The sequence below is a fragment of the Emydura macquarii genome, unplaced genomic scaffold (assembly GCF_026122565.2).
Source record: "Emydura macquarii macquarii isolate MOO-44397 ecotype Brisbane River unplaced genomic scaffold, CSIRO-AGI_Emac_v2 contig_2948, whole genome shotgun sequence".
Classification (NCBI taxonomy): Eukaryota; Metazoa; Chordata; order Testudines; family Chelidae; genus Emydura; species Emydura macquarii.
In genome coordinates this window covers 4,541,319-4,685,497 of record NW_027133085.1, presented here as the reverse complement: position 1 = coordinate 4,685,497, position 144,179 = coordinate 4,541,319, and the positions used below count along the sequence as shown (strand labels likewise).

At 41.3% G+C, this 144,179-nt stretch overlaps 1 protein-coding gene across 2 annotated transcripts; it reads right to left on the bottom strand.

The window, feature by feature from the left end:
* Nucleotides 1-23,436: 23,436 nt before the first annotated feature.
* Nucleotides 23,437-103,574, bottom strand: SLC9A3 (solute carrier family 9 member A3). Of its 2 annotated transcripts, XM_067569837.1 has the most exons (17): nucleotides 103,197-103,574; nucleotides 69,629-69,931; nucleotides 59,075-59,235; nucleotides 57,439-57,517; nucleotides 56,337-56,514; nucleotides 55,150-55,370; nucleotides 52,585-52,787; nucleotides 51,895-51,984; nucleotides 48,053-48,123; nucleotides 45,545-45,674; nucleotides 42,220-42,335; nucleotides 37,113-37,242; nucleotides 36,333-36,509; nucleotides 35,470-35,545; nucleotides 34,091-34,198; nucleotides 32,244-32,487; nucleotides 23,437-29,279 (listed from the first exon to the last, which is right to left on the bottom strand). In XM_067569837.1, the coding sequence occupies exons 1-17, from the start codon at nucleotides 103,396-103,398 to the stop codon at nucleotides 29,276-29,278; spliced, it is 2,493 nt and encodes an 830-aa protein (XP_067425938.1). In that variant the 5' UTR covers nucleotides 103,399-103,574; the 3' UTR covers nucleotides 23,437-29,275. The 2 variants fall into 2 exon arrangements, with proteins under 2 accessions (XP_067425938.1, XP_067425937.1); XM_067569836.1 differs by lacking the exon at nucleotides 23,437-29,279 and having other exon boundaries at nucleotides 32,240-32,487.
* Nucleotides 103,575-144,179: the final 40,605 nt, after the last annotated feature.

The following is a 144,179-nucleotide window of genomic DNA, read 5'->3' as shown; positions in this document are numbered from 1 at the left end:
TAAATTCAGGCTGTTATAGACCTGGTGAAATAGTGAGTTCCAAAGACATAGGGCCCCAACTGAGGGCACCCTGCCAGCTGCTCCCTCATACTGATGGGACTTCAGCTCAGCTGAGATACATATGCTGACCACAACTATAGCAATAGATCATGAGGAGAAAGGCTGTCTCAGATATGCCTCACTACTACGATGGAGATATCCCATCAAAAATGGCTCAGGTTATCGCTAGATATTCACACATGGGTATTAGAAATAGGGCATTTTCGTGTAGCATTCCCAGCTCTAGATCTTGCTCCCTTCTGTGACTTGCTAGAGCTTAACTTTAGTCCCCTGAAAACCTTAGTGCAAAATCCTTTTAATCTAGCATCTGCTTGCTACAGACAGGGCTTCAGTGGAAGTAGTCAATGAGGAGAGAGGTTTATACTCACTATGGTTGATTGCTTATATTAATGTCTGGTTGGATTTCCAGTTTGATAAAGTGACTCACTAACCAGCACACTCCTTGTGGTGTGGCAGGGCAGGGCATGGCCAGGCCACCTCCTTAGGCACCTTCCTCCCCTGTTGGCAGCTGCTCCGGTCCTGTTGAGATCTACTTCGTCTCACAGCTCAGCCCTCCAGCCGGGTCACATGGCCCCACCCTTTTTGGGGTAAACCAAGTCCCAGACAACTGCAGTTCGGAGGCTTCACATCAGACCTTCACCTCAACTTCAGACTTAATAGTCCTTTCCAGGCCTTGTCCCTAGGGCCTCTGTGCTGCCTTCATTCATGGGCTAGTCAGGGAACCCAGGTCTGCCCCATACTCTGGGTTCTAGCTCAGGGACCCAGTCATAAATAGCTAATACTCAGACCCACTGCTTCCTCCCTGAGCTATTTCCAGCCCCTTCCGAGGCTCACTCCTCCACAGATCATGAAAGGAAAAGCACTCGAGTCCCAGGAAACAAAGCACAGGTAAAAGTTCCATGTCAGGCTTACCTGTCCCTATAGAGGCTGGAGGCTCTGGCATCTAGCAGGCTCTGGCTATCCTCTAGCTCCCACTGCACCTTCTTTCTAGCAGTGCCAGGACAGGCCCTGGCTCCAGCCAGGCCTTTTATCAAGGAGCTGCCACAGAACATCCCATTCTCCTCCCACACACTACCAATTGAATTGGACTTTCCCCCTTTTAAGCTCTCCCTCTAGGCTTGACAACTCACAGGTGAAGCAGGGTGGGCTAACTGAGCCCACAGGCTCTCATTAACCCCTTTTGCCTACTGCTGGGTTTATACACCCTGTCACTGTCACACACTCAGGTGCTATGGCAGTAGGGACAAGTAATCATTAGCAGTGAGCTGTTTCAAAGTGGCTATGGGATTTAGGAGTGCATTTAGGCCTTAGTCCCACTGACTTTAAATAGGTACTTTTGACAATCTCACCCTAAATAAATTAAACAAATCTTAGCTGTAAAAGCTTCTACTTTATCTTCAGTGTGTGCCAAGGAGTTCCTTGAAATAAAGTTCTTTTATGTCGCAAGTTTAGACTTGTTAGTTCTCTTTGGATTCAGCTATTTTAGTACGTATAGCTAAGAACTGCATGAAGAGTCTTCCTTTTTTAAAATGGCCTTTCTTTTCAGTGAGCCAGCCTTGGGTGGTACTGCCCTCACAGTATGATGGGATGCTTTCATTCAATAGCTATTTAAAAAGCTGAAACAAAATGGACTTTATAACTTCTTACTCTTTTTAATGTTAAAATAAAGACATCAGCAATGATAATAGTAAATAATAACCACGAGTCAAATCCTAAGATGTGCATTAGCCCGTTACTCCACTTTTATTTAAAATAAAGTAAGTTTCTTGCCCTTTTCACTCAAGACCCAAAGGTGCATGTAAAATGACATAAACCAGTTGCTAGGATTTAAGGTTTGTGACAAATTTTTCCTGATACCCATGTATTATTAAAAGCCCCCATGCAGCTGCCTACGGCTGGCCTTTGTGGCCAGATTGTCAGCTGATGTAAATTGGCATGTTTACACCAGATGAGGATCTGACCCCTAGTCCCAGTTCCTTTGTTTTTTCTGGTATCCCACACCAATTAGTAGCTGTCAGGAGTGAGGACAACTGGAGCTGCCACTGATTGTACTGAGGGTCACCACAAACTCCCTCCTAGCTGACAAATGCCTACAGCTGAGTCACTCCTTTGTTAAGCAGGCAGTGTAGCCATAAGCAGACTCAGTCCTTTGAGTGGCAGCATGGTCTGATACACATAATACACAGCTGGAAGCCACACATGCCTCGCGTTCTAACCCTGAGTCCAATATCTTCCATATAATGAGATTCATAATATTTATTTACCTTCCTCACAGTGCTAGTGTAACTATTGGTTAGTTATGTTTGTACAGTGCTAGATATTAGTGTATTACAGAGAAAAAAGGGAGAGTGATGGAGGATGTTGAAGACGCAACGGAGTACAGGACAAAACGAAAAAGGACAGAAAGAAAAGAGCAACAGGGGCTGAAAGGTCAGAAGGGAAACAAATGAGCAGAGGCAATGTAACTGAGGAAAGCATGAGGGACCATAGATGATGAGGTGAGTATGACAGAGAAAAAATGAGAGGAAGGGAGATGCTTCCTTTCCAAGAAAGAGGGAAAGGAGAAAATAAAATGAGAGAAAACACTTGAGATAAATGAGAAAAAAAGAAAAGAGGATGTATTGAGATGGATGGAATCAACCTCAGAATGGAGGGAGAGAAACAAGGACACAGAAGTGGGAAAAAGGAATAATCATGAAAAGACACAATCTTTAGCATGGTGAATTTAATATAATTTATTTATGCTTCTTTATTAAAAAAATAACTTCCATATAATTGAGATCCAAAGTTACGCACATACAGTAACTAGCCTAGGTATATGCATGATCATACTGCTTTTTACCTGGTAATTTTTTTTTAAACACTTGTTGCATCTTATTTCAAATTAGAGTGCAAATTTTTGGGGGCAGGGATTATTGACAGAAAACCACTCGTCAAATACTACTTTATTTATTAGTAACAATAATTAATTAATAGACTCAAAATAGTTATAGTTATTTTGTTTTGGAGACGTATATTGGGAATAGTAATCACAAGAATTGTGATTAGTAGAATGACTGCTGTAATTAGCTTTAAATTCCCTATGAGAAATCCCAGATTATGAAACCTATCCTTCATCACAGATCACAGTAGAGAGGGAGAAAGAAATCATACCAAATAATATTGAGGGTGTGGACTGGACATTAGGAGGCAAAATGGAGTGTGAGACACCCTGGAATATTGCAGTTTAATGCTGAATAACCTCTATCTGTATTGGAAGCATTGTATGTTTGCAGGAGTTTAGAAGTCTGTGGCTGCTTTATTTTTCTTATTTTTTTGTAATATGTTGTTTACGTTCTATTTCAAAAGCTGTTGTCCTTTCTTTCCAAAGATCGTAACTTGGATAGTAATCTTGCTTTAAGTCATTTTTTATTTGTGACCTTGCAATTTTAACTATTGAGGCAAACTGTTTCAGAATTTGTAACCAACTGTATTTTCCATGACACTGAAAAATCCTGACTCCTGACATCTAGCAGTTAAACTCTACTGGAAAAAGCAATTTCCCCATAAAAACCAATCTAAAATCTTCAGGGAAATGATCTTTAGAATATTCTTTTTAAAACTGTATGATTTCATAGGCCTCTTGGAATGAAGTGGGTCAGGAAGTCCTGCACTTAAATACATTTTTTTGAGAATTCCCAGTTCCCAATGTCCAAGATTTACAAAACACGGAACAATGGCAATGTAATTGTAGTCAGTTTTACCACAATGATACTAGCTTTTAGTAACACAGTAGTAACTTGAAATTAATTGGCTAATTTCTGAAGCAGTGGTATCATGGTACAATGATATAATTTCTGTATATGATTTGGGAAATCAAAACACAGTGGTCCCACAGTAGTATGATGCAACACAACACTGATGATCTTCTTACCTTTTCCCACCCAGAGCCGTTAGGTGAATCAAGCACAAAACTGTAAACTCATGTCAATAACGTAAGGCGTAAAAATCTAATTAGACCACTGTTTTACAAATAAACATTAGAAAGCTAGACTATTGTAAATCAGGGTTAGACTTTGTTTCATTCGCCATAAGTGAAGTGGCAAGCAGGCACAGCTGTAGGAAACAGATCTTTGCGTATTCCAAGTAGCCAATGTTATACGTTGAAGCTCTACAATTTGAGAGAGAGAGCAGCTAGACCTCTGCTTACATACCTGAGTCCCCTGGTGAATCACGGACTTGGATCTCTTCTGAAACCTGATCCTCCTGCTCCAGTTTCACTCATAATACTGCACACTTGAACATTTTTGAAACTATGGAAATGTAGGTCTAGCAAACTCCAAATAAATTAATTCTGCCCCAAAACATAGTATCTACTGCATACCCCATTGATTCCTTCCCACTTGTTTTCCATGTTTCCTTGAGGCACTCTTGAGTCTGCATTTAATATTTTCATTTGGACAGTGGGCAGGAACTAGGTATTTGTACAGTGGATGAAGTTAAGGAGGCTATTTGATTGACTGCAACTTCGAGGCATCTATTGAAATGAGGTCTAATGGAATGAGGGACATCAAAGGGTGTCTGGAGAGTGCATTTAAAAGATAAAAATAAATATTTTCATCTTGAGTGCTTTAAGTGGAACAAGTGTGGGATATAGCTTTGGTGTCTATAGCATGTATCAAAATATTGGTGGAGCTGGCTTGTTAAGGGGGAAGAACTGGGGCAGAATCTGTGGTGGAGCAGGTTAAATAATACAAAAAGGGATATGCAAATATTTTTGTGAATTACAGTAGCTTGTGTGCTATGCTGTAATTTGTTTTATTTATATTTTATTTATTCATGAAAATGTTGATGAGTCCTGAAGAGAGAGATGATAATAATAATAAATATCAGCATCACAAGTATCATACAAGGATATGCATGCTACAGTATATTTAAAACACTGCAGTATAGTGATCCTGAAGAACAACCCAGTGGGTAAGACTTACATTTTTAGAAAGGAGGGAACCAAGAGAAATGTTTTTCATCCCATTACTTTTTCCTCACTTCTGTCTCTAAAAGTATCTTTAAAATATTCCTCTGGACATTCTGATGGCAGTTTTTGCTGTAGGCATGTTCGCATTCCAAAAAGTATGTGTGTGGGGGGGAGGAGAGAAAGGGGAGGGGAGGGGAGTGTTTTGATTTGTATAAATACATCTAACAAATATTAGGTGGGCCTATATAGCTAAAACTTGTTGAAAACATTTTGGGTGGGAATTTCGAATCTGCCTAGGAGTTTTGGACAGCCAAATCCCATTCATTTCTAATGGGAAATGGACATCCAAATTCCCACTGATAGCTTTGAAAATCTCAGCCTTCCTTGTAGATTTTTTGTTTACAGTAGCTCCATCTGATGCTGACTAACCAGCTTATACTGAAACAATGGAGAGAGAGAATGATCAAGGGAGCTCTTTTCAGTGCTTATACAAAAACAATTAAAGAAGTGTATAGACTGGTATTTTACACCATTAATATACAAATATATTTGTATTACAGAAGGGCCAGATTTTGCCATCTTTACTCACCCTATAGTACCTTATTCCATAGGTAGATCCATTGAAATCAATGGGAGTGCATGCAGAGCAAGATACTACTCATTATGAGTAAGACTGTCAGAACCTGACCCTTTTAAAAACAAACAATATAAAAGTCAGAAATTTGTTTTACACAAAAGAATGATGCTAAAATAAAGGCTTGGTCTTAGCCTACAAAATTTTTTTAAAAAAGAAAAGAAAATCCTCCCTCTTACAGCCCTTACAAAGCAGTTATTTAAACATTGAAACCCAATTCCCGTCTAATTTATATGAGCCTTTCACTGGTCTAAGTCCACTGATTTCAATAGATTTATGCCTGATTTCTATTGGTGCAAGTGCAGAACAGGCCTCTTGAAAATGTGTTTAAAACAGTTGCCAGGACCAATAACAACATGTAAGAATCTCTCCAGTTAGCAATGTCCTCTGATAATTAATGACAGTGTAAATAAGTATTTCCCTCCTTCCGCATAGTCAATCGATATGTGTAAAATAATTATTTGCCTAGTAACATGTGCCAGTAAGGATTGTCTGTAATCTCATTCTGGAGGGAAAATGCAGCAAAATGGTTAGTGTTCATAGAGTTTTGCAAGTTTAAAAATAAAAGTCTGAGCATGCACCACAGAGTAGTGTTAATTCTTTTTTTAGGGTGCCTTAAAAAGTGGTTTAGAATGGTGTGCACCTACTGAATTACTTTCCCTCTATTCTCAGCCTTTTAGCTATGTGTCCCAAGTATATTACTTTGATTGATATCCCACCATGATTCAGAAGAAGGTTAACATCCATGCTATGAGTGGCTAAATTTAATTCCTTTGCAAAAAACAAACAGCTCACTGCTCCCTCCTTTCTCCCCTGTCCCCCATGCATAGGTGCATTGCCATGATAACGCCTCGGGTTGTCATAAGTGTATGTTTTTAGGACATACTTGCTTCAGTTTGATTCTGTTTTACACAGTAATTTCTGAGATCATTCCAGTCACAACGTTCTGTGGACTGTTCCTGTACACATCCTCATCCGGCAGGCCATCAGGAAAACCTTCTCATAGCCTTAGGAAGACTTTTCCTGAAATCTGCATCTCCTCTAAGGCTGATGAAGGACTCCGTACAGAAGAGATCATCAAAGATTATATGAAACATAAACATCTATTTCCGGAGGTATTAATAGACCCGCGAGAAGGGAAGAAACTGGCTTGGCTGTGATCCAGTTAAAACAACGCATGACAACATATACCCACAGACATAAGTTCTAGAAATTTTGCTGCTCTCTTTTCCCAGTGGATGTATATTCTAATTTTAGCAATGAAGTACATAGCTCAGAAATGCGCACTAATATTTTATCAGCGATACGAATGACAGCCCAAATTCTGTTCTCACTTACACAGATGTGACTTTCATGTATCCCACTGGCTTGCAATGGAGTCCTCACTAGCTTCCTCCTCTCAGAATACAGCTGTGTTGTGAGAACACAGTACATGCAATTATATGACAATTTCAGCTAGATCACATCAGTTCCTCTCTTTCTCTCTCCCAGACCATTTCTCTCTCTGGGGAATCTTCCTTGCTCTTTGTGCCCCTGTACTTCCACCAATGTCCAATTCACTGTAGCTTGCAGAGAAGCTCCCCTTGCGTCAGTGTTTCCTCATGGGAGCAGGCAGGATTAGAGAGGCACTCTAAAGAAAATGCAGAACAGCTGCAGCACTGCTAGAGGTCACTTTATGGGGCAGAAGTGGTGAGGGAAAACCAAGTTCCCTTCGCCTCCAATGACTGGCACCACCCCTAAGGTTCTGCTCCAAGTTACAATCATTTGGAGGGAGACTTTGTTTCCTAAAGAATCTCCTGCTTGTGATAAAGGGATTTTATTGTGTACACTTCAGTGAGATGGATACATTCCCCTCATTGTACCATCCCATGACAGCTGCTGTACCTGCTGAGACTTCGGATAGGCTGGGCAGGGAGAATACACATAATTGTCTCCAGGGTGCAGTGATTTAAAACTATGATCATGATGCAAATCACGTGATTTTTTAAAAATAATATGCAGGCTCTGAAACAAATTGAAGATTTGAAAAAGTCATTTGAAAATGTGTGCTATTGCCATGTTAATGTCAAATTTACAGTTACCTACATTATACAGGCTCTTTTTAAAAAAATGCCTCTCCTAGCAGGGTGTCTTATTTAAATTTTACAAAACTACTCCAGGCAAAAGAAAACAACATTGAAAGTTAAGGCCCTGATCCTGTAAACACTTACACCTATATGTAAAAACAACAAGAGTCCTGTAGCACTTTAGAGACTAACACATTTAATTTCTGCAGGCATAAATTTGCTAGTCTTTAAAGTGCTACAGGACTCTTGTTTTTGCTGTATACAGACTAACATGGCTACCCCTCTGGAACTTTTCACCTATATGTAGTTTTACTCACCTATGACTAATCCCATTGACTTCAAGGAGACTGCTTGTGTGCTTTAAGTTAAACATTTCACCTTTCTTGACTTGTGGAAGTTCAGTGTACTGGACGGTGGTGGTTATTGCAAATATTGCACAGCTTGTTTATCAATTTTGTTTCTGGGTTTGTGTTGCTCTTGCACTATGGATGTTTATAAGACCATGGACCTAGTTTGTTCAGAATAGATGAGCTGTTTAAAAGTGAAACTTCTTAATGGAAAAAGTCTTCATATAAAGTCTTAGATTCTACTAACAATTAGGGAAACTAATTAAAGAAATAGGTACAAAACATTCACTTCAGCAATTTCAGGCTATAAAAAGGAAAGAAAGTGAAGAACTAGGAATATGTAAAAAAAAATCTGATTGACATTTTACAAATCCATTTTTAAAAAAATCACAATTTTGGTCCAGTTTTGTTCTCTCCGACCCCTGCATTCCAGCATATCAACTAGGATATGTTTACACAGCATTTTGGAGTTAGTGGGAGTAAGCCTTCCAGCCCGGGTTGATAGACTCAGGATAGTGGGGCTTGCAGTAATGTCTGAAACTAGCTGTATTAGTGGTTGTAAGGTTGCAGCTTGAACACTGCAGCCCATCTCTCTCCCTAAGCTTCAGAGCCCGAGCTCTAACCTTACAGGTAACATCACAGTGCTGGCTGGTTCTTCAGCTATTTTCTAGAGCGCTAGTGCAAGCCCGCTTAGTTCAAATCTGGCAACCCGGGCTGGGAGGCTCACTCCAAAACGCTGTGTAGACGTACCTCCAGAGGCAGAGCTTTAGTGGAGTCTGCCCAGTACGATCAGAGCTATTTTAATTGCTTTCTTATAACTTGGTGATTTTTAATTATCTTTGGCATGCCCAACTATTGGAGGCCCGTCTGCCACATTTGTGACACGAGAAACAAGTTGATTTCATCAAGGGAGGCATTTGGCAGGCAGCTCATGTAGACTTTGAATACTATGCACACAGCAATTTCTTATACAGAGGTGCCTGTCGCTGCTTGCCTAGATGCTGAGGGAACTCTTAATTTGGTTGAGCGTGAGTATCTGTTTGCTGTAATAAAAATATTTAAATCTGAAGATTGCTTCCTGGCACAAAGGAGGTTTCTGTACACTTGCCCAATGCTAGACATACCAGCTGAGTTATCCACTATCTCCATTATTGCTTTTGCATCCACTAGAAACACTTGCTGGCAAAATTCATGCTCACCAAGGGCTAGATGGGTAATTTGCAATCTGGCCCATGTTTCAGGAGCAACATGGTGTTGTACTGCCCTGATGGGCTTGGACTTGGATAGTCACAATACCATCCCAATCTCCCCAGTACTCTGGGGAGGGAAGAAACTGAGTGTGGTTTATATCTGTCACAGTGTCTGCTCTCCAACATGCTGGTGTAACTATACTGCCCATCCTGCCCCTTCCTACCCACATGCATGGTGGGGAGGTTGTAGCATATCTGTGGAGGCTGCTTTCCCTATGTACAGGAAGTGGTGGTATAGAACACCAGCACAAAGAAATAAAGGAGAATCTTATGCCCCCTATAATCTCTCGCGCCAGCATGCAGATCTGGCCCCAGAAGGTATGGATGTGTGTAGATAACATTTGGCCTGATTCAATGCCCATTGAAATCAATGGAACAATTCTGTTCTGTGTTTGTACAGCACCTAGCACAATGGGATCCTGGTCCATGATTGGGACTCTTGGTGCTATGATAATGCAAATAATAAACAAAAATAATAATAAATTCCTATTTACTTCAGTGAGTGCTGGATCAGGCCCCTAATGCTCATCCTCAAAAACCCGGAGCTTCTGTTTCTGACTTTCTGGAACTAATTAACATTTTTCCTCTATTCTCAGGATTTAAAATTAACTGAGAAAAGTTGAGAGCTATGCTGCTCTCCCATTATTATCTCAGAATTACTTTTTCCAACTGGGAGTTTGTTTAGTGCCAAAAATAAACAAAATATTTGGTTATCTAGATCACCGCTAATGTAAAGGACATGAGTTTCAGAAACTTCTCTGCCTACAATGATGAGTGGTAGCAGAAATGATTTAGAGAGATGAAACAATAATTTTTCCCCATAGTGAAAGAAATAACTCCTGCAAAATAATTTATGCTGCCTAAATTAATTCATTGTTGTCTGTGATACCACAGAATGTACACAGTGCTTTTTCAAGAACATAATGGATCATAGTCAGATCATTTACACTGGCTGGTACCTAACTCTTTCAGGAGTCCCTGGAAATCAGTAGAACCAATTGTGGAGTTAGGTATGACTCTCTGTGAGTAAGGGTACCACAAGCTGACCCTTGCATTATGTATGTGTTTCCACAAATTAAAGAGAATAAAAATCTATTGCAAATGAATAAATATGCCCCTTGTGGGGTGCAAAACCCAGACGTTATGATGCTAAGGCCACAGTTCTGGAATTGGATCTATGTAGTGCACATTTGCGCTTGCAGGGAGTTCACTGACTGGGGTTTGGCCTGGGCACAAGTGTGTCTGCATGGATCCAGTTGCAGGAGTGGGGCCTAAGCATGATATTAGGCGGTGGTGCCTTTAAGGGCTGAGCTTCCCAGACAGTGACTTTGAGGGGGTGCTGTGAAGCTCTTGCTATGCATAGCCAGTTGGCCCTAGACACAGAATAAAGCACATTAAGCACTGAGGGATCACTGAACAGCACACTAAGAATCTGACAGTGGAACTGACTATAAACAAAACTAACCATGACTCCATTGATTTTCACCACTGAGGCAGAAAAAAATGCAAAAAGTAACCAAAGAGTGGAAACAAGAACAAATATTAAAATGTGTTAATTTTGTAAAATGTGTTAGTAATCTAAGGGTATTATTAGCATCATTGGTAAATAATTTAATTTGATTTTTAAGTTGACTGTACCCCTTTAACTTTCATATTTAAAGATAAATTCTTGAATGTTTCAGACTATAAACTGTTATTTAAATAACAAGTATCACAGGATCTTTTTCAGGGGATAAGGCAACAAGCTACGTTTATCGTGAATACATAAATTTGGTAAATAGAATCAATAAAAAAGTATCAACACTGTAACAACATCAATATTGTTCTTTACTTAGTGAAATAGTATCAATAACGTAAATACTAGGAAAAGAGTATTAACATTGTATTAATACTACAATTACAGAGATTCTTGTTAATAAAATATACTTCATTGACACGTTTCAATTGGTACTTTCATTCACACACACACACGCTGACAGGCATACACAGACAGGGAGACAGACAAACATACATAGGGGTCTCACAGATGTTATAGTTACCAGCCTCTTGGTGATCGTGGTAGTCACTGGCCAGGTGACTGTAGCACAAGGGTGAGGAGTAAGGTTCTGCCGATGCGCATTGGTACTCCTGGATGGTTGGTGATGTAGACCCGAACCTCCAGCCTTCATCTTTCTGTCCCATTTTATAGGGAAAAGACCCCATGTAAGTCTATGGATTTTTCTCTATCATGCTGTATCTGCATTTGGTGTGATCCTTAATCACCCACATTGTTGCAAGCCTGATCAGATTTTGTTCTTTGAAGTGGCTGACTCCAAAGTTATCAGAGTGGGCTCCTTTTCGGCCAATTGAATGGTAAAAGTTATTATCTTCGCTCCTTTCTTCCTCCCTCAAATGTTTTAGGTGAGGCTGGTGTTTTCTTCATCTGTTTCGACATCCCTTACTCAGACCAATCATTCAATCACTTTCCCTGTCTACACCCATCTCAATTGCTCAGCCATTCACACTCCAATCACTCAGTACCAACTCCTAGCTGAAGAATTCACATATTATTTCATTTTTGCTAGTGTCTTTCACAATTAGGTAGGTATATTACATTTCACAATGTGACTTTTTATACTTAAAATAGGGTTTTTACAAATATATTGAAAGTGGGTAAAATTAACAGATAAAATGATCAGTGGAGTGGTTTACAAACAATCTTAAAACAAATAGAATTATAGAAATTAAAGACAGACTTGAATTATTATGCAGTAAATGGATATTTTAAAAAAGGCTGAAGTGAACATTTAAAAGGGTACAACAATAAGAGTCAGTTGAGGTTTTAACTTTTGATCAAAGGTACAATGTGCCTCTTGGTAGGAAGGGGGGCGTTTGTGGTTCTGTTCTTTCATGTATTTCATGAAAACAAGATTGGGCCAAGAAAAAGAGTTAACAAGTGGTTTAACTGAAGTGTGAAAATACATAAGAGTCAGAAGGCTGAGGCTGCTTAGGACATGAAAGAAATGTAATTTAATCTTTGAGCAATAAATCAAAAGGGCACTATTTTGAATGATATCATCATTTACATCCCAAGAATCTGATAGCTGCTTTTCACCAAAACAGAATTTTGCTGGACTATACTTTTGTCAAATGCCTTTTTTTCCAAAATATGTATCCAGTTGTCTTTTTTGTTTCCTTTTAAATATCTCCCACCCCACCAAATCTAAAGTAGACAGGCTCCTGACTGTAATACCTTAGAAGATGATGATGGCAGATTCCAATATTTTATGTTTGAAAAGTAATGCATTTGAACTCCGCTTACACACTGCTTTCTCTTTGCATCAGGGGCTACGGGAGCTGGTGGACATCAACTACTGCCAAGGTCATTGTTATAGCAGTCCCAGCAGCCCGGTTTCAGACCAGGGATTTGAAGCTGAGTCTCACACATCCTGGATGAATGCTCTCACTATTGGCTATTCTGGGGTGGGTTGCTCTTTCTCTGCTTTTCCATGAGAGTTCTCAATTTCATCCTGATGTAGAATGGGAAATCTCACAGTTTTGTAGGATGGAAAAACATTTCCAATCCAGCTGTCATAACCACCCCTGTGGCTTCCAAGAGGAAGAGAAGACATCTTCACAAAGCTGCCGTGGCAGCTGCAGGACCTTCTGGCTCCATGGCTAGATCCTCCACTGTGTGTCCTCTCTGCTCAGTAGCTAACCCCAAGCAAACTGGGCTGCTCCCTTTTATACTGCAGCAGCAGTTGGAGCATGTCCGGCAGGGGCAGGGGGCGTGGTTTCTACAGCCAGGGGTATTGGCTTAACCCCTTCGTCTCCAGTGCAGAGCAAATATATCCCGTCACCATATGCATTTGATTAAAAAAACCAAACAAACCCAACCCCAAAGCCCTCAAACAAACAGAAAGATCAGCAGTAGCCAACGGAGTCGGTGGATACTGTTTCCTGCCAAGTGACATGTATAACCTTTTGTAGCCCTGATTTATGTCATATAACTGGGCCAAGAAGTAAATATCAGTCTTGTACCAGCTTTCCTATGAGTCAGACCTGTATTACAGCCTTTGCTTTACTAAGAGGGCCAAAATGCTCCTATCTGCAGCTCCTCAAACAGACCCAGCCTCTCTATGCACACATTGACCCAGTTGTTTCCATACTAATTAATCACTTGCTATCCCTTGTATTCTGTGTGGCTACTTACATTACACAGCTGTGCTTCCATTACAGTGTCAAATAAAAGTCACTGAAAACCTAATCTCTTCCACTCCTTTCAGCTGGGTACTATATTCTCAATGAAACTCAAACCTCACCCTGAAATCCTAGCCTGGCCTAAGGATGCAATATGTGAAACTCAATGGTTTTGTATGATTTTGGCTCCAGTCAGGTAAAAATCACTAGTTTTGATTGAGTTTCACAATTTTGTTTTGAACTTGAAATTGAAGGTGTTTGAAGCTATGTGAAACAAAAGGTCCGCACATTCTTGCAAAATGAAAACACAGCAGGATAAATCCAGGGTTTTTCTCGTCTCATCCACTGTAACAGGGCAACAGTTTTTAAACTGATCTGTGAAGAGCTGATATAATAGGAGTCCCATACATAGGCATTCTGGTATAAGACCAATTTTTATTTCCTGGCAGCTTTTACAGGATATGGCTTATGTTCATGACGTACCCTGTCACGTAGCAGAAGTTAGTATTAACTGACAACAGTGCCTGGTGTTGCATCTTCCCCCATCTTTTCTTAGAAAATAAAATGCAAATAAACTATAAAATCAGCCAAAAAAAATCACAAACTAATGCAGCTATTTATGAAACATACATAAATATGTTAATTGTTAGTGAGTAGGTGGGCTTGGGCTACTTCTGTCAAAAATGAACACTAATAGGAGCATTCTAGATGTTCTCGAAAAACAGAGAGCTAGTATCCTGCTTGCTTTTGTTTAGATGTCTTCAATAAAACATTAACAATTACTTTCACCACATCCAAATCTTCAAGGATCAAGAATCTGATGCTTTGGTATGGCTCAGATGTTGAGGCAAGCCTGAAGGGAAGTTACTTAAACATGTATCTACTAAAAGGAGAAGTCAAAGTTTCATTCACGAAGTGTGATGCTGAATGCAGGTTAAGTTGAACAAGTGGAACTTTATTAAACCCTGTGGACTGCTTTGTCCACGTGGCTGAGTTATTTCCAGCATAACTCCCCACATTCCCCTGTTCCACTGGTGTCCCATAAATAACAGTCCCTCCAGGGAACATGGGGTCCTCTGACTCTAGTTCCACTGATCATGATACAGTGAAGATAAAGAATTTTATACTTTCTGCACTGAGTTGGGCTACCAACACTGAAATCACCCTTGCATTTTGAAGTCTAGTTAAGATCTCCTCAATTGTTCTCATTGGTGTACCCCTAAGAGACTCAAAATGCCAACGGGCAAAGGGTTCACTATTCTGTAACAACTCCTATAATACCTGACACATTCACCACACCTAACACATTTCAGTCATAGTATTTATCTGTAAAAAAGGGCATGAGATATTAAATGAAAGCTTATATCATACTGGTCATCATTAGCGTTGTGAGATATATGCATGGGTGTCATTCTAAAATGGTATGTTTTAAAATTGTTTGTACTGTTGTAATCAGGCAGGGTTGATAAACAAATCTTTCCCAGCCAAAGGAAAGTTGATTTACCTGTCTCCCTAGATGTCTGCAGTAAATTAAACAGGGCAAGACAAATACAATGGGAGGTCATTTGCATCTGAGGTAAGCAGGAAAAACAAGTTAACAGCATGATGAGAAAACAACATGGCATCAGTACACCAGAACACAAGCAGTGGGGGCGAAGGATCTTGTCTGGAGGTACACTTCAAAAGGATACATTTCAAAGGTTTTTGGGATTGTAAGAAGGGGAAAAGAATTCCTTTGTTATCCATCACTGAGGGGCCAAAAAGGACCTCGCTCTTTACATCCATAAAAGCTGGATCCCGGCCCTGGGGGCTGGTGATGCTGAGAAGCTTGCTGTTACGGACTGGGATGTAGGCGGTCTGGCCTAGTAGTCAGAGTAGGAGTCAGGTCTCGTGGATGGAGCAGGCATCCAGGTTGGGGAACAAAGCCAAGGGTCAGCACTAGAGTCAGAACCAGGAATCAAAGCTGAGGGTCAGTGACAAGGTCACATACCAAATGCCAGAATCAGGGGCAGAGCCAGGCCTGGTAACTGAAATTTGGAATCGAGGAACAAAGGGAAGAACTGAAGGAGAGGCAAGGATCAAGCATGGGGCAGGAAAACAATGGGAGCAGAGCAGGAAGCATGAACAGGATTGGGTGCTGGATTCAGCTACAACAGGAAATCACCTTGTTGCTCAGACAAACTTCCTCTGCCTCATTCTAACTTAAATAGCATTGTTCGACCAATCAGTGGAGCCAGGTGATCCTCCAATCAGGGCTGCCGTTGGTGATGCCTTGGCTGAGGCCATATTCCTATTAGCTTTTAGCTGACAAACTTTTAGCAGACTTTGGGTGGAGGCCAGGTGACAGCAGCTGTCTGGACACTCCCTTGCTGGGGTTCAAGACTCTAGACCTCACATTATCTATTATGTTTAGTCTCTTAGAAGCATGTTATATATATATTTGTTTTATTTGTAACTATATCCATGTCCATTATCCTTGCTTTGTATCACTTGAAACTCTATCTTTGTTAATAAACTTCAGGTTTTATAAGTCCAGCTCAGTGCTGTGATATTAAGCAAAGTGTGAATATCAATTGACTCAAACAAGCTGGTGTATACACTGTCTGTCTGGCGATAGTGAACTTGGTAATTTCTGAGCGTGTCCTAGTGGTAGCGGCTGGATACTCCAGGGGAAAACACTCTTCCAGGGGGCTCAAGAACAGGGGAGCACCAAGTATTATCTGCAAGGCAAAGTAAAGTCTGAGGATGCTTTGGAAGAAATTGTCTGAGTGGCTAACAGACATGAGTGTCAGGGAACAGACATGCATTTGAACACCAGAAAGACTCTCTTTGCTTAAGGAAGAGGGGTAACAAAGAGACTAATATTGCCAGGCACCCTGAGAAAGTATCACAATTGGGTAGGACTCAGATTTGATGGGCTCTTTCAAATTTTTTTGATCTATGCAAATCCTTAACATATCTGGTTTAATTACACTGACCACACTGCTAACCGCATCAGTGGTCATCGGCACGGAACAACGTTTATTTTCTCATCTGGTTAAGTTCAGCTCAAATGTTGTTTCTTGGTGCTAATGGGACTTTACATCATGAATATAATTTGGCAGCACTCTGGGATCGTCATCGGTATGATGTACTCAATTACGCTCTGCAACTTTAAAAATACCTTTTGGATCTTGTGCTGCACAAAAGTTGCACAAATTGATCCTCTGCATTTGCAGACTGTTTTGCAACACCAGGTGAGATTTCCTGTCTCACTATTGCAACCTCTAGTGAGCGGTGTCTGTCTTTGTACAGACATGCTGGCGTGGCTTTGCTGTACGGACTCATTTTTGTGCCTGGTATATGAAACAAGCTTAATTTTTCAGTTTTAACACTGGGTAGTGCCACAAGTTGACTGACCCTTTCAGGCAAGCCTGGATCAGCCTTGCTGTGACCAGACAGCAATTCCCCAGCTGACTGTACCTTAATTATAATAACTGACCCCCCCCCAGCTAAGGGGGAGCAGAGCGTGGACTACTTACAGAGCTGTGACTTCAGTCACAGGAGACTGGAACAAGGGGAGTTCTGTCTGTTCGAAGGGCCTGGGGGAGTCAGGCTGAAAGAAACCCACAGCAAGTAGATTAGGCTCTTGGGAGAAGGCTGGAATATGACTGCTAGGGAGCAGGGAGGTCCCTGAAGAAAGCTGCCAGAGTCCCTGGGAAGGATAAGTGATGGGAGGAAGCAGCTTAAGAGATGCTCTGCAGGACCAAGGAGTAGAGGCTAAGAAGCGGAGAACTTCATTGTAGCCCAAGAGGGGCAGAATAATTATTAGTTTAGATATTTATTTGGACCTACAACTGGACCATTTGTTACCGTGGAAGTGGGATTGAACCTTTGAGTGACCTGGCCTTGGAAGACTCTGACATTGCAGGGCCAAGGAAGTGGCCATTGGAGGGTGCAAGAGGTGAAGTAGCCTCAAAGGCCATGACTTGATACCAGGGGGCACAGGCTGTAAGAGCAAGGGCCTACAGGTGTCATTAATTTTTTGCTGTATTTAATCCTACCAGACGATCTGTGGTGTGGGCTGTTGTCAAATCAATTCATTTCCTTAAAGTCTTCTGGCTACAGGTTCCATCACCCTCAAAACAGGTTTCTCTGTTTTTTTGCATTCCAAAATCGTATTTCTTGGCATATATGTTTACCTTAGTGTTTATTCTGTGCAATACCCTTTCAGTGCAATCAGATCCCTTTTAGAAACCAGTATTCAAGTGTGGGGAAGGTGATTTATTTCTTAATCAATTAGCCTAACAGTGATTTCAGTACTAGTGACCTTGTTGATGCACTCCTCCCACCCCCAGCTCTGGTTGTGCATCTAGAAAGTTGTCTCAGGCACATTGACTTCTTAACAGCAAGAATGGCAGAATGGTAACTTTGGCCAACTTTCCCAAGTTTCTTCTTTTCCATGCACATTCTGTAGTAATGTATGCAGCAACCAAGGAAACTTTGTACCACATCCAGCTAGTTAACACCGTGCGGTTAAAGGAGAAGGGAGCAGAGGAAAAAAGCCTCTGGAAGGAGAAAAAAGGATGAAGACCAAAAATAGAAGGTAAATTTAGGGCAGGAAAACTTCATAGTATTAAAAGCTGCATGTGCTGGAATTTAGAAGATATGCACAAGCAAATTCACAGCACAGATCCACTACTGAGATGAAAACAAGATGGGATATCAGCAATTGCTTTAAATCATTGTGAACTTGAAGGAGAAACTGCAGGTTATGCCAGAAAAACATAAAAAAGGCAGGTATTATTTGGGAGATCCAGAAGCTGACACATGATTAAACCTTTAAATAAATTATCATAGATACTATGAGCCAAATGCTGCTTTCAGTTACACTGATGTAACTACTTCAAATCAATTGTGTTATTCCAGGTTCACACCAGTGTACGAGAACAGAATTTAATGTTAAAAAGACTCCTGTGCAGCTTGAAACAGGAGTTGGCACTTTCAATCTGGGGAGTAAATATACAAGCAATTTCATAATCCCTAGTACACTACCTACAGTAGATAGCTAGTATTTATTCTCACAGCACAATAAGTGTGCATGATGCTTTATATACAAATAAAGCACAGAGCCCAATTCTCCTCCAACACTGATGTAACTCAAGAATTACTTCACTGAAGTTGGTGTTCCACTAGTACTTATCTGATAGGAGAATCAAGCATTATATGTTTCAGCTCTTAACAGTTTACAATCTAAACAAGATATAATTAGGGAAGTTGACAGATTCTGGCATTCTGTAGGTGAACAGCAACAGCAAAATGATTATGTAGTTATCAAGATTAGTGATAACTCATGATAAAGAGATCCAGAGAGAAGAATATCACTGGAACTGATTAAATTAATCGCATTATTTATTGATGCTGTCACCATGTGGTTGATGAATAAAAGCTCAGTACTGTCACCTTTATTAGCAGTCAAGTGTATCCAGTGCAGTCACACTTTAAATTTAAGGGTCCTATCCAGCCCAAATTAATGGGTCTTCAAATGACACACACAAACCAGTGGGATTTGGATTCCAAAGGTAACTGCCTTCCAATCATATTCTTTTTCGTATTTTAGCCACTAAATCGCACAGTGATTATGTGCCTGATGTACTGGTAAAAGGCTACATTTTCAATCTGGTTTCACCTTGGCTTCTAACTCTGTGCCAGCAATCAACTACAGATGCCAAATTGAGGGCACAATTAACTGTGTGCACATTACAACACACGCCTAATACTGAACACAAAATTGTAGTAACTGTGCAAATTCTGCACAGGCAAATTTGGCTCAGATGCCTAACTTCCTGTTTCGGAGGCATAAACAGGTATTAGAATGTCAACATTACATCAGAAGTGCATAGCATTATACCTATAGCTGATTGCAGACAAAGTTGGAGGCCATTTTTGAAATTCTGACTCATGAGGGATATAAGTAAATCCATGCACAAGGTGTTTCCCATAAATTTGTGCTAGCCAGAAGCAAGAATGCAGAAGTCCAGTTTTTTGTTATCTTGAGCTATATCTTTTTTGAATTATTCTTATTCTCTTCCCGTCCCACCATCTAATACGAAGAGATGGTACCCAAGAGGCTTTAACATGCCTGCATATGCCTGGCATTCTGCAGCTATGGCAGAGTTTGTTTATAGGAGCTGCAATGCTTCCACTATTTCATACCTTCAAGTATCGCCCTACATCAGGTTTCTTCCAAAAGGCCTCTAAAGAAGTTCTTCCTTCAAAGAAAGGCAACAAATAAATGAAAACCACTAGATGCGTGTGAAACTCTGCTAGTCAACTACTTTGCTTCTTTGTTGTGTCCCATTTGCTATCCCGTATCTGAAGGTTATCAGTACAGATTGAGAAGTCTTTGGGACAGAAACATTGCATTCACATCCCTCTCTGTAAAGATCTTAGCAAACACTTAGTACTAAAATATATACATAAAAAAGCACTTTGGGGGGGGGGGGGGGGCAGAATCACATCATTATTTTTGAATGGGACATCTAAAATAATGCAGAACCTGATTCAAAGCCCAAATCCCATTCAAGTCAATAACTGACTTCAATAGGATTTGGATCAGACCCAGATAATTTAATATTTGACTGGGCCAGTGGGAAAATTTGAACAGGGTAACAAAGTTGAGCCTAAAGTGGTAACTGTTTTTTGACATTATCCCAGAAAAACATTTTAAGATGTTACAGTCTGAAATTAGGATAAACAAAGGATTCCCAGATCTCGTGGTAAGTGAGCACTTACATTTTTGTATAATTTTAAAATATTAATTTAATTAGTCTTTTTTTAAAGGCAAAACATTGACAAATAGCTTGGAGATTTCTTAGTGATAAAGCATAGGAAGTCAAACCACAATATACTCTAGCCTACCAGAACTTGCAAGTGGCTTTGACTGCTAGGTGTTGCAAAAACGTATATGCTGACTATATTAGTCTTGCAGCGCCATCTGCTGGCGTAGCCACTTTTCTTAATGGGGGGGGGGGGGGAGAGGAGGGGGCTGACTCATACTCCATCCTGGTTTCTCTTAGGACATGGTGATAGGATGAAATAATAAACATCAATAACTAAGCAAAGTTATTATTTTTTGTTCTTGGTAGTTTGAGAGTCAGGAGCAACCTGAGAGTTTACCTTTGTGTTGATGGACACAGGATATGACACAATGGGCCTCAAGGTGCTGAGCACTCTACCCTGGTCCAATAAAGTCCTTTAGTGGTACTAGGTACTCAAGTGCTGTACTTTGGTTTAGTCCTGAGTACTCTCTGCCTTGCAGTATCAAGCCCAGTATATCTGAGTGAGCGTGTTTTCCTCTAGCTGTACGCTGCACCTCCGGAAGCACATAAAGTGGCTTAGAGAGGGGCGTGTTAATAGAGATGGTCCTTTACCTCAGCTGGTAAATACCTGTCATTTTTTGAGCTATTAGACCAGGGTTCTAGTTTCCCTATCTGCAGTTTGTATGGCGCAGGGTAGTAGCCTCGTCACTGATACAATGGAGCCTTGCTTGGAATTTTAATTCTCCTGCTGTAATTCCAGAACAGAACACTAATGTTTATTACATCTAATCAACAGCTAGACTGGGCTTTGACCAGTTGATTGAGACTTTCAAATGGCTTTTTACCTTTTTTTTAAAAATGTGTTTGATTTTTCTTTGTGTTCCTCTTGCAGCTCCACAAGTCATGTTATGCCATGACATTCAAACCAAGGTAGAGTGTGGCATTCATTTTCAAGGCTGGGAATAGCGCAGCATTTTGGAAATTGACACCACTGGAATACTAGAAATGGATTTCTAGCTATGAAGCCACTGGAAAAAAAATCCTGCTCAGCTTCTTTCTCCTGTTTAAATAGCCCAGCCCCAGGGTTGGGCAGGGGGCTTCCTTGATTACATCCAGGCTGTTTTATTGTGGGCTCCAGCCTGTTCCTTAAAGGGGCAGTACACACCTTCACAAGCACAAAAGCTGCCTTGAAGAGGAAGTCTCAATTCCTCTGACACATCTGGTGGTGTAAAGCTGGCACATCCACCCCTCAACCCTCCACCCCACTTTCACATAGGGGGCAGGGAAGTGAGGAATGCATAAAACTCCACCTGATCTCTATTGGACCACTGTGGCCAGCATAACACAGATCAGCCCTTAGGCTGGTCTAGGCTGGGGAGCAGAACCATGGCTTAGAGCAGTCACTGCACCAGAGGCGCTGGCTCTCCATCTTTACTTATACATGGAATAGAAAGTTAAAAGGGCCCATCACCCAAAACTGAGAAATTCCAAAATCAAACAGTGTTAATTTCAGTGAAACCAGCACCAACCACCTAACCAAAAAAAGACAGGCAGGGTGTTGAATAGTAACAGTGTTACTGACCATGATGAAATATGGATGTGCTTATATTTGAGAAGAAAGCGGGGTGAAATCTTGGCTTCATTAAAAGCAATGGGAGTTTTGCCATTGCTGCAGGGGAGCCAGGCTTTCACCCCAGGTGTTTGCATATTATATGGGCAATGTAAGATTTATAAATGTGCTTTAATATTTATTTTGTTGCTTTTAGTTGCTTGGGTTTTCTAAATATGGTTGATAAATAGCACATTGTTGTCACTTAGAATCATAGCCATGTAGGGCTGGAAGGGATCGTGGGAGGTCATCTAGTCCAGCCCCCCATGCTGAGGCAGGACCAAGTAAACCTAGACAATCCCTGACAAGCATTTGTCAAACCTGTTCTTAAAAACCTCCAGTGCTGGGAATTATAGAACCTCTCTTGGAAGCCTATTCCAGAATGTAACTACCCTTAGAGTTAGAAAGTTTTTCCTAATATCCAACCTAAATCTCCTCTGCTGCAGATTAAGTCCATTACTTCTTGGTCTACCTTCAGTGGACAGGGAGAACAGTTGATCACTGTCATCTGTATAACAGCCCTTAACATATTGGAAGATTGTTATCAGGTCCCTTCTCAGTCCTATTTTCTCAAGACTAAACATACCCATTTCTTTTTAACCTTTCCATATAAATCAGGTTTTCAATCTAAAACTTTTATCATTTTAGTTGTTCTCCTCTGGATTCTTCTCTGGACTCTCCAATTTGTTCACATTTTTCATGCAGTGTAGTGCCCAGAACTGGACACAAGTACGGGAGCTGAGGCCTCACCAGTGCTGAGTACAGCAGAAAAATTACCTCCTGTGTCTTATGTATGACATTCCTGTTAATACACCCCAGAGTGTTATTAGTGTGTTAGAGAGTTGCATCACATTATTGACTCATATTTTATTTCTGATCCACTATAACTCTAAGTCCTCTTCTGCAGTACTATTGCTTAGTCAGTTTTCTGAATTTCGCACTTGTAAATGGTTTTTTAAACAAAATATTTTGGTTTGGGGATAGAAATTAAGGATCACTTTATCGTATTTTAGTGTTAAAGAAACCGTAGAGGAGGCTAGTAGTTGGAGAAAGAGTCTCAGCACAGCCTTCAGGAAAATGCAAAACGTGTCCCCAAGTTTAAGTGGCTTGCACATTCCCCCCCTTTCTCAAACTGAATAGCCAATTTTTAGAGATGTGCAGGAGACTGTTCTGCATTGTTTTCATTTGTTAGCAATTATATAGTCAGACCACCTTCAGGATCTAGTTAGAGATAGAGCTGGGAGCAGCTTGATTTACATTAAGTTCAGGATTTGCTGTGGTGACATAGTCAGTTTCCAACCTCTTTAACATGAGTCATATGGTTAGGCATGAAATTCTCTTTTGAGGTCTTACCCTTCCTTTATAATTATTAATTATTAGCATTCGTTAATCCTCATGCATTTGATCAAGAGGTTTGATCAGAACCAGATGATATACGTTCTACATTATACCTGGCTACATAACAGTAGCCACAATCTTCTTACCAGTGCTGCATGCAAAGTATAAACTTTAAAATAGCCAGAACAATGAAGCTGTGTTTCAGTAAATTACTTTTAATGCTGGAGTGTCTTGTAAATATCTGTCAGAGATGCTAAATAAACCAGTTTTTCCATTGTAGCATGATTACACTGAAATTATACAGTTTATTACAAAAGTTCTCATCATAATGTGCTTTTAAAACATTTTTATAGAGGCATTTTAATAGAGCAAATTTACTGTTTAAAAATAGAAGAAAGAACTAACACTGTTTGGAAAGTGCACATGAAATCTCCAAACAGAAGCTGTCCAGAGAATGATATTTTAAGGCACATCATTTTCCAACTTGTATTACATAAACTGATTAGATCATACATTCATAAAACAGCATTTCATACAAGTATCTTCACAGCTCAGAGAGTCAGAATTCATCTTAATGCAACTACACACTTCCTACTTTTTTTTTTTTTAAACATTCGTAGGTTAATAGTTAATAGTGCAGCATAATAACCATTTTAAAAAAATCCTCTCTGTGGAGCAAAATTTGTAGAAAAGACATCAAATATTTATGGATTCTATCTTTGTACAACAAAGGAGGCCATAGATACATACTCAATAAATAGCAATTGTGGAATTCTTCACAGACTACAAAACATTTTTTTTTTATGAGCGAACACATTCATAAGAGCCAGCTTATCAGCTGGTGTAGACCAGCAGCAGCTCCACTAAACTTAGTAGAGCTATGAAGATTTACCTGCTGAAAAAGCAGGTTCCTACAACCCGATTCTTCACTGCTTTGCATTTGGAGAAGTCACTATTACTATACAAAGTCCGTCCTGTCTTGGTAGCATTTTATACTCATTTTGCTCAGATGAAACTGAGTAGACAAGGTGCAAGGCATCAGAACCATTATTTATACTTTATGGTTTAAATATTTTCTTAAATTGTGAAGATTAAATTATAAAATTACAGTGAAAAGAGCTACGAAAATACCCTTCGTAATGCACAGAGCCAGACCTGCAGCTGGTATCCATTTGTGTAGCTGCACTGAAGTTAATGGCACTACACCAATTGCTAGCTGCTGAGGATCTGACTCAATTATCTGCACTAAATGGATGTATTTTGCAACTCAAAAGTGCACAAGAAAGGTCTGGCTATCGACTCTTTGGGCCTATTTCCCCTCTCATTTATATTAGGGTAAATCAGGAATAAATCAAAGGAAGTCAATGAAGTTACAGTAAAGTAAGGTCTGGTCTACACTTGAAAGTATTTTCTGCATAGCAATATTTATTAGGGGTATGAAAAAATCACATCTCTGTTCAACATAGGTATGCCAGCATGAGCCCTAAGGCTAGTCTACACTAGAAGTGCTACATAGCACATCTGGTGAAGACTCTCTATGCCAACAGGAGAGAGCTCTCCTGTTGCTATAATAAATCAACCTCCATGAGAGGTGGTAGCTATCTTGGCAAGAGAAGCGCTCCCACTGACATAGCCCTGACCACACCTGTGCTTAGGTCAGTGTAACTTGAGTTGCTCGGGGGGGTGGCTTATTCACATTCCTGAATGCCATAAGTTATACCAAAGTAAGTGGTAGTGTAGACCTGGTCCTAGTGTAGACACAGTTATATCTGCAAAAAAGTCCCATTTTTGTAGCTTATTTTGTTCAGGCAACTGATATAAGCTGTGTCTACACTAAGTGGGTTTGTCTGTACAGCTATAGCTATGCTGACAAACCCTTAACAGTATACATAAAGAGAAAGGAGAATTTGGATTTTTTTGTATAAATGTCTTTCTGTGATTTTTGCTGATAAAATGCTGTTGACATTTAGGTTTTTTTTGATATCACAGCAAACTATTTTTGGGATACAGCCTGCAACACTCACCAAAGCTCACAGACTGCTATTTTTTTCAGTCACTGTTGTGTTTCTATAGGCAGTTTTGTTTACCCATCCTAATTGTGTGCTATATCAATTTGCTAGAACAAGATGTGACAACATGAATATATGACTAGATATTCAAAAGTCCACACACTTGCATGAACACCAACAGACAAATCAGGGTTTGCAGCTATGCTCTGATGTTTGCATGTGTACAAATACTTTGTGTGCACTTTTGAAAAAGTAGCCTTTAGCGCAGGACTCCTTACAGTGTCAATGTGTGATGCTCCATAACTTTGTGCTACAACATAGCAACAAAATTCGCTCAATAGTAATAGGAAAAAGATGTTTTTCATAGGAAACCAGCATCTGGAAATGGAATCTGACCTATTATGGTGTTCATGCTTAGGTATTATGCTGGGATATCAGAAAAAATTGCTGCCTTTCTGGGACTATCAAAAATACTCTCAAAATATTGGGCCAGATTCATCATAATGTCTTGGCCTCTTTGTGCACCTCCAGCGATGCAAACATCCACCATGCTGGCTGAGCTGGCCAATTAGGATGGGTTGATGGCTGCCTTGCATGTGCAGAGCAGTGCTATGCAGCCAGAGCATATCAGTGAATGTGGCCCAGAAACATTCAGAATAAAGAACTGATTCTCCATTGCCTAGCATTTTGCATAGTTACTGACACGTGGGCACAGTAGGTATAAAATGCTATGAAATCAAAATTCTCCTCTTGATTAACGGGGGTGTGTGTGTGTAAGATTTTTACACCTAACTTTCTGTGTGTGTAATTGATTATTTTAGGTCCAAGACACTGGAGAATCTGGCCCAAAGTGTTTTTCTCCTGCTGTATAATGGGTCAGTCTAAGAGTCGCTTTCAAAAAGGATCCACATGTTTCATCACAAAGATGAGTAAAATTCCAATAGTCACTCCTATTATAATAATAATACCCAAAACTATGGTTACAAAATATTTTCCCTTCACCAAAACAATAATAAAAATACATTATTATTTACTCAGTTCACAAATAATTACATTGACATCAAATCATACAGCTAGGTTTTAGACTCACTGTGGTTTCTAAGGACTTCATACTAAGCAACATGATATTCCTCATTCAGAGTAAGAATGACTGGCTAGATGGTTAACATTGGACTACAGAGTCTTCCGTTCTAGGGCAGTAGTCTGAATCAGTGCTCCGGATGACTGAAAGCAGAGAACTACTTAATGGTTTGTGTAAAATGAGTTGGTAATCTGAATCCGGTCCCTATAGAGTAGGTTATTTATCTATCTAGGCTTCTATAAAACGTCCATCACCATGGTATCCAAGCATCATCAGTAGTACAACTAGCATTCTTAGCTGAGAAGCCATAGACAGAAAAAGAGTACAGGGTCAGAATTTCCACAAGGGGCTACTGATTTTAATTTTGGGGTGTCCCGTGTGTCCATAGTTAGAATTAGAATCAAAACTAGAAGTCACTTTTGAAAATTTGGGTCATAGAATCTGAAGTAACATCTGAGCTCTAGGTATAGGGTTAAAACTTTAAAAAGTGCTTAAGTGATTTAGGAGACTAAATCCCGTTCTTAAAAGTTTATTAGGCATGGAGGGCCAGATTTTGAAAAGTATTTAGGTGCCTACAGACATAGATAGATGCATAATGGGATTTTTACAGGCCCACATATGCCTAACTTGATTTCATGTGACCATGACAATTTACATCAGCTGAGTATCTGTCACAAAGTCTCTGTCAGGACTGGAGCTATCTTGAATATAATGTCATCACACAGGAACAAATTGTATATGAAGCTGCAAAACTAAGCATGGAGCAGCCTGACATGCAGTGTTAGTTCAGGTCTTGCATGGAAGTATAAAGTCCTTAGAGTCTTTCACTTGTACTTCATTTTCATACAGGGACTAATACAATTTTCACTGGCTGCAGTGGGGGTTGGATCAGGCTTTTAAGGAGAAGAGACCTGGTATAGTCTCAATGATCATCATTTAGCATAAAAATGGGAAAATAAAAACTCAAATTTCAAACATCTACAAATATATACATACAGTATAGCCAAAATGTCGGTATCCAGTACTTAGAAATAGCAACATCCTGAGTCATCATGGCACCTAGGCGATGTGTCAAAGGACACAGAAGTATTTCAGAAAAATCACCATGCCAAAAATATCCAAAGAGGATTATGTATAAATAAGAAGATTTTGGAAGATGCATAAGTAGCCAAATAAATCACCTATGTCAGCACTTTCGTGTGACTGAGGCTATTTGAAAAAGAGCAGCTTAAATAATATAAATGAAATGTTTAGGACCATCTAAATTAGTATTCTGTACTATCGCTATACATTCTTTAATTCCCAGCACCACTTAAAACAGATAACAAGGGTGAAATTCTGGCTCCATTGAAATCCACAGAAAAATTCCCATTCACTTCAGCGGGGCCAAGATTTCACCCTGAAAATTTACAGTAGAGAATAAAAATTCCACAATTAAATTAGCTTTTCACAATGACATGAAAATTCAAGAGTGGGACAATATTTCTTTATTAGCTTTGACATTTAATAAAGAGGCACTAATCTATTTCAACCAGAATAGATTTAGCAAGCAAGAGATTTAACCATTGGCCTCATATATAGGAATTTCACGCAACATGAATATTGAGCTGCATTATTACTATCACAGTCAATGCCCTAATTGTGTTTTATGGAAATCTATGACATAATAAAACTATTTTTAATTTGAAAAGCAACATCAAACAGTTTCCATTTTGAAAAGCTTCTCATTATATCCCTCAGAAAATAGATTTATCTTTGTAACAGTCTAGATTGGTGGTGGGCAACCTGCAGCCCAAGAGCCGCATGCGACATCTGAGAGCGGCCCATGAGACATTTTGTTAAAAGTTACTCACACGCATGAAAGAATCATACAAGAAGTGCACTGATTTGACAATTTGTCAAATTTTTGGCAATTATTAAGTATTTTTATAATTTTTATGTTACATTATTGTAATATTAAGTAATTTTCTATAACTTGTTATGAAATATTCAGCCTGTATTAAATGTATTTAAGCTTATTCATGGGGTCATGGTTAGTGCAGATGCCCGGTTTCAATCTTGTGGCCCATTGAGATAAAGGAAGGCCACTCATGCGGCCTACTCACTAGCCTAGGTTGCCTATCACTGTTCTAGATAAAAAAAGGAAGCATAGTTATCAACTGGATTCACCCACATAAGTCCCTTTAATGTGAATGGGGAATTACTGGTGTATGTCCAGCAGAAAGGTAGATCCCAGTGTTTCTGATGGGTCTTTTCCTCTTTCTTTCAAGAAATGGTGCTAGAAAAGGTCTCAGTGCTTTGAGTTTCTCTCACTGTCTATCCTTTTCCAAAGGCTTGGTCCACTTTCACTACATTTTTCTTCTCTTAGATAAGTGAAGGCTCAAAGCTGTGTTTCTTCTTGTTCCAGAGAATGCGGAGGGATGTGACAAGATGACGGAAGAGATGCTAACTTTTGAAGTTTTGGATGTTGCAAAGGTTTTGGTATATGAAAAGAGCGTCGGTTTTGTACACGCCTGGCTGTAGCAGATCTGTAGTGGGCTTGTGCGTTAGGCAGTGTTTTCTTCTCTTGGATTTCCTTAGGATTAGATTCCTCTAGCCTCTCTTGCACAGCTACAGAATTGTCTTGCTGTGAATTCATTGGTTCATAGTTAGTTTCAGAACAATATCCTGAATTTACAGGTGGTTTGTTATTTGTATCTGAGACTGCTTTCCAATACACTTCTGCTAGATTTGGGTCATAAGAAGTTATGTGCTCTGAGAAAATAGAAAGAGTTATATTTCCTCGGTTTCCCAATGAAGAATAACTTTGTGCCCAAGGCCTTTGAAGGCAAGATGGAATGAAATGGAGGGGCTTCTCTGAAACAGAGGCATTTTGTTTTGCTTGGTCAGGTTTCCAAGACAGCAGTTTCTCATCTGAGGAAGAGTATCCAGTCTCTGTCGCACTCTTGTCACCTACATTGGTAAAATTAAATATAGAAATATGTAAACATAAACTTCTTGTACAGCATGACAAGCTTGATTTTCATTTGAAATATTGGTTTCAGATGGATTCTTTTGCTGTTGCTATTTTGCTGAAGATAATATATCTTTAGGAACGTAAATCTGTCCTTAGAGCCAGTGGGATAAAGTCTGCCCCAAGTCCCTCCTGTACAACCCCAGTGAAGCCAACAAGATTGCCCAGAGTGGAAATCAAGAAAGAATTTAGCCCCATGTTTGCCAAGTACATCGGTCTGTTCCAGATTCTTAGGTGATGGTGCCATCGTGTGGCCATTTAAATGTATTTATTTTTATAAGTAATTTTGCCTTGAATTATTGAGTTGTAAGGATCAGCTAAGGAATCCTAAATAATTTGGATTCTAATGCTATTTTTACATCAGAACGTTTTACTGTATAAGATGCATTTAAAGGGACCACTGTAAGGTCTTTACAATAGCACCGAGGCGACTTGGACCTTACTCTTTTTTAAACTTGTTTTAACCCATATGACAAGTTACTTTTATCCAGCGAACTACCTCCCAAGAGCAACCTTGAGAGAAACCACAGTCAAAGTGCAGTGACTGTGAATATACCCCACAAATGTTATCTGCACAAAAAGCTGTTATACACCATTCTACTGTTCTAAATTATGAAATCAGTAACAATCAAGGAGATAGAATGGAAAAAAGGACAAAGCTTAATAAAAGGTTAGCAAGGCATAAGCGACAGAAGTCAACATTATACAATCTATGTAAATATTTCCAGTGAAAAAGAAAACTTCCGATACTTTCAGTGTGAACAAATGACATGAGTGTCAGAGATGTGTTTAAATTTTGGGATACCATTTTGTATATGTTTAATCTACACGGTAGCTCCAGTACTATTTCATTCATTTAGCAGTAATTCCAAATTACTATTTTTTTTTTTTATAATTGCAAATTGGCTAAACACAAAACCAAACCAAAAGACAGCTGAACTTCAGAGCACTCCACTGGGGAAAATGACACATCATAACTCACTACCTGGAACTAGCTAAAGGCATCATTTCTTCATATGAAACATGAGCCATGATAAAAGGGGAAATATAACTTTCTCTTTTTACTTCATTTCAGGTGACTATGAAACTCGATTCCAGTCAGGATTCTGCACTGCTCAGAGCCTAGGAAAGCTTGCGTTCTGTGTTTCCTTTAAATTCAGAGGGCTAACAATCACTTCAAAAGGCATGAAACTAGAGTAAATGCATATGCCAATCAGGTTCTAAATATTTATGCACATTTTTAGGACAATATTAATAGGAGAGTGTTTCCTCCTCATTTTGTAACAGCCATGCCCTGATCTGAATAAACCCTGAGCCCTTCATTCATATGGTTCTTCCCTTCCCAGCTGGAAGCACCCTCAAATTACCTAAATAATTCAGTCGCTGTTCCAGAGATGACACTAGGCCTCATCTTTGTGCTTAATTATTACACCATAAACCATGCACTTGTTTATTGTGTTTTGTTGCTAAATTTCTATATTGACCTAGGTTTTGCATTATGATGACTGAATCATGACCTGAGCCATCTCATTTACAGCAATGACTGTGCCAGTTATAGAAATGTATCAAACTATGGGCTGATTTTGTGTTGGGAGACTAAAGTGAGACTAAAATATTAATTTCACATGAGACTGAATTCAGATTTGAACTGATAACCTTTAGAGGTGACTTACTGTATTGAGCAACTATATTAAAATATTACTTAAAGTTTAAAAATAAGGTAAAACTTTATATAAATACACAACTTAAAACTCAACTCAAAAACAAAAGGAAATACTTCTTCAACGATGCATAGTCAATCTGCGGAACTCATTACCAGGGGATGTTGTGAAAGTCAAAACTATAATTGGGTTCAAAAAAGAATTCAACAAGTTCCTGAAGGATAGGGTTCATCAATGGCTATTAGCCAAGATGGTTAGGGATGCAACCCTATGCTCTGGGTGTTCCTAGCTTCTGACTGACAGAAGCTGGGAGTGGACAACAGGGGACGGATCACTCAATAATTGCCTGTTCTGTTCATTCCCTCTGAATCACCTGGCATTGGCTACTGTTGGGAGACAGGATACCGGGCTAGATGGACCAGTGGTCTGACCCAGTGTGGCCGTTCTTATGGTGAAATGAATGTCAGTGCTCTAATAAAAACCTGGGGTCTAATTTCCCTAAGGTGTTGCCCCTTATGTAGTTATCTTTACCTGTACAAAGTAAATGCAATGTTTATAGCAAGATGTACCTGATTTTTAAACTTTATCTTAAGTCATTTATCGATGTGGCTATTAATATTATTTATTAAATTGTACTGCAGTAGTACCTAAATACCCCATCCTCATTGGGCTGGGCACTGTACAAACCCATAACAAAAATGGGGCCTGCTTGAAGTGACTGGAGACAACAGTTTATCACTTTAGGAGATATCAGGTTAAATCTGAATTCAGTCTCATGTGAAGTGACTTCAGTGGGAGTTTCACCCCTGTCGCAAAGGGCAGAATTGGGCCTACAACATAAATAGTTTGATTAAGCAAAACTAGAGATGGCCATACAACAGAGTAAAACCAGGAAAAACAAACAGCACATAACCTACAAGTGCCTGGAAAACTTTTGTTTCAAAATAGCACAAGAAATGTTGAAATCCAAACAAAGGTTCGGAGCTTCAGCTGGAGTAGATCAGAGAGCTGTGACGATTTATGCCAGCAAGGGGTCTGCCCGTAAATATATAAAGATGAGCAACTTTCTTTAAAAGTACCAGTTTCAAACTGGAGACAAACAGCAAATGACCAAATGCAGAAAAATCAAGGAAGAGAAAGATTTTTGAAAAGACAAAAAGAGACGAGGAAAGCTGTCAAGTGGCCAGAGTAGACATAGAGATTGATTAAAAATAAAAATGAAGGTCAATTTAAAAATATTACATATGTGTTGTCTCTGGTAGGAAAGCTCTGGGTCGCTCTTCTGAGCCATCTGCTAGCAAAAAGGAATCTACAGATTTATTGCTGAGGCGAAATGGGGTGAGCCGTCTGAAGTTGTTTGGAGAATACGGTATCTGCACTCGGGCCATTTGTGATGGTACTACAGTATCTTCATCAGATAACCATGGTGGGAACTTCATGTAGACACTTTGATCATCATCAGCTGAAAATACTGGGTTATCAATTCCTACAAAAGTTTATGGGTGATTAATTCAGTTGGAAAATAAAATAATTTGCAGTAAACAGGATGTTTGGCACAGGAAAACTGCCATAGTGAAATAAAACATAAACAAATATAGCTTTTCAGCTTTCTGCTCACAAGCCTGGCTACCGCTGGTCATTTTGCTATTTAAAAGTCTCAGTTGATTAAAAAAACAAAGCAAACAAACAAAAAAACCTGATTATAATCTGTAGTTATGGTTGAAGGGTCTGCAGACAGAAAAAAATAAATGCAGTTTATCCAAACGAACTGATTGGATTTAAATCAGTTGTGCCAAATGTGATCAGTTCTAGTTTGTTTTAAATGTACCAGTTTAAAAATGAAACATATTTGAAAAATTGATACTTAGGGCTAGATTCACTGGCGTGATCTGGCTGTTTTGCATCACCCCAGTAAAGCAAAAGAGATGCAAGAGATGGATTAACTAGCCCATTAAGACAGGTTTATGGCCTCACTACATCAGCGCAAAGCAGTCAGAGCTTACTGGTGAATTTGGTCCCCAGTCTCCTAGAACTTATAGTGCAAACCTAGATAGTAGGAGCATATAACAGGACGAGGTTCTGATTCTCCTCTGAGAACATTGCAAATCAATAATTTCACTGAAGTCAGTGGACTTACATTTGCGTAAAATGTGGGTGAGAAGAGAAACAGGCCAAAACAGTCAAAAGTACCTTTTTATGTGTGTGGAAAACAGATAACGAGGCCCTTTTAAAACAAAATTCAAATCTGCACATGGTGAACCATAAAAATAACACTTTAAAAATTGAAGTCTAGGTCCAGTTTGTCACCTCATTCTTTTCTGGAGCATTAATATCCTCTTCATACACCCCCAAACACAGTATGCATCATGGTGTGGTGTGGTAGAACAGTCCTATCAGCATGTGTGTGGTTATAGCCAAATGAATGCCGATATAAGCATTATACCACACCACACCTTCACACAGCCTGCATGTGCCACAGAAAACAAACTACTGTGTTATGCTATGAATCCAACTGGACAGGGATTAGAGAGAGGGAAAATTAACAGATTTTAAAACCTTAAAAATTAGCTAAAATTGCTTCTTCTAGATATCAGCATGTCACAGTTTTAAAATCTGGTATCTTTGAACTTTCCAGGGCTAGAAGCAAGAGCTGTGTGTCCCACTGGAAAGCGAAGGAAGTGATGGAAACACCCTGCTTCTAGTTTTGCAGGGCCACTAAAATATTAGATCTTAAACCTGCACTGGTCTAGGACTAACTATTGCCCGTTCTGGGCTCCAGGACACTGTAATTTTGGGGAGACACATTCCACATGAGGGGGAAAAGAAATCAACTTGAGTCGAGCTGATTGATATATTCCTGACAAAGCAGAAACCAATTCAAAATGGCTGAATATTGGCTGGCTTTGAAAGTCAGGACAACTGTAGAATAATTTGTTCTGTCTCTAGAAGTGGTTAGTCGTTTCACAGCTAGATTGTGCAGTCATGATCACAATCTTTGTCAATATCATCAGTAGAAAAATATTGACAAAAAATACAATAAACTGCTTTGTATTAGAAGAAAATTCTGCATTCATGATCTATTTTCTTACCAGTAGAAGCATCTGTGCAATTCTGCTTGGTGACATTAGCTAAAAAGTCAACTCCTTTGTCCCTATGCAGAGATTCATAGTTTTCTTCTGGATCAGAAAATTCCACATCTGGAAGAAAATATTAAAAAAGTCAGTGTGCAATAGAGGTTCATAAAAGATTTGACCCAAAGTGTTATATGGTAGCTTCTTGATGCTAGCGTAGTTATCAAAGATGTGTATAGTAAATTTTTAATGTAAGTCTGGATAAACGCACATTTTACAGCAATCATTGTACCATTAAAACTAAATTTTATACTCATCAAATTAACAGTTGATCAGGGCACTACTATTGGATTCCTGGTCCACTCCTGAATCAGTATCTCGTGCTATAACTGTGTCAGCTTTCATAAACTAAAAGAGATTGGGCTGGATGAGTACTTGGATATGAGACCTGCAGGGAAATCTTACAAACTGCAGAAAGTGATGATTCAGAAGCACTTTTCCTGTGTATCCGGTGCTGAAAGAAAGCCTGAGCACAATGGTAGTGCTCACTATGCTGCGATGGGATACAATGGGATACAAAACTGAAGTCCTGACGACTTGTGATAACTAAAGATCCCATGCATTGTCATAAACGGGTTAATATCAGTGTCCTAGATAATTTCAAACTTGGTTAATTAATGCCTGTCCATCTATGCCCCCCCTCCCCCCGCAGTTTCCTTGGCTATGACATCCTTTTCCACCTCTCAACACTAAAATGGCAGGGTTTTTTCTTTCCTCCTTTTGTTAGCGACACTCCCAAGGCTAGTAAGCCCAAAGTTAGATTTGCTAGGCCAAATTCTGTGCTGGAGTCACTGGGGTTGCATTTAAGGTAAAAGTCAGCACAGTGTGGCCAACTGACTTTCTATTCATATTATGCTGTCCTCCTGTTCCAGCCTGCTTGCTTTGCTTTCATACAAAGTACTGATACTTGATTGGGCAAGTTGTGATGGGCACATGTACACACCCTGTAATCACAAAGAAAGCCATTATCAGAGGTAGCTGTGGCATGTCATGAGTCAGAAGGTGAGATTTTATCTATAAGGCAGCCTTTTTTATAGTGGTCTCCAATTATTTTTAGGATTTCAAGAGTAAACATTGTTTTTCTTAATGTTAGTTATAAAGTAGGCTACATTTCAGCTTGTCATCAAGTTGTCTCTGAAAATATATATATATTTAACATTCATTACTTCCTTCTAAAAACATCTGTTTTAAGCATGGCGGGGGGAAAATGTGACATTTGTTAATATCAGTTTATTTTTTTTTCTGCCATGAAATTTCACACAGATGCTTTTCCTCCAACAAAATACAAGCTGATTAAAAAAATCTGGTTAACTATTGTTGTTTGACAGTGCAATTACCTTTTTCCTTCAAAGTAAAGTCTTGCACTGGATTTTCTGAAGGTATTTTTCCATTTGGTATGATATTACTAGTTCTCTGAAAAAGTAAAACATTTCAAGTTACCTCAGACAGTGATAGCTATGCAGCACACATAGCATACACATTGTAGATACCGAGAGCTTGATTTCTCCTGCTTGCTGCCAGTGAAATGGAGTTCACCAACATAAAACTGGAATAACACAGTGGTGATCAGGCCGAGATATTGTAAGCCCTTATTTTCCTATTAGTCTTTCCATAGGACTCCCCTTGATGTTAGTGCAGACAAGCAACTCCATTAGTGGTATGTGGCAGAGTTTCCTACCCCTTTTGCAGTTGGGCAGGTTAGATTGTCCCTCCTTCCTCCATGTAGAAGAAGTTGGAGTTTCATCTCCTCAAACCAACAGCTCCCCTCAGTTCCATACAACCTTCGTGGAGACACGAGCCATCCACATGAAGGTCCTGTGCCCCTGCACTGCTCTATTGCCCCTTCTGGCACCATGTTAGCACAGCAGGAGCTGCCTTGCTGTTTGTTAGACCTGGAATCCCCTCACATTCAAAAGAAGGGTCCCACCATGCAAAGGGAAATGGTGGGTACATTTCACAAGATTGGTGAGGGTATAATGCCACTGCCAGTGTCGCCTTTCGACTCATCTCAAATTTTGATCTCTCTCTTGCTTGGGTCTTGATCCCAGATTCCCCCCTGTGAGGAACTTCCACAAGGAAGAGATTGATGCTGGGAGCTGAAACTACCCTATGCTTCCTCAGGAATGGATCCTCTAGAGCACCAGGCCCTTTGTCTGGGGAAGGAACGGGCATGACCTGGCCCTAAGTGCATGCCCCTTACCTTTTTTTGGCCCCGGTCTCTCTTGTGGTTTTTGTTGAGCTTTTTGGGTTGGTTTATTCCTAGTTTGGTGCTCTTGAAAGATTCTAAACGCTTCCTCATTGTCCTGTGGAAAATCTCCTGGTCTTGTTTTTCATCTTCATTCTGAATGATTTCATGTCGACTGTACAGTTGTATGTGCTGTAGCCAGGAAGAGAAGAGAATATTTATTTATACAGAAATGCAGACTGCCGCCCAGCGCCAAGGCAACTGACAAAACCCGTCGATTACAAAAAGCAATTAATTACAAGTCAACCCTCTAACAGAATCCCAGGTAGTTAACTATTTCTTTTTCCCCATACCACATGAAGCTGCAGGTAGTCACAAAGTGCTAAGCATGGTAATTTGAAAAACATTGATTGACTGAATACGGATTAAACACATTGGCTAGAACAGGTGTGGATTACTTCTCAGACTACTCAGGCTCTCCTAGTTCACATGCTTCATTTCACCCTCACCCACCCTCCAGTTAGCTTTCAGACCAGCAACAACCAACCAGCAGAACAGATTTTGGGCCCAATCCTACAATCCTGCTCTCACACAAGTAGTGTCACTGAAATCAATGGGACTATCTGTGTATATAAGGATGGCTCACAGGGCTAAGGGTATGCAGTACCAGAGCCCATCTTCTGTTAACTGATCGCAGATTTGTCCTTTTATTTTGAGTTTCCCAACAATTTTCTGCATTTAGTTTCTTCTGGCTTTCAAATGAAAACATGGTAATTGATGCAACTGTGCTCTCACCTCTTGTCTGGGTTTGTACAGGTACTGCTGCAGTGTGTGGTGAGTGACTGTATCCTCCGTATCTCGTATGCTCTTCCTCCTCTGCTCTAAGGCTTGCATATCAAGACAAACTGAGCTGGCTTTTTCCCTCCTAAAGCAGAATATTAAAATACATAACAACGTTTTTCTAGATCACTAGCTGGGGAGGGAGGGGGGAAGGAAGCATGCATTGTAATATATTTAAACATGAAGATAATTGTGGATGGATAACAAAAAGTAAACATCATCATGGGTCAAATGTAGTCTAGAGCGAGTGGGTGCCACTCTCGTAGTAGCCTCCGGGCAGATCCAACAGTGACGTCAGTAGATAAGTGACAAACTAGTGCAACTTGCAACAATTTGGCATTGCCTGATCGTCTGCTTTATCTTATAAACTTCTGTCTGTTACGACTACACACTCCCTGTGGGACTTTAGTAGTACTTTTTCTGCCACCGATGTCAAGACACATAATACTTCTACAATCCAGGAAAGTAATATTCCCATTGAGGGAAAATAGAAATACAGATAAAGATAAGTGTATAGGGTTTCAAGACTCTACATGAAGCTGGGACCAGAGCCCACATAATCCTGAGACCAGTCCACTGAACTAAACTGTGTGTGTGTTTTTGGAGGTGTCATTACTACCCTAACTAATAGAATAATAACAACATGAAACCTATGTATAAAAAATGAAAGAGGTCGGGGACATTTAGTCAGATGCCAAAGGGATCTTTGGCAGAAGGAAGTTTGGGAACCACTGATCTAGATAACCTATCACCATGGGATTAGTCACATTTGTTTTCTGAGCCCACTGAACAGCAAATTTAGTTGTACTTGACCACCTACATCTGTGGTCAGACCAATTTGCATCTGAGGAGTAACTGATGCGGCTGTTTACATCACAGTTCAATTTATCCCAATAAGTTTTATGTGCCATTTGTTTCTCATAAATGTGTATATTTTTCTTTCATAAAGGGTGAAAGGATGAGTTGAGGCTAAACCTCTGGAATTTGCTGAGTAGTGAATACTGTAGGCAAGGCCCACGTACTCTGCAGCAAGCTGGGAAATTTGGTGGCAATTCTAGGAATATTCATAAGAAGCGATTTTTGTTTAATTAAATATGCAAAAAATGATAATAGAATTGGTATAGTCTCTTCTGTGTTGTTTATGTTAGTATTACACCTAATTTTTTTTTACTCTGCCTCTACATGTTCCATATGCAGCAAATTTTTGTATTGACAATGCATAACGGCTGTGTAGAAGGGGAAGCTGGAGGTTTTGGCACCTGGTAAGTGGACAGCTAGAATCTCAAGAGACCAAATTCTACCATCATTATTGAGACTGAGTTTTCCTTGAGTAGATCCATTGAAATCAGTGTGTCCACTCATGAAGTAAGGTCCTCCTTGTGACAGATTTTGCAGTATCTTTGAGGACCATTGTATTAAATGTATGAATTGTTTATGTCTGATTGTGTTTTACTCCATGGGGGAGAGTTACCCCAGCTTCTCCAGGAACTAAAAAACACTGAGGGGCTGATTACCCTGGGGATTGTAAACAACTCCAGAGAAACGGCCATCCCTTGGTTCAAACTAGCTTTCCCAGAGACTCAAACAAAGAAAGGGCTTTGGGTGTAAAAAGGCTGAGTTTGAACTAAAACAGGGCCTTCTTTTGATTTAGCAAATGGACAGGATCCTCTGTCCGAGGGAGAGGTGGGGCAGAGCAACCCTTGAGGAAAGGGTTGGAAGGACTTTGGGCTTACTAGGGCCCATAAGGTTGAGGGGTGACTTCTGGCAAGCTGTTAGCATGCATATAGGAAATTGTATTGTTTTTATGTTTTCCCTGTAATGCTTGAATTCCCTAAGAATAAATGTATTTTGCTTTGTGTAGGCTGGTTGGTAACTGGTCTACACTGTTGTAACCCCTGGAGAAAGATTAACCACAAGTGCTGGACCCCAGTCAGACCTACTGGGGAAACCTCACAGTGAAACACAGAGGGACTGCGGGCCTAAACCCCTCATCTGGAGTGAGAGGGACACAGGTCTCCACCAATGAAAAGTGAAAGGCATTAAGGGATAAGCACATGAACAGCTAAAGATGGTTGACATTTTTTTGATGAAAAGTTTTGAGTTGAAACATGGGGTTTCAATATCAATAATTTTTGTGTACGGAAACTTTTTCATTTTTGTCATTCTTTTTCAAAATGAAAAATTTCAACAATTATGAAATTTTGCAAAAATGTCTGTTTTTTAAAATGTAGGGAAAATAACACTCTCTCATTTAAAAACATCCCTCTGCCCACCCCATACTTTCTTTCACTAAGGCCTTGTCTACGCTACAGAGTTTTGTCGACACAAGTCATGCTGGTGTACAGCCACCGCTGTAATTAAACTGCTATTGCATATCCTAACTATGCTCCTTGCATCAGTGGAGTGTATTCACACTATCAGCTCTTACATCGATACAGGGAGCAATGCACTGTGGGTAGCTATCCCACTGTGCAACTGCATGCAGGGTGCTTTGGGAAGGGTTTGCAATGCCTCGGGGGGCAGGTGTCCCCCTGTTCCCCAACCACAGCTCAGCGGAGACCTGTACACTGGTGGGGAGAGGGGAGCGCCCCTGCCTCACTTCCTGGGGTTTTGAAAGGGGAAGGGTGCATGCCCGTGTAGTGGAATGCAGGGCAGTGCAGCAGAGTTCAAAACAGTGAGCAGAGCAGCCAGGCTGGGCATTGTGGGATAGCTCCTGGAGCCCAGTTATAACACACAGCGTCTACACTGACACTTTATTACACTAACTTTGCCACAAAAAGCTCTACGCCTCCCGGGGAAGTGTTTTTATTTTGTCGCCAAAGCAGGGCAGTTTTGTCAGTGGGGAGGAGGGGAGAATGGTAGTGTGTACACAACCCCTGTTTTGTCCCCAAAAACTGACTTTTGTCAACACAACTCTGTAGTGTAGACCAGGTTTAACATTTTTCAGGAAATGGTGCATACCTTTTTACAACCAGCCCTATTAGCAGCATGTTTCTGCTAACTCCATCAGCGGAAAAATAATTAACAGTGTTTTTGTTTGAAGTGTCATTGTTTGGTTTCATAATAAATGCTCCATTGAGATGAAGGGGGGAATTCACACTTCTTAAAGTTATTGTTTCATGCTGTCAGCAAACTTAGCCCTGGTCTGCACTGTAAGGCAGCTTCCATCAACCTAACTCTGTAAGCGTCTACACTAAAATGTAGAGCCCACCGATGCCCACCACTCACCGATTACACTGATTTAATAGCTTCACCTCTGCAAGAGGCATAGCGCTTAGGTCGATGTAGTTAGCTTGACACAGTGTTAGTGTAGTCACTGCATTGCTTACACTGACTGTTGCTGCCTTTCAGAAGCTGCCCCACAGTGCCCCACACTGACAGTTAAATGTGTGCAAGCGCTCCTGCTGGGGATGCGCACAGCCGACACAAAGAGCGTACTGTGGATGTGCAAAAGTGATATAATTACTGCGGTGGCTGTACGTCAACGTATCTTAGGTCGACTTAATTTTGTAGTCTTGCCCTTAGGTCTTGTCTACATTAGAGGTTTGCACCAACATAGCTTCACCAATGACAGGCTGTTAAAAATATAGGGCCAGCTTTATTGGTACATTCCAACTGCTTTGCGCCACTCTGCAATTCGAAGCAGCCATAAATCTGGCTTAACTGGCAGGTTGTACCCAGGTTACAGCTGCTTTACAATACCGGAAATGGCTGGAGCATACCAGGGAACATGTCTCATAATTAAAAAAAAAAAAAGGAAAGAAATTATAAAACATGCAAGGAATGAATTCTGAAGAACAATTCCATGGTAAAAGATGGATTCTGTGGCTCTGGCATCATGTAACACATAAGGCTCTGGCTACAGATAAGGATGCAAAGCTTTATGACTGAAAAGCCCTTCTTTTTACACACCAGAACTTTCTGAAAAATTCATCCTCAGGGCTGAAATTTACATGCTTGGTCTCTGACCAAAGGAGATTTTAGTTTGGAAAACTTGTATAAAATCATTTAGGTTTGCTTCTGAATTCTGCAAATGTGAAAAAATGCTTCCTGTTTTAAAAATGTATTGCCATTCATTTTTCTGCACATATATCATACTCTCTATTCCCATATTTCTGGTTATACATGTAAACTTTATATATTCCTGTTCATATCATAAAATGTATTCCATTAAACACCCAGGAAGGAGTTAATCCTGAGGAAGAATTTTCTTCTGCTTTGTACCTTGTGAAATGTGTGGTGAGTATAAAATGCTGCTTTGACAGACTGACAATATCTTGTGATGTCCTGGAAAATTCCTATGGAATTAAGATGAACTTGACTGAATTAGGCTAAAGCTCAACGAATTAGGGCTTATACCTTTGGAGATCCATTGTATTAAAAATACAACTGCATATGGCTTATTGACAAACTATATGTACTCTCTGGTAGGAAGAGGACACTAATGTACTTCCTCTGTTATCAGCCTTTGAAGCTATCTTCTGCAGAGGGTCATGTATACTAGTTCAAACTGGAGTCTCCAAGAACCAAGAAAGACAAAGGAAGTATTTCTGGATAAATAGCCTGTTTGTAAACTGGCTCAAGGGCTTCTTCCTGATCTGGCAAATGGACAGGACACCTGGCCCATGGAAGGCCTCAGTCTTTTGGGAAGAGTTGGAAAGACTAGGCCTACTGAGGCCCAAGAGACTGGGTACCTGTTCTGCGCTGAAGTTGTAGTGAGCTTGTAACCACAAGGAATCCCCTTGGGTTGGGGTTTGAAGGACTGCTCCTGCCAGAGTCCATGTTAGGGTTGGGGTGAACCCTTATTAGCATGCGTGTAGGTTCTATAATTGTTTTTTTATATATTTTCTCTGTAATGCTTTTTACCTTAAGAATAAAATAGGCTTGCCTAGAAAGAACGGTGTGGTACCTACCACTGTTGAAAATTACTCTGAAGAGAAAGCAACTGAGTCAGAATGGTAGGATTTTACACCCATTTTGTACTGGTGTAAACACCATTTTTTGTATTTAATCATATATAACTCAAAAATCAAACAAAAATATCTTGTAAAAAGAAACTTACAGTAAACAGGAGACAGAGGCTTCCACAGCACTTGATCGAGGAGTGTTAAAGTCCACATTGACAATGTTGTCAGTACTTGAAGAACGAATAAAAGCCAGGGAACCTCTACGCTCTCCCTATTCACAGGAAGAAATAAGGTGCGTTACAGCTTAGCTGTAGGGCTTTCAGTCGAAGGGCATGTGATGTTAATACTTTAGGGTTCAGTTGCGTAATATAAAAAAAGATGGCATAGTTTCTGAAGCTTCTAGAGGCAAATGACAAATAAGTACAAACTTCCTCTGGTTCTTTTGTAACAGGAATAAAGTATCTTTCCCTCTCCCCCCCGCCCCTCCCAGTGTGGTTTATTTTCCTGGGGTGAAATTCAACATTCTCCAGAGGGCCAGCCCAAAGCCATGCACTTAAGTCACACTTAACAATCCTATTTTGAAGACTTAAACTGATTTTAAAGGCCTTGTCCTAGTCTTCTACAAATTGCAATCCTGCATCTTTAAAAGCCATCAATGAGAGTTGTCAGAAGTTTGAATTCCCCTTTCCATTATATAAAGGTTATTTCCAATAATGGAAAACATTTTTCATCTAACACCTTGCCAGTCACCTGCAAACATCTACCTATTCAGGTTCTTATATTGGCACCCATATCTGTACTAACTGAACACCTTCCAAGACATGACAATAATAGTTCATTCTTCCTTCCGAGAAAAAAGAAGTCAAATATTTGGTTAGTCATTAAATGTATGTGTCTATTCACGAGGAACTAAAATTAAATTGAAAAGGTGAGTTTTGCTTTCAGCTCTGCAAGTGGTGATACAAAAGTGAATTCCTGGGAAACTTTTGTCTCCTGTGTTCACCAGTGCCCCCTGCTACCTGACATTTTCACTGTTCTGGTGGATTGTAGCTGTTGAGTGAAGTCATGGTCCCAGAAGGAGAGCAATCTCTCAGGTAGTGAGGGGCAATCCCACATATGGCTTTGAATTGCAGGACAGAGATGTTGACTGGACTCTATGTTTTAATGAGCAGTGAACAGAACCCCTGTGGAAAAATATTTCCCCCACTGAAAGAAGTGTGTTATTCTTAAGATCAAAGCTATTTTACTGTGATTTTGTAAGCTTTAGCTCTGTCATGACTATTTTATATGTCCATGCACAGCAAAGGAATCAAGCAAGATTAATCATGGTTGTAACAGGGTGTGCTGAGCCAGATGTTAACTCTGCACCCTGTTTCTCATCTCCCCACCAGTTTATATCAACTGAGCTCTGATTGAAAGACAGGCAGTTGGCAGAGGAGGCCAATTAACTGAGTGGCAGTACTGCTGAGGGACTAATAGGGTGGCAGTATCCCCAGCAGTTAGGCAGACAGGAGGGAAGCCCTGGGGACAGTAGGGAGCCTGAAGGAAGCCACAACAGGCAGGACTGGCTGCTGTTCGTACTGCTAGTGTACCCTTCCCCAGAAGCAAGTGGAGAAGCTGGCTATTGATTGTAAATATAATAAAGCACGGTGGTGGTTAAGAAGACCTGGAGTGGTTGTGGTCAGTTACTAATGGGACCAGCCTGTGACAATAGTGGAGAAAACCTATATTCTATGCAGTATATCACCTTTGCGTATTTTATAGTAATTTGTGTTTGTGACAGAGTGGAGGATGATAAACCCCTCAGCTGCCTCTGTTATCCCTAACCCAGTGGACTGGGGCAGTGCAGGTCAGTGGAGCCAAGAATTAAAAAGGGAGCAAGCAACAGCTGACCGCACTGATTAGGCTAAGCCAGAGCCCTGACTAATGAGGCAAAGGGGGAACAGCTGGCGACCTTGCCAGGGAGGGTGTATAGGCCAGCTCAGGAAACCAGCAAAAGTCAGAGGTGTGAGTATATCTGCCTGCTGGCCAGGTGGGGTGAGCAACCCTGAGTCCATAGAGTACCTGAGGTGGGAACTGACTGTGCAGTGTAAATAAATGAGTACAGGTGACTGCAACACAGATGGCTGAGAGTTCTTTGTACAAGGGGGGAGCCAGGAGGGCCCAGCCATGTGGCACGCTCCAGTGTTCTAAGGAATTTGGAACAGTCCCATGGCATTAGAAAAATCACTGACATCTGAAAATAGAAACCTATGTAAATATTACAATTTAAATGGAAATCAAATATTTAAGGTACCTGCATATGAGGTTCATAATTCTATTGCTGCCAGAACTATTACTGATTGAAATGTTTTTAAATGATGCCTATGTCACTTAAATGCATGAAATGGGGTTACAGATATTTATAGTCATAAGTAGAAACATCCTTCTCTGGACATTCAACTGCAATTATTCTTCTGGAATCCATTCTGTGAGTGATCATTAAAACAAGACACTTTGACCAAAGTTCTCAGGCTACAGCTGGTTCTAGCTATTAGTTGAAGACTGACTATGTGCAGGGAGGAGTGTGGATCAACAAAGCCTTCTTGCACAATATTCAGACTTAAGGGGTAAGCTGGTGAGAATAACAAGGAGATTTTCTGGCCTGCTGGTAGCCAACGATTGGTAGGTATTTGAGAGGCCAGCTATTCTCAGGCTGTGGTGTTTGGAGTCCTTCCAGGTGTTCTGCAAAATAAAACTATTAGAGAACCAACAAATAGGTAGTAGAGCAAGAAAAGTTGGTTCCAGAGAAGACTGTTTTCTTACGACATACTTCACAAAATAAAAAAGCTGGAGAACCATTGCAAAAAATCATTTTGCCCATAAGTAACATTGAATTTGCTGGTGCAGGAGAAATGTTTTGTTTTGGTGTTAGTTTTTTGGGAGTCGAATGAACCAAAAAACAGAACAGCTCTTTATCAAAAATAAGGTCCACCTTGAGGCTAGCCCCAGGATGCTCTCAGTCTGTATCTGCCATCTTCACTACCTACTCTAACTCTAATTTCTGAACAGGCCATTGGTGGGAAGCACACTATTGTTTCTGCCACAACTTGTTTAATTATTCACAGGGAGCCAAATTCCGCCACCTTTACATGTGCTGACTAGCACATGCTCACTTGCATAGTTCCAGTGAAATCATGGTACTACTCAACGCATGTGGATACAGAAGCCAAACTCCTAAATGAAACCTGCCAGAACAGTGACATATACAGGATCCACTGGTACTGAGGAATTAGCGGTAATACAATAAACCACACTCACATAAATAGGTAACAATGGGACACAATACACTTCAAATACCACTTCAAGTATACAAAATAGAAATAAAAGTAGATTTGCTTTTGATTCAGCTCTCCTAATACATGGAAGTTAAAAAATGCTGCAATACTAAAACAAAGAAATATGATGTAACAATGTGTAAGATAAGATGTTTAAAAGTACCTCAGCCACATAGCTAATGGCATCCTTCAGGTTGAGCTCATGGAAAATATTAAGAATCTGGTCTCTTGATTTTTGAGCAGACCTTCTCATCAGTACTTTACTGAGGATTTTCCGATCAAAATTGGACCACCTAGTGATTTAAAAAAAACAATTTTAACAGCTGTAATCAATTTAAATGTCACAGTTAGCATTTTCAGTTTAGCTTGAACAGCTGTTCCTTTGAGTTAAGCATTGTTATACACATTACTCGGTAATAAACACATTGGAGTGTGTTTTGTTGCTGTATTTCTGTAAAAAACAGTTAAAGCAAGTTTGGAAAAGCCTTATAGGGAGTTACACAATTCACAACAATCTGTCGAGGGGTGTGGTCACCAGGCACAGCTACTGCAGAGAAACAGCAGTAAGGGGTTTGTGATTTGTGTATATAAAATGGTTCTAGTTTCAAAATCAATACAACATGCTATACACCAGGGAATAATGCCATCTTATTTTTCTACTTCTGACTATTTGATTACATCTTTAATAGCCTTTAGGATCCCTAACATTAAAAGTTAAAAATCTCTTTCCTTCAGTAATGAGTGACTTTTCTCCCAATGTCTTGTAGGTTGGCCCCATTGAGAACCCTTTGCTCAGAGATGGCCTCCAGAATGGTGATGCCAGAGGGCCCTGCTTCTCCCAGTGATTCTCAGAATGTTCTTAGAAATTTTGAGATTGCATTTATTCAAGAGAGCTTGGTCACCCAAGCTAACAGTCAGCCAAGTACCTAGCTGAGATCAGGGCTTTTCTCCTTTTCCAGGGAGATGCCCCGCCCACTCCCCCCTCCAAGTGGTCAGGCTCTGTCTGACCTGCCACTTTAGAAAGCCTCCGTTTCCTCACATTGACAGCCAGCATGCCAAATTTGAGGAAATGTTCTCTTATTTCCTCATCTTCAGAAATTCATTCCCAATACCCAAACCACGGGAAGGATTCCTGGTTACCCAAGGGACAACGGCTTCTCTAAATGATACCCCTCATAAACATGTCATTGTATAAACAAACAGAAACCTCTTTTTACTCTGCTACCCTAAGGAGCATTAAACATTATCTTGGGTGTACAAATGTCATCTATTATGGTGGAACAAACCCACAAAGAGTTTCCAGATTATCTCAGAAGCTAGTTTGGACAATATTCTCCTCAAACTTCCAGTCTCACCATCTCTCCAAGCTCTCTCTCTCTCTCTGTCCTACTGCAGCAGTGCTAAACTAAACAGAGGAGAAATGGAGGCTTTTGCGCTAAGTCCACGGCTGAAAGGGTTTCCTAGCCTCAAGTAGCACTACAAGAAACTACATTTCCAGATTGAAATAGTCTTTCTCCTGTTACTCTTCCTCCCAGCTCTAGCTCTCAAAATCTGCCCATCACCATGGTATGAGAGCAGCTTAATTGTAATCCATTATATATAAGTGAAATGAAATTCTGAAAATATTTGTAAGCTGAAGAACCTTGCTTCTCTCAGGGATGATAAACTATAAACAGACTGTTTTCAGAGGGGGCTGGTAATCAGAAGCAGTTTCAAACTAATAGACTAAAGCCTTCTCAGTCACTGCAAAGCACCCTCGTGCAATCACTATCAAAGGTACTGAGCCAGTCCTGGACATAGCAGTTAAAGACAATAGCAAGGAGGTAACATTTTATGTGTTTTGATATGGAACAGACTAACCCTCACAAATATGGTTCCTAAAGTTGGTATCAGAGGGGCTAAAACTGCGTATTCAATTCAAATCCTGTGCAAAGGGTCACCTCTCAAATAATTCTAGACAGGCATAGATATGGATCATTGCATTTGCAAAGGCCTAATCCCAGGCTTTAGTTGTTGCACTGAAAAGTTTCCATTGGCAGGAGATGGCATCTACTATTTTCACAGTCCCCAAGTCCAGTTGAAGTGTTACAAACTGAAAAGATGATGGTAACATCCCAGACCTTTCACTTGGACAGCCTCAAAGACTTAAAAGTCATAATTTACAAAGGGGATTTCCTAGCCAAAATAGACAAAACCAGTTCTCCAGGAAATAATTATTGAAGTAAAGGAGGGCAATGGTGTTTAATCTGTGAATGCCCAGAGTCTTTCTCACAGTGATGAAATCAATGAAAACGGCCAATGTAATTTCATTTTCCATGCTGAATGAAATGCAAAAATGTAAACAAACTGGATCAATGTTGAGAAGTAAATTAGAGTTTAAAAATCCTTCCTCTTGTATAATCTAACTTGTTACTAACTGCACAAGTAATGTACATTTTTGCAACAATATGGTTTTTATCTAGTGTGATTAACTCCAGAAATTCAGGGGGTGGGAAATGAGGGGCGGGTGGGAGGAGGGACCAGTGTCACCCAAGCTGTCTCCATTCATTTAGTTCCTAAATATTCATTCTGCTTGTCAGACTGATGTAAGCAAAGCTATCACTATGTTAATACATTCCAATTTCCTTAAATATCACAGTTCAGTAAAATAAGGGCAGTTAACACCACTTACTTGTCTCGCAGATAATTATGTCCTATTTGTCCAGATATATCTTCAATAGCAGAAAGAATGTGATCAAAAGCCTATGAAAATAAACATAAAATTAATATCATGTGGAAGTTAAAGGCATTGCTATCAAATAGCTTAATATATATAGGGTCAGATTTGGGGTCTATCCAGAATAATATTATAAATACCAATTGAACTACTTCCTGTTTACATGAATGTGCTGAGATTAGCATCTCAATTTCCTACAGATCCAGCCCCTTATTCTCCTGTCATACCAGTTCTATAATCATGCTATCCACTGACTACTCCTGATGTACACAAGTCTAAGGCTATGCCTACACTGCTGATTGAGCGGCAGTAAAGACTCACTCAAGTGAACCCGGAAGTCGACTCTGTAAATCCACCCTAGCAGGTAGCGTAGTGCTGCGTCAATGGGAAGGCATTTCCCGTCGGCACAGTCCAGTGGAGACGACACAGTAAGTAGACATTAGGAAGTCGATGGGAGATACGCAAGTTACTATACGTAGCCTGCGTATCTCCCGTTGACTGCCACCGAAATCCATGGCCCGTGTAGACCGGGCCTTAGTAAGAGGAGAATCAGACCCCCATTTTGTTAACTCTCAGTTTTTTGCTCCTTTGTCGTATCCCACTTTTTAATCTCCTTCCTTTTTGCTGTCAGAAGTGCATGAGCCAGGTGCCTCTTCTAAATCAGATGAAGGTTTCTTTCTCATTCTTCTAGTTCTTTGTCATACTCTGTGAGAATGAATATTTCCCTCAGTATAGTGTAATTAACAATCCTCTTTTATTATCACTGTAAAACACTCAACACCTTGGGCAAGTCTTGTCCACAGTTATTCCTTATTTACATTGGTGTAACTCCACTCAGTAAAATTACTCTCAATCCAGATTTACACAAGTGTAATTGAGAGCAGAATTTGACTTTTTGTTTCTATGCCTTCTAAATCTTTCCTCTGAACATCTGACTGATTGCTTGGAGATTTACAGTACGATAGGTTTGGATTAGTGCATGTGATGACTGGTGCATTTGATCACCATTATTACTGACTATACCATATCATGGTGCTAAATATCACCTCACCACAGATATGCAACAGAAAGTTAGGGAGGTGAAGAATAAGGTACTATAAATCAGGTATCTCATTACAACTGGTTGGGAATGGACTCTTTAGGGGTGGTGCAGTGGGTGCACTTCCTAGGAGCTCCCAGAGGCATTGGGCTTCCCTGAGACACAATCCCTACTGGAACTCTCACTGTAGCGGTGCAGCTTTGCACCGCATCTAAAGAAGGGCCATGGGTAATGCCATAACATAGCCCTCAACTTGTTACTCACACACCAAAGGTACTTCACAAAAATGCAGCTAGAAGGTATTATTTTATGTGGTGGAAAACTCTGAAAGAACAAAATATATAGGGTGTTTCTGGGTGTTTTGCATGCTTTTTCTCCTTTGCCATGAGTCTATTGTAAGCTTTCCTCTCATCTCTCTTGGAGACAAACACCATCTCAGATGACAAGCAAGTCTATGCACAACATCAGATCTATTCAGTAGCATTTGAACTGGAGTCCACTGAAATGTAGGGATACAGCAGGGGGCTACAGTGGCATACGCAGGACCAGACTAGACTAAGGCTTTCTAAAGAGGAAGAGGTCTTTAGGATGGGACACAAGTATCAGGCTTGGCACTCTGTCTAAAAGGAAAAACCTAAGGCCACATCAGCAGCTCTCATTTTCACTAAATTTTCAGACACAGGTAAGAACTGAGTTCATGAACTGAACTGTTAACATACTTAAGCGGTTAACTTTCCCTCGTGTATAACTGGTCCACTGTTGCAATGTAAAAATTGCTGCGAGTTACTAATTCACACTAGATAACTTCTAGTTTTAAAACTATCAGAACGATGCAGACTTGAAAGCATTCATTATTAGGTTCAATAACTGGGTGAAATTTATGGCCTGTGATATACAGGTCAGACTAGATGATTTAATGATTCCCTTCTGGCCTGGAACGCTATGAAAATATTCAGTATAGGAAGGAGTTAAATAAAAAACTTATTAGGACCTTCTCCCAAAGGTGAATTTCAAGAGATCTGAAGTTCATTCTTCAAATTCTAGGTCTGCAAAGGTGCAAGACATACAGATGTGTACAACATTCAATTTTGATTAGAAATCTCTCTGTGTTAATTTGTAAATTAGCATGTACACTAGACTATACACTACTGTTTATGTAATATGCAAGTCATATGTTCTCATAACTGCCTACCCGGTAATTGTCCTTTACATAAATAAACCAATATATAAGAGTTTAAGTTTTATCCTTACAGTAAACTTATTTTCATATGCTTCACCCACCTAAAGTCAAGCCCCTATGTCCCAACCACTAATTCCTCCAGAGGAAGGCTAATGGGCAGCACTGCCCGAAGAGGCTGAGCAGGTTGTTTCTACAGCGCTCTCAGCCCCAGAGAGTGTAGGTGTAGGAAGTAAAATCTTAGGCCTGGTTTACACTACAGAGTTGTGTTGATAAAAGTCAGCTTTTGGTGACAAAACAGGGGTGGTGTACACATAACCATGCTCCCCGCATTGACAAAGCTCCCCTGCTTTGGTGACAAAATAAAACCCCCTTGACGTGAGGCGTTGAGCTTTTTGCGGCAAAGTTACAGTGACAAATCGTCAGTGTAGACACTGTGTGCTGTAACTGGGCTCCAGGAGCTATCCCACAATGCCCACCTTGACTGCTCTGTTCACTGTTTTGAACTGCGCTGCATTCCAGCTACACGGGCATGTGCCCCTCCCCTTTCAAAGCCCCAGCAAGTTTTGAAATTGCTCAGCGTGGAGAGCTCACACAGCTAAGCATACTGTACTCCTGCCTGGACTACAGAGGAGGGAGCGCATCTCCTGGGTCTGTGGAGAGAAGAGGCTGTGGGAGAAGTTGGAGGGAAGCAATCCTGTTCTCAGGCAGGCAGCATGGGCTGCTGCTGGAGGGGGAGGGAGGAAAGACTCCTGATGTTCTGTCCTGTGTGGTGTACCTGTCTCTGCTGAGTTGGGTGGGGGAATAGAGAAGACAGCGGCTGTCTGTGCACCAGCTTCTGCCTCAGGATTGGTTGCTTCCGGCTGCTGTCTTAACTTAAAGAGATAGCGTGCGGACACACTTACTGTCCCCCAAACACACTGTCTCTGTCTCTCTCACAAAAACACACTCTCACTCCCCGTCACACACTCTGCCCCACTCACACACATCTGTGGGCTTCTTGTGTTTGTGTTCAGAAATGTCAGTTTGGCTGACAGGGAAGTTGAAAAGCAGCTGTCAATCTAGTAGGAAAGATGGGATTCAGAAACCTTCATCATGTGATTCTGTGCCTGCCCTACGAAGCATTGCAAACCCTTCCCAAAGCACCCTGGGTGCAGTTGCACAGTGGGATAGCTACCCACAGTGTATTGCTCCCTGTATCGATGTAAGAGCTGACAGTGTGAATACACTCCACTGATGCAAGGAGCAGAGTGATGACATGCAACGGCGGTTTAATTATAGCAGTGGCTGTACACCGGCATGACTTGTGTCGACAAAACTCTGTAGTGTAGACAAGGCCTTAGCCAGCTGGGCATCACACAGAGCAATGTGAAGGATGACCAGAAAACAACTAGGCAAGCCAGTGCAATATTTATAGAGCGGACTGAAATTATTTTAATCTTGAAATTTATTTTTGTCAAAAGGGGAAATCATTTTTGATAAAATTTCCATGAAATTTCTTTCTTGTGTTTTGACCCACTCTAGTCGTATCTATGGCAATCACAATCCCCAACCCCCAAGGTATTGCTTTTACAATCTTACTCTGCCATGGAGTTTCTCATTCAGTTTGGGTTCTCTGTGCTCACTTCTCTTCACTTTTAGCCACTGTACCAAAGGCTTGATTGTCAAACCCTAGATAACAAGACATTAATAAACATTTTAAAATCATCTTAGAAGAATATAAATATACGCTCTATCTGTTCTGAAATTCTGGCATGTTAAGAATGCCATAATCTATCTGAGCCAGCTTCTCAGCTTGTGTTAGTCACTATAGCTCCACTCAGGTAAATGTTGATTTATTTATCCAGAAATTGTGATTTCATGTAGAATTACAGGGTTTTTTCCATTTCTTTTTTATACATTTTCAAAACATGCTTCAGAGTGTGTATGGTAAAGCAGTTTAATATTTGTAATTACCAGTAAAAAGACTGCTCTGCTTGGTTATTCAACTAATGCGAAGGATACCTGTTCAAATATTAACCTGAACTCTATTATTATTATTATTATTCAGTTGAGGCTGAACATTTTTTAGCACACAGCAAATTGTATCTTGTCCCATGTGGTGCCATGTGAAAACATAAAATGGGATCTTTGTTACTAAAATTACAAAGCCAATTATGTTTTGGCTCAATACCTCACCTGCAGTTGAGAACTGCTTTAAAGGTAGGGACACGTCCATATATTTTGGACCACCTTCTCTTTTTAAGAAACAGAATCAAATAATTGAATTACCTGGAATATAACGGTAAAGAACACAACAATGATAGTTGTGCTGACAAATAGGTTTTTCTCTTTCACTTTTTTCTCATCCAGAAGTGCAACTAGAGCAAAGGCAACAGCTCCCCGTAGTCCACCATATGACATTACCACTTGGTCTATTATTTCCAGCTGGACCATTCTGTAGTGATTTAGAATCCAGGTCTGTATCACTACACCTATAAAAACAAAGGTCACAGGCTCATGGAAGTATAATGGAAATGGTTAACCATCTTCCTTTAAAAACAAACTCTCTGTTACATATATTACTCTCTTCCTTTCATTAGTTCTAAGGCCCTGCATCCTTGTGACCGTCCCCCTCACTTCCAACCAAAGGAAATAGATGCAGCTCTCTCCAGCAATCAGCATTCCTGCCCTGAGTGTTGGCCAGAAGAGTTAATTCAGGAGTGATATCCCCTGCAGTGTGGGAACACTCGGCAAAATTCTGGCTCCATTGGGTACGTCTACACAGCAAACAAAAATCCACAGCTGGCCTGTGCAAGCTGACTCAGACTCATGGGGCTCAGGCTACAGGGTTGTTTCATTGCTGTGTAGACTTCTGGGCTTTCACTGGAGCCTGAACTCTGGGACCGTCCCACCCCTCCCATACCCATTGAAACTCCCTCTAACTTCAGTGGGCCAGGATTTCATCCTATATCTCTGCAACTCTCCACTGTCCCAGTCTGTAAGGATCCCAGTTCACCCCCCTTGTAACACAATGCACTGCCATTATATCATCAGGCTGGCCTTCTTGGTGGTGTTACTTGAAATGTAACAGAGGAAGAAGAGTAGAGCAGAATTTCCAGTGCAGTAAGAAATGATTTATGATGTTTTACCTTCTTAATTTCAAGAAGACAGTGTTTTATAACGGTGTTGATTTGGGGAGGCAATGGGATACAGTTAACATTTCATACTGCAGACTTTTTGATTGAATACCATTGTGTCTTGGGGGCTAAATTGTGGCATTATACTAGCACTCTGCATTGGGTCCTTGCAGAAATAGATGTATCTCTCAGCAAGAGCCCTGGGAGACTTGAAGCTTAAGAAAATACAATGCCTCATGGAGGTGGAAGTGGACTGCTGCAGAGGAAGCAATAGCGGCATCATCCCGTAAAAGGGGGCAGTGTGTCCTGCCTTCTGTGGGAGGCCAGCAGAGGAAGCATCCCTCCCTTTTTGAGCAGGAGTAGTCCCGACCCTGCGCTCAGGAAGTGCAGAGTGTGCAGTTGTGATCCACACCTGCTGGCAGGAGGGATCTTTGTAAAGAAATTCAGGACAGGTCATCACCACTGCAGTTCCTCAAGGAGAACATGAGCTGTAATTATGTAAAGTCTTACATCACCATATCACCAGTGTTTTTACTCACCTGTCTAGCTTAATTACCTCATTGACTCTTATTATCATTGTTGATCTTTTTAGATTTTATTTTGGCTATTGATGATGATGACTTAGAACTGAGAACACCTGTATATATTCCACCAGTACAGCAACAGCATTACTTACCCCAAATTACCTCAAAAACGCTAACAGTCAAGGATGTAATAGTTTATTGAAGTGGCACACAACCCTGGTGGTTGCTGGGAGAAGTCGTTAATTGGACCATATCAGTTTGCTAAGCACAATAGTATCTGGAAGGACATAGGGTTAGATCCTTCACTCATGGGCAGCAGGCTCCAACCAAAATGGCATGAGCAGCCATCTAGCTATAGGGTTTTATTTGTATTTTCATTGAATCCAGGTATTTGAAGCCTTCATGAGCCAAGTTTTGTTTAATTCTTTCCTGGGCATCACTGTATGTGAATGTGCACATGTACATTCCACTCAAGGAGTACTTTATACATATTACAATATATAATATATACATATTACATTGTTGTCTTTATTGCTTCTTAACAAAGCAATGATTAACTAGCATGGATTTGAACATAAGATATACCCTCGCAAATTATTCATAATTTGGAATTTTATGTATTTGAAAGTGAATAATCCTGGTTACTTTGCAGTACATTGAATGGCTGCAGTAGCATGGCTTCTCATTCTTTGTTTCTAACCATTCATTGGAAATCACTTGTACCTTATATCAGTGAATATAAACTATAATTGTGTATGGCCTTACATCACCATTTCTCAATCTTGAAGCCAAGCATAAAATTAGTTTACTGTAATCTCTGAATTATAGAATTGGAAGAGGGAGGAGTAAAGAGATGGTTGACAAAAAGTGTAAGTCTTTTGTTTAAGTAGAAGTTCTAGCATAAAGTCCATTCCATTTAGAGATTTGCTAGTGCCAGCAAAATCCAGGAAATTAGTCCTTAGCGACACAAGTGTGCTTCCTCACACATCTTATTAAAACTGTCTATAATTTCAGCAAATGATGATGCTTACTAAAGAATCTATTCTTCTACCAACCATTAGTAATAATAACTTCAATAACTCAATGAGAAATATGTGCGTATCAAAAAGTTACACCCTAATTGCCATGATTCCATAGAATATGAAAGTATGTTTTGCATCAACAATGCAAAATTGAATGATAGTTTTTCTTACCGATGACTCTGTATACTGAGATGAAGACCAAAGTCAGTAGTATAAAAGCCGTGTTCCAAGTCCAGATGGCTGGATTTACAGCCGAAATTCCCAGGAACATGAATATAATAGTCTCAGATCCGCTTGCCAACATTTTCATTGTGTACCTCACGGTGGTAGAAGACTGCTCACAAATATTAGCCTTGACATATTTTTGACAGCAGACACCACAGAAAGTTATTCTGAAAAGAAGCCCATCATTTCTTTGAATATAATATTTGTTGTAATGTAAACTGCCAGATAGAGACATAAACCTTCCAATCAGTAATTTATAAGAATTTTTTAAATAAATAAATGCATCTAAATGAATACTGTAGAGTTTAAACTATGAAGAAAATATACCACAAACAACCATCCCCTAAAAGTCTGAAGATAATGTTTAATTAGATAATAAAACATTCCAGCTTCTTCTGCCTTTCAATTTTCCATACTATTTCACAGTCAATACTTTAAAGTTTACATTAGGTATAAACCTAAGTTGACATTTGCAGTAGGTTTTTCAGATCTTGAAAATATGGTCTATGGCGTTGCACTTGTTAAGAGCATGTGAAACAGTAGAGGCTAATAACAACTGAAAGTGGATAGGCAAAACTGAGATGGAAGGTCTGCTCAGAACCAATATACAGGTATGGGGAAAGATCATACTGGGACTCAATATAGGGTAGGCAAAGTTTACTCTGCCTATCCTGACACCTTGTGCTGGCTAGCTGATTGCCAGGGGAATTGTCTATGTGGAGAAAGTTTAAAAGAATATGGCAGTTTAAAATTCTTAAATGGAGAGTGCAGCATGTCAGAGCAACACTCTTTGTCTCATGCTTTAGAAAATGTTTGTTTTAAACACAAATTATGTGACATAATGACATTTGAATTTCTGTGCAGTTCCGATCAAAGCACTAGAATTCATATATGGGACCAATAAATAAGCATATTCTACAATAAGGGCCCTCGCGCTGCAAAGCAGACACTGGAAACCTCACTTCTTTTCAAGGCTGATTGGCAGTGGTATTTTAGATATGTAACCCAAAGAACAGGCCTTTGTTTTTTTATGTCTGGTATTCTCTTAGTTTTCAATCTAACATTTCATTGATTTTAAAAACCACGCTCCATCTCCAGCACAGCCAGGGAGAACAATAAAATAAAAGACTTACGCAAGGATGGCAGAAAGAGAAAGCATCTCTGCTGTGAGGTAGGACAGGTATGAGATCACAAACACGAATCCAGGTTCAATGATTCTGACATGCTTGGTGAAGCGAGTGACCAGCGAGAGCAGGAATGCAAAGACAATGCCAATAAATGTTCCACCCAGGCTCACCACAAAGAAAGACACTGAAACAAGGACAAATGCAAATTACACTGATTTTAAAAAAAATCACTACCATGTAACTGGCTTCCTCATTCCTGGTTTTCCTATCAAATGGCTAACGATCTTAGGGGATGGTGCTAGAACCCCATCTTTCTAAGATGTAATTCAGCTACCTGAAAAGAACTCCTAATCACGTATTTACCACTTTTGAGTGCTTTCTATCTGTAGAGCATTCTCAACATTTTCAGGGAAACACAGGGTTATTTATTGTTAGATGTTAGCAAACTGAGATTGCTCAAAATCCAAGAGTTTGCCCTAAACAAGTTTCCCCATTACTCCATAAAGACAAATTTTCCCCAAGCCACATACAAAATTATATGCAGGGGTCACCATTAACATAGTGGTACATAAAATGATGCAATGTTTCCCAATGCTTAGCATGGGAAAGAACTAAAGCATCTTAGACAACATTGCTTGGTAATCATTGTCAAATCCTGACTACTTAAGACAGATGGGGAAAATATATATATATAATTTAACCCTTTCACTACAATGCTGGGGCTACAAAAGCACTCCTACCACTGGAAAGGAGCAGGTTAGCGCTATTGTGTTAGAAGGGCTCCAAAAGGCAGAACCATAAACAAAATATGCATAATCATCAAGTCAAGGAGTCTTAACCATCTAACCCAACTATTGCTTAGATTTCAGAGGCCAAGCCCAACACTCATAGCTTCTACACAGGAGGAAAATTCTTCTGTTAGAGTTCTTAAATATTGAGGAGGTACAAGTGTGAGTTCATTCTTCTAGAGTGTGCCACAGAATCTCAGCATTAGAGATGGAAAGAAAAAGGTCTGAAAAGTCCATAAAGTGACAGCATTACAATGATTTATTATGACACTCCTGCAGACTTTTATCAATGATATAACACATAATTACATTCTACGTACCAATGCCTTTTACACAGTCCACCCCAGTCACGTTATCCGCTCCCATTGCCACAAAAGAATCAAACACATTGTACAGCACCTAAAAGGAAAAGTAGCTTCTCTCAGCATTTGTTCCTGAATCAAGCCAATGAAAATCATCACATGTATGGGTCTGGGATTAGGAATCCTGAAATTCTGTTAAGACTGAGGTATATTTATTTTGAAACTGCAAACTGTTTGGAGAATATGTAATCAACTAGCAAGAGGCCAAAATATGATAAAAATGAAATCTGTAGAATATATCAATCTGCTAGACTGGCTGTTTTGTCTGCCTGTGCATCCAAGAGTCTCTCATAGAGCCTATCGTTGTAGCATCTAAGTGCTTGTTGGAAATTCGTTGCAGAAGGCATGGATAGTAAAGAAAGATGAAGAAAAGTGAGAATCATGATAAATTCTGCAGTTTAATGGGTTATAATTATCATTTTAGCAAAGAGGGTGATTCAGACTTGGGATTTTAGTGGGTTAAAAATAAATATTTTAGGGTTTGTGCATTCAAAAGGGAACAGATAGGCAAAATATAGCACCAAGAAATTAAAAGCAAAATCGTTTGATCATCAAATCAGCTCTTTGATATATTATTTATTTAATTAAAATGTAGGCTGGAGCAAAGAAGATAATTTTACTTTGGTAAGCACCAAATGGGTCTCCCAGCAAAAATTTAACACTATGCTCTGTAAATTGAGGATAGTATTTGGGAAATTATAATAACACTTTCATTACTACAGAACAGGGCTAGTGATGAGATGTTACAGAAATAACTTGAATTAGCTAGATTGTATTATAAGTCTCTTATTACTCTACAGTGTAGGTCCTTGGAGTCCTTGGAGATATATTGTCAACCTCCCGTGTACTAAAAAATGATGAGATTTTTAAAATAATGCATTTTAGGTTCCTTTTATTTGCTTTTTGGTTTCTGAGCCTTTAGGATACACTGGGGTCACATTTTAAAGCTTTCCATTGAAACCATCAGGTCTAGAACATTTTTAAAAAATGAAAGTTGAGATTCTCATGTTGGGAAAGATTCTCAGGATTCCCAGAGCTGGGGCTTTATGAAAAACACCCCACATTGCAAGACTTGCAATAAATTCAGAAGAGTTGGTAACACTGCAACTTTTGTCATCTGTGATAAATTAATGTCACTGAGAAGCAACATTTTCAGTAATGACAGTGGAAGCAATTTGATAAACAGTGATGAAAGTTGGAAAGGCCAAGATGACATAAACAAAGAAATGGGAAGGTATCTGAAAGGTGTACTTAGATTAAAAGCATGTGCAAAATTGGACAAAATGAATACAAATAGTTCACAGAACTTTCAGAGGATATCCCAAAACCTCTGGAAATAATTTTACTATATTACTGACCTATGTATCCTATATATTACTGACCTATGTACCCTCTTCACATTCAGATAATTAATACTTGCAACAAAATGTCTACAAACAAGGGAGACAAGCTATTGCTAGTAGAACTTGCATGTGGTAGCTGATTCATGAGCAGATAGCCACAGACGATACACTATTTTATTCCATAGTCAATGTACTAGTTCAGAATAAACCTTCCAGAATTGGAGTGACTCTTGGATATGAAATCCTCTTACCACAGTTACAGCATCATTCAGCAGAGATTCTCCAAAAACGATGATAAACAGAACTTCATTGACATGAACTTCTTCAAACACAGCCAGGACAGCCACAGGGTCCACCGCAGCTATCAGACTGCCAAACAGAAGAAAGTCCAGCAACCCAATGTTTAGTTGGCCTATGAAAACAAAGCAAAAAATGTACAGATGTAAAACCATCAGCAAGATGAATCTCCTTATGGCCCTGCAGCAGCCTGCTCCAAATTAATAGCATACTCTTTACACTACAGGCCAAATTCTGCTCTCGCTTACATAGAATCAGCTCAAAGGAGGTGCACCTATTTAATTAGGTGCAGAATTTATTCTAAAAACACGTTTCTGGACTCCTTATTCAGACAAATCTCCCACTGAAACAAAAGCCCCTGGTTGGGCACCCACAAGAAAATTGATTATGGTATCAGACTAACTCAACATTTATTTCAGTGTTTTTGTTCTCATCTAGGAAATGAAGCAGATAGCCTCTGAGTGTAAGGAATAGTAATGCAAGCATCTCAAGCTGGAAGAACAACAGAATATAGGAGGCACCTAGAAATTACAAATAAATGTATTTTAAAATAAAATATTTAAAATAATTTCCTCCTTCACTTTCTTGCCAAGCTGTGAGGTCAGAGTTTTATCGATGACATCACTAACACCTCATAGGTGCAGTGAGTCAAGTCCCCGCTCTGTTGTGTTTGATGACTCACAGTGTTTAAAAAGCCAACTTGCCTGCTTGCCTAGAGAGACCAGAAATTTGCCGAGGCAAGTGGACTGACAAGCAATTGGTTTCTTCTCTGCAGAGCAGAAAGGACAGAAGGAGCAAAGCAGCCCTGGTCCTTCAATAGGAGATAAGGGGGTGGGCAGAAAGCAGAGGAGCCCCTTCTTTTTCAGGAGGGGAGGAAGAGGCAGTGTGTGGAGTGGCAGAGTCAACTGCTCTTTGCAAATGGTGGGAGAGGAGCAGGAAAAAAGTGTGGCACAAGCACTTTTCCTTTAAGAGGAAGGGAGAGGAGCAGAGAAGCTGACATTCCTGCCGAGGGTCTCCTGGCACATCCCAGAACCCTGCAGCTCCAGAGAAGCTGAACGAATGGGTATGGAATCCTATTCACTTATATGGGGCTCAGAAATCATTAATGGGTGGAGGAAGGCAACTGAATTAATAGGAGTCTGGGGGGACCCAGTATTTATTAACTGTATTTATTAACTTCAAAATTCATGAAGGGAGGAGGAAGCAGGACAGAGCCCAGAAGCCATTCATCGGAAGAGACGATGCAGAGGTCCATAACTTATTAATTGGTGTACATGTGCCTCAGAAGTTATTTTCTTTGGGGTGAGGAGGACAGAACTGACGTATTGGTTTGAGAGTGACAGTTTGGCAGTGAACATTGAGGAGCTGTAGCCTTGGGGTGGCATTGTTTGTAGTGTGGCAGTGTGGGCACTTTTCACCTAGACTTACAGGGTCTCTTCTCAGATGAGTCTGAGTGGAGGTAACTCCAGAGTAAGTCCAGAGTATTTAAGGATTGGCAGCTAAGTGAAAGAGGAACGCAGCTTCAAATCTGTTTGTTACAAAATGCATGGGCCCAATATTGGAGGCTGTGTAACATACCAGACACCTCCCACCCCCTATTTGATTGCAGCCAATAAGATGGAGAGGAATAGAGACCATCTCTCTGTCCCTTCACCCACAAGCAGGATAATATAATTTTCTGTAAAACTGACAGGGATTATGGGAACAGAGACATTCTGGGTTTTCAGGAGCACATAGTTACTCTATTTATTTATAAAAACAGAGACAGCCTTCTTCATTCACATTTAAACAGAGTGCGGTGAGCATGGGGGGCACAGAGTCTGTTTGGGTTTTTGGAGTGGTTGGGTAGCATGTGGCACCCGTGGCAAACTATTTTCAGGTCTGGCAAAAAATTCTGAAGCTGGCCCTGCACTTGACTCCAAATAACGATTCCATAATATTTTTACCCTCCTTGCTGTGTTTAAGGAAGAGATAACTCAATGGCAATAACTATGGATATCATGACACTATAAGATAAATTGCCTCACCTAGATCTCTTATCTTTTTCATATGTTACCAATTATGATCGCTGCTACATTCTTTAAGAACTTGCAAAAGCTAGTGAGCAAATACTGATGGGAAGGTTAGGATGCATCTATAACTATTACAAAATAGTGTCAAGAGAGGTGGGATTGCTAAATTTTATTTGGGTTACCAAACCTCTAATCCAATACATTGTCACTATAGAATTATAGAACAATTTTCACTCTGGAAGTCACCTGGAAACTAATCTTTGTCTATAGTGCTAAACCTCATAACTGGAATTCATTAAGTTGGATTTCATTGTCCAAAAAGCTCCCCTGGTAGTAGCAATGGTGGGAGTGCTAGTTTTATGACTGGTGGAAACAATCAGCATGACTTGGGGTTGGTTTTCCTTTTTTCCCTTGTGAGTGTGGAAGAACTGCAGTAGCACTAGTTCAACATTTAAGTTAAGTTTCTTCCAAATGTACTTTTAAAGTAGCATTGCCTTTTCATTATTATTATTTTGATCTTCTGTCCTTTGCTCTATACTTTTCTTCTGCAAATTGTATATGTTCTAACCAAGGACTGAATATTTAACAGGTATTTCCACTCATTTCCATTGAAATCCATGTAATCCAGCTTAGGTAAACTGCTCTCATATTGGAGAATGGATAAATTATTAGTTCTATCTGTCAACGAAGTTGGAAATGATACATAATCTGTTTTCGGTTACTGCTTTTATCACAACTATGTTTTCAATGGATACACATTCAGTGATATTAAACTTTCCTCTTTGTTCACTTGAATAATAAAATTTGAAGTTAAAACAAACGAAAGAAACCCCCAAAATACCCCCCAGGTACCTACACTCCAGAGGCTGACATGAAAGGTAAAATCCCCAAACCGGCTCCAAGAACTGGTAAGAATCCCAGTATCCTTCCTTCCTCAGCAGCCAGAGTGGGAGAGCTGGGTTTCTCAGTAGGTACCATACCCAGACCTCTCTACCTTCTTATGTATCAACATGTATGGCTATTAGGTTTAATCCTCTGGTTAGCTGGTATCATGTAAGTTTTTCAAGCCCTACTTATCTCTGTTTGTGAGTGACATAGTTTGAATCAGGGATAAGCGTCTCTGGCCTTTTCCATAACTGACATTAGAACTGAAAAAGGATCTAACAGATCATAATACATCATGCTGTCAGTTAAACATGGTGCATACAGTGTATTATCTAGTGCTTTGGGCAGTCTCATTTTAAATGTTTTAAGCAGTCAGCCCCATCTGTTTATAGATGACTGTGATGCATATACTGTTGCAGGTAGTAGGAGTGTCAAACCTATTCAATGGAAAGAACTGAGTCCCATTTTTAACTATGATCTAAGAGCTGTGGAACACATTTCTGACTATACAACAGTCCCCTCAGTCCCCAGTGGAATTCCCATCACTGTCAATGAGAGATTTGCACATAGATCAAGGAGAAAAATATGATCTTTACCTTGTAACTAAACTTTTAGTTATTACAGCTAGTTGAAATTTTTGAACACATTTTGGCGGAGGAAGGGAAGGGGTGCCGAAAATGGCCTTTTATTTAAAACTACCTTTTGTCTTAAATGTTTCCTTTTTAACAAAATTTTCCACATTTTTAATTGCATTTGCAGATTATTTATCCATTTTTTTCATTAACCAAGTCATTTTGATAACATTTTCAAAACAAATTTTGAATAAAATGTCAGCACTTTTTCTTTAACTGGTCTGTTACAAGCCCTGCAAAATGAAAACAATTTTGAAATTTCAAAATGTTTAATGATTTGTAAAAAAATTACTAGTTCTAGTTATCAATAGTGTTTTTTATGTAGTCATCATCTTATTGTCCCATTCAGCATCACTCATTGGGAAAGTATTCTGGTAATTAAGATTACAACCATTTCTGCCCTTTGTGTGTCTCTTCTGTTCTTCCCTCTGCATTTCCTTCCCTGCAGCAGCTCCCCATTCCCATCTTGATGTGAATTTCATCCCAACCCCTTCACCATCCCAGCTGCTAGAATGAATGGCAATTAAACAATTAATTATGACATTAAAGTATCATCATTATAGATAATAACACCTCATTGAGGTTAATGGGGGGCAACAAGGTAGTTCACAACTCGAGTCATTTTTTCAGGCCATCTATAAACTAGGGAAGACAACACTGCCTGTGTGATGTTCTGTTCATGTTGGAATCATGAACAATCATGAGGGTTTAGAAATTTTCTGTTCTTGAAAAAGAGAAAAATAAGCTACATTTCTTTAGCATCTGAACATATGACATATAAGACAGATAAATACATTAAGTGGGCCATGGGCCAGATGTCTGACAACACTGCTTGGTATATATCCTCTTTGTAGGCCTGCAGCCACTAAAGGGTAATCCTATCACAAATACTGGCAGGACTGGATCAAGTCACATTTGATCCAGTACAGGTGTAAGGTATCTCACACGTAGCCAGTAAGTTATAGCCACTCTCACAGCTATCTTCTAGTACAAAAATAAACCAATTTTGTTTACATAGGTGCACAGGTCTACTACAAAACAAGGTAAGGCAATCTCCTCCATTTAACTTCACTATAATGCCTTTTGTAAGCAGCGACAATAAACCTTAGCACAAATACCCAGAACAATGCTAGGCAAGTGAGAAATGGTCATCAGGCTTACAAACCTAGCAACATGGCTGTCTAGCTTTACTGTAACCTCAGAAGCCAGTGTAAACCTTTACTGTAACCTCAGAAGCCAGTGTAAACCTGTCAGAATGCTAATCCAAGTTTTGGATAAATACATGGAACCAAATCCTTAAAGGCAACAAATTCCTTCTTTCCAGCTCTCCTTTTCAAGGAACATCTTTTTCTCAGAGGTTGCCAGATCACCATACAGGCGTCCTGTGGAACTGCTTTTGCATTTTTCTTTCTTGTAGTTCAGACAATGGAAGCTTTCTTGTGTTCATTTGCCCTCTGCTTATCTCTGCTTTACAAAGTTAGGCCACGGAGGTGAGCTCTAATCTAAATGCTGTCTTGACATATGCTTAGCACAGCAAAAGTACATTCTTCCAAACAAAGAATCAAAACTATGAACCAGTTCTTAAAGGACTTTCTTGCTGCAGAAAACTATCATTTTTGGCACTCAGATACCATAGTGCCAAGCACCAGTGAATACATTAGATTAAAGAAAATACAGAGAAATTAGATAAAACAGATCCTGACCAACTTTGAAAGCCTTGAAAGAGACACGGATTTCATAATTTGCTTTACCATTTTTAAATCAAATATATCTGGGCCAAATTAAAAAAACCCCCAAAACCTCAAATTTTGCAGGTGCAAAATTGTTGATTCAATCAATTGTGTTTATAAACTAAAAAAAAATTAAACATCTAGCTACTTAATTTGTGGCCCTACTCTGTTAGACCGCTAGGTGGGATTTTCAAAGCAATGCAAGGAATTAAGCCACGTTTTCCATTAAGTTTAATGGAAAATAAGTAGCTAAATCACAAGCACTACTTTAAAAATATGAACCCCACACTCTGTTGTAATTTCACCTGTAATAGTGGTGGGAGCAACCTTAGAGGCTATTTCTGAAGGTCTGACCCTTTACATTTAATCATGCTCCTTCGTGGCAGATTTTTTCTTCTGTTGAATCAGAGTTCATTTTAATAGTTACTTAGTGGAATAAAAATATTGGGCCAGATTGCCTCTGTTTTCTTCCATGTGGGTGCATAAGGAAACCTCTGCACAACAGCCCTTTTGCACCTGAGCAGAAAGCAACCAGAATCATGGTGTTTAAGCTCCATGAGTAGTAGGTACTAGGAAGGCTGAGGCCTGGTCTACACTGACAATGTAGGTCGATGGAATAAGGTTTATGTCGATCACATAAAGTATGTGTCTCCACTGGCATGTCAGTTCCGCTGACCTAAATCGTGGTAAAATTCAACTTAATAAAACCACCTCCACAAATGGCATAGTGCTGAAGTCGAACTGTGTGGGTTGAATTAGCGTCAGCGTAGGCAGAGCGCAATGTAGATTGATGTCATTGTCCTCTGGGAGGTATCCCATAATGCTCCGTTGTGACCGCTCTGGACATTCGCACTCTGCTGCACTGCAGACACATGGACAGGAAACAGCCCCTCCCCTGAAGACCCTGGGAAAGTTTGAATTCCCATTTCCGGTTTGGTCAGCGTGGAGAGAGCTTTGTAGCTAAACTGTTCATGGTGACTGCACACCCCAAATGCGCTCCAGCATGGAGTTGACCTGAGGTCTTGGATCTCATCAGCCTGTGGGGTGAAGAGTCTGTTCTGGCTCAGGTCTGAGCCAGCAAAAGAAATTTGGATATTTACGAGAAGATATCGCGTGGTATGGTGGAGAAGGGCCACAATAGAGATGCGCAGCAGTGCCGCGTTAAAATCAAAGAGCTGAAGTAGGTACATCAGAAAACTAGGGAGGCGAACAGTCATTCTGGCTCATCACCAAAGACTTGCTGCTTTTATGAGGACCTGCATGTGATTCTCGGCAGTGACCCCACCAGTGTACCACTATGCAGCATAGACACCTTCGCAGAATCCCAGTCCAGGATGAATGAAGAATACTCTGTGGACAAGGAGGAGGAGGAGGAGGAGAATGGGAACAGGCAAGCAGGGTATCCATTCTCCCTGAGAGCCAGGACCTGTTTGTTACCCCAGAGCAGCCCAACCAGACAAAGGACAGCATGACTGATGCTGGGGAAGGCACATCTGGTGAGAGTGTATAGCAAATCGCATTTCTGTGGTTATAGCCCCAGTCCACCTTGTTATTTCTTGGAAAAAAGGAGTGTGTGTTTTTGTGGGGATGAGCTTCTTGGGTGTTGATCTGCTTAAACAGAGGATTACCCCCAGAACAGACTATTTATGTGCACAGGGATGCTTTGAGAATCCTCTGTCGATATCTCTATGAAACGTTCATGTAGGTACTCTGCAATCCTTTGCAGAACGTTTCTGGGGAGGGCAGCATTATTTCTTCCGCCACAATAGGACAGTTTTCCCTGCCATTCTGCTATTAAATGAGGAGGCATCATCACACATCGTCACCTAGGGAAGACGGCGCAAGTTTACAGTACCCGAACAATATAGTCACTGCGTGTTATTCCCCTGCCATGGATGGGCCCCAACACAGACAATTCTTAGCCAAGACATTGTTGGCATGGGCGTTAGGCATCCATGAACGGGCGCCCCTATTTTTTCTCCAGCGACACTTCACCCACACCCTCCTCCAATCCCTTTGGACCACCTCTTCCCAAACCGGTCTTTGGGATGGTAAAGGGGAGCCCAATGATCCTGCTCCTTGGTTAAGTGTGGATTGGGGAGTTTAGTGCTATGGAGACTTCCCTATAATGGATGCAAGAGCCCCTTACTTAACATGGCTGGAACGCCACTCCGACCTGTACAGATTGCTATGCGGGTCTGGCTTTGCCTTGTGAATATGAAGAGGAGTTCTTTTTCATTGTAACATTTCTTTTCGTTCATTGGCCCAGCTAACAATGGAAACTTTGTGCTTTGCTTTCCTTACAGTTACACCTCGGCCTTTACCCCTGCTTCTACTCCTGCAGAGCGCCTTTCCCAGATTAGAAGGTGAAAAAAAACAATTTGGGATGACATGTTCAATGAACTAATAAACGCCTCCGTGGCTGCTGACACAGAGCTCAGAGCCTGGAGGATGTCCGTGTCAGAAAAACTGAACATGGACATGGAAAAAAGAAAATCAGCCCAGGAGCAGGAGCGTGCAATGCAACAGGAGATATTGCGTATTATGAAGGATCAGTCAGATATGCTGAGGCATCTGATAGAGCTCCAGGAAGAGCAGCAGCAGCAGGACAGACTCCCTCTGCAGTCCCTGCAAAACACTCAACTAACAAGCTGTTTCCCAGCCCCCATCCCCAAGTGCTCTAGAAGGAGGTTGAGCAAGGTGCAGTACTTACTCCACTCCACACCGATGGAGGGGAGCAGAAAGAGGCGCCGGCCCCTCTAGGAACTGGGAATGTGCGTGCTTTGCTGTTTGCATGGTCATACTTTGCTCTGGATGCCTAAGCAGCCTTATGAGAATGTTAAATAATCATCCTTACCTCCCACTGTAACAGATCACCAATAAAACTTTTCTGCTTTAAAAAACATGACTCTTTATTCATTGAGAGCTCAGAAATTGTTGGCAGGGAAAGAAGGGGAGGGGAATGATGGTGCAAGGGTGGAGGATGGGAAGGGAAGGTACAGCACGAACAGAGACGTACATTACTGCGATTCATTGCAAAAAGGGGTTTTCCATGTTTCCCTGAGGCGCAGCGCTCTGTGGTTTGGTCTCAGCATAGCACTGGTGTTTGGCTGCTCAAAATTTGTGGCCAGCCTATCAGCCTCCATGACCCAACCCTGCGGGAACTTTTCCCCCTTTTTTCACACACATTATGGAGCACACAGCAGGCAGAGATAACAGTGGGGATGTTGCATTCACTGAGGTCTAATCTAGTGAGCAAACTGTGCCATCTTGCCTTTAAGCGGCCAAATGCACATTCCACCACCATTCTGCACTTGCTGAGCCTATTATTGAAACGCTCCTTCTTGCTGTCCAGGTGCCCGGTAAACGGGTTCATTAGCCAGGGGAGCAAAGGATAGGCAGGATCCCCCAGGATCACTATTGGTATTTCAACATCGCCAATGTTTATTTTTTGGTCAGGGAAGAAAGTGCCCACCTGCATCTTTTTTAACAGACCTGAGTTCCTAAAGATGTGTGTGTCATGCACCTTTCCAGACCACCCCACATTGGTGTTGGTGAAATGTCCCCTGCAACACCATTGAGAAGTATCCTTTTTGGTTTATGTACTCTGTGGCAAGGTGATCCAGTGCTAAGATAGGGATATGCGTCGCATCATTCACCCCACCACAGTTTGGGAACCCCACCGTGGCAAACCCGTCCACTATGTCCTGCACATTTCCCAAAGTCACTACCCTTCTTAGCAGAAGCCTATTGATGGCCCTGCACACTTGCATTACAGCAGCTCCCACGGTGGATTTACCGATTCTGAATTGATTCCCAAGTGACCGGTAGCAGTCTGGGGTTGCCAGCTTTCCTAAAGCAATTGCCATTCGTTTCTCCACTGTCACAGCAGGTCTCAAGCGAGTATTCATGCGCTTCAGGGCGGGGGACAGCTCTCTACAAAGTTCAATGAAAGTGGCCTTTCGCATACGAAAGGTCTGCAACCACTGCTCATCATCTCACACCTTCATAACGATGCAATCCCACTAGTCATTGCTTGTTTCACAGGAGCAGAAGCCGTGCTCCACTGACTGAGGATACTGCATGACAGCATGCAGAAAATGGGAATTGTTTCGCTCTATGGCTTGTAGCAAGGCAGCTTCTGTATCATAGCAATTTTCAGTGCTGTGGCTCCTGTCTCACCCCTGAAAATACTGCAGGATAAGTCAGGAGGTGTTTGTGATGCTCACAGTGATAGTGCACAGCAGAGTGGGCTCCATGCCTCTCCAGCAATGGCGTGCGCACGGCAGAGATGGGTTTGGAAAAATGACGCGAAAAAACTTCGTCTGTTTGTTTTGACAAGAGGGGAAGGAGCACGTTGCATCATGGGAGGATGACAACCTTCCCAAAAGGCACTGCGAGTAGTTGCACTGAGTGATAGCTACCTACGGTGCATTGCTTTGATTATCAATGCAAGCGTGGCTGGTGGAGACGCAAACCTCCGGTGCAAGGCGCAAGGTGTGATCACTTGCCTCCGACTTCGTAAATTCGGCAGGTGAGAGTCGACTGAAATTAAATCGACTTCACTCCACAGGGTAGACATACCCTTAGTACAAATAGCTGCGCAACACACCCTGGAGTGGACATCTCTGAACAGCAGTGCAGCCACAGCATTCCCCCTTGCGGTCTGATTTGCTGGTGTTAAGATGCTAGTGTTTTGGACCTGATGCTACTACACCTCCCACAAAAGGTGTACCAGCTGCTTCTATGTATGCATTTCATATCACCCCAGAGACATTACACATTCATTAGGACTACAGAGGCAGAACGCCCCTTGCAAATGCCACTTGGTACTACAGGTCTTCAATCTCACCCTATCAGGGTGGCTTCTGGCTTTAAATGTTGAAATGATGACATATCCTTTTATATCAATACACTTAGTTAATACTAGAGCTGACAAGAGGAGGACAATTCTGTTTCGTGACAACTTTCGAGATTGGGGTCAAAATCTGTGTTTTAAGATTGAAACCTGAGCATTTCAACTCCAGGAGGTGTGTCGGTAAGTTGCGTGTCTGTGTTTCCAGTGATGTTGGAGATACCGGTTCAAGTCCTTGCTCTGTCCACTCTGAAGTTTCACTTACCTGAAAATGTTCCAGTCAGCTCTAGTTAATACTTTGTGTTTTTCTGTGGGAAAGAATTGTTATCCGTAATGCACCATTAATGTACCAGCCAGTACCTATTTTAATTACTCTTTTGAGAATCAGGCTTACCCATTATTCCACTCAGGTAGACACCATAGAGAGACAAGCCTGTTGTGGCGGCGTTCCATACAGTCCCAATTACAGCATACAGAAGGATGGTACCAAGGTTTCCAAAAAACAATTTGTTTGGCATGAAATATCCGGCATCTAAGACAATGGGTGGCAGCAGATAGAAGAAAAATACATTGGGTGTAAGGGTGAAGGAGGCAATGTGGTCTGCCGCCCATACGATACCACCCAGGAAGAGGCCAAGGACAATCAGCAGAGCACTCTCTGGAACCACATGGGTGACTTTGTGGGACAAGTGGAAAACTGCAAAAAAAAAAAAAAGAAAGAAAAAACATGAACGAATCAAAATGCAAACATAATTTGATTGATATTATAGCTGTTGTTAGTAGGGCTGGTTCTAATCAATGGGAGTTTTGTAAGTGCTGAGTAAAGACTGAACATAAATACCAGGGTTTGTCCCAAAAGTATCAAAACCAACAACATTCCATATATTGGACCCAAAAGTGTGCTAGGTATGTAACAAACGAGTATGCATAAAACGAGTGGCCTCTGCCTCCTGTAGCTTACATTCATGTTCTAAATTTAAGTGAATGTTACATAAGTGAATGTTACATTCATGTTCTAAATTCTAAGTGAACAAAATCAAGTTAATTTAAAATACTTTTTTTAACGTAAGTATTTTAAATTAACTTGATTTTGTTCACTTAGAAGGTAAATAGAGCAATCGTGATCTATGACTTTTATAAATATAGAGATGATACATATCCCCTTTCCCCTTGAGAACTGGTGCTTCTATGAAGTGCTTCCTGCTTACCCTGCACATTCTCTCCCTTACCTCCATCTGGTTCGAGGGTTAGGGACACAAGTGTGTGCTGGGGGGAGGGTTCCCTGCCAGTTTGCTACTCTCCGTGTCCCCAAATGCTATGCCAAGTTCAGTAATTCCAGCAAACGGACCATATATGGTATGAATTATTTACAAAACTGTGTAAAGACATTGTCTGATTATTAAAATAGCCAACAATAAGACCATTAACCAGAAGGAGAGAGAAGTGTTACATTTTAAGACAAGGTTTGAAAGGGAAGAAGAGGTGCTAGGTGGAGAGATACAAGGAGGCTGTTACAGAGGGCAGGAGCACAAACAGTAGTGAGATTGTGGAGAAAGATAGAGAAGAGAGAGATGTTAGATAAGAAATGAACTGAAAGGAGAGGAGAATGAGACCAGATCTCTAAGGTAGGATGGAGAAAGATAAATGGAAGGCACTAGAGATGTTTGGCAATGAGGTACTGTTAAGGGAATCTCAGGAATTTAATTTTGCAGGAGTTTGTGTGAACCTTTTCTTCAGTTTGGCTTAAGTGTGGATTTGCACCCCTGATTCAAAGCCTTGACTACTTTTGATCCTAGTTTTACACCGAAAGCCTGAATTTCACTTTAATCTGAAACTCAATCAAAGCCACTGAGTTTCTCTGGTTTTAATATTAATCTATAACTCTGCTCAACTAGCACAAAACTGGGCCCAAGTTTGCTGAAAATTAGTCCAGCCAACAAACAGGCAGGACTCCATGTTTTAAGATGTATCGAAAAATCTTCCCCCATCACCATGCAGAGGTATACCATGATTGGCGACATGATTATAATAATGACAGCAGCCAGCCTATACCAATGCTCCCACCATGGCAGTAACCCATGTAGATGCACCAGCATGGGTGTAACAATTGTAGAGGTCCCTAAAGTTTCCAGGGTAGACAAGACCTGTGAAATAGATCAAGTTGTAACCTTTTTATCCTGCCTGTGTGGATGAGCCCAACACAGGTTATAGCTGGATTCAGGTGACAACACTGGGTGAAGAAGGCAAACTGTGTTCAGTAAATATTCTTAAACATAGCCAGTTTTGAGGAGCATCTGAGCCGTTAATTGAACAGTACCCTTCACAATCTGAGTAATCCAATAAAGAAAACCTGTGTCCTACAATCACCTCCAAGTTACCATCTTCTCTTTGTTATGAAGGCTCCACTGCCTCACAGATTGTTTTGAGTCCCTGGAAACCATTGTTCTATGTTTACAAACTATGGCGTTCAGCTTTTCAAAAGTCTTTTTTGGTGGTCATTCCCTCCATTCCTTGTATCTCCAGTAGTAAATTATCAACCAATTTATCACGTTAAGGAGAAAGGATTACAGTCTTTATCCCTGGAAATGAATTTTTGCTGAGCCAGATTTACATGGGTCAGTTTTCCCTGTTGCTATGTTTTCAGACAGAGACATGACCCAGAAAAGCCCCGAATTAAAAGTTGGGAAAAAGAATTTTGAAGAAATCTGAAAACCTGATATTGTGAAGTAGCCACTTGAGTTCATGTTAAATACTCATTATTCTACAGAATTCTAACATTTATAATCAAGGAACAGTTTCCCCTAATGAACAGACTATTTTATATCAGCTAAAACTTTCCTTTACAACTGGAAATGTTTGTCTTCAATTGCCTGCTGGTTTTGTTATGAACACTGACTCTTCTCTAAAGGTGTGCCCTGGTGACACATTGGGCTCACAGAGCCACGTTTCCCTCCCTGCTCTTGAAATAGGGATTAGCTACTAGCCTATGCCAGCAGTAAATTATTATCCCCTCCCCTTGCCTCTGTGCTGCCTGGCACAATAAGGGGTGGGGTCATGGCTTCACCCTTTCCCATTCACCTGGTCTGTGAGGGTGGGAAGTAAGTGGTCACATAGCTTCACTTGTCATTGTGCACCCAGAACCAAGGGCTGCATATCTAAAGCAAAGGTGTAAAGGAGAGGCAAAGAAGTGTCTTATTCCCTTTTATTTTCCTGCACTGACAAACAGCCCAGGAGAAAATCTAATCATAAACCATCAAGGGGCCAGATTGTACCACACTTAGGCTATGTCTATACTGACAAAGTTGCTGCCGTCAGATCGACTTATCTGGATCGACTGAGCAGTCAGTGAAGACCTGCTCAGTTGATCCAGAAGTTGACGCTGTTTATCCACCCCCGCAAGCAGTGTAGTGCTGCGTCGACGGGAACGTGGTTCCTGTCGGCGCAGTGCAGTGAAGACAGCGCACAGAAGAGAAGCACAGCAGTCGACAGGAGGTATGCAAGTTTTCTGCGTAGTTTGCGTAACTTCCGTCGACTGCCACCGAATCGCCGGGATAAGTGTAGACCAAGCCACATTCACGTAGAGTACATCACAAGAAACCCCATAGATTACTTCCATAGGAAGATACTACTCAGTATGAATAAGACTGACAGAGTCAAGACCTCTATGAACTTTTCAATGCACCAGAGGAAAATGCAATGAGTATTCCAATGGCACGAAAGGGTTTTAGACTTACAATTGGAACATAGCTGCAATGTCTGAGTTCATACTCACATCTATAAGGCCTCAGCCTTTTTCCTCTGGCTGAGTGTGCAAATTTCATGTCATGAAAACATCATAGTTCAGGCTACGCATTTCTGGACCATTATTGCATTTTTCAGGTGATTAGCAAAACAGAGTTGTCTTCATGACTTACGTCGCCCTCTAAAGTTTAGTCAAGAAATGTCATACTATTTTAATAGCTCTCTATCCTGAACAAAGCATCTGAATTTATTGCAACTTGAGTTAATGAGAATACATTCATTTCATAAGGCAGTCTGACAGCTTTACGTACACTGAGTAGCATCTTACTCCAGAGGTAATCCACTGAAGTCAATGGGGACACTCACTGAATCAGGAGCTGTTCACCACGAGTAAAGGTATCAGACTCTAGCTCTTAAACTGAATTAGAGATCCACATGCTCTGACAACTAGCTTTTGTATGCTGCAGTTCCTGCCTTTCGTTCACCTAAATGGTGAACTCCCAGCCAACAATTCTGGACAATAGAGTGCATTTGAAGCTACAGGCAGGATGGAATTACAGCAGTTCTGCAGATGCCAAGGAAGATGGGGTGCAGTTCCCCACAGGCAAATAACTTTGTAAAAAAATAATAGTGAAATTATTTCTGCGTATTCTAATGATGCATCTATAGATTATTCTGTAAAGAGGTGGCTGGGGACAACTAGGTAGCAGAGTAGGTTATTCTTTTCACCTCTGCACTCCTGGGTATAAATCTGAATTAGACTGGTGATTTCAGTACATGGCCTCTAGCGTTTTGCCAGTCCAAGACTTTTCAGAGAAGGGGGTTGGACAACATGGTGGTAGAAATGACAACAGCCAGCCTATTCCAACCCCCCATTCTTCCCAGCATTGTTTTCTCTGTCTAAGAACTGTGTTAACACCATTATTTCACCTCTGGTCTGCTGTGGAGGTTCTCAATCACTTTGTATTCTTAAACCAAAAAGTGACCTAAAATCCACATGTCCCACAATCCTTTGCAGCAACAGAGTGTTGTGCGATTTGGGTCAAAGGAAGAAGTGATGGGTTGGTGCTGCTCTGAGATGAGGAGGGGTTTCTGCCAGAGGCACTTCTCACTTTCCTCTCCTTTCCCCATCCTCTACCCAAACCATGCTCAATTCCAATTTGAGAGGCTGTGAAGCACAGCCTAATTAAATTGCTGCATGGTAGTATGTCATCACAGGGGAGTGTTGTGTGTTAGACTGTGGTTTGGTTTTGTCGGTTAATAATCATGGCTTGAATTATATCTAGGATAGACCAGACCTAAGTCTTCAGTACACAGAAACCCTTCCCACACAATTCAGTTCACACACAAAGCAAACTGTGTAGCCACTCAGCACTAGGCCAACAAGTGTGTTAAAGTCAAGCATTGCGATGTCTCAACAGATTGCTGTCAGTTAGCTTGTGCTTAGTGTTAACTTCTGCCACTTTCATGGACACTGTAACTCAGGCCTTGTCTACACTTGAAAAGGTTTGCCAGTACAGCTATACTGGTATAGCTTATACAATTTCCCCAAATACAATGAGGTATCTCAGCAAAAAGACTTTTACGGGTATAACTGTCTATACTAGGGCTTTTGACAGTATAGCTAAGTGGGCTAGGGGTGGGATTTTTTCACACTCTTAACTGATAGCTATGCTGACAAAAGTTTTTAGAGTAGACCAGGCCTCAGTCACTCAAAACTGATGAAAAGTTACTTTTATAGTATCCTCACATTTTAATATTAACACACAAATTATAATCTTCTGAACACATACTGTTGTACAAAGACTGCTGAAAACAACTCCTAGTTTCCAGTATACGGTACAAATTGGAAAGGTTTCTGGTGAAAAAAACAAACATAGGAAACACTAGTTAGCAAATATTCAAAAAGTTGCCTGGATCTTTAGCCCTGAGATTCATAATAAAGCTAATAGCCTGTACACTGCTTTGCACGTATACTCTTGTGATTTTTAAAGAAGAATGAATAGCATCTCCTTAACCTTAGAAAGAAATTAGAAAAAGAGATTAGATTTAAAGTCCCTTGCAGAATATCATAAAATGAAAATGTTGTTTTGAAAGCTTTAAATGGTAGTATTGACATACGAGTTTGTGGAAAACTGATATATGTTTAACCTGGCTTTAGCGAGCTACAGTGCCTCATTGCTTTATCAATTCCTGTCCTATGTCTTTCAGCAATTGCAGAAATGTGTCAGATTTGTTTCTCTTTCTTCCCCTCCCAAAGCACTGATCATTTTTAGGCCTCCTCTACCTTGTAACTTCTGCCCCATTGAGGAATCTATGGCTGATCTACACTTTAAAATGAGGAGGACATAGATACGGCGCTCAGGGGTGTGAAAAATTTACCTCCCAGATTGCCGATCTAACACCTGCTGTAGACGCTGCTAGGTCAACTGAAGAATTCTTCCATCAATCTAGCTACTGCTGCTCAGGAAGGTAGACTACATCAATGGAAAAACCCCTTTCACCGCTGCACATTCTACACTCCGGTGCTACAGCCACCCAGTTGTGACATTGTCGCACCCATCATGTAAACGTGCCCCTAGTTCCACTATGATAGTGCCTTTTCATGATTAAACATGGCACCCAACTGTGTTTGGGGCACAAAAACACAAACGCATAGCTCAATTAAGGGGCATGCTTAAAATATGGTTCAGTTCTGCCAGCAGTGCAAAACTGAATCATGTTTTAAGAGTGCAGGGAAGGGGCTCAAGAGCTACCATGTTGTAGCCAGGTCCCTCGCATGGTAGACCATACACACAGAACTCCTCAGATTGCCTAGGCTTTTAGTGTTGATAAGTTAGGCCCTATCTACACTTGACTAGGAATGGTATTTGCTGAACTAGTTAAACATCCACTTTTAAACCAGCATAGGCTAAGTCAGCTTAAACAGGGTTTGACCGGCTAGTGTTTAAACTGTATTTCAAGACAAGTTGAGCATCAGAGAAGAAGGGGCCTTTTAGAAGGAAAAGTCTACAGACCATCTCACAAAGTAAATTTAGAGTTATTGCTTTCCCTACACCTCCTTTGGGATCTGAGGAAAGGGACGGTGAAATTTAAATTAGTTGACAAAAATCAAACAAACAGTGATAAGTTCTAGGTGGGTCCAGTTTCTCTGACCTCATAAAGGAAAGTAAAATATTTTGAGAAGGAAGTTTTTCTTCAGGATATTTTGACTAGTTATTTTTTTATCACATTTTAAGAATGCATAATGCAGATGGATGCTGGCAAAGGAACTTAACATTTAACAAGCTGCTCACTGCTCTCTAAGATAGTTGGCAACGGTTTTGCAGGGAATCACTCAACAGATAGATCTCTTGATTCGCCCCATTCACTGACCAAAATGAAAACTGAAAATGTTAACGCTTTCCTTTGGTTTAATTATACCTCAGAGGACTAGGTTAAATGACAAAACCGCTGCAAAAGAGCTGATACTCAGTCCCTACCCATTGCAATCATTATTAGTATTATTCTTCCTTCATCTACCAATACACATTTCTTTAAGGACAACCTTCCCAAAGCAGGTTTTCAGCCACATATAACCTCTTTATCTAACAGAACTGTGAATCCTTTTCATTCATTAAACAAGAAGTTCGGATGACTTGGTTCTATAATTATATCTCTTGTTTCTGGCTGAAGTCAGAGGCAAAACTCCCACTAATTTCACTGGGTGCAAAATCAAGCCCTAAACATGCTGAGATTAAGTTTTTCTTCAGATAGCATCTTTTACTGTCCTGGTAAGGCATTGATCAGGAAGTCTTGTACGAAATCTCCTACTATGCATAAGCTGTTATCTTATATCTGTTATATACAAGTGGGAAGGTTTTACTGATAGAAGTAAGATATTTTCTGTGTATAAAATCACAATGTTCTGTTTCTCCTTTTCTTCTCTCCTAAAAATAACTGTAAAGAGGTTTCCTCATTGCCAAACCAGATACTGTAATCAAAATATTGCCATTTCACTCCCTTTATAGCATCTTCTAAAAAAAGTGCAGAAAGAAATTCTTCCCCCTTGCACTCTCTTCAGGATGCATGTCATATTCTTCAAGTCATCTCTTTTCTATGTCTGTCCAGTGCCCAGTTGAATGTGACCCCATTCTCAGGGGGCACTTGGGCACTATATGAATATTTATTAATAAATAATAATAATTTCAGCCACCTGCCAAAGGCAGAATGGAAAATATTCTGTTAGCAGTACAGAGAAGCAAACTTATTCAAGTAAAGTAAGAACTGATTTAAAACTAAAACCATGACCCTCAAATTAACTTTTGTTGACATTTACAAAACATTTATTTACATGCACCCTTGGACAAAAGCAAAAGTGCTGGTAATTGTACAAGAAAGTTGATTGTTGCAAGATTTTTAGCCCACTTTTTTTCAGACCCAAGTTTTAAGTAGTTCAGAAAGTTCTTATGGGCATAAACAGAATTTATGAACATTTTGAGATTCACCCCTACTAACCGACAGAGACTCACTTGAATTATTTGTTGTATCTGCTGATCCGTCAGTCAGGCTAGAGAGGCATTGGCTGTGTTCAGTTTCTGTCTGTGCTGCTTTGATGTCCTCATTTTTGCACGGAAATGGCCAGACTGGATAAGGCTACTGGTCCATCTAATTGGACATCCTGGGCCTGATTCTCCACTGCCTTGCAGCTTGTGTAATCATTCACAGCTTTGCAAAGTGAGTGCAAAATGCTTCCATTCTGATGAATAATTCTTTACACTCACTTTGCACAGGTGTGAATTACTCCACAAAGTGCAAGGTAATGGAGAATCAGACCCTTTGCCTGTGACAGTGTCCAATAGCAGGCGCAGAGAAACTCCATAAAGACATATCCTGCCCACAGTAAACTTCTTCCTAAACATCGGCTAGTAGTTGGCTTATGCCCTGAAGCATTGAGGTTTATATTCTTTTATTATCTTATCTAATATGTCTGTGGCTGTTCTTATTAGTCATATAAATGAGAAATCCTTCTTTGAAGCCGGCTTAGCTCTTGGCCTCCGTGCTGTTTTGTGGCAGTGTCTTCCACAAATTTCATTTGGTCTTTTTTTAAATCAGATTTGTCAATAATTCTCTAATGTATTATGATAATGCAACTAGGAGCATCTGTTTTATCCTCTCTGTACCATTCCATAAAGCTCTATCATGTCCTATCTTAATCTTCTCCTCCTGTTCCAATCTTTTCTTTCTCTTTTTATACAATAATCTGTCCATGCTTCTAATCATTTTTTGTTGCCTCTGGACCTCTCAGTTCCTTAACAATATTTGAGAGACGATGACCAGAAATGAATACTGTATTTCAGCTAAGGCTGTACCACCGATTTATATAATGTCATTATTCCTTTTAGTGCATTTTTTATCCTGTTTATTTTATATGCTAATTCTTCTGTTTGCTGCCACTGTTCATTGAGCAGATATTTTCACTGAGCTGTCAATGTAGGATATTTTTTCCTGTGTCTCTAAGATGAATTCTAGTCCTACTGCAGAGTAAGAAATAAGGCTGCCCTCCCTAGAAATTTTCGGCAGAGGACCGCAGAGTACCTCCATGGAAGCTTCGAGATCTCTCAGGCAGATTCAAGAGGCATCCCTGTGTCCATAAATAAACTGCTCCACACCCCTCCACACACCCCTGCCGAACTTGACAGGGGAATGAAAAGCAGGTAGCAAGGATGCTTCTCTTTATTGTAGTGCTACCCCTTCTAGTATGAGTAAATTAATGAAAACTCGATAGCTGTGTCCTGCTAAGTTGGGAGCCCCATCAGTACATCATTGTAATGGGAAATACAATTACACGCTTATCTGAGGGTCCTTCCTTGGCATCAGGCTCACCCGTGCCCAACTGCTGGGACTGACTGGATTGTGATGGAGGGTCTCAACCAGGCCCTGGCTCATGGCATAGCTGGATCCCCCAGTCGCATGTCCCCCATCTTTCTTCTTTTCCTCCTCCACCTCATCCTCATCTTCACTTTTCACTCCAGAGATCTGTGGGTTGGGATCATCCAGGGTAATCTGCAAGTTGGTAGTGGGGTCTCCACCATGTATAACATAGAGCTCTTTGTAAAAGTGGCAAATCTGCAGCTCAACACTGGATCAGCTGTTGGCTCTCTGGCCATCTGATATGCCTGCGGCAGTTCCTTCACTTTCATGTGACCCTGCTTCTGGTCCCTGTCACACACCTTCTCCTGCATCCTTCATGCAATCTGCTCATAGATGACCTTGTTTTTATGGCTGGTCCAAACTGTGTTTGCAAAACCTTTTCTCCCCACAGGGCCACGAGATCCAGTATCTCCTATCTACTCCAAGCTGGAGCACGTCTGGAGTGTGTAGTTGGCATGGGCAGCTGGGCAGCTATACACAGCAAGGGAGAGCTGATAGGTGTGCTCACCCAACTGGACAATCAGGAAAAGGCATATAAAAATTTGTGGGGCTTTAAAGGGAAGGGGAGGACTTCCAGTCTCTGTGACCCCTCGGCCATGGAGTTCACAACTGGGACCAGAACAGTCAGTGTCAGGAATTGTGGGACAGCTGCTGGAGGACTGTTAGAACTGATGTAAGTAACTCAGTATCAACACTAGCACTGCACTAGCACATCGACCATGGCTCAGTGCCTCTGCGGGAGGTTATTACTGTGTTGCTGTAACAGGGAGAGGGAGACACATGGACAACTAGGATCAATGCAAGGCGGCTTTTGTCAACCTAATTTTGTAGTGTAGACCAGGTCTTAGAGCAGATATAATTGCTTTCTATAAATATACCAGGAGTGTAAACACAAGGGAGGGGAACAGCTATTAAATCTAACCGCGTTGGCTGATGAACAAATAGATATAAACTGGCCAGGAATGAATTTTAGGCTGGAAATTAGAGGGTTTCTAATGATCAGAGGAGTGAGTTTCTGGAACAGACTTCCAATAGCAGTAGTGAGGGCAAACAAGCTAAAGAGTTTTAAGATAATGTTTGAGAACTTTATGAATGGGATTGGATGATGGGGTTGCCTGCGAGAACAGGGGACTGGAATCAGTGACTAGGAGTTTCTCCAGCATCATGTCTTACATTCCTATGGATCCCAGGATTTTAATTTCTGCACTTTTGACTATAGGACCTTCCAGACTAGCTCCTTCATTATTTAAAAATCCTTTCTTCTGTAGCTTAACGTCTCTTTAATCTTCCTCAGCATTATGCACTCAATATAAATTTTCCTGATCAGGAAGCTAGTAGAATAACTCTGCTGGTATCTTTGGATTCTTATCACTGGTATCTTACGTATTCCTATTATCTGAATCCATAAAGATTTTACTGTATGGTCCACTCAATTCAAATTCTTTTTCATTCAATGCAATGCAATCTTTTACTGCTTCTTCCTCACCTCGATGAACTAATTTGACCTTCCTGTATGCCAATATCCTTGAAGAAAAATTGTGTTGCTGATTTATCTTAATCAATAGTATTTAAGCAACAACTAAACTCCTTTGTCAATCGATAAGTTACACTTTTGCTAAAAGTAATAAAAAAATGAAAAGTTTAGATTCAAGTCTCTCTGGGGCAGATTGTGCCTTCTTATGTGTTTGTACAGCAGCCAATACAATGGGAGTCTAATTTTGATTTTGGCCATTGGATACTACCAGAATATAAATGACAAATAAATAATAATAATATTATTGGTCCTAAATCTTGAGCACCTCTACCTTAGCACTCACTAGGTTTATGGCAGCTAGATATAAAGTCCTTTGTAGTAGACTCGCACTCATTTATATGAACTGGTTAGAGTTTGGTTTTATCCAGTTTATCAGGGCTTTATTCTTTGCCACACACTTTTGATCACTATTTAAAATGCATACAGCTTTGTAATCAGCTCATTACACTGAAGATTTGGGTCACTGTTCTCTGTGGGTGAACAAATTAACAAAATACATTAGCAATTAAAAATGTGACCAACATTTTAGGAACAGCAGGTCAAGGTCCCCATTTGAGAGGTTTTGAAGGCCACATGTGCATTTTACCCCCAAGTCAAATGCCAATGGATTGTGTGACCAAGCAACCATTACCTCTATGAGCAGTTCAAGGTTATAAGGAGGTTTAAACAGTCTGGGACAGATTCTGTCACTGATATGTGTGGTGAGTAGTTCTTCACTAAGTTGTGCTGTTGTAATGAGACACCAGAGTAAAGGAATGTCTCCACAATAGCCATTATAGTCGCTAACAGCTATGGTGCTGCAGCTGTGCTGCTGCACTGTAGATGCTTCCTGCATTGGCAGAAGGGGCTTCAAAAAGATGGTATCTAGGTTGATGGAAGAATTCTTCCATCAACCCTAGCTATGGTTACACCAGGGATTAGGTTGACCTAACCAAGGCACTCAGGGCACAACATTTTTCACAGCCCTGAGCAATGTAGCTAGGTCAACCTAATTTTTAAGTGTAGACCAGGCCAGAGTGTAGCAGAATCTGGCTGTCAGAGAACAGACCAGAGGTGTTCAAGAAAGAAAGATGTTTGGAAACGAATGCAAAACACATATTAAAAACCCGTTGAAAGATGGCAGAGGATGGAAAAAAATTTAGGAACCAGTTTAAGTTCCGAAAAAAAGGTGTTAGGACCGTAGCCAAATCTTTTTGCTCGAGATAATATTTCTCCTTACCAATAGTGTCTAAGCAGCAACTGGAGAGTTAATATTAGCTTTCTGTATTCAGGAAGCGCCCAGAATAAAAAAACCAAAGCTAGATGACAGTACGTGCTACAGCTCCTTTGTGGTGCCAGAGGATAACAAAGGCCTTTGATTTTATTACAAACCTTTCTAATTAATGTTAAAAGGTCTGCAATAACTATGCATTATTAGTGGTAATAGCATCAGCAACAAGGCTGTTTCAAACTAAAATGATTGCCTGAGGTCTCCATAAAAATGCATCAGCTGATCTTACAATACAAATTAAAATGGCATTCAGGAACATTAAGACAAAGTGGAATTTATTCTCTGTTAAAGTTATACGCAGCAACCCCTTCGGCTTTAAATTATCAACAGAACTAATTTGCACATTTAACTGAATCACTTTAAATAGCTAATTTTCTGGCTTTATTTTTAATAAACACATTAAATTACATTTAAATAATATTAAAGGAGACAATTAAAATAAAGAAATGCAAAGAAATTCTGAGTTAACCCACTCCATTCTTCATAAATTTTAGAAAAGTGTCTGATGTCCCACCCCATATATGCTTTAGTACATAAATCTGATGGGGGAGCTAAAACAGGGAGCCTTAACTTAGAAATGTCCTTGCTTTTGGTCATTTAAATAAGGAACTGCGTGGAAACCAGTTAGTAGGTCAGGTACAGAAGCAGCTTTTCTAAGGTAAAGACAAGTATAAACTAAAAAAGAATCCCCAAAGTTCTAATGCACAGTGCAGAAAATCCTGCTACCCGCCTCCTTGTGTTCTGCGGTGCAAGGAACAATGGAGGAAGTGGAGAGGGCGGAATTGAAGGAATCCATCCAGAAGGTCAATACGCTTGGCATACCACTTAGCACAATTCTGTGGAACCTCTCTGTTCTTCCTCACACCGTGGGGCTTACAGGGAAGTATGAGGATCTGCTGCTATTCAGGTCCACTGCCCACTGTGAGCAAAGGTGCAGGAGCAACAGGGGTCACTGACCCCTAAGGGCTGTAGGAGCAGCCACCAAGTGATCCTAATGCAGTACCAAGGCATGGGAAGGGGGAGCATTTATACCCACTCAATGTAACTCTCTGGAGATCAACCCAGCTCCTTCTGGCTGGTGCTGGGGAAGATTTGGTCAGCCATGAATAACAGGTTAACATGCGATAATGAAAGATTAAGCTGTTTAATAATAATAACAACAGTACTTTAGTTTACAAATCACCTCAACTCCTAGCAAGAGAATTCAAGGACCTGACTAGGAATTCATATGACGTATGGAGAGCATAATACCAAAGGGAGAAAACTGCCTTCTAAGCCATGAGCCAAATTCATACACCAGTTTTACAACAGTGTAATTCCACTGACTATAATGGAGTTATTCCTGATTTACAGTAATGACGATGAAATCAGCATCATGATCACCAAGTTTAGCTGGGGGAGCACAAGAAATCAACCAACATCAGGCGGCTATTGCTCAAAATAAAAAAAAACAAAAAAAAAAAAACCCTTTGGGTTTTTAAAAAAATTCAGCTAACTTTTCCCACCATTAGTTTTTCTTTTTCTCACATCTCAAGACGTTTTAGACATGACGGGAAGCAGGCGCTGCCAGAGCAGTTGTTCTCATGGTATTTCTGACTCAAACAGAAGCAGAAAATACCTCAAAAGAGCCTGCTCTCATGAGATAGCCAGCTCAATTTTGCAGATGCAAGATATGGGAAATGCATCTACAGTTCCAATAAGCATGTAAACTTCTGCATGCTCATTCAAACCACCCATCTGACTCACCTCTCAATAGCTCTAACACAAACTATCTTGCTAACTCTAATATAAAAGATTTAAGGAAATCCTTGTGTGCCTAGTTTCTACCTACAGTGAGTGCTGGCGAGCATATTACAAGCTTTCGTAACATTGACAGACCCTTCCAATGAAGGCGTTGCCTGACATGGAGATGGCAGGATTTTAATCAGATGAACATGTTTTTGAATGACCATTTCAGAAAGCTAAGCTCACCTAAGTTCACACCTAAGCTCACACCTGAACTCACCTAAGTTCACAAACTGCATGCAGCTGATCTGCTTTTGATGGCTGAGATGAAACCATATCACGTTAAAACTGTTTTAGGTCACATATTCCCCTCTGCCACACACTGAGCAGAATGACAGACAAAATACTCCCCAAACAAATAGGGCACAGACTCTTTGTAGGGCACTCCTACATGGCTCCCGGGAGCATGGCATTCCCCCCCCATGCAAAAGCTGGTATTTCACAGCTCTGTCAGGAGATAGGGAGCAGGCCTTATTAGAATGGGTAGAAATCCTCCTTGTAGTTAATTCTGGTGGAAATTTCAGTTATTCATCAACTCTGCTTTATACTATCTCCTCTTGGATAGAGGGGATAGAGCACAGACACATGGGAGAAGGCGATTACTTAATGGCAGAATAGCTCTGATATTAGGGAGGAGGGAGTAGGCAAGAAGCTTGAGCAAAGGAGAGGATGATATGAGGGAATGACCTAGAAAACATGGAGCAAGTCTCTGCATACCCTGAAGATCTGCTTCCCTGACTGGCTGTACTGCATCCTCCCTCTTGATGAGGAGATGCCGCTTGAACTCCACACATTTTCACTCAGAGATCTAGTTGCATGCTTTACTTTCCTGCAGGCTGAAGCAGGGCAGTGTGTGACCCACTTAATGTTGCTCTTCTAATTTCTTGTTCCAAATATTTCTGAGACAATGCTATTTTTGAACGCCCTTGAACATTGTTGTTACTTACTTATGGCTGTTCTTAAGAGGTAATTTATTAACTTAACTCTTACATCTCCTTCATTGTCTTAAACAGAAAGGTGAAGAACACAGAGATAACACCAGGAAGAACGGTAAATTAAGCAATGTCATTATGTTGCAAAAAGTACAGTACATAGAAAATAGCTGTGGGGTTTCAAGGTGGGGGAAGGAAGGTGGTAGATAGGTGCTATTTACTTTGGCTTGGTCTACACTTAAACGTTAGGTTGACATAGCTATGTCAAACCACACCCCTTACTGACATAGCTATGCTAACCTAATCCCCAGTTTAGACATAACTTTGTCAATGGAAGAATGCTTCCGTTGACCCAGCTACCATCACTTGGGGAGGTGGTGATCCTACCTCTACTGAAAAACCATTTCTCTCAGCATAGGCTGCATCTACACTTCAGGGTTATGTCGGTATAGCGACGCTGACATACATATATGCAGGTATAATCTCTGTAGTGTAGACACAGCCTTGGAGCTGTGGTACTTATCACTTCCTAGTGTACATATTTAGGAGATGAGAAAGGTTAACTTTGCAAAGTACACAATAGGAAGCGGACAAGGAGATAAACTTAAGTTTATCTGCCAGCATGAAGAAAAAAAGCAAAACTGACTAAAGCTGGATTTGAAGCTGCTTAGAACTCAAACCATCTAGCTACTGCTAGTTTCAAGAAAGAGACAGCTAAATAGAATTCAGCGCAGGGTAACCATCTGTTTCAGTGAAATGAAAGACAACTGTATGAAAAAAAAAAGACAATTTTTATCTCAATTGAGGGACAGCACCCCACAGTGCCTCATGCGTGGTACAAAAATCATTGCACAGGACAAAGTCGGACAGTATTAGATCACAGTGATACTTTGCTGAAATATAGGAAAATTGTATTCTATATTGATATGGGATGAGGGACATTAGGTATGTCCCTTAAAATACAGGGCTCATGTGTTCCGTCTATTTCTGAGAAATACAGGAATTTTATTCTAACTTATAAAAATAGAGATAAAGGATTTTTTTGTTTGCAGTAGTAAGAGTTTGGTATGATCCTTCTACTACAAATGACAACTTGAATTTGCAGAAGTTCTATTAGAACAAGGGGCTGATTCCCTCTTTTCTTGTGCAAGTGTGTAAATTGTGTTACTGTGCTAAAGGCAGCTGAGTAACTTACTCTAAGGGAAATCAGGAGTGGAAAGAAGACAGGTCTGAAAAGTTGATGATTGGCCTTTGTTCTAAATTCAGTGCTGTAGTGGTTTCATACACAGGTAAATGCCAAAATAAGTTCTGAAAAATTTGGAAATCAGCACAGTCCAAAATAGAAAGACCTGGATTCATACACTGTGACAAGCTCCTCTCTATATAAAAACGTGCAGGAAGCTTTGTCCTTCGACTTAAAAAAATGTTCTGAACATTCACAGTATTCAGTTTTCTTGGAATACTACTATTTCCATTGGTTTGCTTGAAATACTAATGTCTGATTATGCTGCCAGTTCTGGCAGAGGAGAATGGAAAATGAACAAATGTCTAGAGATCTGGGAGGTTTCAGCTGAATTTCCCCATGAATCTCTGCATGTTCAGTAGGCCATTCCCACTGCCAGAACCTAGGCACTACTACTACCAACCCCAGCAGGCAACCAGATACCATATCTACCTGTCCACCTCCTCCTTCTCCCCCTCCTTTAGGGTAGGTTCCCTGTTTGGGTATTTTATGCAGAGAAAAAGGATTTTATTTCCTCTTAATAAAACCAAAGTCTGCAGAGGTCAGTGGGAATTATATGCACAGAAACAAGTGTGGAATTTGGCTTTAAGTGAGGCTACGTGATACTGGGAATATATTTTACTAATTAATATGAGGCTAGTTTGTTGATTGTTATGCCCGTTTGATGGATTTGTACTATAGCAATGCAATAAGCGTGTGTTGATCCACACAGCATATGTAAATATTTCCCACTATATGGGGGCCATTTAACAGAAGCCTCTGCTGAAACAAGGTCTAGAACAAGGCTGTGGTGTTTAAAACACCTACATCCTGTCAACATCAGCAGTCCTGCTGTTGCTATTACCAATGGGGCTGCACAAAGATGAGAGGTTTACCAAAAGAAATGAGATTAGACAATTGTATTGGCTTCAACGTGGAATCAGGAAAAATGTATGCTTTGATACCTCAGCACAGCAGAAGCTCAAAGTTCAGTGGTTACCTTATCTCAGCATGCTTTTAACCCTTACTTCTAAAGCACAAATAAATAAAAGAAAGCTTCAGGCTTCTTCCTGCTTCTTCGGGATCCTTGTGCCCTCACGACGGCACTCCAGAAAGCATTAAGAATAAGTACATACCTTGAAGACTAGCCTTTGGGCGAGGGAAACCGCACATTGTATTCTGAAGTAAAGACTGAAGAATTAAAATGGTTTAACTTGGCTCTCATGTCCTCACAATGAACAGCTTTGGCTCAAAGAGAAAGCTATAGCTTTTCACTTAATTACCTTTTTCTGCAGTACAAAAATGCAAGGTATGAAACAAGGTGTGCTTATATTTCTGAAATGCTTGGGAACACAAGGATTGCAAATAGGATTCAGTTATTGAGTAGTAATGAAAACCAAAAGATATGACAAATGTGGGCAGCCTTTTTATAGGACTAAGACATGCAAGAACTGAAAAGTAACAGCCTCTTCATCAGGCCACAGTGTACCCATCTGAACACAGAAGTATAGCATGGTTGAAAGATGATTCATTTAACTGCAGGTAGCAGATATTTATCTATTGGCAAGCTCATTTCAGTGTCCACTAGGGATGTAAAAGGTTAACCGTTTAAACGGAAATCAGCTGTTTAAACATTTTAAACAGCTGATTACCATTTCTACTGTGGGGGGAGGGAGCAGCAGCTGGGCAGCTCGTGCTGGTGGGGAAGCGCAGAGCCCAGGGCGGGGTAGTCGCAGCTGGGCTGGCTCCCCATGAGTGGCAGGGAGGCACAGAGCCCAGCATGGGAGTCATGGAGCTCAGCCTGCCAAGTGGAGGGAGGCGCGGAGCCCAGCCGGGAGAGAGGGAGAACTGCAGCTGGGCTCAGCTCAGCTCCCCGCGGGTGAGAGCTAACCAGCTACCACCACAGCTAGGCAGTTCTCACATGGCAGTGAGGAGCTGAGCCCAGCCCGGCTTTCCCGCCCCCCTCCTCCCGGCCAGCGTTTAACCGTTTAAACATGCTATTTTTAAACGCTTAAAAGGATTCTTAATTAAACTCATTTTTACATCCCTAGTGTGCACTAGCCTGATGGAAGGTGTTTTGTCTGAGAGTTTGCCATGTTATTTTAAGTATTAAGTAATAAAGTACTGGAAGGATGGTAGGCCTTTCTGCAGGTGTTGATATCATTCCATGTATAGAAAAGCAGCGGGATCAACCCTCTCTACCCAGCCCCTGTGTCACCGGTAGCGCTTCTTGCACTCCTTGGAACAAGAATCAGTATCTGTTATGTGGCAGTGTATCCCATGACCACTATGACAACTGGGGTGGCTAGCTGCCACCTTTCTAGTTTTATAGGAAATCTCTCTCACTTGTTGTCTTGAAAAGTCTTGGTTACAGAAGTCTACGCCTAACGCTACAGGGCTCGGCTGCAGCTGCGCCACTCCACTGTAGTGCTTCAGTGTAGACACTTACTACAGCTAGAGGAGGAGTTACCTCATCCCTGTAGTAAATCCACACACCCCCAAGAGGCGGTAACTCATTCAACAGAATGATTCTTCCATCAACCTAAAGCTGTCCACATGGGGGTAGGTCGGCTTAACTAAGTCTCACAGGATTTTTCACACCTCTGAGTGATGTAGCTATGCCGATATAACTTTTCAGGGTAGACCAGCCCTCAGTGTGGTGCATTAAAACCTTTTGACTGAATAACAGCAGAAATAAAAAGAAATAACACACTGCAAAGTCAACTCCTGGCAAATAAGGAGATACTTCAAAGTTGCTCTTGGTGTTGTTGTCGCTCCTGGGATGTGATCCTGCATGTTCACAAAACTGTACAAGAAGTGAGTAATAAAATCCCCTAAAAATGTCAAATAAGGCTGCAGGAAAGCAACTAAAATAAGGCGGGGGAAACTGGTCAAACTAAAATAAGACTGGGGAAAGTGACTTCCTGATTTGAAGCAATCCTTAGCATAGCATTAGAGGGAATGAGAGATGTTGACTGCTTGTGTGGTCCAGGGACCATCCTGCTGCAGCTACAAGGGAGAATAGCCCATTGCAGGGAAAGGCAAAATACCAGGCACACTTTTCTGCTCCTTTCAAAAAGAAGTAGCAAGCACTGCTGGTTAGCACATTTGTCAAAGCACAACATGCAAGCTTGGATGCTGTTCATGCCCTTTGAGGCCAGAGTGTGCAAGTCAGTGCAGAGACTGGCCTGTCTTCCTAATGCCCCACATAGCACAAGGCAGAAATCCGGCAATGCTTCTGCATGCTAATAGTTCATAATTCATAGCTTTATTTACAGAAGGTGTCACACAGAGATTTACGATACGGTCCCTTTAGTAAACTATAGAAATGCTAATGAAAAGCCTATTGGACTGAGGCCACCATGTACCTCTTCCCTATTAGCAAATTAAGAGCAGAAATTAAGAAATAAATTTTTTAGTGAAGAAAAGACACATATTTTCAAGGATCCCAAATTTAAGGAAATAGGGATTGAAATGCAGCTCTCCACTCTTTTTCTTGTCTCTGATATCCCAAGAGCACAATTTTTTATTGCAGTGTATACGTTTCATTACATTTACAAAAGATATCAGAGACAAGAAAAAGAGAGTGGAGAGCTGCATTTCAATCCCTATTTCCCTCTGCTTCCCCTCCTCCCTCTTCTTTCCTGTTAATAAGTACAGCCAAATGAATACAACTATTTGTATTTGATTGTGCAGTATTTTATGAATCTGGACACCCAATATTTGAAAGATTGTGCATGCCACTTAAAGAAGTACATGTCAGTCTATAAATCTATTGGTCAGTTTTTCTAAAACATCTGTCATAGTAGTAATTAAGCATTGCATAAAGACACATTGAAATAAACGCACATTCTTAATGACCGCTTTCCAATGGAACATAGGCTAGCTGTGCAAAGAGCATTACAAGCAATAACTTGCCAAAATAAGAGACAACGCTACAAACTATTCCCACTTTTACAAAAAAATCCATCCCTTGCTAGTAATCATCTAGCACAGCTAATTTCAACAGATACCCATCAAATAAAAATTCACACCATACACACTATGACACAATAGCAATTTGAAACATCCATTTCCAATTGCTCCACGTGGCCAAAGTTAAAAGTTGCATGTTCTGTTGCAAAGTGGAGGGAGAAGAGGAGGTGAGGTCATGGAAAGATGAAACCATGGTCATAGGCTGCAAGGACTGGGCAAGGACCCAACTTCCTGGCTTTGCCGTGACTGTATTGGTGAAATGTTCATCCAAGTAACCCCAAATGGCTTCTTTTTTAAACGAGATTTTTTTGGATGAAATTATATTACAAATGGGGAAACTGAGGCAGAGGGAAGAGGGGCCACGTCCTTTATCAAGTCAGTGGCAGAGCTGGGGCTGACACCCAGCTCTCCTGACTCCCAGCCTTTTAATTTACTGCTTTGCTCACTCTTCATCGTTAAGGCTTGAAAAATTTACCTAACAATCCTTCCAGAATTACCTATGCTGCTCAAGTATCCATTGTTTGGTCATAAAGTCTAAGCCCTCAGTTAACGTCCCTTCCCACTACCCACTCCAGTCAATTCCTGCCATCCTCAGCACATCAGTTAATGCCAGGTGAAACAAGGGAGGGATCTTTCACTGAACTAACCAAGAAGGAGAGGAAGTGCAGCTTATGGAAGCCAAGGAGAGTATATGGGATCCTTCTGCTTTAACAGAGGAGGGGGAGCTCTGTTCTCCCCAGTTTCACCTTACTTTAATTCCTGGTACTAGGCCAGTCTACCAGCAAGACAATGCATGCTTCCCTCCCCACAGTAAATTAGTGCTCGGAAGCTTCCCCCTCAATAAGTCAATGTATGCTGCCCCTTCCCCAGAAGGAGACCCCCGCTGAGGTGATAGGGGGCCCCTCTCTCACACACAGTCTCTGCTACAGTGATGTGGTGCTGAGGTTTCCCTCCTGCTGGATGGGATCTTCATACCAAGCCAACCCGAAGAGCAGTGGCAGCAGGCTCCTTTGTATGGGACAGCCAAACTAACACAACCTCACTAAGCAGGCAGCTATGTAGTGGGAGGGCATTCCCCCCCTCCCAGAAGAGAGCCTCATGTGTCGAGCCCTGCCTCCCATTCCGGTATGGCTCGTATGGCCTTCAATCCAACAGCAGCGGACAGCTCCTTCCTCCCATCCATCAGCAGCAGAGATGACACTGGAGCGGTCTCTCTGCTGACTTAGGCCTGGTCATTGCACCCAGATTTTTAAGTATTTCACTTACGGGGTATGGTTTTTTAATTATATAGTTATACCAGTGTGGATGCAGTTATGCCTGTATAAAATTGCCATGGACACAGTTATACCAACGTAAAGTTGCCATATATCAGTGTAGCTTATTCCCCTTCCCATACAGGAATAGCCAGACTGATACAAAGCACCTTTATACCATCTAACTGTGTCCAAACTAGGAGGCTGTACTACTTTAACTACACTAGTATAGTTAAAGCGGGACAACTTCTCTGCTAAGAGAAGGCCTAAAGAATACAGCACTGCATTGGTTTACAGTCTGTTTACATTTGTAAGATTTTCTTCACAACCAATGGAGTATGGCTAACTCCTGAGATTTCATGAGAGTCTCATGATGCTTGGTTTTTCAAAGCCCCAGTTGCTGAAGTCAAGTGATTACATGAGACCCTCACATTTCATTTTTGAACAGTTTACAGCCCTCAAGGTTGCAGAGAAAAGCTTGAAAACATGACCCAAGTACAACCTAAAGGTTCAGAAGCTAGCAGGCAAAAAGAACAAACCACCCACTTCAAAAAAACAGTTTTAATTAGGATTCTGGGGCCTGACTCATGATTTTTGAACACTTGGGGTTGGAATACTGCATAAGGGCTAGATTCTTTTTTCCTCTGGTAAATGTATGCGGAAGTTGATGGCACTCACTCAAGGAAATATTTCTGGGCAAGTGGAATTTTCAAGCCTTGTTTATAACCATCATAGTGTATCCAATCCCCTCTTGTCCACCTGGCCTCAGCCTGGAAGGACAGCGGTGAACAGAAATTGGATAGCATCAATAGGTGTGGTGACCACAACACAACCCTGGAGGAAAGCACTACGGGTACTTCAACTATTAGACCCACCTACTTCAAACCTTGCTGTTGGCATTTGCCCTTCAAAAAGTTATCCAGTTTTCCTTCTCCTTGAGTGTTATTTAAATATTCGTGCCTCAGTTAAAAATGTTTCCACTTGATGTCTTGCATTCCATCTTGGCTCGTCCTTGAGAGATCACAGTTCCGGTATTTATGACTTTACAATGCTTTTACCTTGCAGACAACTGTAGTATCAAGTCACAACTTTTCCTGGGATAAACTTTTTACAAGTAGGACTACAAAGTTATTTAAAATAGTAAAGAAACAGTTTAATAGATAGCCACGGCTTTACTATTTGTGAAGATCATTTTTACTGACTCTCCCCTTTAAGTACAGAGCCTCTTGGTATCACTATAAAGAATGAGAGTCCTGATACAGCACAGTGTTTTGGTACACTGGTTTGCTTTCATTACAGCAAGGAGATGGAGAAAAATCCACAAACCAATACTAGTTCTGCTGTAAGAAGTAAAGGAATGCTCAATATGCTTACAAAGAATATTTCTTTGTGAAATTAAAGCCTAGCATTTCAGCATAAGATAAAAAGGAATTTCCAGAGGCTGCAGAAACGCTAGGCAATCATTTACCAAGACACCACCAGCTCCTATTTCCTAAACCCTATGGTAGAAATACGGGTAAAGAATGTTAATTTGAATCCAGACCATTCCATTAAATAATTTTGTATAGTGAAACCCCACTGGCTTTTGTCATTCTTGATTCCCTTGCAATTTTGGTGACATAGGACTAAAACATCAGATCCAAGGAACAGGGGCTAGGAACTCAAAAACCCACTTCCTCTGCTAAACAAATCTCAAAACATAAGTCGCTAGATGAACCAACGAAAGAAAAACCCACAGATTCCTGTAACTCCGCCCTCTCAAAAGCACAGCTACCAAAATGATATCTGAAGAAAAGTTACTGCAGCTCTGTGGTCTGCTGCACCTCCAGGCCAGAGACCTGTGATCAATATGTGCGTTTGCAGATCACTCTGAATAATAAGTGGCTTCAGTAATAAAGACAGTAAATGTATGATTCCAGTAATCCCAAAAATACAGTACTAAAAAAAGGATTCCATTGTTCCACAAAGGACACACATCACTTTATATACAGGAACCGGAAAGTAACTCATGACAGAGATTCTGTCTTAGGTATGCATGCTTGAATTGTATTCGGTTTAGAGCAGTCCTTTAAATGCTTATTGTTTTCTTATGTAATTCACACAAGTTACTATTGTGCATCTGCTGTATTATCTATTGGATGTAATCTGAATCTTGTAGAGCTACACTGGCTTGATATCCTGCTCCTTACTGTAAATAATTAAGATGCAGTTTGCAAGGCTGGTATATACAGAGGGAGGAGAAAGAGGGGAAAAGGAAGAATTGTCTTAGTGCATCCTCCTGAATGTATTAAATTAGTCAGGTGGAAACAAAATGTGATCACAGGCATCCATTGACAGTATGTAAATTTAACACATGCATAGTGTACTCACTTCCTCGAACTAGAAACACTGACCTATTACTCTAGTGTTCAAAGCAATTGATTCAAATACAGAACATGTGATAAATAGAGATAATTGATTAAAAGTCAAAGGTTTATTACATTTAGGCCAACCTCTAAATATCATGGCAAATATTATTACAGTGTACAGTGATAAGGTAGTACAATAAACTGTGTGGAAACTTGCAGTGACTTACCAAACTGAAGAAAAAAACCCCAAGTTTAAGTCTTTCTGGATAATCACATGGCTGTTGTTAGAGAGATGATATGGAGGAACCTGACGGAGCGAAACCTCACTTATAACCTCTTTTTCAGAAAGCCTGAGCAACCCCAGTTGCTGTTAAGATCAATGGGAGCTGCAGGTACTCATCAATTTGCGGGGAGGGTGAGCGGGATTAGACCGCAAGATTTGCTCCTCTTTAGCCTTTTCCCAGATTTTAGTGTTGGGAGATGGAGCAATTCAGCCCAATGGGAGAAAAGTCACACCCTTCCTGCCACAATGCAAACCATATTATTTCTTATCACTTTCACAGATAGTGCTTTACAAACACTAATCAATCTCTGAGCTGAGATAGTTGTGACAATGGCTGGTTCTGTACCTTTTCCCCTTGCAGCCTCTTGCAGTATCCTCCTCACTAAAGTCTCTCCCTGTTTTTAACTTACACACCCCAAACAATAAAATTGCTCTGCTAATGTGGCCTCCTTTTTTTTCAGCATTTCTTCCAGATGACGACACTTCACCGAGAAGAAGGAAGTTAGTGGCCATCCCAATTATTCTCTTGTATTTAGGTTTCTTTCTTTCTTTCTTTCTTTCTTTCTTTCTTTCTTTAAAACAATTTACTAAATCATCTTTGTTAACTAATTCACTAGTGTCACTAAAACTAATTGCCTCTATGCCACAATGCCAAGAAGAGAAACTTGGAGTGAAAAAGTTTTTTTGCTTTGACTGTTTACATTGATGGAAGAGGTGATGACTCCTGTGACAAAGATATTGCCTGTGGGTTTAAACTGGAGTTAGAGCTGTTGGACTCTTGCATTTTACAGCTTTTTCCCTAACCCATCTCTTGGCATATTTGAAATTCTCCACAGGAACACACACGTTAAAAGTTTTAATCACTCTGTCTAAAGAATACTTTCCTCTCTGTTTTTCCCACCACTCACAGTAGGTCTAGACAATATGGTAGTAAAAACATCAGTGGCTGGTCCATTCTAGTGCTACCACTTTTGCTAGTATTGGAAGAGTTGCAGCACAGTGGGCGATCTCTCTAAACTCCTCTGTATTGACAGGACCTAAGGCCATGTGTACACTACAGCTTATGTTGGCATAACTTATGTTGCTATGGGTGTGAATAAACCACTCCCCTGAGTGACATAAGTTACACTGACACAAGTGCTGGTGTGCACAGTGCTCTCCCGCCGACATAGCTATTGCCTTTTGCGGAGGTGGTTTTATTATGCCAACGGGAGAGCTCTCTCCCATCAGCACAGAGCATCTTCACCAGATGTGCTGCAGTGGCACTGTATGTGGAAACAATGTTTACAGGACTAGGGCATTAAGTAGGGAAAGCTGGGAAATCAAATTTGATAAAGGCTTCCTTAATAAGTTGTTTTCCCCTATTTTTAACATAATCCTTGACATCCCAGTTAACTTTCGGAATTTTTTTATGTGCATAATAATTAAAGCAGTAGTTCAAGCTCAAATAGGTTCCAATGGCAGAAACTGATTGAACTCAGACTACAGGGACCTAGTGGAAGTTTGCCTGAAACAAAGTTACAGTTACACCCACAGTTCATGCTCTGCTGGAGACAGTGTTGGCTGACCCATCCAAAAAACTGGACGCAGCCAGTTGGGAAGGGCATGGGGCCAGAGCACCTGAGAGATGCATTGATTTGACAACATATAACCCAGGCAGCCTTCTCCAGCAGGCACCTATGGATGAATCCCCAAGGGAAGGTTGTGGTAGGCCCAGAGGTGAATCTGCGTCTTGAATGCAGCCACTCCTGTGAATGCATATCGCATCCCCACTTTTGCATATGGAAGGACGAATTCAGTTTCTATTACAGAGTCAAAATAGCCTGTAGATGATGTGATGGTCTATCGGGACAAGAGTGAGACTTGACCAGAGATTTCTGACTCCTAGTACAATTTACATGCTTCCTCACAGCACATTGCCCACAACTCTTTGTAGGGTCTCAGGAAAGACATCCCAAAAACAGTCTTAAAAAACTAGTGTTACCCTAGTCAGATGAAATAATGAATGAAGAACCCATGATCCCCTCACAAAGACACCTTTCTTCCTTACTCCTCCTCTGCTGACAGGTGCTGAATGGCCTTGGCTCAGGCAGCAGTTCGGCCATGGCTGTGACAGGCAGCTGTGCTTTAACTTGCTTTTTTTCCTGTATAGTGAGCTCCCAAATTCTTTCAAATGACAGTGATTCAAAAACATTGGAAGCAAAGTATTATTGTTTCTGAGTTTCACTTAGGCACCAAATCATCCAGGGCATTAGCCTACAGCACAGCCCCAAGGTGCTGAGGAAGGGAATGCGGTGGTGAGTTTTCTCTCCCTCTGCTCCTTTTGCCAGTGAGAGACATTGAGGCCAGGTCTATGAAATTTTTGCTGGTTCAGCAATGTGCGTTAGGGATGTGATTTTTTGGGCAACATTTCTATACCAGCAAAAGCCCTATTGTACACGCGGTTACATCAGCATAAGAGTGATGTCACTGGTATGCAGCTTATTTTGCTCAGGGAACCAGTATAAGTATACTAGCAAAAGCACTTTTTTATACAAGTATATAGCTATACTGGCAAACTTCTTCTAGTGTAGACTTGGTCTGAGTAGGTCTGCACATTGCAACATCAATGTGCAAGATTGCAGAGGTGAAAATGGTAACTTGTGCTGTTTGTGGCTAAGGTAAGCCGTGCAGTCAACAGCATTGTCACTGGCTATGTCTTCATTGCAAAAAAGGGTACGGGGATTTTTTACCATGGGATTTTTACTGCAGGATAACTAATGTACATTAGCTATCCTGTTGTCAAATTCTAATGAAGATGAGGCACTATAGTTTTTACTCCGAGGTAAACCATGGGAAGGAGAATAGTGTTGACCTCACCTAGCATGCTAAAAACCACCAAACCTTGTCTTCACTAGGATTTTACTGCAAGATAGCTAATGCACGTTAGTTATCCTGCAGTAAAAACATGTTTTCTTGGGCGGTGATGACATAGTCACAGTTAGAGTGGAAGCAGAAAATAGATTTGTAATACAATCTCTGCATTGAAACAAAGCGATTTGCTTCCATTTTTCTCCTAAGCTTATTGTCTCTTCCCTCTACCCACTCCCTTGGATGAGTTTTTGGTTTCTTTCCTACTTTTGGCTTTTTTTTTCTTCTCTCCCATTGTGTGTCTTCTATTCTCCATCCCTGCCCTTTAAAGTTCAGCTATTAAGGGGATGGGGAAGATTGTGTGCTTATTTTGTTTCTTTATGATATAAAAGAAGCTTAGAAGGCATGTTTAAAAAAAACCACAAACAAAAATGATGTGTGAGGTGGAGGCAGCGTGTGGCCCTTCTTGCCTTTCACTTTAAGCCTGGTCTACACATAAAGATTTTGCTGGCATAGCTATGTCGGTTAAGGGTCTGAAAGTAAATCACACACCTACTTAGCATAAGAGAGTCTGTTCTAGATTTGATTTTGACAAACAGAGAGGAACTGGTTGAGAATTTGAAAGTGGAAGGCAATCACGAAATGATAAAGTTCATGATTCTAAGGAATGGAAGGAGGGAGAACAGCACAATAAAGACAATGGATTTCAAGAAGGCAGACTTTAGCAAATTCAGGGAGTTGGTAGGTAAGATCCATGGGAAGCAAGTCTAAGAGGAAAAACAATTGAAGATGGCTGTTTTTCAAAGAGACATTATTAAGGGCACAAAAGCAAACTATCCCACTGCGTAAGAAAGACAGGAAGTATGGCAAGAGACCACCCTGGCTTAACCAGGAGGTCTTAAGTGATCTAAAAGTAAAAAGAGTCTTACAAAAAGTGGAAACTAGGTCAAATTACAAAGGATGAATATAAACAAATAACACAAGTATGTAGGGACAAAATTAGAAAGGTCAAGGCACAAAACGAGATTAAACTAGTTAGAGACATAAAGGGTAACAAGAAAACATCCTACAAATACATTAGAAGCAAGAGGAAGAGCAAGGACAGGGTAGGTCTGTTACTCAAAGAGGGGGGCAGGAACAATAACAGATAATGCGGAAATGGCAAGGATGCTAAATGACTTCTTTGTTTCGGTTTTCACCAACAAGATTGGTGGCAATTGGACAACTAATATAGTGAATGCCAGTGAAAATGAGGCAGGATCAGAAGCTAAAACAAGGAAAGAACAAGTTAAAAATTACTTAGACAAGTTAGATGTCTTCAAGTCACCAGGGCCTGATGAAATGCGTCCTAAAATACTAACGGAGCTGACTGAGTTGATATTTGAGCCATTAGCGATTATCTTTGAAAAGTCTTGGAAGATGGGAAAGATTCCAGAAGACTGGAAAAGGGCAAATCTAGTGCCCATCTACAAAAAGGGAAATAAGGACAACCCAGGGAATAACCCAGGGAATTACAGTCCGCTTAACTTCTGTACCCGGAAGAATAATGGAGCAAATAATTAATCAATCAATTTGCAAACGTCTAGAAGATAATAAGGTAATAAGTAACAGTCAGCATGGATTTGTCATGAACAAATCATATCAAACCAACCTGATAGCTTTCTTTGACAGGATAACAAGCTTTGTGGATAGGAAGGAGGCAGTAGATGTGGTATATCTTGACTTTAGTAAGGCTTTTGATACTGTCCCACATGACCTTCTCTTAAACAAACTAGGGAAATACAACCTAGATGGAGCTACTATAAGGTGGGTGCAAAACTGGTTGGAAAACTGTTCCCAGAGAGTAGTTATCAATGGTTCACAGTCATGCTGAAAGGGCATTAGTGCGGTTCCGCAGGGATCAGTTCTGGGTCCGGTTCTGTTCAATATTTTCATCAGTGATTTAGATAATGGCATACAGAGAGTACACTTATTAAGTTTGCCGACAATAGCTAGCTGGGAGGGGTTGCAAGTGCTTTGGAGGATAGGATTATAATTCAGAATGATCTAGACAAACTGGAGAATTGGTCTGAGGTAAATAGGATGAAATTCAATAAGGACAAATGCAAAGTACTCCACTTCAGAAGGAACAATCAGTTACACACGTACAAAATGGGAAATGACTGCCTAGGAAGGAGTACTGTGGAAAGGGATCTGGGGGTCATAGTGGACCACAAGCTAAATATGAGTGAACAGTGTAACACTGTTGCAAAATAGCAAACATGATTCTGGGATGTATTAGCAGGAGTGTTGCAAGTAAGACACGAGCAATAATTCTTCTGCTCTACTCTGTGCTGATTAGGCTTCAACTGGAGCGTTGTGTCCAGTTCTGGGCACCACATTTCAGGAAAGATGTGGACAAATTGGAGAAAGTTCAGAGAAGAGCAACAAAAATTATTAAAGCTCTAGAAAATATGACCTATGAGGCAAGACTGAAAGAACTGGGTTTGTTTAGACTGGAGAAGAGAAGACCGAGAGGGGACATGATAACAGCTTTCAAGTACACAAAAGGAGGAGGGAGAAAAATTGTTCTTCTTGGCCTCTGAGGACAGGACAAGAAGCAATGGGCTTAAACTGTAGGAAAGGAGGTTTAGGTTGGACATTAGGAAAAACCTCCTAACTGTCAGGGTGGCTAATCACTGGAATAAATTGTCTAAAGAGGTTGTGGAATCTCCATCATTGGAGATTTTTAAGAGCAGGTTAGACAAACACCTGTCAGGGATGGCCTAGATATTACTCAGTCCTGCAATGAGTGCAGGGGACTGGACTAAATGACCTTTCAAGGTCCCTTCCAGCCCTATGGTTCTATAACTATGCCAGCAGAAGTCCTCGCATAGATGCTGTTATGCAGGCAAAAAAGTCCTTTTGCTTATATAAGCTGCATCTCCACTAGGAGGCTTGGCCAATATAGCTATGCCAGCAAACCCTTTCTAGTGTAGACATGGCCTTACCTGTGTGTTTAAATTTACACATGCAAAGAGTTCATTGACCTCACTGCCTAAGGTCACTCAGAAGGGAGCCTTTCATAAGAAGAAGTAAATCCCATAGGCCAAAGCATAATACCATATATCCCAGAACAGGTAACAGGAACCTTTTAAAGGAATAGAACCAAATCTAATGAAGTTTGATATACGAGATAGCACACTCAGCTGCGTCACATTGTTCCCCCTTGACTGTTCCCAGAAACTACCAGTCCAAGGAAAACTGTGTGTAGTGCGGGAAGCAGTGAAGGAAGCCAGACAACTGCTGCCCTTGCACCCATACCTGTCACATACCAGCTTGGGCAGGAGGGAGACGTATCCTGGATGCAGAAAAAAATAAAAGGAACGGGGAAAGTGGGTCCTTCCCCAGAAAACTGAAATACCACATGCAATTTTCTGCATTTCTGAAGAGTAACCCATTTCAGATAGAATAACTGCATGCAATGATACATAAGCTTACTTGGTAATACTCTGAAAGTTCTGCACAAGAGAAACTTGTCAGTGGCACATTATGTTCTGTAAACAAATGTGAATCATGATGGCCAGGTTCCAAATGCAGTTACACACTTGCCCATCAGATGCACAAAATATGTGTAAAATCAGAATTACTACTGGTGAGGAAAGTAAAACTGATGGTTACTTCCCCATGAGAAGGGAGATTTAGCTTACTCACCCACGTTCCATTCATTAACTTCCAAGGCTCCTCATACAAAATCGTGTCATTTGACTTTATTTATATATAGATACAAAAGGATTTAATCCTCACTATACCTGCAGATCTCAACAGAAGAATAACTATGGAGCCACTAGCGCTGCCTTAATAAAATCCAACTTATTGGTGCATATTTTAGAGTGATATTTTGGCATCAGAGAGTTGATTGAGCACTTTAAAAAATAATTGATGGGACAGATTCTCTGCTGTGCTTTCTGCTGGGTACAGCGGACAGGGCTGTTAAGGCTCCCCTTTCCTGCCCAGCCACAGCCCTATACTTGTTAGAGCAGCCTCTAGGGACCTACCACCATATAAGGATTATGGAGCATATTTTACTCCTGTCACTGCTTCTCCCCACCCCCAAAATGCCTCTCCCATCCCCTGAGATGGCCACTGCACCAGCGGCCATAAGGAGAGACGTATAAGAGCCAGCTCCATGTCTGCTCAAGAATCCACCATTCTGAGGTATCCTCAGCCAGGAAGCTGCAGTTAATCTCTGCAACCTTTGCACTACCTATGAAGAAAAGAGCAGAACAGAGCAAGACAGAAAGTCTGTATCTATGTCTCTTGCATTTCATCTTCCTCCTTCCTTCTATGCCTACATGTAAGTGTCCCCCCTTAGTCTTTTTCTCCCTCCTCCCTTAAATCCTGCACTACATTTCCTTTCTACCTCTCTTTTTCCTTCCAGCATCCCCTGTTTAGTCAGGACTGCAGCTGATCTAACTGAAACAAACTTCACCTTGAATAGTCCCTTAGAATATGTGCTAAATACTTATGCTAAACAGTCTGTTCCACCTTGCATTTAGCTGTGACACTCTCAGTGCCTTTGCCAGACCTGAAGAAGAGCTTTATCTAAGTGGAAAACTTGTCTCTCACCAACAGATATTGGGCCAATCAAAGATATTACCTCACCCACCTTGTTTCTCTGAAAAAAGCCTATTTCTTTCAATTCCACTCCCCTGTGAGCCAGATCAGACACCCTCACTCTGTTTGCACCAATCAGCAGTGGTAACATCTGCATTTCACTCATCTGATTGGTGGCTGGTGGGAGCAGCTGAGCCGGCACAAGACAAGTAGTGCTTCACAGACAGTATGCAGTAATTGCTCAGTGCCTCTTCAGAGACCATCTCAAGTGAAACATGGTTACAAAAATGGGGAGAAGAGAAGGAAAGTATCTGGGGTCACCGTCCACCAGCAATGGGCCTGAGTCTGTGTAGCAGTGAAGAGAGCTCCCATAACTTAAAAACGGAGCCAGCTGCAGCTCCTAAATTATTTGCCGCTGTGGCTTTAGCTTAAAATGATACTGGAACAAATCCAAGAACACCGAAGACTCAATGGATACCATTATGCTGCACAATGCTGGCCGCTCAGGGCCTTATGGTGACAGCTGAAATAGAGCTCATCATGTCTCAAAAGTGCCATACCACTAAACTACAGGAGAATCCCTACTAGCTATTAGCTGTATAGAGCTTATGATATAGACCGCTTATGACATAGACTGCTCCTGAACTAATTTCATACTGTAGGGAGCAGTGCTACACATCACAGAAGCCGGTTCATAACAACAAAAACCACAAACCACAAATATGTACCCCAAAAAGGAGGCTCAAATTGACAACCAGTGCACTTCTATAATTTCTGACTTTATCTGCTGCCAGTGGAGCTAATCTTTTGCCTATACCCCTTTCTCCAATCACTGATTTTGTTTTTTCAGAGTCAAAAAGTACCCAAGACTACTGAATAACAGCCACTGTGCAGTTTTTACATCTCTTCAAATGCATACAACTTGTCAATAAAAGTTAAGCAAATCAAAACTCTACATTTTATAGATAATTTAGATATCTTGTTGTTCATCAGGAGATTACACTTGACAGGCACATTTTCTTGATATGTTTCTCACAGAGATCTTCAGTTTACATATACACTGTCAGGTAGATGAAGCCCCAAACTTAGGTTTTGTTTTAAAAAGTTATACTGAAATTGGCATTCATATATTTAATTCATTTTTAAAATAGGAATGGAAACAGCTTTGTTTAGATTCAAATGCAGTGTTTGCAACCCAAACATTGATGCATTGTGAGAATGTGCCCCACCAAAAAATGAAAGAGACTAAGCTATTTAATTTCTAGTCGTAATGACCTGCCAACTATATTGAAAGTGAACAGTGAATTAGATTGGTAAACTCCTTTACGTTAATCATCTAAAGTATTAATTATTAATTATTATTATTATTATTATTATTATTATTATTAACACAAGTAAGGAAATTCGTCTGTCAAATGTGATGGACGTTCAAGCGGCCAATGGCCCTTGCATTCAGTTTCTTTTTGGAAGTTAATCATCACTTGTTTAAGATTACTGCAAAACTGGAGATCTCGTTTGCGGTACGTTGGACTTCAAAGATAATAGCATCAAACTATTAACATCCGGTTTGACTAACCAGTCATTCACTAGCAGACATGTTAATCAACATAAAATTGCCCCTTAGACCTTAATAATAATAATACGGACAGAGAATCTGTAGCAATGTTAGAAATGTCACATGCATCAGAAAACAATAGCTCTTAGTTAACGAAAACATACAGATTGACCCATATTCCACACAGGTTAAACGGTTGGGTTTACTTGTATTCTCCTCCAGGTAATACAATACTGAATTACAGAGCAGAGGATACTAATGCTCCGGGTGAGTAGGTTTGCAACATTTCTTTTCAGTTTCATTATATAATACCGCTGCCAGTTATAAGAAGAGGCGGCAGGTACATACTATAAGCAGGTGCAGTCATTGTATAGATAACCACATTTGATTTCGCATTCCCTGCTTGGTTTAGTTTTGTAAAAGGTTCCCCGTGACCAATGACAATGAGACTGGGTTCATAAAACGTATCAGATACAGACGCTATGGTCCCGGCCCCTGAGAATGAACTAGTTAGCTACCCACAGGTATAGCCAACAAACCCCCCGTGGGACGCTGTGGATGACACTGTTCAGAAACGAAGCTGGCAAAGAATACAGTAAAACAGCATCGCGCTGTACAGAGAAGGGAACCGTGCAGGAGGCAGCGAGCCTCTTTCGCTTCAATCGGGGCGCTATGGCAGAGGTACAGATGCTGCTCCGGACTCACCGATTTTAGCTAGACTGGCCACCAGGATCCAGAGCGCGATGATGTAGGGCGCCTGCACATGATGCCATTTGAACGAGACGATCTGAAAGTAGTGAGCTCCGTCGACAGCTTCATGGTCCGCCGAGCTCTTCTCCTGTCCCAGGGCGGCGGGAAGAGCCCGAAGCCCCTCAGCGAGGGGCACCTGTCTCATCTCCGAGCCCATCGGCTGCGAGCGGCCGGCGCGCTCCGATCCCTTCGCCCCTCGGTCCTCGCCCCTGGCGGGGACGGCTCAGTGAGTGCCGGCGCCGGGATCCCCCTGCCGAGTCACCGGAGGCGTCAAGCAGGGCAGGTGCCCTGCATCCCCCTGCCCACGGCCGGGCTGCCGCCTCCCGGTGTGTGTGTGGTGTGTGTGTGTGTGGGTGTGTGTGTGTGTGCGCGCGTGGGGGGCCGGCAGGGCTCCGGAGGCGCCACGCGCGGTGCACGCGGGCAGATGCTGCAGCTCGGGTCCTGCGGCCCGCCGCCGGCAGCTGCCTTTATGGGGCTGTCCCCGAGCCGCCAGAGGCGGAGCTACGCTCCCCTCGCCCCTGCCGCCGCCGAGCCCTGCCAGCAGCGCCGCCGGGGATGTTCCGCCGAGCCCGAGCCGGACTCTCCGTGCAGCGCTGGGCACGGGGGGTTTGGGGGCTCCCGGCGCCTGCACGCCAGGGGTGCGGGCATCGGGTCCCGGGTGGGGCGTGTCACCGGAGCACAGGGGCGGCGAGCCCTAGGGGAAGGGCCCGGGAGTGACGGTCATGGAGCCGGAGCAGCAGGGGGGGCGAGAGGCCAGGGAGCCCCGCCGCTCCTGGGACATGAGCCGGTCCTCTGAGGAGTATGGGGGCATCCTTCTCCAAGCAAGGGCCGACCGCAGCCCCCGGGGACAACCCCGGCACTCACATTCGCAGCCCCTGGGACACCCCCGCACTCACACACACACACGGAGCCCCGGGGGCACCCCCGCACTCACACACACACACGCACGCACGCAGCCCCGGGGGCACCCCCGCATTCACACACACACACACACACGCAGCCCGGGGGACACCCCCGCACTCACACACACACACGGAGCCCCGGGGACACCCCCGCACTCACACACACACACACACACACACACATTCGCAGCCCCGGGGGGCACCACCGCACTCACACACACACACACACGGGGGCACCCCCGCCCACACACACACACACACACACATACGGGGGGACACCCCCGCACTCACACACACACACACACACAGCCCGGGGGACACCCCCGCCCCACACACACACACACACACACACACACACACGCAGGGGACACCCCCGCACTCACACACACACACACACACGCACGCAGCCCCGGGGACACACACACACACACACACACACACACCCGCCCCGGGGACACCCCCGGGCCCTCGGAGGAGAAACTCCACTGGCTTGACTTCCAGCGACCCGCAGCTTCAATGGGAGCAGAATAAAAGCTGCTGAGTCCCCGAGGAGACTCTCTCCGGGCCGGGCTGTCGGCCTGCAGCGGTTCAGGGCTTGGGGTTTTTTTTTAAACTCTCCTCCCTGCTGTCTTTGCCTTTTCTTTTTTATGGTTACAAGGTGCAGCCCTTTGGGATCATCCCTCCCTCCCCCTTTGATAACCTCTGCCAGAGCGCCTCAGTAGTGCGCATTTCAGGGCCCGGACTGTGCGTACTGTGTCGGGCAGCCGGACCCAGGATAACCATCACCCTGCAGTCAAAGGGATGGCAACCAAAGCAGCGTGTGTTCTGAGCAAACGGATCTCATTCTCAGCGCACCTCCCCACGCTCCGGCTGCGCCGCCCAGCAGCTCCGGGCTTTCATGTGTACCACGGGGCAACTGAAAAATAGGTGGGTGCAACGTGTGCAGGACGCTATTTCTATGGCCCGGGGTGGAAAACTACTGCTAGGCCATTTGCATAACATGATGCACGTCTATGCTCAGAGTTCAGAACGAGTGTGATTAACAGCAGTGTGGAATGCCCCTAAGATAAGAAAAAGAAGTAAGAGGATGTAAAGAGCTTTAAAAAATCAAGGTTGATTAAGGCATTGCAGGAAAATAAGGAAAGACCCTTGGTCTGTAAATCAATTAATTGGTTATTTAAAATAATAAATTTGCTAGTACAGGATGTGCTTTTTCAATTAGGTGTTAACTTAAGGTGTCTCCCCTTTATAGGTTACTACCCTTATTTTGAGCTACAGAACTGGGAGACCAAAGGCCACTAAGACTGATTTAGCCAGCATTTCCTCAAACAAGGGCACCCTCAGGTTAGCATGATGGTGGAAGTTGCTCTTTTACCTTTTTGCGGCCCAGGGCCTCACCTCAAACCAGGAGAAATTTCACTGTGTATTAGTCCTACAAATTTCTCCTCACCTCTCCCTGAAATAGCTGAGTGAGGTGGTTATGGGGTGATTGTCCCCAGATGGATCATTCTGAAGCCGCATATTAGTGTAAGACGGAAACTTGCATGATGTGCCTCTGCTCAAGGATGAAGTGGAAGATGTGGCCAGCAGCAACTTGAAAATGTTCTCCTCATCTCTCAGAGATGTTTTAGATCAAGTCTGGCTGGGGTTGGTTCTGAATGGCCCCAACCAGTCAGAGCACAGGGATTTTTGTGCTGTGGGATTCTTGTGAAGCAACTGACTATACAGCTGGAAGTCAATATCTGTACAGGATCTGTGTAATTGAATTAGCCCAGAAACCATTTCATTTGAGTATAATACAAATTAGAACCTTCCCTTCTGGGACATATATTTCATGCTAAAAGGGTGTGGTGTTAAGCATTGTTTACAAAAGAACTTTGTTACTCCATACAATGCACCCACACAAGGAATTTTCCTTCTCAATTAGACATTGCCCTTTGTAACTAAAGGAGAGGGCTTTTTAAGTACTTAGAGCAGAATGCTTGTAGGTAGGAGTCCTTCTTTGACTCTGGCACTGAGTCACTGTATGAGTTTGGGAATGTTACTTAACATCTAAACTGTCTACACTGACGCTATGTTGTCTACATATAAACTGCTATGCCCGTACAGCTGCAGCTGTGCCATTGTAGCACGGCAGTGTAGCCGCTCACTGCAGCAGTGGGAGGGGTTCTGCCATCACTGTTGTTAATCCACCTCCCTGAGAGGTGGCAGCTAAGTCATAGAAGAATTCTTCCATCCACCTAAATGTCCTCTACACCAGGGGTTAGGTCGGCTTAACTATGTCACTCAGGGGTGTGGATTTTTCACATCCCAGAGACACTTATCTGGGCTGACTTAACTTTTTAGTGTAGACCTGGCCTAAGCAAATTTTTCAGAGCCTTCCAAGTTGCCAAGTATTCACAACGTAAGACCTGGTCTATACCTAAAACTTAGGGGGATCTAGCTACATCACTCATCCCTAAGAGATGTAGTTAAGCCAACCTAAGCCTCAGCACAGACAGCAGTAAGTCGATAAATACATTCTTCCATCACCGAACTACCACGGCTCAGAGGGGTAGATTAATTACAGTAACAGAAAAACCCCTTGCACCACTGTAGCAAGTGTCTATGCTCTGCTGCTACAGTGGCACAGCTGCAGTGCTATAGTGTGCCACGGTAGCGTAAACATAGCCCCCAAAACACTGCCACCAATGTTTTAAGCATCCTAGCTTGCTGTGTAGTTCCTCCCCTTAGACTGGGGGAGGGGCTTTTAGCCATGGGCGGTCCCGGAACCCAAATAGTGGCTTGCTGTGAGCAGCATTAGATAACATGGTACTTAAAACAGTGGCAACCAATCTTGGGCAATCCCACATGAGGGGCCCCAGTGGGGTTAACACTAATGGAGCTGAATCAGTGTTAGCAGCCAGGAAAATCATTTGAAATACTCTGGTAGTGTAGACAGGGCCCATGTTTATCTGTTTATAAAATGGGTATAGTACTTCACTACCTTAAAGGGATGTTGTGAGAATTAGAATTTGTAAGGCTCTTTGAACTCCTTGGTGTAAAGTGCTAGAGAAGTACATTGTGTTACTGTTTTGTTTTTTTATTTTTTAATTGCCAGCTTATGAAAGATTCACAAAACGAGGTTTACAGCATTGTTAAAATGGCTCCAGAACACAATTACTAGCAACAACAAAGGCAGGGGCTAGATGTGTTTGTGACAGAGCTGTCCCATCACTGTAACTATTCTTCTAAGCAGGGGGATATTCAAATATAAAAGGCTGCTGCTCTCCGAACTGCACAGAGTGCAGGATTCTTGTGCATTTCGTTAGCATACTTGCCAGCCAGAAAGGAGCAGGCAGGATAGAGGAATTACCCTAATAAGCATGTATTTACGTACAACACATGTAAACCTGCTAAATCAAAGTTTCAGTGTACATGTCTTATTATGTGTGCACACATGTACAGAATATGTATCTATACAAAACCCATAAAGAGAACATTCAGGTTGCATGGCAAAACACTTAAGTCATGAAATGTCGGAGTTAATGTTGCACGTATTCATGCATAACTGCTGTATTCTTGTGTGACCATTTGGGTCAGGCTCTCTCTGGCTAGTTTCATGAAACATGCTTTGATATCAATAATTTGTAACATGCATTTCAGTACCATCTTTGCCATAAAAATATCATACCACACAAGATCTGTTATATAATGAGTCTGCAAGACTAGAAACAATGGCTTTTATATATTGGAAAATTGCACAGGACTCAAACAGAGAGAGACACTACAATCAATAATCTTTTATATATTAATATTCCCAAATAAACTTTGATGAGCTAAGGTTAAAAGTGTGTTTCAATGGAGTCCAGTCATCATCATCATCATCATCATCAAACTCTTAGTCTACTGAGGACCTTTGTGCCAGCCAGAGTAACCACAGCTGATGGCATCACACCAGGCATTGTGTGGTGAAGTTCCCACATCTGGCTCAATCCTACGAATCCACAAATCTCTGTGGCAGTTATGTAGGCAGTGCCAGGTAGGGTCATGGTGTGCACCTCTTCGTATTTTGGAGTCCAGACAATGCTCCCAATTAAGAACAAAAAAGTCCCACACTTTAAAGAGTTTGGAAATGAACTGTTAAAGACTCCAGCAGCAATATAAGTCTTCATCACTTACCATTACCACCCATGACTTGCACTTCACACCCAGACTTAAATTTACACTCCTATTTTGTTCTTTAATAGAAATACACTGTTTCTATATACACTGATATACAATGATACAATATACACTGATACATTAATCAACTATACTGATATACTGATCAAATATTTAGTAAAGATTTCAAAAGGAATAAATTATGTCAAAGTTTTTATAGTATGATATGTAAGGACACAGAAGAATAGAATTGGAATGACTTGTTTGATGTTATGAAACTTGTGTGGGGTAGGTATATAGAAGTGAATGCAGAGCATGCAACTTTGTAGTTTAAATTATATTGTGCAACAATATAAACCTGATTTACCAAAATCTCTGCAGGTGTATATTGGCACAGCTCCATTGGTTGCATCGGTTTACACTTGCAATGAATTTGACACAGTTTGTTTGCAATGAGTAATGTTGCAGTACGTTAATGGTACAATACTTAACCTTAATTATAGCAGAGCTCTTGCTCGGCTGTAATATTGGAAATGACTTTTCTTACATGAAAATGGGATTTTATAGTCTAGTAGCATGGTGGGGTTTGGTTTGGTTTGGTTTTTTGACCTTTGCTATATATTTCTGCAAGCTTTAGCAAGCAAAATTAAGGTTGGGTGAGCAGTGTGAGACAAGTGGGGAGATAGTGGGAAAAAGAGGATATGGCAGTGGGAAACTGACTAGATTCCTTGCCTGGGCATTCCAAGACATTAATGGTTTTCAAAAAATAAAGTTGTGGGAGACTTTTAGCTGGGCTCTACTGAAACACACTTTTAACCTGAACCCTTTCTTAACAAATCAAAGGTTTTGTGGTTGCTTATTTCCATGCAGCATTTTGTTTGATTTTTCATAAATGAACAGCAAAAGTTTGAATCAGGCTGGCATCTAAGCGGGGGGGCCCTGCTCTGACTTATCATTTGAGCCTCCCTACTTGGGATTTCCCTCCTACAGAAGGAATTAACATGTGGGGTATCGGGGGCATGGGGAAGAAGGAAGGGAGGCCGTTATTCACATGAAATTCTTTAAGTGCTTCAAGTTTTATATTTAGAAAAAAACGAGTTTGCAAAATATTACTGTGTATCAAGGACTCATCTTGCCCTAGCCTCACATTCACATTATTATTACTGATAATAATTGGGGAGCCCCACTCATGGATCAGGACCCCCTTGTGCTGGGCATGATACAAACACAAAACAAAAATCTAGTCTCTGCTCCAAAGAATTTACAATCTAAGTATCTCTCTTGTATGCCCTCCAGCACATGTCCTCTGGTACCCTGCATCTTCTACCTTCACTCCCTTAGTCACCTATAGCACATTTCACACTCCCCCAGTTCCTGGCATCCCCCTCTTCCATGCCACTCCTCTATATTTCCACATTTGCTGCTTCCTCTCAGTCTGTCTTGTGCCCTACAAGTCTCCTGTGATTCATGTTCCTGCTCCTCTTGCCTCCCCTGTAGCCCCGCCCCAATTCTGAGACCAGTGAGGACAGACGTATGCCACTCCTCCATGTGCTCCCCCCATTTCATCTTCATTCCAGGCCTCCACGTCCTCCCACACCTCCCTACATACCACTTCCAAATGCCTGCTTTTCTGCATTTCCCCATAGGTGCCTGCCCCCTCCCATGCTCCCTGCTCAGCTATCTGACTCAGGTTAACAGCAGCAGCGTAGCCTGGAGAAAGCAGCAAGTGAGTTTACAGTTATAATTGTTTCAAAATGAATTTAAAATGTTGCTTTGTATGAAAGAGCTGTGTAGGCGTGCGGCCCAACCCATAGCAGCAGGTTTCAGAATAAAATTGCAAACCCAAGGGAAAATACTGCATCTGACACTGAAAGGTCCACACGTTTCTGTGCAGGAACTTCACCATGCTGGCCCAATGTATAAGAAGTCAGGACCAGAGATTTCTTCAGCTGGGCCCAGAAAGAGGAGCAAACAGCAAATGAACAATGACTTGCTTTAGCCGTGGGAAAAATAAACAGCCCTTAACTTACAAAGGCAATTAATCAGTGTAGTTTCAGTGTAAGCAAGATGGTCAATGCTCAGGTACTTCTGTTTCTGGGCTCTGCCCTTGATGCTTCCTGATCGTGCTTCCTGGCTGGGCTCAGGGCTGTCAAAGGGAGTTCTCTCTTCTCCTTTGGGATTCTCCCCTTATATTACTGCTCTATTAAATCCCCAGTGAGTACCTTCTGTGCCAGCCTTAGCACAGAGAATGTTACACCTCACCCCATCATGAGATCTTTATATTATACATCTTTGTAATTCCCCCATTACACTCTCCACAAAAAAATTACAAGGCATTTCTCATCAAGGCCAACAAAATAAGCTTGAGTCTGCAGGCCAAGATGTTTTGGAGACATAGTGAGCCCCAAAACGTAAGACATTTTTTTCAAAACATCCTGCAGGGACTTTTAAAAAATACCATAACTTTAAATCCCTTTTCCTATTGGGTTTCCTGAGCTCCCAGAACCCTAAAATGAGATGTATCTTCTGAAGTTTCAAGGGATGTCATTTTTTGGGGGGAGAGAAGGTAGAGATGAAAAGTGATAATTAAGACCATGATCCTGCAAACACTCAGGCACACGCTTACATTTTCTACCACATTGAAATCAACTGGGCTACTCACAGAAGTAAAGTTAAGCGTGTCTGTATGTGCAGGATCAGGGTTATCAGGAGAAGCTAGACATCAGCTCAACTAAGGAATAGATACTGAGGTAAAATAGAAATGAACTGACTAATGTGTCTGTGTACCACTGCCCTCTACTGGACAGTCCCAGTGCAACTATGTGACTGCTCTTTTACTGCTGATTTAAGATCTGACAGATTCCTCTTTCGTTCAAGTGGTAGGGAGGATCTCAGTTCCATCCCTGCTGTCACTATGAAGTTCCAAAGGCCCTGGGGTGCAGCATGGATATCTGAAATACATACCCTGTAACATTACCAGCCTATCCCATTAGCAACCCTACCAACAATGAAGGAAAATAAACAACCTCAGCTTTCCAAAGGATTATAGTAACCAGCTGTGAGAAAACAGATTCTTGATATCAGCAAAATAGCTTGACAGTGTCCTTTTTAATGATTAACTTCAACAATCTGGTTTGTCAGGACACACTTCAGTCCTAGGAGGCAAGGCAGGGTCAGAGCGACTATTAAAAATGAAAGCTACATAAGTTTGATCTTTTTTGGAACCAAAATAATAACAACAAGAGAAGAAAAGCAGCGTTTATAGCAGAGTAATTTGATAGTGAAAATGAAATGAGACTACGTTTGGTGAATCTCTTGTATTCAGTTATATTTTGGGGGCGATAAAAAGATAACCCCCACAAATTCCAGAGAACAGCTATGCATTTAATCTGGTAAATCAAAGTAAGAACCCACCCACACAGTAAGTAAGCCACTTCAGAACCCTTTCAAAGCTTTAATGGCTGGAACCTGCCTTCAAGGCACAGCTCAGCAGCACGGGGAGGAAATGAGATACAGGGGCCTAGTGGGAGCTCCTGGAGGGGTGCCTAAGGTACAGTAGAAACAATGCCTCTGGGAGCAGCGGGAGTCAGAACAGTGCTCTGCACCTTTTAAAGGGTGCAGTTGGAGTTCCCAGCCATATGGAGCCAGCTCTGTTGGCCAGTGTGGAAAGGGCTGGGGGCAAGATCATGGTCAAGTGTCAAGGGGGCAAACGCTTTCCTGCCTCCTGGGATGAGTGCCCCACTGTGGGCATTAGCTCTGAGCAATCCTTGCCCCTTTGCACACATGAACGGCCAGACATGATCTGTCCCGAGGATGTCATCAATAATTACATCCTGTACAAATAAACCCCTCATGCTTCCAATTTTGCTTTCCCTTAAAACTGAAATAAAATACACAGAAATACAGAGAATATTTGAAAGAGATAGATCATGGTCTATTAGCAATGGCCACACTCATTTGCAAACTAAACAATGACAGTGCAGACAATAGTGGTGTCTACATGTGAGGATGTGTTTAAAATTGAACAGTCCTAAAGTGTGGTTATCTCATGGAAATCATCTCTGCCCCTCCGGCTCTATTGCTTATGCAAGACATGGTGAATGAGTTGATTTTCCATTGCACACACTTTGAAGGAACAGAGAATGCTCTCACAGTAAGACATGAACTAATAAAATCAGGCAGAATTTCCTCAGCTTAGTTATTTGTGAGCAAAATGATAACGATTGACGTTAGAGATGAAAAACACTCATTGTCTGGAGTAGAAAACTGTTTAGGAGCTTCTGCCAATAACCTGGACTGAGCAGCCAAATAGCAAAGGATAGAAGAACTATTCATTCGACACCTCTGCCATATCTGGACCTTTATATATAGAGCTGTCAGCTATGTTTTAAAAGTATGCTTACACATAGCTTAAATTATGGTGTAGCTAAATCAGGTTATGCAACGATTTGGTGACTCAGTATGGTTAGGACAAGCTGCTATGACCAAGTTTTAAAAAAATGTGGTCTCTTGTGAAATTTTTCATATTTGTGAAAATGTTTGGGATTTGATTTGAGCTTAGTTTAATGGTATTGGTTCTGTTACCCTAATAGGCTCAATCTACCCAATGTGATTTGGAGGGTCAGCAGAACCCATTTTGACTCTTTCTTCACCAGCTGTACTTAGCTCTGTGAGCTATTATAAACCAAGCCAAACAAATTGTACATGTTAGACATTGCTCAGCCAGATCTTTCTTACACTAGTTTTACACCACTGGAACTCCATGGATTTCAGTGGACTTCAACTCCTGATTTTACATCATCATAACTTAAATAAGAATCAAATCTGCTAAGGATGTGTCTCTTTAACCCACTGCTGAGTGTGTGTTACAGGTACCCTACTGTACTGATTCACAGAGGGTGAATTGTTACAGTCCCCAGCTAGAGAACCTTAGCTAAAGCCATAGCAGTACATGCTTTTAGCTCTGGAGGTCCCTGGTTCAGACCTGGTATGTTGGCGAAGAGGACGGTTGTCACATCTACACTAGAGCTAGTCAAAAATTTTCGATCAAAACTGTTTTCCAAAGGAAAATCAGGGTTTAAACTACATAACATTTTTTGATGAAGTGTCTGTTTTCCATGGAGAATTTGATTTATTTATTTATTTATTTATTTTTTTAAAAAGTCTCAAAAACAAAATATTTTGGCCAAAAACTGAAATATTTTTATTTGAAAGTTCTGCCACAGTGCCTCATGGGAGTTGAAGTTCGATTGCCTCCTGTCCCCATTCTCCTTTATGGACCATTGTCCCCAGCCAGACATCTCCAGTGATGCACTGTGGTGTATCAGGGGAGAAGTAATGAAACCAGGGAGATTGGCCTATAGAGGAGAATTGGAACATGAGACACCACTGCAGCATTTCTCAATTAAAATATTTTGGCTGAAATATTTGTTTTTGGTCTTAATGTTTCAATATTTGAATTTCTACTAAAAATAAAAACTTTCAATAGAAAATTTAGATTTATTTTCATTTTCATCATTTTTTTCTGCAAAGAAACCTCTTTTTTCAATCAGCTCTAGTTTACATTCATGAATTCTAGCAAAAAAGCTCTTATGTGGGGATTCAACTACACTATGGTAAATCCTAGTGTGAGCTCTAGCGTAGACAAGGAGCTGGTGTCCACTGGTGTTTCTAGTATTACGGCTCATCTATATTACCATTCCTATCTTTGCTAGCACCAGTGGAGCTGCTCTGGTGATAGTGCAATGATAGGCTGTTTCTTAAAAATTGCCAGTGTAGACACAACAGAGGAAACACAGTTTGTTAATTCTGTACTGTGCTGTTTTCATCTAGTTTTTTGGTAAATCTGTTGTAAATAAATCAAATCACCTGGTCTGCCTCTACTCTGCTGTATTGTTTTATAATCGGTCATCCTCTCTTATAATAATTATGTCTGAAAATAATTTTTGCTATCAGCAATTCTGTTTAATGAAAAGTTTGCAAACCAAATGTAATTTACGACTCACATTTGCTGACACTTTCTGCATGTTAGACTATGTATGGCACAGCCCTTGATGATAAAATAAAGTTTGCAATAAGATGCAGTAGGATTCTACTCTCATTTTTTGTTTATTCCCTTCTAAGTGTCTGCGCAAAGCATTTTACTCTCACGTTTAATAGTGGGCGGTAAGTAGTAAGCCTAGTGTGTTTCATGCTCCAGAATGCTTCAAATTCCTCAGAAATGAACTGAGGACCATTATGCTAAACAGTCTCTTCAGGTAATCTATAAACAGCAAGCATATATTCCCCAATGCCTCAGTCATCTTATCATCAAGCATGTTTGTCCATATGTTTCACTTCTCGTCACGTGGAGAAAGCATCAGTCATCATTAAAGACCATTGCATATTCTTTTGCTCAGTGAGAGCTAAGCAGTCAAAGTCTTCGAAAGCATTTTCCTGCTCAGTTTTCTGAAAATATATGATCCAACTCTTCCTCCGCCTTTATGAAACTGGAAATTTTTGATATTTGTACAACTGGCCACATTGTAAAACTGGGAAGTTTTAAAAAGGGAGACACAGAGCCCTTAGGAAGACCAAAGCCTTCACAAAATGCAAGAGGTTAAAAGCGGTAAGTAGAGGTGGTTCTACATTCACAAAAGAAAAAGGCATATCTCCAACTGAGGCTTTCTGTGGATGCAGGGAACTTGGCCCAGGGACCACGACACTGCTTGTATTAGTTAAGAGTCTCCCATCTACAGATCAGTAGAAAAAAAATCATACTTAAATTCTGAAGTTAGTAGGTTATTCCATGACTATTTTATGTATTTCTAGGTGTATTTGAGGGTAGATATATGGCAATAAAACATTCTGTTCCACATACAGGATTGCTACATTGCACAATTAAATACATTTTGGTGCTTAAAGAAATGCACTGGTACTATTATTTTGCCTTCCCATCAATTTCCCCCCTTGTTTTAATTTCCTAAATAATACCAATGACATTTAATTCAACAAACTATGGTGATGTAAGGTTACTGATGAAGTTTTAAATACAGAAAAATGAGGAAATTGATGTATAGTGCCCAGAGCCACCATCACTCAGCTATATTGCACATGCAGATTAAGACACTGATGATATGTAAAGCCATATAATGCCATATAAAGTACAATAAACCACAATTCTATGTACAGGAAGGCCAATTTGCAGTTACTGTGAGAAATTTGAATTTTCTGATTTGCTGCATGTATTTAAAGCCGCTACGATAACATTGCATTGCCATAATATTTTTGCATTACATACACATGCCTGTGTCAGTCTGACAAATATAGTGTAAAGGACGAAGGCTATATCATCTAATACAGAACATGTGTCCCTGTGCATTCAAGCCATCTTTCACAGATCTAATTCTTCAGGTCAATCAGTAGTCATGCTCAGGCTCAATACTGAAATTTTTCAGATTCAAAAGAGAAAGTCCAGCCCAGTAATAGGCTCTAGTGTGGCCAGGCCCATCGACCGCAATTTTGGGCCCCAGGGCAGAACAGTCAATGGCCCCTGTAGAAAGGGAGGACTGAGGTCCAAGCGGGCTTCTGCCGGAAGTTTTTATTTGTTTATTATGTGCCATGCAGGTTCCCAGGCAGCTGAGGTGGCGATATCTGCTACTCAGCTTCCCAGGTCCCTTGGAGTCCCCAGGGAGATGTCTGATGAACCCGGGAAGCTGAGTAGCAGATACCATCACCTCAGCCACCCAGGAATCTGTATGGCACATAATAAACTAAGTTCAGCTCTGGGGAGGGACAGTGAGCAGAGCAGCAAGGGCCTCGGAGGCAGGGGAGGTGCAGAGGAGAGGACGATACATATCTATCCTCCCATCCACCCAGGCCCTTTTAAATTGCTAGGCCCCGGAGAAATTGCCCCTCTTCCCCCCGGTCGACAGGCCTGAGTGTGGCCCTACATATACAGAACTCTCTGTATTGCTAAGAGAAGGGATTACATCACAGTGCTGGGACCATATTACCTTGAGAGTATGCGGTATAATCGTGACGATATTGAAAAGCAGACCTATCAAAAGGTGTGTATTACAGTGTAAGTTTATGTTAATGCTGGACATGAAATGATCTAATGATATTTATTAATTGGCTCTATATACTGTATAATGATACTGTACCTTAAAACACTTCAGATTGCTCATTTATCTAGGTGTAACGGGACTATTCACCCATTACTGAAACTTAGTGGGGCTTTTTGATTGGCATCTCTCAGCACTAAAGGACAGGGGAAGGGTCGATGAGGAATCAGGACCCTGAAACAGACATCCCCCAGGGCCAATGTGGAGAGGCCAATGCTCCAGGTCAGCCTGATTGACAGGGCGGGCAGGCAAATGAGGGGTCCCTGGCAGAAATTGGTGCTGAGCTAAGGACAAAGCAGCCAGCGGCTGGGAGGCCAGAGAAGCAGTCCAGGCCAGGGAGTTGAGCAGAGCAGACCCACAGCAGCAGAATCAGAGAAGCAGTCCAGAGAGCTGAGCTGAGCTGAGCACAGCCGCACTGAGGCAGAGCGGAGCAGGAGCTGGGACTGGAGTCGTCTGGAACTGGGTGCAGTGAGCAGTTTGGGAGAGTGAGGGGGACCCTGGGCAGGGCCCAGCACAGGGAGACGCCACCAGCCACGGGGCCGCGCAGGCCAGACTGGGAGGGGCATCATGACCCTGACAGGGGGGCTGATGCTGGGGAGAAAGGGTCCTACCTTCCTAGAGCCTGGGGACGTGTGGCCACTGCGAGAGCAAGTGTCTGACTCTGCATCCCTTCAGGGAGTTGAACCGTGGACTGTGTCGAAACTCTGCAATCCAACATTGATAAAAATCCACACTTTTGCTAGGGAAAATTCGAGGATAGCCTCTGACAAAATGAAAAGGTCATATGGGGAAACTTTTAAAAGATAGGATCTGGTCTGCTTCCACAATTCTAGAAGAAAGAAGGGTAAGAGCCTTAAATTGGATAAACCTTGAGATGGAGAGAAGCCTGTACAATACTGACCCAAATCAAAAAAGTGGTGTACAGGGTACAGTTGGGTCCCAGGACTAAACCTAAAATTATCCATAAGGGCCGTCTAAGATGGTATCAGGAGGACAGAATTTCAGTTTGGCTGCCCCCTGAGAATGTAGCTGTGGAAGTTGAGGCTGGAAAATTTGTTACAGAGGTGAGTCCCCCATTCAAACAAAATGGGCAAGGTCTGCTTCAGACAGCAAATTCCATAGAAACAATGGGTATTCCTCAGGAGTTGATTGGAGGGAAACCCAGGGAGAGAAACACCTCAAAGAGATTTGGGTGGGAATAAAATTCTTTTATGTCGGTGATATTAAGCTATCCTGGTAGAAAAACTATTTACACATGCAGGATACCTAACAAATTACAAATAATACATGGTTAATTATTTCTTTTCTTTTTGTTTGAAATGGGCTGTTAGTTGTCACCATTTTAGGTCTCATTGGGATGATGAATGAAGTTGAGGTGGGGGGTGTTGTTTTGAGCAGGGCAAAACCTTGTTATGAGTGGAGTTAAAAACTCACAGAGTGGTAGGTACGAACTCACCCTTCAATTAACTTAACTATAAGCATAAACCACACCTAAAACAAAAGGTGTGTGTGAACCAACCTGCCCAGGAGCTTTTGGCTGAGTATTGTTTTGGGTAGGTTTAGAGGTAGGGGAAAGAGAGATCTCATAGAAACTGAGGTTGGACAAGAACAGCTGGAGTGAAAGAAACAGGCAGCCTGAAAGAGCAGCTTAAAGGGGCAACTGATAAAGGACTAAGAACAGCTTTGTGATAGGAAATAGAGAGTCCAGCCAAAGGAGATAGAAGCAATCTAGTTTATTTTTAATCTGTATTTAATTATTAATTTAATACAGAAATCTATTAAGCACTTAGATGTTACAGTGATGACACTAGTCATAGTTATAGTGATTTCCAAATATCTAAATTAGTCAGAATGTGTGAGTAAGTAATAGGGAAGGTTAGCCAAGTGCTACACTACCAGATTTTTGAATGTAACCTAGGGCTTGTCTTCACTTACCTCCGAGATTCAGCGGCAGTCAACCGGAGTTAGGCAAGCTACGCAAAAAACTTGTGTAACTCCTGTCGACTTCTCTGCTTCTCTTCTGCATGCCATCTTCACTGCACTGCGCTGACGGGAACAGTGTTCCCGTTGACGCAGCGCTACGCTTCTTGAGGAGGTGGTCTTAATATGTTGATTTCTGGATCGACTGAGCGGGTCTTCACTGACTGCTCAGTCGATCCAGAGAAGTCGATCTGATGGCGGCGAATTTGCCACCGTCAGTGAAGACATAGCCCTAGTTGAATAAGTTGACAGAATGCAGCAGAACAAGGGAATAGATTTTTTGAAAGCATATTTTGTGGAATTAAAAACAGAAATCAATGGAATCGAGGTTGATCAGCATCTTGAAGGATCAGACTCCACACAAGCCAGATTCAGTGAAGGACAGGGCTAGAGCTTTCCAAAAGACACCATAATTAAAGAGCAGAAGAGTGCAGGTCTCCTGACCAAAGCACTCCAGAATATATTATAATCCAGCATTGGTGAAGCATGGGCAAGATGATCCCATTGGTATTCCTCTCTCTAAGTTCTCTGATTCTGTGATTAAATCATTATGCTAAAAACTGGTTTCTAAAATATTTGTACACATTTATTTAGCTGAGGATCTGGGCCATAATATGCCACTTTCTCCAATGATCTGTTTTGTGTATTTAGGAAACAATTAAAAAAAATTAATTTTCTATAAGATAGGAACATACAAATTATGATATGGGATCAGCCCCAGGGTCCATGGATGCTTCAGAGGAAGACACAAGGAATCCCACAGTAGGCAGATGTAGGATAAATTAACTCTCAATAAATTCTTATTCTAGTAATTAGAGATTGATTTAAGCCCTGAAGCTTGAGGATTTGTCTTCCTTCTAATACGCCTATTAGCATTAACTAATGTGACACTGGTTATCTATATAAATGACCTATCCCTCTTTGAATCTTGATACATTTTGGTCTAAACAACGTCCTGTGACATTGAGTTCCGAAATCTAATTATGTGTTGTGTGGAAGAAGTATTTCTTTTTATTTGCTTTGAATATACCACCTTTCAGTGTCATTGAATGTCCCCTTGTTCTTGTGTTGACTGCAAGCGAGCACAGAAGCTTCCAGTGTATGCTCCGGGGGAAACAGATTATTTTATGTACTTTTATCTCATTCCCAATCTTTTCATTCTCTCCTTATGAGAGTTTTTCCATGCTCCTAATCATTCTCCTCACCTTTCTCTGAACGTTCTCCAATTCCCCAATATCCTTTCTGATATGGGATGAGCAGTACTGCATGTGGTATTCTAGATGAGGCTGCACCATTGAGTCACTGGATGGCCTTACAATACACTCCATATTATTGATCATGCCATTCCGTATGCATCCTAGCATCGTTTGCTTTTTTGAATGCAGCTATCTATTGAGCTGTCCACAGTGATTCCCCATTCCCTTTCCTACAATGATAGAATTAATTTAAAACCCCATAAGGGGTACGAGAGTCCCGATTTTTCCCCTTCCTCCAATGTGCATTACTTTGCATTCATCAACTCTGAGCTTCATCTGCCATCACATTGCCCATTCACTTAGCTTGGTTAAATCAGTCCCTCTGAAGTTCCTCACAGTCTTCTCTCGGTTTGACTAATCTCAGTAACTACATAATTTACAACATCTGAAGATCACAGTTAGTGTTAAGTAAGTTTTAAATGTCTTCAACAAAAAAGTGATGGACAAACTAAAATGTAATATTTTAAAGTGCTAAAGTAGGACTTGATTTCCATTGATTCAATGGGTTTTGATTCAGATACTTAATCATGTGCAATCAAGAAACCACATCAGATGAAGGTTTGGGTTTCCAGAGTAATATTTTCAAAAAACAAAAATATATTTGGAGTTTCTCAGTTATAAAAATGATTTGTATTTTCATTGGAAATGACATGTCTTTGTTATCTTATTTTAAAAATCAACCAACATGCTGCTTAATTTTGCAAGCTGATAACATTTAAAAAAATTCTAATCTTGGTAAACTAACAAATGCAACAAGAAAGCCACTTCTAAGAGCTTTTCTTCCTTAAAGCCACAAGGCAAAACATAATCTCAGTCATTCCTTTCCCATTCGGGGGTCTTTGTAAATTGTATTGGTTTAAGAAATTGAATACAGAGGCTAACTCTCCAAAGATATTAAAGGATGATGGGGAATGCACACTTGGCAAAGAGATCACCTTACTTGTAGGAAACATTTTTTGCCTCCTACATGTTATGATTTAGTAATCACATTGTTATCTGGCATATTTGAAATGTTCAAGCAACAGCAGCAGGATTCCATTCAGAAGAACATAATAAAGCTTATTCTGCAAAGGTGTTTGTTGGCTGGAGTGAACTGCTACATCTTTTTTCTGAAAATGACCCTTATTAATGTAATTTAGTGCAAAAAATGCATACTTTCCAGTGTGGCTATTTAAATATTTGTCACAGCACAGTTGTTTTTAATTAATTCAGGTTGATATTTCCTGGCAAAAAACAAATGGTTGTTTTCTATCTGGGGGGCAAGATAGGAGCATATTTAATGGTTGGGCCAACTAATATTTTGGCTGAGTCGGATCTTAAAGGTGGCCTAAACAAAAGGTAGCTTTCGCCTTCTCTCCCCCATCCCTGTACCTCCTTCCTTTTAATGAACAAAGAGGATCTGAAAGACGTATTTTTCCCTGCTAGCTTTTACATCAGAAATTCAGATTTTGTCTACCCAGAAATATTCTATGGTGACTAGAGATTAGAACAAGTGTAATTAGAACATCTCAAGAAACTGACAGGTGAAGAAATGAAAAGGGAAGGGATTTGATTTAATCAAACTCTTTGAAAATATTTGTTTTTGTTAACACTTGTTTAATATCAATGACTAATTAAAACTTTGGAAAAAGTGTGTCTTTGTTAAAGATCAGAAACCCCCTCACTCCCAAATCTTAAATGAAGGTGTGAGTGCTACTCATATATATTCTTTGAAATCCCCAAATCAGGACAGATCAGACTCGACATACCTAATATTCTAAAGATATGTTTGTACCAGCTCCTTACATTTTTGTTATTCTTATTCAGTGCACGTCTGCTCAGGCTCATGTGGTATTCATTTTGTGTGTTTGCTAACTGTGTTTTCAGAGAGAAGGGACTGTATTAGCTGGCAGGAATGTCAAATTCAAGATGTAGCCATTTATTTATGCCAAGGCACTAGTGCATTATTTAAAACACTCATTAGGGACAAAGGAAACAAGGTATTCCCCACAATGAGCAGACAGCACTGCCTACCCAGAAACCTGGCAAACCCACCCTATTCACAGGCCTGGGGAAAGAGATAGGTCTTGCCTGTTGTCCTAAAAGATTAACAGACAGTCAAGTCGAGTGAGGGAAAGAATCCCAGAGTTGAGGGCTGACCTGAGGACTATCAGCTCAAGCCCCATATCTGATCTCAGTTGTTGTCATGGCTCATGCAGGGAGAAGTAGATTGCCACTACTCTAAATTGCACTTTATTATTATTTGTATCAGAGCAGTGCCCAGTTCATTCAGGGCCCCATTGTGCTAGGGACTATATAAACACATACCGTTAAAGACATTCTGCAATAGCTGTAGTATCTGGGGTGTCTTCATGATAGCTCCATCTAGAGCACATTGCAGTGAGCCAATCTAGAAGTCACGAACATAGGGACCAGAGTGGCAGTCCAGCTCCAGGTAGTCACATAGGATTTTGACACATGTAATTGACTAATTAAACTATACAATTCTTGGGTTTATTTTGTCCCCAGTACTACTAGCTTCTGCTGAACACCAGTGCTCTGTAACTTACATTCCACTTCCTTGTTGTTGGACACAAGCTAAAACGATCTGTTCAGAGTCAAGAAATATCAATGCCATGTTCTCTTCCCACCTTTCCTTTGTTGGAAAGGGCTTACAATGTTGCTTATGCTGCATTTACAGTACTGCACTTCCTTTCTTTTACAGAAAATCTCTTTTACTAGGGACAGATCTACACTACCGCTTAAGTCTATCTATCATCATTCAGGGCGTGAAAAAGACCCCCCCCCCCGAGCAACGCAAGTTACAGTAACCTAAACATTGTCCCCACCAGCGCTATGTCGGTGGGAGACGCTCTCCCATTGACATAGCTTCTGTCTCTCATGGAGGTGGAGTAATTATGCTGACGGTGTGCATTCTCCCATCGGCATACAGCGTCTTCACCAGCTGCTGTAGCGTTTCTAGTGTAGACCTGCCCTAGAAACTAATGTCTTTGCAGGGCCAGGGCCAGGGCCAGAACCTAAAAATCACCACCAAGAGTACTGTTTCACACTGTGAGAAGTCCTACAGACTTCAATAGATAGAAAGCACTCAGGTAGTTCCTAAATATTTGCTGGATTGGGTCTTTGGCTTGCTGCTGTAGTCAAAGCTGGCTCTCACAAAACAACTTTTCCCACCTGGACCTGAGTTACGGCTCTTGAAGATTTTTTCCTCCTTCCACATCCTTCTCAGGGTGCAGAACATCCAGTCACCACTGTGATGATGACAGTGATGCTGATAAGGAGGAAGAGCTTTGGAAAGGTTTAAAGAAATGAGAGGGGACATATGCTAACTGAGTATTACAGTTCATAGTTTCCTGAATAAGGTTGATGATGTTGAAGAGTCTCCAGAAGTGAATTTTGACTACTGGATGTCCTCTTTCTCCCCTCAGAAACACCTCATCTCGCTCCCTCTTTCCCAAGTTCCACAATGCACAAATACTCTTCTACAGTTTCTTACCAGGTCAAGCCAGCTAAAGTAATACAGTTTTTAAAATAAGAGCTAAAATTGTACTTGATAATGTAAAACTGGGTATTGGGAGCCTGGTTCTGTTCTCATGCCAGTTTGACTGTATTAATTTCAATGGAGTCATTTTTGGTTTACACCAGTGTAAGTGAGCTCAGAATCATGCCTTGTATTTGGATGCATGTCCAGTTATTTATTAGTGAAATGCCTTGATATCAGAAGTGAGAGGAAAGGACAGGAGAAACTTGCTAAGGTCCTGAAGTTACAGTCTATGCCAACCGGCATTTAGATAATATACATAGCAAATAGTAAAAACCCTAGAAAAAATGTATGAAGGAGGGGGAAAAATACATTGCCTGCTTGGGAGATTAATGGATAATTAGTGCCAGGAAGCAAAAAATGTAGAAGGAGAAATTTTTCTGGCACCCTCTTCCCTTCTATTAATAAACCCCTTGTGTGCATCATCTTTTATTACACAAGTTATTCTACTGCAAGGAAACATTCAGCTGTAAAAATAATTGAAACAAGGAGATAGATATGCAGCTTGTATATAGGAAAATACAATTTGTGAAGAAAGATTTTTAAAATATGTTCTTAGGTTACATTGCAAAGACTGGTGTTTTGGGAGTCGAGCGGATAAATACTAATGTAGGACACGTATCATACTGTATCCACCAGTGTCCTGCAGCTTTTCTATGTGCGTCTGCACTTGACACGCACACCAAGTAATTGTTTGCATGTCTGTGTGATGTCCTAGTTGACAAGGTTTGGACAAATCCTCGTTTAGCTCATCTAATTTTCTGAGTGAGTCTATACTGCAAAAGGGCATGTTCTTAACTCAGGTTAGCTAACCCGAGTCAGCCACTTGGATTCAAATAGCAGTGGAGACATGGCAACTCGGCTTTTAACTTGAGTTAGCATAGGTTTGGGGAACACTTTATTATTGCTTTATTAATTGTCCGTCCCATACACAACCATGGCTCCCATATCTACCAAGTACCTTTATTTATTTTAATCACTCTCCCGTTTCTTTCACCACAGCCACTTCCAGTCACAAACAATGTAACAGTTGTAGGTGTATGCACATGAACATACTAACCCCACAAGGCCATTGGGAGCGAATTGGCTTGCCCGCCCCTTGCCACTTTGTCTGTCTTCACAAAGAGTAAATTCATTTGAATTCAGTCCGTGATACTTTCTTACAAAAAGCTGAGAAGGGCTTACCTCTTTATTGCTCAGCTTGAGCCCTGGGCTATTAACCTTTAGGAAGATCCCTGCAGTGCTTTTCAGTTCTTCTGCTAGTAGTTTCATTCCAGGAATGTAAGACACACTGTACCCCATCTACACCCTTATGGTGTGATCTGTGTATCATTTATGTTCACCCTTATAGTGTAACTGGGTATTGTCTAATGCAAAGTATGACATGTAAGGTGTTTCTGGAATGCTCGTGAAATACTGAACGTTATTGTTAGGGTAGTATGTTTCCTGCAATGTCACATATGTACAGATATGAAACTCTGCTATGTAATGTTCCCCACTGTGTATCTCACATGGCTTGAATAGATCCAGACAAACACAAAGCAAAGTGAGGGTTCACGCCTTACAGAGGTATGCATACAGGAACAATCGACTGGCCTGAGCATCTAATAAGGCGATGCTCATTTGACTCAAGTGGAGGAAATCATGCCCATTGCTGGACATGGCACATCACCTGACCCCAGGGGGTGACAAGGAAACATGTTAAAGGCAGAGGCATTTTTGTCTCTGGAGCTCTCCCTTGTAATCCATCTACCAAGGAACAACAAGCAACTGACACACGCTCATGGGGGGGGAGAAGGGGTGGAGGTGGCCTGGCTTAGGGAGTCAGCCAGTCTGTGTGGTAAGATTAACCATCAAAGATTGTAAGGCTACTGACGTGTTTAGTTTAGTATGCAATTCGTTTTATTCCTTCCTGATTAATCTGACTCATATTATACTAGTTTATGATCACTTAAAATCTTCCTGTATTTAATAAAAACTTATTTGTTTATTTATCTAAAGCATTGCATGTTATTTGGGTGCGTGTAGAGACTTCATTTAGAGTGACAGAGCTGGTGCATATCAACTTCTTTGATAAATTGACTAATCTAGTGAGCTTGCAGAGCCCAGTGGGCAGCACGGAACTCGGTAAAACGGCAATTCCTAGGGTTGTGTCTGGGACTGGGGATGGTGGCTGGAGTCACATCATTGCATAATCCCATGAGTGACTGGCCAGAAGCATTCACTCACTAAAATAGGAGCCGCTTATCTGCAAGAGACTGTGAGTGAACTGACCCAGGAGTGGGGATTTACACAGCAGAGCAAGTGCAAGATGGGCTCCAGGAGTGGAGGGATTGGGGTGACATAACGATATACCAGTCCAGATTGCAGAGGGGAATGCCACAGCATGAATTTCAAAAATGCATCTGTTACTATCTAGGTTCAGGACTTCTCCAGTTCTGCCTGAATTTACACACTTTCAGAGCACTCCTGACCTAAAATTGAAGTGTGGGAATGAGTCCTAGAGCACATATGATATAACTTTGTGTGGCCAGATGCTTTTTAACCAATATCAGTAGGTGGAAGTATTTTCCTTCATGCTAGAGTTAGATTGTGCTAAGTGTTATGTTCACAACATCCCCAGAAAGAAGGTATATAAAAACATAAAATACTCTTGCTGGTTGCAACGTAACACTCCGTTATTGCTTAAAATTCAGGACGATAACATACAAGAACCCCAAAACAAAGAGACAAAGTTGGCAGCTAGACAAAGTTAGCTGAGGTTAGTCCTGCTTTGAGCAGGGGGTTGGACTAGATGACCTCCTGCGGTCCCTTCCAACCCTAATTGTCTTTGATTCTATAAGTTCCCTAAAATGGATAGATGCAACCTGACTCACCTTACTCGAGGCAGGCTCTCTGCCAACTGATTCGGATCACAGGCTTCCTTACAGACCCCTCTTGCCTGCAAGCAGGGCCTGGAAACGCCTTATAAATTAGAATGATAGCTTGTAACTTTAACACAGTTTTCAGTATACCACACTAAGTGTCGCCATTATGAGCAATTGGGACGCAATAATGCTCATTTGCTTCTTTGGAGATTTTATAGACGTTTTAGTGGCTCTTGCATTTATCTACAAGCTTGCTAAATTATCCTCGCTGTATCTGTTGTGCATGGTCTGATACAGCTTACTCAATACTGCAGAGGCAAAGGACATACCGATGATACACTGGTTCTCTCCTCACTCTGTGGGGTGAAAATGATGCAGAGAAAGATGGTCCATAGGTATGATCATTGTCTCAATTTCATCATTTAAAAATTGAGATGATCGTCCTCATTCTGAGGTTGCTGTCTTGGCAGCTGTGAGATGTCAGTCCCTAAATTGGGGATCTCACAGCAGAGCTAATATGTAATCTTTGCTTTTTTCCCCTGTGACTGACAACTTTCAGCACTGGTCAACGGGCCAGGAGGGTTTCAGACATAAAGCCAGGCTTGGTTTCCCTCTGTTGTCTCCAGTTTGTTTCTCAGCAGCTGGATGAGAGGGATAACTTGGCCTAAAGGTGGTTTCTCAGTGCTGACTTCATTTCTGGCCATCCAAGTCCTTTCAAGATCCGAGTGTTTAAGGATTACAAAAAGGTGTTTCAGCATGGTCCATTGGGCAGAGTGGAGAACTGTGAATTGTATTGCCCAGCAGGTGACACTGATCAATAACAACAAAAATAGTTGAAAAACAAACTTATATTATCAGTACAGAACTTTAATCCATTGAAACCTCCCATTCTTCCAAGTTAAAATATTCAGCTATACAGGTACAACTTGTTATGGTCAGTGCTTAATAATGAAATAACTATGTAATAAGCACTACCGCTTATAACAGGGCCAGTTTTCCCCAACTGGTTTGTGCCCACAACTGGTTTTCCAGAATCAAAGTTCAGAGGCCCAGGTCCTCCTGACTTGGGGGGCCCTAGAAATGACAAGGAGAATCTAATTTGTTAAGATATATTCACAGCCCTTTTTCTTATGAAAGTGCCTTGAAAATGGAAACTGATGCAAACTGATCACTAGGGTGGAGAGCCTGTCATCACTTTTTCCTAAAAATAACAGGTTAATCACAATCTCCCTAGGGTAGTACAGGGCTGGCCTTTGAGGTCAGAGAAACCATTGCTACACAGGGGTGTGCATAGGAATAAAAATGTCACTGCTTTTGGAGGGGCACACTCTCCCCGCTATGGCCATGGGGCTGGAGAAGGTCTGTGCCCCTGCCAATTACTGGATGGGGCCTGTGCTGCTATTTACACCCCTTGTGTGCAACCCTGTACAGATCCCTCATCTTTCAGAGGACCCCAGATTACTTCACAGCTTTGCGGGTAAGGGGGAGCAAAGTATCCCAGGCTACTACTAGTGTCACCAGGAATGCTGAAAACTCCCTCCCAGCTGGTGTCTGCCAGCACCTCTGCTGAGCAACCCGGGTTGCCAATTCATGCTCTGACACAGATTCCTTCTGTTGCTATAGTCAAATCACATGACCTTTCTGCTTTGGTTTTCTCCACTTGTATAATAAGAATAATAATGCTTGCTTGCTTCACAGAAAATGGCGTGATGATTAAATAGCTAATGTTTGTAAAGCACTATATATATGCTTCAATTTCACCCGAAAGCGTACGCAGCCCTCCAGTGTCTGGGGGCCTGGCAGCAACAAGAGCTCCAGCTTGTTTGAACAAACGTGCCTTGGCAAACTCTATAAAACACTGGCACCTATGCAAAAGCAACCAGGCTCCATTTCTGCGGCAGGCAGTTGATGGGAGGGGGAACGAGGGCTGGTTGAAAGTTTTTTTTTTATCAAAACTGGTGTTTGATGGAAAATTAGGATTTTGTCAAGGAAAATTTTCACGAGAAGTGTTTGTGTTGCACAGAACATTTCTATTTTTTTAATGAAAAATCAAACAGCCAAAAACTGAAATATTTTGACTCAGATATCATCACAGTGCTTTATGAGAGTTGTTGATTGATTGTCTGATGTCTTACTTCTCTATGGACTGGCCTATCCAGCCAGACTTCAAATCCCATGTTGCACCACAGCCAGTGATTCCCATGATGCATTGCCTCTCTCAGGAAGGGGCAAACACCATGGTGCATCATAGGAGACATAGTCTGACCAAGGAGCAGGGCCTATAGAGGAGAATTGGTGCAAGAGGCACGCCTGTTGCATTTCACAACCAAACTATTTCGGTTTTGGCTCATCTATTTGCATTTTTCTCAATTCTTTGCAGAAAAGTCAAAATTTTCCATGGGAAAAGAAACCCATTTTCCAACAACTCTAAACTAAATATTTCACCTTTCCCCTTCACATTTTTTTTTTAACATAAAATGAATCAGTGAAGTTTGGGATGTCTCTTCAAGCACCATTATTCCGTACATCCCCTTCAAAATCCTCAGGCAGTATCTGCGGACAGTGAAGTAATCACAGTGTGCGGGATTCAGCTATGGTTATTTAACACTGTTTTGTAGACCTGCACAAATATGCTAAGGTCAGCTTTGTGGCGAAGGGGAAAACTCTTGCTTCCTCTCCCCCGCCCCTTTGTACACTCACACGGAGCTGCTCACCATTGATCCCTAATGGTCCATGATTAAGGCCCTACTTGAACTGCGGGATGATGGTCAAAAAATTGCAGCTGAGTTGCGGACAAGCCTTGGAAAATTCCAGGAAAATAATAATGGACCTTATTATTTATGAAAATAAAGTCCATGAATCATTTTCTGCAATTTTCTGTTGTTGGCTACCTGGGGCTTACAGTGGAGGTTGAAGGCTGACTGCAGCTGCCTGGGGCTGAGAGTGGGGGGTCCACTGTCAGCCCCGTGTACAGAAGGGCTCCTGCTGTCAAACGTGCAGTAGAAGCCTACTGTTGCCAAATCCGCAATTTCCATCATATCGCAAATTAAGTAGGGCCTTATTCATGATTGAATTTATGCTTACCTTGTTCTACGCTTCCCTTAATTTCACTGCAGATAGGCCTTGCACTGGTCAATATGTGGTTTTAAACATAAGGTAGAGTAATGATGGACAAAAATTGCCTGCTTGGTAGGAAATAGTGTTACTGAATATGCTGTCATCACCTTGGCAGCAGAGCAACTTCTCCCCAATGGAGTGGGGCTGCAGATCATTGCTGCTATCAGCTGGTTTATGGATAGATGCTTGGACAATTTAGGGAAGATTTCATCTTCATCTGGAAAAGAAAAGTTCGTTCTTATCTCTTCTCTTTCATGTATCGGATGCTGGGTAAGAAAATGAAAGGACTCCGTGCTTGTAGAACTACGTAAATACTGCAGCTACCAGTCAAGCCAGGCACACACAGACTGACTTCCTAGCTCCTCTTCCAAACTCTTTCTTCCTGAAAACTGTGTCCCTCCCTCCAAGTGCCTGGCAGCAAGCTACATCCCACGCTAAACTCTTGTCTTGTGGTGTGTAAAATCAGAGGTGATGCATGGGAGGGGAGCTCATGGGTCACATGCTCCCTCCCCAGACTTGCTACTTGCTTGTACTGAGCATGCTCACATGGACCGAACATGCTCAGTAACATCTGCTGAAGCCTCTGCCCTCACTCTGTCCCCCCACTATTGGCAGGTACTTGTTGTCTCTGGATAAAGCGATGGTATATAGCAGTTTCCCTAATGCTATTAGTTGATGTAGCTGCTGTGGAACTGTGATGGCCCAGTGCATTTGCCGTCTCTTCTCTTTCACTGTAAACTTTGCTAAGGGGCCATCCAACAGTAGGTTAGGCACATCTATCATCTGAAGCAGCACAGGCCAATATTGGAAGTTGATGCTGGTGATGAATATGTTTAGTCATAGCTGCGGATCCAGGCTATTGAATTGTTCCCTTTGGCTTGTTTTTACTATGGCGTAATCCACAAATGATAGGGTTCAGATTGTCACAAATCTGATTAGATTGAAGACATTGGTGATGACAATCAGCTGAAGGCATAAGGGACCCAGGCAGCAGCAGCACTAATACTGCCAGCACAGGTAGAGGGCGCTCCATAGTTTGTTAGGCACAATTACCACCTCCGTTCGCTTTCTCTGTTGTGGAAATTCTCTATTGTTATTACAGGTCTTACACTGGGGTAAAACTAAGAGGAGAGACAGTCTAACTTCATTGGCTCTTGGTTCACACCAGTGTAAGTGAAAGGAGAATTGGGTCCGTTATTTTGAGAGTCAGATTCATTTGATACCAGATTTGTCACTAACTCACTCAGTATCATCCTACCTCTCCACTTCTCAGCCCACTCCACATACAGCTACAGGGGTTTTGGGCAACTGAAGCACTTCATTTTTCAACATATGTTTTCAGAGCATTAGAAGTGCATCTCTGTGGGAGGTGTTAGCTGTAGCTTCTATTGTTTTCACGCTCCTTCTCAATTACTCACACCAGAGGGTAGGCAAAGGGTGTTTCCACAGCATAAACAATACTAAGTACTGTTGCCTGTGTATCCTGCTCATTTTTGTCTGCTGATTTTTCATTTTGAGACTCAGTTTTTTAATTCCAAACCTGTGGTGCACTCTTGCTTTTCCAGAGGCAGACTCCAATCCTATGCTGATTCCCAGTTCCCTAGGACCTTGACAATTTTATTCCTCTTACTCATCTGAAGCTCCAGTTTATTAAGGCAATGTTTTAAATATACCATGTTTCTCTTAAACCATAAATAAAACAACCTTACATGGAAGTAATGGAAATGTTCTAATCTGACTAATCCCTAGCTCAGTCCCTGTGACTAGTTGAACAGAGATTTATGACACTATAGTATTTGTGGCAGATTCACTGGAAGTATGTATAATCATTTAATAGCCATGATATTCTATTCTCGCAATGAAGCTGGCGGATCTCTTTTTTCTGTTAAATCACATTTAATTGTTAGAAAGATTCTTAGGAAGGGTGGGTCACCTGTAAACAAGTTATTTAAGTGTTGTGTGCAGAGATATACTGCTGTTATTGATACTTTGGCCAATCTGCACAAATTGCTTCAAGGCATATTTCCCCCCACCCCCATCAACTTATATTATCTTTTTGCATTTGTAGACAGACTGTCAACAGTATTTGCAAATAGGTAATATTCCATTGGTTAATAACTGGTTTGACATCAAAGTGAAACAGACCAGAAGGAATTGGGATGTTAATAACCATACTTAAGAGTAAAGAGTGGGAAATTTGCCCAGTATCTGCCTTAGTAGACTACTTTAAGTTGTGTGGATGGGTTCATGGCACAGGTTTCGCTTACAGGAATTATTACTTATTATTGTACATAATGTTTTAACACTTCATTACCTTTTGTTTTTTTCAGAACAGGGAGTATTGATATTTCTATTGATTATTCCCATGGAGGCATAGATTTATGACCAGTGTATCATTTACTAGGGAGACCAAAGTGCCATTTCACAACCGATGGCTTTTTCCCAGGAATCTTTCTGACAAAGTAATATGCCTGAGCGGGAGAGGTGATTATCATTTTCAGGAAGCTACATGGCATCCACTCTTACATTAGTCACATTGATTTGCTTTCCAAACTGTACTCAGCTACTGATTTGAAAGAAGATGTACATTAATAAAAAATGTGCACTATCTGAAAAGCTAGTCCTCAAGATAAAACAAACAGCATCTGACTCCACCTGCACCCTCCCTTCTCAAGAAAAAGCTTGGGGAAAAGAGAATGATCTGACATAGAACCTTAAAGGCTAACAACTTCAGAGCAGTGGGGAAATGCAAACTGCAGAATCAAAGGCTCTTCCCAGAAGATGCACAGCCATCTCCCTCCACACCATTGTCTTTAGTGACTTTTAGCTGAAGAGCTCCACTGCTGTTGAAGATAAGGAGAGAGGCACTTTCTCACATTGGCCCAAACCATTCAGGGTTCTGTAGATCAAAATCACCTAACTGAATGGCACCCAGAAGCAAACAGGGACCCAGTGCAGTTGTTAATGTTCAGACTGAATATGTTCCCTAAAACTAAGGCTGCACCAGGTCAACAGCCACATTCTACATTGGTAAGAGGGTGCCTCACATAAATCACATTGCAGTGATCCATTTTAAAAGTCACAAAGATCATAGTAGCAAGGAGAGCAGTCAGATAGTACTATTCTTTACATAGGTTATCAGAACGTATCAAAACTATTATAGAATAGCATTAGACTAGAGATAGAGCTGGTCAAATGCTGCAATAAACAAAAACAGCCAGATAACTAACAGTGTGGAATAATATATGAGACAAATTCCTGTTAGCCAACATTAGTGGCAAGACTCAAATCTGAGAGAAGAATCAGCGAAGGCACATTTAGCCACCAAAGCCAAAAGGTGGGGTGCAAAAGCAACCCCAAACTGTGGCTTTTTCTTTGATAGAGGTGGAATCCTCTAAATGATGGGGGGAAGATACACTCTGCTTTACCCTCAAGAACCTTTCCTCCTCCCACTATCATCACATCCATCTTGGCCAAAGTGATATTCAGCTTGTTTGTCCTTGTCCAAGCCCAAATCTCAGCCAGGCAATGGGAAAACAGAGACAGTGATGAAAACGTGCTATAAAAGTGCATGATGTCTGCACATTGGTGATACTACAAGCCCAGATCATCTCAGCATTACACCCAGTTGCTTTAAATACATTTTGAACAAAAGGAATAACAAAACAGAGCCACATGGAACCCAAATGAGAGATATTGCGGGGCAGATAAGCAATTGCCCAAAACACCATCTGGGACCACTAAAACAGGGAGGACCTCGAAAATGAAACCCTCTTCTTCAGGTAGATGCCATGGCTGATTGCATGTACTTAAGGCCATAAATATGCGTTTGGACCCGCTGTTGAAGCTAGACTGTGCCTTTGGACACAGCCCCGAGCAAAGGTTGGTGTGTAAACTCCTCCACTCCAACAGCAGTCCCAGGAGGCACTGGGATTCAGAGCTACACCATTGAAGAACAATCCACACCTTGCTTCCCCATTGCTCCATGGAGTTAATAATTTATTGTTCCAGTTTATACCAGCAGCAAAATTACCATACTACATACACATTGACTCAGTGCTGCTGGCTGTCATGATGGAGTGCGGGGGGGAGGGGGGGGGAGGGGGGGGGGGAGCAAAGCCAGAGTTCTGTCCCTTCTCCAATTGCTCTCTGCTCTGGGATGGTGGCAGAACTGGAGGTGCACAGCACCCATTCATTTTTGCACGCTGGGAAGGCTACACAGAAATGCAACGGGGAGTTCCCTTTTCCCTTTATGCCTCTGCACAGGTGCACAATCCACTAGCTCTGTATGAAGTTTGTGGCCTAAAGGGAAGTTTCCCCAAAAACCACAATCATCTGGTAGTTTCATATGCTTTTGCTCTTTCGTTCTTCTTCTGTAGTGTTGTAGGGGTATTAGTGATCATTTTTCTCTCTCTCTCCTTTTCTTTTTAATTGTGTGCAAAGGATCTGGAGGGGATATTTTGCGGTGAAAAATTACCAAATAATGGCTGGAGTGAAAAACCATCATATTTATTCTGCTTTTTAAAATTTTTTTCAAGAGAAAAATTAATGGGAGTGTTTACGTTGGGCTTTTTATTCAGGCTGTGTTTTGATTAAATGTAAAAGTTAGCCACTATTGTTCGTACAACACTGGGAACAGACAGCTATTGCAAAGTTACAAAACTTCACTGATGGTTAGAGGCTGAAGACTCTGAGAATACTTGTTGCAACTAAGAAACCTGGGCCAGGAACAGAGTTCAAACTATATTAAAATCTGATTTCTAGCACAGGTTTGCTGATTTAACTCCATCTACCAAGATTAAATAATATTCAGAGATTATGTTCTAGTTTAGGTTATTGACATAAAACCAGGCTTCATGGACTGGGTCTCTCAACATGACTGATGTAATTAATTCTGGTCAACAGTATCTGATGCTAGCATGTAAAGCCTTCCACTTTGAAACACCATCCTAACTCCGCGGAGATCTCTAGGTACCAACACTTACATGCACTCTGGGTGAAATCCTGGCCTCATTGAAGTTAATGGGAGTTTTGCCATTGATTTTAACAGAAAAAGGATTTCACCATCTGTCTGATTTGGTTTTAATGTATCCTTTTTTTACCATTGGCTAATTCCATTTAGCTTGAGTTTGCTCATACTGCCCCATCTGGGTGGAGCTCCTTCACCCATGAAGTTCAGGTTGCTGACTCATTGTTACAGATACATATAAAGCTTTTCATTCCATAGAAAGATTATAAAAGTTTTGCTTGGAGTTATTTGTGGTTTGTTTTTAGCAGTTAACCTTCCTTGTTCCTGTTACCATTCTTGTTTTTTGTTCACGTTTGCCAGTTTGATAAAGCAATTTGGTTTGGCTTTTTCCTAAATTAACTTGTTAATAAAAACAGATAGATTGGTGATCATTTTTAGCTGAAATGGTCAGAACGCAAGAGTGCTTCATCTGTTGTTGTATGTGACAGCCTCAGATAGTACATAAGTATCACTTTCCTATTTTGTGGATCTGACAGATATTCCGTGGCTTTGGTCCCAGATCCCCAAAGGTTGTTAGGGAACTAACTATCTTTGAGAGTATGGGCCTGGGTCCATAATCTGATTACACTAAACTGAGCAAGAGATGTTGCGTAAGCAGCATCACCCCATGAGCAGCATTATGAGGCATGTGCCCCGGACACACCCCTCAGAGACAATCCGCTCCCTGCTTCCCTCTTGCTCTAAAGAGAGGGGGGTAGTAATTGGCAGCTGGCCTATACCATCAGCAAATTACGACATCTCCAATCCCAGCCGTGAAATGCCAACCACAACATTGCAGAAACCAAAGTTCTACGGCCTACCCATCCACATACTCTACAGTGGTGGGTACACAGCACATTACTTCAACGTGCCAAAACTCTAGGTCCAGGAAGCCCATGAAGGATTGTAAAGTATAATTCCCCCTTACACCTCTGTATGGATGTGGAGTCCAAGACACTATCTAGCCTTAAGTGTTGAAAGCATGGTATGACAATAAATGTTACAGAGCAATAGATGATCTGAACTTATATTTTGATTTGCATCTGAGTCTGCAAAGGGAGGGAAAAGGGCTTATGCCCGTTGTTGCTTCATTACAGGGTATGAAGCAAGGCTGAAAGTCTTTTGTAAAGATTTATTTTCCTGTCTTTTTAAAAAAAAAAACACATTAGAAATATAGTTCTTGTCTATCATGGAAGACTCAACAATGGAGACAAGGGAAGTTAGTGTAATTATGATGTAATTGTCAAGAAATTGAAAAGTGACCAGTTAAGTGGGGAAGTGTTCTGTGATCAGCCTGTTTACAATTTGGGAGTTTTTGACTTTGTTTTTAACACCTGTTTAATGACCAAAGAACATGGTCTAGAAAGGAGATCCTAGTTAGTTATTTTCAACACCTCACTTGTTCTAACGTAAGGGTCAGATTCTCTCATGTACCTTGTTTCAGCTCACACAGAATTTCTGATAATTCTTCTGCTGAAGTGTGGAGTTTGCTCACAGAAGAGGTTGGGGGTTCCACACAGCAAACCTACAAATTCCCCAAGAAAAAAGGAAGGGAAAAAAAGATGGTGCAGGGGGATCTTCTCAATAGAGGACTTCAGCTCATTCCTTTGGGCTCAGGCAGGTACTTTTCTTCCCTTTCTTTTCTGGTTAAACTTTGAACTTGCCACAGGAGTTTTAAATTGAAAACTTTTCAGGGCAGGGAAATTTCCATAGATTTGTCTCTCAGGTATGATGCATATTTAAGGTTTCTGTAAAAATAATATGGGAATATGCACAGTAACAAGAATCATGTTCATTTCCACATTTTTACCAGTAGATGGCGCCAATGGATGTACAGTATGCTTTACTATAAACATCGGACATGGATGATAATACAAGCTTTTAACTAATTATCTCTTTAGCCAAAATATTTCAATAGCATTGTGTTACTTTCCTTCAGCAGTAGAACTACAGTAGAAACTAGATAATTCATAATAAGGTGTAGGGTATATATTGCAAGCTTCTGAATTTTGTGAATTAGCAGGTAATGGAGCACACACAAGAAGCCAGAATAGTGCATCATAAAAATGTATCATGTTGATTTAGGCCTTGTCAACATGCAAAAGTTGTAGTGATTTCACTGTATCGGTGTAGTTATAGGGGTGTGGTGTGTTTTTTATTTATATGGTTATAACAGTACAACCCTTTCTAGTGCAGACTCAGTCACCCTGGTACGAAATGTACTTATAGCAGGAAGGACAATAAGCAATATCAGTATAAGTCACCTTTATACCAGCAGAACTGAGCCCATACTAGGGGTTGAAATGGTGCAACTGTATCAATAAAAACCACCACACCCCTACCCCACATAATTATATCGGTACAAAATCAGGTGTGTAGACCAGGCCTTATTTTCATAACTGCTGTTTAGTATTCATTCTTTATGGCAATAGACCATACCATACAGGTAAGTGTTTGTAATACATTTTAGACATGGGACCCCTCACCCCAGCACTCTGCTGTAAAATGTTTACTAACAGATAGGGAGACACCGACAGTGTTTTTGTGCCAATTGTGTGTGTAGAGGAGAGGAATAACTATGAAAGGTAGTGTTGGAAATGGAGGATCAAGGTCAAATAAACATCCACTACAAAGAAACAGTAGTTCAGTATAAACATAAAATAAAGCACTCACAGGCCCTGCTTGGTTTTTAAATGAACACGCGTAAGAGGGGGCATTTGGGGAAGCATTCAAGTAGTCTGGCACCTTAAAACTGTTTTAAAAAGACCTTGCCAATCATTCAAAAACAAAGGGCTCAGCTGTGCCTATTTCCTGCACGAGGAGCCTCCCCCGCCTGTGAGTATCTGCAGAGGATTCAGGCCTCACTACAGCCTCTCTCGTTCCTTAAGTATCAGGTCGCTTGAGTCTAGTGCAGCTGCCTTATGATATATTCTCAATACAAAGAGCAGGGCTGGCCATACGGGTGGGTGCCCAGGGCACTGTAGACAGGGGGACACTGTGGTCAAGAGGCAGGAGTGGGGCAGGCCTGGGGTATGAGGTGGCAGAAGGGAGCTCGGGGCAAAGGAGGGTGGGGAGGCAGTGGGGCTCAGGTGCGATGGTGGGGGGGAGGGGGGAAAGTAGCAGGTTTCAGGTGCACCAAACTACAAGTTCACTCAGGGTGCCATATTCCCTAAGGCCACCTCTGACAAAGAGAGGTGGGCCATGCAAGGCAGGGCTATATTCCAGCTCTCTCTCCACTCCAATGGAACAGGCCTGCCCAGTATAGGGAGGGGAATGCACATTGCACCCTCCCCAAAGGTGCAGTGGCTGTGACGGCACTTCCCTGGGTTTCTAGGAGGGATGGTGAAAGCAGATGCCGTGAGATTTGCAAGTGACAGGGCACTATTGCTCTAATGTTAGCCCTGGCTTCTGAAACTGAGCAGGACCTTTATCAAGATCTCCACCTACATTTCAGAAGAGGTTTGCTTTGAAGCCTTAAGTAAACAGCCAGACTAGCATTCATTTGGTGTGTTCCTTTCCCATCCTCCCTCCCAATTATCCCTTTTTTTAGTAGTGTGAGAGAAAATAAAGCATCATTGAAACAAAGTCCCTGGATCTGGACAAAAGCATCTCAGCTGTATACTTTACAGTCAAAGCAAGGTTTCTCCATAGTCACACCATTGTCTTGGTGAGCCTGTCTTTGGTAATCTGCCATTTACTGAGCATGCCGAGGAAGGCATCAGATTGCAGATTCCGGTATGCCTACTGTTGAAAGCATTGTAACTAAGAACTTAAACTAGGGGTCATAAGACACAGAAAAAAACAGGCTGTGTTCCTCTAGGTCCACATATCTGCCGTTATGTCTAGTTATTTGCTGCTGTTAGCATTAATAGTCTCATATATATCCCCTTCCTTTGAAAGCCCCTCGAGTTTTTGAAATTCCTTTCCTGGTTGCCCAGTTTGGTGAGCACACCTAGCAGCTCTCCAGTATTGTGCGCAACTGCCCAGCTGACCATGCCTGTTATATGCTGCAGGGCCATCCTGCCTGGAGTACACAGGAGGTGTTGGATCTGCTGGGCCTGTGGGGAGAAGAGGCTATGCAGGCACAGATCCGATCAAGCCACAGAAACGTGGACATCTATGAACAGATTGCTCAGGGCATGCTAGAGAAGGGCTATAAAAGGGACTGGCCCCGGTGCCATGTGAAATCCAAGGAGCTACGGTAGGTGTACCAGAAGGCGAGGGAGGCCAACAATTGATCTAGTGTGGAGCTGCAGACCTGCTGCTTTTACAAAGAGTTACATGCCATCCTCAGCGATGATCCTACCACCACTCTCAAGAGTCCCATGGATACTTTGGAAGAACCCAAGCCACAGGCCCCCTGCTGTGAACAGTGAAGAGGTGGATGATGAAGGGGGAGAATGGGAGACAGGCGACTGGGAAATCCAGCTATGCAGTGAGCCAGGACATGTTTTTGACTCCTCTGTAGTCAAAAGTATGGGAGAGCCCGATGCAGAGGAAAGAACCTCTGGTAAGTATGCAGTTTTCTTTGAAATTACAGGGATGAAACCCCCAAAGTGGTACATGCTGGAGACATTTGTTGATTTACTCTTTTTTACTGGTGCTAGAAGAAGTAGCGAAACAACCAAAGGAGGCAGATTTGCTATCTGCTTCCCCCCCCCTCTAGAGTTAGGCAGAGGGGGTCACACAGAGCAGTCTGTTTATGTGTAACAGGATGTCTCATCGGTATCTCTATGGAGAATTCACAAAACTTTCCTGAAAGTACTCTGCGATCCTCTGCTAAAGGTTTCCCGGGACGGCTGCCTTATTCCATGGTAGGACACTTTCCCACACCACTCAGCAAGTACTTCAGCAGGCACCACCGCAGTACACAGGCTAGCAACCTACGGGCCCAGGCAGCATTGGGACGCCAGCAGCAGCTGTGCGCTCTCTGCCTCTGTTATCCTCAGTAGTGAGATCGCCACTGCCTATGGAAAACAGTGTCACTATTCAGTCCCATTGCCCTATACGCATATACTCATGCCTGTGGGCTATCCCCTCCTCATTTCCCCAACCCCCCTGACTGGTGCTGTGCTGTATCAAGCCCAAGGAAAAGTGAGAATACAGTGCTTATCACTTAACAGGGATCAAGGGGAGTGAGTTCAGTAGCCTGAGTTTTTATTTCTGTCATGAATACACTGACAGTGGTAACTCTGTGTGTTGTATCTGCAGCTGTTGCCATTGTGTCTTTGAGGATCTGCCCTTCCACACCCACAGAATATCAGGGCCAGATAAGGAGAAAAAGGAGGACTTGGGATGACATGTTCCAGGAGATGCTGCAAGTCTGTGCTGCATCAGAGAACGAGACCTGGACCTAAAGGATCACCCTTGCAGGCAGCATGGAGAAGGAAAGACTGGAGAGGAGAAAGTCCCAGGAAACAGAGAAGGAGATGCATCAGGACATAATGGGGTTTCTCAGGCCACAAACAGAGATGCTGCAGACTCTTGGAGACTAGCAAGTCCAAGAATCTCATGCTCCACGTCCCTCTGCAGCCCATTGAGTTGTCTATGTTGCTATCTCCTTACCCCCAATTCAACATTCCACGTGGGCTCAGGGGCCACAGCACTACCCCTACCACTCCACCCCAGGGAGGGAGGACATTAAAGACAATCACCGCTGAAAGGCATGGTTGGGTAGGTGTGGGTGTGTACGTGTAACAGAAATGATTGTTCTTTCCCCTTCATAAGTTCTGTTCCTTTAATGTATTAAGTTTTATAACGTTGAAATGTTTATTTTTGCCTGGTTTGTATTACAGAATGAAATTCTATTTTTTGTAAAATAATTAATTTTTGTTAGTTCACAACATCTGGTGGCTGGTGCTGAGCAGGTCTGACACCCACCAATTTCCTGTTTCTTCATTTTGTGACAGACCCCTAACATCATTGTCAAACAATATGAACAGGTGTACTGGCAACGTAATATTCCTACTCACAAAGCATTCACTGCAAGATTCATACCAGGCTGCTGGGGGACGGTACTAAATGACTATAAATCACTGTGGTTGACATAAGTCTAGCATAGTTTGGTAAGGCTGAGTGCTAAAAGATTCTAAGAGCAAGGCCTCTTAGCACTAGCCAGATTGTACAGCAAATGACCAAGAATACAGAACTTGCACTTGGCACTGACATAAGCCATGAATGTTTATCCAGGCCCTGTGAGTGTAGCTGTGCTGATGTGACAGACCAACGGTCATGGTCAGCCAATGGCCAATTTGCCTAGTATGTACATGTGTGTGTCTGTAATGGTGAATCTGGGATTAACTGACCTGGGTCAACTGACCCTGTAGAACAGCACAACATAAGGTGCAAATAACACAAGTCAAATAAAAAACACAAGTCAAATAATCATGCTATGCTAAATAAGTGCACGCACAGCATATTTGGGGACGTGTAAAGTCCTTTGGGAAAAGGGTATAAGTACTAGGGGATAGCACATGACATGTAGACGTCCCAATTAACACCTGAAGAGGGACTTTAGAACCAAGGGTCTCAGGGTAGCTAACACCCTACCACAAGGGACCATTAAATAGATCAGGTACTCAAGAAGAAGAACCAGAAAGCCAGGGTAGCCAAGACCCAGCTAAGGGGGACTCAGAAAACAGACCAAGTACCTAAAGGAACCACAAAGGAAGGAAGGAAATAGTCTCCTTCTAGAATTAGTATCTATACCTGCTTTGTTTGCTCATCAGGATACTATGTGGGGCCAGCATAGTTATTGAGGGTTTATGGTTGGGGAAGTGAGACTTGTTAAGGAGAGGATTGTGTAGCCTTTTCTGTTTGTCTGTGATACCTGCTTTCCAATAAATAGCTTTTGCATTGAAGTGATTGAATCCTAGTCTTCACTGGTACAGTTATTGGGTGACCAGATGTAGGTATGTGAATCGATCCAGGCCCAACATTGGTGGAGAATGCAGGTACTATGCTAAGTGAAACTTGATTTTGTTAATTTTGGAGTTAAAAAAAAACAAAGCTTGAAGTTGGGAAACCAAAATTGATTATGTATATTTATGTTGATTTTATTGATTTGACTTATTGACTTTGTGGGTGGTTGAGGTTACAAAGGATCACAGATGGGCCGAAAGGTTGTATAATTGCAATATTCAAGTCAAACAGGTGTTTGAGAACCTGGGGTCAGATTCATGGCTCGTTGATGCTGTTCCCATACTGTATAAGGAGGGTTGTTTAAATGATTTGTTAAAATATCAGGAGGACTACAATCTTAAAAAAGAACAGATAACTTGTGCTGCTTTGTGGGTTATGCATCAAGCTGCAGCCAAGCTTTTAGAGGAGGGAGAAATAGCAACAATACTTTCACTGAATTGACAGAAAAAAAATGGAACAGTTCACAAAGCACAATAGAATGATGGATTAACATTGGACGTTGTCAAACAGTTAACTATAGCAGACTAAGATGCTTCTACAATCCATTTGACATGCACACAAAAGCAACAAACACTGGAAGAACAAATTCGGGTTTCACAAGAGCAGGTAACCCCCATTCTCCTTTCAGAGCCAGGATAAAAAAAAATACAGGGGTACAGGTTTCCAACTGCTTTCACCCATGGCACCTTACTCTGAAATAATATCTGTTTGCTAAACTCACTATTGCTGCCTGTACTTTGAGATACCTTGATACAGTTAATTGGTTCAGATGTTCCTCTTTTCGTAGGTTGCTTTTAACCTCTCCCCTTTTCTGCTCACTTCTGCTCTCTTTGTTTTAAAAGTTAAAGGTTACAGTTATTACAGAAACCTCCATCGCAGAGGAAGCAACTGAAAACAAAACAGAACAGAAACAAGAAGAGAAAACCAGGAAAAAACTTCACTTTAAATAAGTCCAGTAAATTGATTATTTTAACCTTTCAGACCCTCAGTCGGAATTATGCCTAACTTTCTTGAAGATATGGTTGCCAAGCAACAGCAATGTCAATTTTGCTTCTAATCATTGACTAACATTTAAAGTAAAGCAATACAAAGTAATAAGGAATATTTTAAGTTACTATATTAATATAACAAAGTGGGTAAATAACTTAATATGAATTTATCAATTCTTATTGAAGTTTTCTTGCTTTAGATGTTAACTCTTCTGTTTATCTCTTTAAGATGCATTATTGCAATAATTAAGTTTTTAAAGTCTTATTTGATATTGTTATAAATATAATTTTGGTGACATTTGTTTTTAATTATAAGTTTGCCCTCTGTCCCGTATGCTATCCTGTGTTGTATGGTGTGTGTGTGTCACATGACTACGTATGTGAGAGTGTGTTTGGTTTCATTATGCTGCAACAAAAGTCAATTTAATTGACGCAGTACCACACTTCAATATTATGGTTGGAGTATAACCATTACGATACCAATCTTTTTGCAAAGCTCAAAAGGCCTCAGTTATAAATATATGTACATATATTTACAATTCACATATTTTTGCCTCAACAAATAATGCAACTGCAAATCAAAAATGTTCTTTTTTTTTTATTAAGCATAGCATTTTGTGAAAGAAAAAAATGTAAGGAAGGAACCTCAACAGCAATGTAAAGGGAATTTTAACAAAATGTCAGTTTCTTGTTTGGGTTTTTATCGACTTGTTTTTCACCTTTAAATATAGTTATAAAAATATTATAGCAAAAATGTAATCAGAATATAATAATACAAGTTATATATAGTTATGTAAAATGTTAAAGTTAAGCAAACAATTTTAACAGGTTTCCACCTTTATCTCACAAATATAACCGAGTGTTATAAAGATTTAATGCCCTCAAAGTGTTTGTATAGATCTGTATTTACAATTTATTTTGTTTTAATCTTTAAACTCTTTTCTTTTCTGCTACCAATAGAGCGGGTTGCGGTGAACCTGGTAATATTAATCTGAAACCAAATTTTGGATATGACAGGAGATGAAATACTTCTGGATTTAGAAGAAAAGGAAAGTCAGTTACAGGATGATCATTAAGGATGCAAATATGCACTCCTTTTTTAAACAAAGGGTTAAGTTTGACATGATCTGATGGTCGAACCCCCAAAGAGCATCCACCAGTTATAAGTAAACTAATGAAAAAGGAACCGACTGAAAAGAAACAATCCCAAACAGCGTCACAGCCCAAGGCCAGAGTTATTAACTACAGGGCATACTCTGATCAGCCCTTATGGTGTTTTGTCACAGAAACTGGCATAAATAAATGTAAACAGCCTTCAAGGCAATTCCACATCTCAATGAGGGTCCCTAGCCCCTAGCAACTCCGACCCAAGACTAAATGTTGGTTGCTAAATTATAGCCCCACGTACCTGGCAAATTATACATAAATGCAGGACAAGTGAGAGTGGGAGAAAATATACAATGGTTGCTAGCATTAATTGATATAAGAGCAGAGGCAACTTTAATCAAATCAGTTCATAAGGATATGCAAAACGACAAACTATTCTTTTGTTTGGATTCTTTGGCAGGGAAGTAAAAGGGATTTTATTAGAACAGCTACTTGATAATATGTCATACTGAATTTTTGATTGAGACTGCAATTTGCATTCAGGTGACTGAAGCAGCTATATTGGGAGTAGATGTGCTTCAACAGGAAAAGTGGGTGATTGATTTGGCAGAAGGATGGTTGTGGAAAAAAAGAAGAAAAAGTGTTGAGGAACAAATTATTTCAGGAGGATTAAGAAAGTGGGTTTGCAAGGCCCTGGCTGTTGTGGTGATGCCAGATAATGAGTAGATAAGGGAATTTCCTTCAGTGTGGGCTAGAAAGAAATCTGAATGTGGAACATAGAAGCTGTGATGGAGATAGTGGGAAAATCTGTGAAGCCAACCCCTCAGTACTCTTATCCAGCAGAAGCCATTCGCTAACGGAAGTCCCTCAAAGACTACCCATTCCATATAAATCACTGTCATAGAATTGTGGAGGTTGGAGGGGACCTCAGAAGGTTGTCTGGTCCAGCCCCCTGCTCAGGGCAGGACCAGCCCAACTGAGTCATCCTGACCGCGGCTTTGT

Excerpts from the sequence above, each read along its gene's own strand:
- SLC9A3 (XM_067569837.1), bottom strand. The coding sequence starts at position 103,398 with ATGGGCTCGGAGATGAGACAGGTGCCCCTCGCTGAGGGGCTTCGGGCT. Across the intron at positions 51,985-52,584 it reads TCTTTACCGTTATATTCCAG|GGTTTGACAATCAAGCCTTT; the intron begins GTAATTCAATTA and ends CTTGTTATCTAG. Across the intron at positions 48,124-51,894 it reads ATGAGAAACTCCATGGCAGA|GCTTTTGATCACATTCTTTC; the intron begins GTAAGATTGTAA and ends TTATTTTCATAG.